Source organism: Macrobrachium rosenbergii, chromosome 5 (genome assembly GCF_040412425.1).
Source record: "Macrobrachium rosenbergii isolate ZJJX-2024 chromosome 5, ASM4041242v1, whole genome shotgun sequence".
Lineage (NCBI taxonomy): Eukaryota > Metazoa > Arthropoda > Malacostraca > Decapoda > Palaemonidae > Macrobrachium > Macrobrachium rosenbergii.
The window spans coordinates 61698896-61843074 of record NC_089745.1 but is presented as its reverse complement, the minus strand read 5'-3'; the positions used below and the strand labels follow the sequence as shown (position 1 = coordinate 61843074).

Genomic DNA, 144179 nt, shown 5'->3' with positions numbered 1-144179 from the left:
ATGCATACTGAGGAAACTGTTTCTTCAAGTTCAGGATACAGAGGGAGGGATTAACATAATATAACCATGGTATACATGCAAATACAGTTTTTCCAAGCTTTACAGCTTCTTACATCGTTAGATTGAAGGGAGGGAAGTTTCAAAGCAAGCCCAGTCATTCAAGACACAATGCCCTAGATTATGTTAAAGATGAATGCAATGTACAAGGTATTTCAAACGTTTTCATTTTCCACACCCCAAAACCCAAAAGCATAGGCTGTACGCTGTGAGTGGGGTCACCCATCGCAGTTAGACATGTACAGTGGGAGGGGAGTAGGGGGTTGAAATGGATTACCCTCCTTAACCAATGGAAATGAATGTCGATTTTGTCAAAATCACAAAAACACAACCATTCAAGAAAACTAGATTTTACATTCAGGTTGAAGTAGGCTATACAGGTATTCTTAATGTATCATTCATCCCTGTAGGGTTAAGAAGAACCCACAGAGATATGGCTCAGTAGTACCCTGCATCCCAAATTAGGTTTGAATGTATCCACATAGCCTAGGCTAGGGGGGAAATGGCGGTATTCCCGTTGTACACCTCCCTGTCTAAAGGTGAGGAATGTACTTTGCACTCTGCAAGGGGGTTTACAGGGGGTTGCTGCTCTTGGCAGTTAAGAACTGGTTTGCAAAATAGATTAACAAGAATTTCTGTATTTCACTTTGCCAATACATGTTGCTCTAGGAAAAGTTAGGACGGAGGCACACCAGTCATGTAGACCTCGTGCCCTTGGTCATGTTCGATAAGGTTTGGATGCACCTCTGTATTTTACTCTACAACCATACACACTACCACAGGTTAGGACCTGGTGGGTTAGGTCAGGATGCACCCCTGTATGTCTTTGTTAGATTCTCAAGCACCATAAATCTGGGGGGATTGCGTGGTAAAACTATTGAACAGCTCCGCACATACATTTACCTCGGAAATTGATTTTTCCTATACTCTTAGTTGCTAATGGAAGAGGTGGGGAGCACCTACAGTTTAGTTGGCCATGGCCGTCATCTGCCAGTTTTCTAGTCAGTACCCACCACCAGACAGCAGTAGGTTCCGACAGACCTACCCTTTCCTATAGTGCCAGGTCCTGACCTAACCAGATGTGACCAACCTAACCTACCATAGGGCGGCATGCCCTAACCTGGCCCGGGGGGGGCGACCCCCCCAGAAAGCCAGCTACCGTAAATCGGGCTGCAGAACTACTTACCTTGGCGGAGTGATTGTAGTCTGGGCAGGTGTTGCGCGGCCTGGCCAACTAAACTGTAAACTACCCAGAGGTGGTGTTGTTCATTGTTGGTCAATTATCATTAAACTCATATCTCTATCCAACATGGCTGAGGACCCTTTGGGAATGCAGGTTTTGGGTGGGGGAAATCGGGAGAACGACAGTACTCTTATGCTGTTGTTATGGAATGGCTCAGGGCATGAGCAAGTCAATCCCTATGTTCAAGAAGGGATTGGCTAAGGAAACCTATTATAAAAGGAACTATACTAACCTAATGTATCCTAACCTAACCTAGCAGGCCGTTTTACTTAGCAGGAGGGGGACCCACCAGGAAGGGTTACTCCACTTTTTACCTAAAGTTCCCCTATAACACTGCACATGAGCAATAGCATTCCAGGATGGCCAACATACAATAACATATTAGCTCTGCGGTTAATTACAAGTTAATTACAGTCGACCGCCAAAGAATAACGCTAAATTCTTGATAAGCAACCAAAATGCTATAGCAAGTCAATTTCCAAGGTAATACCCCATGCAGAGATATTCTATAGTTCTACTGAATGTATCTCTTGACATATGCGCTTGGCCTACGTAAATTTTTGGACTGATTAGGCCTACGGTGTGATTTATGCATTTCCTCATTTTTACTGACGTACTGCACACACCTTTGGATTTTCCACCCAAGCAAAATTACATTTCCCAAATGGAGTCCCCACTAACTGTTGGCTATAGGGTAAGAGTGATAGTAAAACATAAAAACTCGTGATCAGTACAAACGAAAAAGTTAACTTGCATAAGTTAAAACATCGGAGAGCCAAAGATGGGCATTCGATATGGGCAGGTTTTGGCAAAAATCAACTTACTCTCTCAAACCCTTGAAGTCTTAAAAAATATCAATGGAACCTTGAGAGACTAGTCAACAGTATATGCTAATAATATTAAAGTAGTTACCAACTCATAATTTCCCTAGAGTACTTACAAGATGTGCAAACGCGAAGGCTCAGCCTATGCCTAGTCTTTCTGTTCTTGGTTTGACTGCAATCTGCAGTTAGACAACAATAAGATTTTCTACATAGCCTAAACAGCCTGATCTAGTTTAAGACTATGACCGTTAAAGGTTGCACTGTTTCACATGATGAATAACGTAAAACTCGGTATATATTTAACTTATGTCAGAGCTTGATATCACCACGCACTGTACAACAAATTTGAAGACCAACATGCGAGACGCACAACAACACTGCTGTACTCAATGGTATGCCCCACTAAAATTGCCGAGTTTCGCCATATTCACAACAATAATCCTAACAGAAATTATTTAAAAATTGCTACGAGATTATATAACATCTTTAAATGTGCTTTAAATATTACGTGAATTATGACTCTTGCGTATGGGTAAATAATTTAATTCAAGGTAATGTTCTACTTTTAACACAACAACGTATTTTAAAATAATGCATTTATAAACTACAACAAAGGCAAAAGTTAGTTGTATTCAGTATGTTTTTTAACAGCACACTTGATGAAAATATTAATTTGAATCAAATACGCAACAGATAAAAGAAAGATATATCAAAGTTACAAAACGAAGGCATTATTTTTTACCGACTCCTACGCAAAGTCTAATACGAATTATTAGACTTTGCTCCTACGTTTCGTTCCCGCGATTATTCATTATCTAAATCATTCTTCAAAAAGGTGCGTACTGATCAACCACAATCTCCGTGCGAGGACATCAGGCGAAACTTTCATATATCAGATCACATCTTTATTTTTTGCAATTACCCGAAGAAAGGAAATTGTTGCACACATTATTGCCGTGACCAATTTATCGTTGGTTGCCATCTGTCTACATGTCCGTGCAACCACTAACAGTCCGCCTTTGATGTAAGAGTTAATTCGTGTTGATATAAGGCCAGCTTAATCTGCACTAATCAACTCCTTTCAGGTTAGAGGACTTTGTAGTTATAACCCAATGCAAAAACGTTATCAGTGCCTTCATTTAATTAATAGCAAGGAACGTAACAGTTCAGAGCAGAATAATGATTCTCCAGAATTGTACCAGTCTAATTCTGCAATTTGCTGGTTTCGCAGATATCTATTTCCATATCTTGAAACTAGATTTCCTTACTTTTTAGTGAAATAATCTTGGTTATTCATGTCAAATTACCAGAACACGTGATTCATATTTGCAGATGTATAAGACAGGGAAAAATTAGAGTAAATCCTGACAGGCTTCACCTTTCGCATCACACGAGGATTGATATTTGGTAGAAATTTACGTTGTATAATGCTAGAGTGATAGTACAAACGAATATACAGCATGCCAGAAAAAATACCCACACCAGATAAGTGGAAAGGGGGTAATATAAAACTAATTGATATCCGAGGTCAAAACTCCATTTACAAATCTTGGAGATCTGTATGTTCATTTGTATTGTCACTCTAGCACATATTTTGAAAATTTCTACCACTATGTATCAGTCTGTAAGAAGTTATCTTGGAAATACTAAATACGGTATATATATATATATATATATATATATATATATATATATATATATATATATATATATATATATATATATATATATATATATATATATATATATATATATATATATATATATATATATATATATATAAAATTATATATATATATATATATAATATTATATATATATTATAAACATATACATGTAAAATGATAAAGTGTATAACCATTGGTAAACCATTGGATATAAATCCTGACCGGATTTAGTATTTCCAAGATAAACTCTTACAGACCGATACATAATGGTAGAAATTTTCAAGATATATGGTAGAGTGATAGTAGAAAGGAACATATACATACATACATACATACATACACACACACACACACACACATATATATATATATATATATATATATATATATATATATATATATATATATATATATATATATATATATATATGTGTGTGTGTATTATATTATATATATATATCTACATTATATATATATATATATATATATATATATATATATATATATATATATTGTCATGTGATGTATATAGTTATGTGAAGCTGAAGTCTCACAGGGAAAGATTTTGATTATTGCCTAGAGATTGATCTGGTTCACCACTCTATAGGGTGGCATATCTACGACAAGAATTCTTACACTTTTACACACCTGGGCTCTTTGCAAGTATTCAAGGCTGCATCTCCTACTGATTCTTGTGTCGATAGAAATAAAGTAACTCAATGACCAGTTACAATATGCCTCCTATAGACTCCACAATATCACAAGAGCACAACAATGCAAATATATTAGTCTCTCTCTCTCTCTCTCTCTCTCTCTCTCTCTCTCTCTCTCTCTCTCTCTCTCTCTCTCTCTCTCTCTCTCTCTCGGCAAAACTTCTTGGATGTCTTCGAACTAGTTTTTATCACTGGGACTCCAAGTTACTCTCGATGCCTTACGCAGAGATAAGGAGTGTCAATATTCGCAGAGCCGCTCGGCGATCATAGATCAACCAAGGGCTTTTAATGACACCGGTGGGCTTCCGATTTTTAACAGTTTTATTCACACAAACAGTAACACTAAGAAACGGCATACTCATAACAACAAAAAAATGAAATGTGCAAGACAAAAAAAATATAGAAAACTAAGGATATAAAAAGCTAAGGAAAAAAGATTATTAACTGCCAATGGAAGGAAACTTACTACGGAGTTTTAATAAATCTCAATGGAAAAGTGCAATTCAATCTCAAGATTAAACCTCAGATTACTAACATGTAGACAGCAACTGGGATTAAAATTACTTTTGGTCCCACAGAATGAATGGCCTCAAATTACTTTAGTTTTCTGTGGGAAGGATCTGACTTCTGATAATAATGAGAGTTTTCTATGGGAAGGATCTGACCTCTGATAATAATGAGAGTTTTCTGTGGGAAGGATCTGACTTCTGATAATAATGAGAATGGGTCACCATTTATTTGCAGTTTTACGAAAACAAGGCAGTATCCCAGTTACGCTCTGCTTGAACAGTGCATTCCTGCACAGCTAGGGAATAAAATTAAATGTCTCACCAGCACCAAGGAGTTATTCTACCTAAGGAAACTTTACGTTAATTCGTCCAGAGATGGAACTTCAACTGAAGGCTTTATGGTGTAACTTTACACTCATTATGAGTCCACTTCAATGCAGCAACGAACTGCAAACATGTTTCAACACAGCAATGGCATTATTACTCGGAACTTTTCATTGTTGGTTATACTCGTCTTATGTGCAGATTTAAGCAAAAAAAGTTGTTAGTTCAGGCAAGCAATCAGTCATCTCAAACACATCGCTTAATCTACACACTACACAAAAATATATAATTTATTCTAATTCACAGACATAAAGATAATCCTCAACTTTGACCCTCAACAATATGATAATACAAATAAGAATGTTTTACCGACCGATAGGTACTATAACATTAATGTGGCGTAAGAGAGATACTTTACCAATAAAACAATTCAGTATTTAGACCATGGCCACGTAATTCTATTAGGTCATTTCCAATGGCTTTAAGAAAACAGAGACTGCAACTTGAGAGCAATGCAAGATACATGCATACTTCTTCACAAGTGATTATCACGATTACAGTATAAACAATCTTTTATATAATCATGCAAACAGCAAATAAAAATTAATATACTTAGTTATACAAGATGAAAGGTCGTTTAATGAACTCATTTTTAACAATAGTGGACTACTTCACCATTGATAATTTCAATAACGTTTCTCCAGAACGGATTTTACTTCTTTTACGTTCAAGTGTGAGCTGTGTAATCTTTTTCTCATCCCCCTTGCTGATAAAACTTTCTTTTTAACCTTCTCCTCGTTGCCTTGCCCTGTGTCAATTCAGGCACTTAGCGTTTTGGCTCATGCAAGTCTGTTGTTTCCTCGTGATACTGTGTCACCACGCAGGTTTCTCCGCTGGTCCGACCAGTGGTGAATCTGGTTCCGTGAAAGAGTATGGTTGGAGGGTCCCACAATGATTTCAAAAGTATGCTATGTCAGAGGAGTGCTATGCGATTCATCAGAGTGGGGTCACCTTCCAGCTTCAAATTTTCTCGTACTGGAATCATTGCCATTTAACCTTCACGTGGTTTCTACCCAGTTGCCTTGGAACTTCTACTTGTCGACCTTCTCGGCCAACTGACTTCTGCATCACATGTTTTCATCGTCTATGTCAATGCTAGGATACTTGGAGGAGGTCCCAAAAGAACAGGTCTTTAAGTTGTTGGATTTCAAATTTCAGGCAGGCAGGCCTACGGTAGATTCGGTAGATTCATGCGTGTCATTAGTCTGGTCGCTGTGCACAACACCCAAGATGGCCTATGGATAAGGCATAACTTTGCTTTGTTTTGACCTTAGGGCATAAGTAGCAGGAATATTGGAAACAGTGAAACTGACCATTGAAGATTTGCAGATGACAGCTGCTTCTAACCTGACGACTTTCTCCTGTTTTATGCTTGCCTTGTAGGCATGAAGAGGGTCAGCTTTGCTCTCCAATCTCATAAATCTGATTGAAAACAAACAGAAGTCAATTTGGTGGCTTGATCTGAAGGTATTTTATAGCGGGAAACAGAGAAGAGAATGTGTGGAAGGTCAGACATGACAAAAAACATGATCTGATCAGCAAGTGGCCATACTTGGTCATGGCTACACGGGCTGTATTTCTGTAGTAATCATGTTATAGATTTTAAAATAAAAGGTCAAGAAGGTTACAAGACACAAACACACACACACACACACACACACACACACATACACATATACATATATATATATATATATATATATATATATATATATATATATATATATATATATATATATATATATATATATATATATATATATATATATATATATATATATATATATATATATATATATATATATATATATATATATATATATATATATATATTATGTATATATACAGGGTGTCCCAAAAAAATGTATACACATTTTAGCAGCTGATAACTCAATTATTTATTCTTTCTTTATAGACTGAACCCATTGAACCGAGTGATGGCAGACAGACTTGACTTTGAAGAAAGGAAATTTATTCTAAAATGCTACTGGAAGTATGAAAACGCAGTAGAAGTGCAAAGACAATTTAGGAGGGAGTTTAACAAAGAACCACCTACACGAGTTACCATCACTCGAATTAGAGATAAGTTTGAAGCTGATGGAACTGTTCAGGACGTCCATAAGAAGCGTTCCGGAAGACCACGTACATCGACAAGCCCCACAAAAGAAGAAAGATTACTGGAAACGTTTCAACGAAGTCCAAGAAAGTCTTTGCGGCAAGCTAGTCGTGAGGTAGGCATTTCAAAATCATCTGTCCATCGCATCATGAAACGTTGTCAGTGGAGAAGTTACATTCCAAGATTAGTCCATGCTCTTAATGACGATGATCCAGACCAAAGAGTACAGTATTGCGAGTGGTACTTGGAACAATGTAACGAAGATGCACACTTTCCCACAAAGATTGTGTGGAGTGATGAGGCCACATTCAAATTAAATGGTTCGATTAACAGACACAATTGCACCTACTGGGGACCTGAGAATCCACATGTTATGGTCGACCACCATGTTAATTTACCAGGAATTACAGTGTGGTGTGGCTCATCTTCACGAGGATTAATTGGACCTTTCTTTTTTGATGCTACTGTGACTGGTCCTGTTTACTTGAACTTGCTGGAACATTCTGTCATGTCAAGCATTAGAGAGGACTTTGAACAGGAAGAGTTTTATTTCCAGCAAGATGGGGCACCTCCACACTACCATCGCGATGCTAGATCCTTTCTTGATGGGATCTTGCCAAACAGGTGGATTGGACGGAGAGGTTTTGTCGAATACCCTCCACGTTTACCAGACCTCACACCACTAGACTTCTTTTTATGGGGATACCTAAAGGACAAAGTCTACGCACAGAAACCTGCAACAGTCGTTCAATTGAGGGCAACCATTGAATATGAATGTACGAATATCCCAAGGGAATTGTTACATGATGTGTGCTATTCCGTCCCTTCGCGTTGTCAGCAGTGTCTGGAGCAGAACGGACATCAGTTTGAGAACATGCGATAACAAGACAATAGAATGATATTTGTAAATTCTTTTACATGTTGAAAATTATTTGAATTATAATAAACCCCAAATTTACAATTATTTAAGGTGTGTATACATTTTTTGGGACACCCTATATATATATATCTGTATCTATCTATCTATCTACATATATATATATATATATATATATATATATATATATATATATATATATATATATATATATATATATATATATATATATATATATATATATATATATATATATGCAATCCCCATATTCGTGGGGATACGTACACAAACCCCTGTAAATACTTAAAAATCCACAAATACTTAAAACCCCCTCCCCTACAGTTCAGACCCCAAATGTATACCTTAAACTATCATCCTACATCAAATATACCTTAAACTATTATCCAATTACTGTATTAATTTTTGAAATAATATTATTAATATAATTTCAAAGTCATCTTAAACATTTTATCCTTAAAAATATATGTACGTACTGCATGGTTTACGGCTATATGTAAAAATATCCAGTCCCCCTATGTATTAAGGCACACAGATTTTCTTTTATACAGTTACTATTCAAGCCATCCCATTTTCTTTTACAGGGGAAACATTGGTATGCACATAATTCACAATAGAGAAAGAGGGAGAGAACAAAAATACATATGCATATTAAAAAAATTTAACACTACGTACATATAAGATTACATAAATCATACAGGTACTCACCAGTGATGAATATTGATTAAAGATGATGGTGATGAATTAGCTGTGCAGTCCGATGAATGACAATGAAGATATGACTGCACAGCAAAGCAGAGGAGTTGCATCTCCTCTGAGGGTGCCTCTTCCCCTTCTTCAGGAGGGGCTTCGTTGCGGGTTTTGGGAGGCACTTCTTCAGGTGCTTGGGGAGGCACTACTCCAGGCGACTGGGGAGGCACTTCTTCAGGTGCTTGGACAGGCACTACTTCAGGTGATTAGGGAGGCACTTCTTCAGGGGTTTGAGGAGGCTTTTGAGGGTCCTTCTTCGTCCATTTAATAAACATAGTGATAGGCAGCTGTTGTCACTGCTGCTCCATGCTGATGAGGGCATGATTATAGGGCACCAATGCTGCATCAAGGGTACTTGAAAACTTCAAGGAGTGTTCCATATAAGGATCCCAAACGAAGCCACATCTTGCGCCTCCTTAACCATCCTCCTAAGTTGGGATACACGTTCCAAAGACAGGCCCTCCTCCTCCTCCTCATCTCCTGAACCTGGCGTGTCTTCTTCCTCACTGGCAGACTTCGTCAGCATTTCCAATCCTGGTCTGTCAGGGGGTCAGAGTGGGCATCAATGAGGGTGCCGACTTCATCCAGGGTGACGTCCTTGAAGCTTTCCCCACCAAGAATCCTCGCCAACTGGACTGCCTTATCAATGGCCGAATGTTGAATTTCTTCAGGAGAGAAGCCCTTATAATCGTGAACACACTCCGGCCACAACTTTCCAACAGGCATTAAGGGTCTCCTTCTTCATGTCATTCAACGATCAATCGATGACAGACAGACATGTGACGATTGTGAATTTACGCCAATACTCCTTCAGCGTAAACTCACAGTCAGTGTCCATTGCATTTATAAAGTGCTGGAGGGAGTTCCAGGTGTTGAGTGCCTTGAAGGCACGGATCACACCCTGGTCCATAGGCAGGAGGAGAGAGGTGGTGTTGGCAGGGAGGAACACAAGCTGAACTCCCTTGTAATAAAGATCGAGAGGGTGCCCACCAGCATTGTCCATAATCAGCAACACCTTCAACTCCATACCCAAGTCGTTAAAGTATTGCCTAACTTGAGGGATGAAACTGAATGAACCAGTTAGATGTAAGGACTTTGGTGATTCAGGCCTTGGGGTTGTGCATCCAAAATACAGGCAGCAACATCTTGTTCCTATTCTTGAGGGCCCTGGGGTTTACAGCCTTGTAAATGAGGCCTGGTTTCAGCATGAAGCCAGCTGCATTCCCACACATTATGATGGTAACCCTATCCTTCTGGCCCTTGAATCAGGAGGCTTTGGCTTCATCCTTCATGAGGTATGTCTGGGACGGCATCTTCTTTCAGGACGGGCCAGTCTCATCCATAATGAACACCTGTTCTGGATGGTAGCCCTTCTCCTTTATAATTTCCTTGAAGGTCTCCGGATATTTCGTGGCCGCTTTCATATCTGCAGATGCTGCTTCCCCATGAGGAGAAACATTCTTCAGTTGGAACCGTCTCTGAAACTGGTGGAACCACCCCTTGCTGGCCTGAAAACCTTGAGGAACTAATGATGGTCCTGCTTGTGGCTCTTCTTCCTCTTCTTCTTTTTCTTCTGGTGTGGGTTCGTTAAAGCCTAAGAATTCTAATTCCCCTGTGTCATCGCCTTCCTGTGGCTGTACGTCGCTGCCTTCCTGTGCCTGTACGTTGCCACCCTCTGTAGCAGTTGAATACTGCTGGTACAGTTGTTGCGTTTTTTCGCAAATGATGTTGTAGTCGAGGGGATGTTCTTCTTACGGCAGTCCTTTATCCAAAATGCAAGTACAGATTCCATTTTAACAAGTGTCTTATCATGCACCATTGAAACTGTTTTTGCACTTTTGAAGAAGCTCATGCTTACAGCCTTCTGTATCTCTACCTCTTTTTTCTTGATGTACCTCAAGGTACTTTCATTCAAGTTAAAATGGCGGACTACCAGTGCATAACTTTCGCCTTCCTTCAACACATCCAGAAGTTTTACCTTCTCATCGAGCTTCATGACTGCCTTCTTTTGTTTAGGCTCTTTGCCAGAAGCCTTAGAAGGAGCAGGGCATTTAGGAGGCATTTTATGGCACGATTGGCTGTGATATACAAAGGTATAAAACGACACTCACAGATTTGCTATTACACCTGATCAGAAGATGCCATGTACTACACAATGAACTGGGAGAGATGAGGCTCCCACAATTCCATCTTTGCGAGATGGGATTGAGGAGCCAGTCAATCAATGCCAAGTGTACAGCCAGTGAGTGCCAAGGAAAATGAATGGCGCTCCTGGATTGGCTGCTTTGCAGACGACAACCAATATCGTGTTGAGTATCATTGTGCCTGGGTATACAGCATCCCAGCACTCATTTTCTTTCTCTATCATTTGTTGGCTTGGGTAAAACACTTTTTAAGAAAAAAATACATGTTACTGAAATTTTCTGTGTTTACATTAATATATTACAGTACTGTAATATTTGGAAATTAGTAAATCTTTTTTCATCATAAAAAATATATTTACATACAGAAGTCATGAAAACATACCGTATAGTAAAATGAAAATACTCTGCACCGCACCAGACACCCTAGTTATATAGTCCCTTTGTTCTACAACAATGTACGTATTTTAGATATGCTCTACATACTATGTATTACCCTGAAACACTTTGATATTTCAAAATCATCTTACAACACAACAAAATACTATCTATAAAATGTATAGTATGCACAGAATATCAATGTTGTTATGTGCAATACCCTGTATGTTAGTATGTGCACTGTATATGATGCACAAATGACCCAGCATCTCAGTTCACTGCATATGCGTCTAGAAATCATGTGTCGTGTACAAACATAACGGTGCAGATTCGCGTATCTTTTTGAATCGTGCCCTAAGATGCCTCCTAAACGCCCTGCCTCTCCTAAGGCTTATGGCAGAGCCTAAGCGCCAGAGGAAGATCATGTCACTGGCGGAGAAGGTAGACGTGATTATGTTAAGAGAGGGCAAAAGTCACGAAGAAATAGCAGCCCGTTATGGCGTGACATTAAGTGCCGTCGCCTTCACTGAGAAGGAATATGAAACGGGTAGAATGCTTGGGAAGGCCCTTGCTGGAGAAGAACTCACCGCCCTCTCTATCCCACCAACGGACCAGGATTTTCAAGAATTTCTTGGTCTGTACAAAATTCTTAAGGAAGTCAGGCAGCTGCAGACAATGATAGAGGCATGGGATAATTTTGAGGAAAGAGCCACACATTTTTCTAATGGCCTTAATGAACTGATGCAGCCCTAACATAACACCTTTGTGGACACGTTCAATTACCTCGACAAGGTGGTGCCTCCTGAAACCCCTGATGAAGCGCCTCCCGAACAAGGGGATGAGGCGCCTTCAGAGGAGATGTATCTCCTCTACTTTACTGTGCAGTCATATCTTCATTGTCACTCATCGGACTGCACAGCTAATTCATCATCATCATCTATAATCAACATGCATCACCGGTGAGTACCCGTATGATTTAACAATATTATTATTATATATGTATTATTATTACAGGAACCCAGTGTAAATTATGTATTATTATTATCTAATCTTATTACTGTTATGTACAGTAGTATTATTATTACTGTACATTATTATTAAATATAGTATTATTATTATATATATATATTATTATTAAATATATATATATATATATATATATATATATATATATATATATATATATATATATATATATATATATATATATATATATATATATATATATATATATATATATATATATATATATATATATATATATATATATATATATATATATATATATATATATATATATATATATATATATATATATATATATATATATATATATATATATATATATATATATATATATATGTGTGTATATATATATATATATATATATATATATATATATATATATATATATATATATATATATATATATATATATATATATATATATGTATGTATGTATATGTATATATATTTATATATTATATATATAGTAAGCCTAATCTTGTAGCAGCCCTAATAATGGAGAACAGCACTGCTCTGGGGGGACCAAAGGAGATGTGCACGAACGTAGTTTACAAATTCATTTGTCCAGAGATGTGTAAATCTCACAGCCAAAACTACATCGGGCACACTACAATGACCCTTCGGAGACGTATGCTGGCTCATAGAAATCAAGGGGTCATTCATCAACATTATATAGATGCTCACAACAGGACACCATCTCTACAAGAGCTGACAGCAGGCACCCAGGTTGTACACAGAGAGGATAACTATGGTTGCCTCTTAATAGCTGAAGCCGTAAGCATCCCTATCCAGAAAGCAACCCTGAATATCCAACAAGTCTGATCATATACTCCCTTCCAGCAGGAGGAATGCACGAGCCAACAGGGACCAGACAGCACTCCCCCAACCATCAGGCACATCGCACCCCTTAGGGGACATGAGAGCGCCCAGTGAAGGCCAAGTAACATGTTTGCTCAAGTCGCTGAGACACCTCCCAACACAAACCTCCAGCCGTAGATCAACACAAAACATTTGAATGCACACATACACTCAAATTTAATATTTTATAAATTTACGTATTAACAGACATTTGTTTATTTGTACCATTTACATATGTTATAAAATGTTATTTATTTTTGTACCTTGTTTTCTGTATTTGCAAGCTAACATTTATGATTTTACTAAATTTTAAAGACAAATTGAAGGAAACACTAGCACATGGTTTTATATTTTCAACACTGTATTTACTTAACCACATGTTTAAACTTTTACTTTTGTTACCATGCATGTTCTTTGTACCTGAAACAATGCCCTAAAATGGTTAAACTGTTAATCCCTTGACCAACCAATGCCCAGACCTCAAGGTCATTCTCCCCACATGATATAAACAGGCTGAAAGGCTGGATTGTAAGTCAGTAGTTGCTTTATAATGCCAAAAAGGCAAAACTGCTGTCGCGACAGAATTCAATAAATGGAAGAAGGAAGTGTGCTTATTTTTCACCAGAAATTGACGAATGAGAATCGGAAGAAACCGCTATGGTATGAAGATACCTGCAAGAAGCTTACTGATGCCACTAAGGTAATTGCTTTTAAAGAAAAAAAAAAAAAATATATATATATATATATATATATATATATATATATATATATATATATATATATATATATATATATATATATATATATATATATATATATATATATAAATAAATAAATAAAGATAAAATCCACGAAGGAAACGGAAACACTGGAGTGCTGCGAGGCCTTTCGACGCTTACGTCCTTTACTTAGCAGACTGAAGAAATATAAAAGTAAGTTTACAAAGAAAGCTCGTATAAATGACAGATGGGGATTGTAAAGGAAACATATGTACCTGGAACCCAACGCAATTGAAGAATTAGTAGAACTGCCAAAACAGGGTTAAATATTTAAGAGGTTTTACAAAGGATAATGATCAACCGTACAGAAGCAAGGACAGGACAATTAAAAGATTATACAGGGTCGTGACTGACCACTCAAAAAATATTAGTACAACAAAATACAGTAAACTCCCCGTATTCGCGTTCTCATAATTCACGGACTTACACATTTGCGGGTTTCTCTGTGAAACATATCTAGCATCATTCGCGGAAAATTCGCCCATTCACGGTATTTTTCACTGAGAAATATTCACTAATTACTGTATTTTCATATAATTTTCATGAATAAATGCGCTTTTTGTGATAAAACTATTAAAATATTCAGGTATAAGCATTTTTACAGGGTTTTTCTTGTGTTTAAACTATCAAAATGGGCAGTTCTAAGTGTTTTTAGAGGGGTTTTAAGTATTTGTGGATTTTAGCTATTCACGGGGGGTTGTGGTATGCATCCCCGGCGAATACAGGGGGTTCACTGTAATTCTCTTTTTTGTAAACAATAATAATTTTTGCAAGATGAACATTTTTACAAATAAAAAATCATATTAAACATACGGATACATTTTATTGTTTACAAAAAAGAGAATTATTTTGTTGTACTAATATTTTTTGAGTGGTCAGTCACGACCCTGTATAATCTTTTAATTGTCCTGTCCCTGCTTCTGTATGGTTGATCCTAGTCCTTTATAAAACCTCTTAAATATTTAACCCTGTTTTGGCAGTTCTACTAATTCTTCAATGTGTTGGGTTCCAGGTGCATATGTTTCCTTTATAATCCCCATCTGTCTTTTATACGAGCTTTCTTTGTAAACTTACTTTTATATTTCTTCAGTCTGCTAAGTAAAGGACGTAAGAGTCGAAAGGCCTCGCAGCACTCCAGTGTTTACGTTTCCTTCATTGGATTTTATCTTTATTTATATATTCATCACGTTCCATATTTTTGTGATTCAGTTATATATATATATATATATATATATATATATATATATATATATATATATATATATATATATATATATATATATATATATATATATATATATATATATATATATATATATATATATATATATATATATATATATATATATGTATAACAATCATGAAAATATGGAACATGATGAATATATAAATAACGACAAAATCAACTAAGGAAAGAAAATACTGGAGTGCTGCGAGGCCTTTCAACTGTCATCCTTCATAGATTTTGTTTTTATATATATATATATATATATATATATATATATATATATATATATATATATATATATATATATATATATATATATATATATATATATATATATATATATATATATATATATATATATATATATATATATATATATATAAATTTATATATATATATATTATATATATATTTATAATTTAATATATATATATATATATATATATATATATATATATATATATATATATATATATATATATGTATGTATGTTTGTTTCTACACATGCATTTCTCACACAAAAACAGCAGCCACAAATAAACCCCTTACTACTGAATTCACGATACCTTGAGAATAACTAACATCCAAAGGGAGTTATATACTATATGCGATAAGTGCACCTGCCCAGCCAGGATTCAAACCTAAGTCTTTTGGGTTTGATACAGAGAAACAAGGGCTTGACCAATTCTCAAATGGGTAAGTCCCTGTGAAAAGGAGTCCTGAGAGTCTTCCTAATAAAGCTCAACTGCTACATCCACCTTTCCCTTAGGAAAGAGAAACGAACCCAGCAGTGAACTATTCCACAGTGAGAGGCTGCTCTTGTGAGACATCTGGCGAGTAAGTAAAGAGAGAGAACACAATCTTTCCTTCACATGACTAGGTTTACCCACTGATTGATTACTTGGTGTGCCAGGTAGGTAAGGGCCCTACCAACTGACATTATCAACCTCCTGACTGAACTCTGTCATTTTAGGACTGGAGAGATGCCACGACGATGTCAGTGAGGGCACCCATCCACAGGTCTAACTAGGACAATGCATGCACTGAACCCATCACTACAGATTCCAAGTTTCTGGACTACGCAGCATCTCAAGAGAGATGTTGTTTGTTAATCGGAAGACCTACGCATCCAATGAGAGAGACATATTCTCTGCTTCCTCTGATGTGCAGAACCTACTCTTCTGCCAGTGGCAAGGGAACTCCAAGACTCACAGATCAGGGCATTCACCTTCACCAAAACACAATGAGATAACAATGACTATGGCAACCTGACCAAGTCTCACCTCCTAAGTAGAAACTAAATTCTGCTCTAAAGCTGAGATTGTAGGCAAGGCAGAAGCCGAAGTTACCTCCCTGAAATTACTGCATTCTCAAATGAGTAAAATAACCTAAAAACACTGTTCCAACATGACCTCAAGGGGTTCTGGAGGAATGGGTCCTTCAGGACCTAAAAGTTCCTCGTTGGACTGGTCGGTACAGTTCTCGGCTAGCACCCTTCTGGGGCCGCGTTCGAATCTCCGGCCGGCCAATGAAGAATTAAAGGAATTTTTCTGGTGATAGAAATTCATTTCTCGCTATAATGTGGTTCAGATTCCACAATAAGCTGCAGGTCCCGTTGCTAGGTAACCAATTGGTTCTTAGCCACGTAAAATAAATCTAATTCTTCTGGCCAGCCCTAGGAGAGCTGTTAATCAGCTCAGTGGTCTGGTAAAACTAAGGTATACTTTTTTTCAGGACCTAAAGGATCCCCAGAGGCCTGAGCCATCCTCTCTCCCAGAGAAGAGGGGGTCATACCGGGCTTGGGCTCTATCTTTCGCTCCTGCTCCTGTCCAGCACCAGTTGAGCCTCTTGACTGAGAAGGTGGATGGGAGCCAATAGCACTTCAGTCCAAATGGAGTTTGAACCTCAACTCTGATGCCCCTCGATTCCGATAGAGTACTGTACTCGGTTAAAAATGAGTACAGCATTGGTAACAGGAGTGAGAGGTTGCACCACTCCTCTCTCTTTCTCCTCCAACCAGTACAGAGAACCATGCCCGCAAGAGGTGGCAAGAAATGAGAGACCTCTCTCGATAGTGACAGCATCCGCACAGGTGAACATGAGCACACCAAGCGAGATGGTGTAGGGTCCCACCTATATCCACCTAAAGATGAGTGATGGGGAGAATCTGACCTTCTGCTCACCTGTGCACAGGGGATAGTGCCGTCAGTGTACCTCGTGTGGTGCAATGTAGGCATTACTTAGGGGTCTTTGCAGCGTCCCTTCGGCCCCTAGCTGCAATTGCTTTCATTCATTTTACTGTACCTCCGTTCATATTCTCTTTCTTCCATCTTACTGTCCACCCTCTCCTAACAATTGATTCATAGTGCAACTGCAAGGTTTTCCTCCTGTTACACCTTTCAAACTTTAAATGTCAATTTCCATTTCAGCACTGAATGGCCTTAGTCGCCCCAGTATGCCTAAAATCTATAAATCAATCAATCAATCACCTGTGCATAGCATGGACCCCATGCATAGAGTGGAGAGAAGACAGGGTGTGCAGGCTTGCTCTGTAGTGGCTAAACACGGATGTGCAGAGCAAAACTACCCCAAGTCAACCCTGACTCCCAGTCCAGTGGAAGGAACAAAGGGTCTGTGTAATGCTGTCCCAGTGAGAGCCTGAGAGTTTATAGTGGGAAGACAAGGGAGCAATCCCATGTCCAGGTGAGTATGTGCTACAGCACTAACCCTCCCCAAGGTACAATGTTCATCCAGAGGTGAACTGAAACCTCTGCTCTGTCGCCCAGACGAAGGCCAATAGGAAGATGTCCACCTCAACCTCTTGCTACAGGCCTTGGACTTTCCCTTCTTCTTCCTACACTGAGGAAATGAGTTTCAGGAGGAGGAGGAGGAAGATAATGACAATGAAGTACATGGCAATGACAACAAGGAAGATGAAAGGAAGAACGATGGTACATTTCTTCCTCTTTACCATCTTGTCCAACAGGTTAGGACTTGCACACCGGAGAGTTGGCCGAGGCATGGGGAAGAGAAGTCACAACATCAGCTTTCCTAGCTACATGCATCACCACAGCAACTGAGGGATACTCTGTAGGGAAGGAAGAAGACACTGGGACAGCCAAAGCAGAAGCAGACACTTTTAATAGATGGCTGGTCAAGGTTTCTTCCTGCTAACAAATCTAGGAATGCAGGAAGTGCAGGACTACCTGGAATATTCAAAGATGGCCACATTTTATTAATGTAATCAAAGGGAGATAATTCCTTGGCTTTGCCATCCTCAGATGAGGGATGAACAGGTTTGTTAGTGGGTGATGTACCCCTCCAAGATGAGGAGGGGCCAGGGGTAGGGGGGAAAAGGGATGGTACCCAGAGGCAATTAGGTTCCAGTAATACCCTCCAACGAACCCATCAAAACCTAGGCCTCCTATTGCCATACCTCTCCCACTATGGTGATGGATATAAGGAACATTCATCACAAGGGAACAGCACATTCCCTTTCTCTACAAGTATAGCAAACCATATGTGGGTCTAATGAAATGGGGGTGCATGAAATGGCTGCAAGGCCACCTACAACTCTCACACCAGTGTTAGTCTTGTTGATTCCCCATAACTGAGAAAAACAAGAGCCAAAAGACACAACCATCAAGCAAAAGGTTATCATACAAAGCACACTCAAGGTACAAAGTAAAAGGAGCAAGAAACCCAGAGTACTATACTCATCCAAAATTCAACAATCACAGAGAGAGGAGAGCGGTTGTGTTCTTCTGCTGCAGTGGCCAACAAGAGAATGAAATGGAAAGTGTAAGGAGAAAATCAGGGTACTCCAAAATTCAATGATCACACAGAGAAGAATGGGTGTCCTATCACTGTGGCAGCCAACAAAAGAATGGAATGGCAAGCGTGAGGTGAGCATGGATAACTCCCTCTCTTCCCATCTCCATTATTTCAACTTCAACTACCTTGTTTACCAAGATTCGATGGTTATTTCAGCTCATGTAAGCAAAGGAGGTAAAGATACATACATGTATTTTATAATTCTTTTTGCAGATATCTAACTGAAACTGAATAACAAGCACATTAACATTTTAAGACGAATGATAATTACAAAATATTGCTTAGGATATGCCATTAAGTACAGTAGTGGATTTCGTTATTAACCAGAAGGGCGGCCCATGAGGCTATCCATTAAGTTGAGGTGCCATTTGTACTATCATTCATTCAATTAGCTTATTTTGATTTTTGATTTCTAAATATTTCCTACACTTGATAAATTTTTTCATACAAAACTATGCCTTACACTGCTTATTACAGTATACTAGATATTAAGTTCATATCATTAACAGTCTTGCCACCTCCTCTGAAATTCTATACCAAACAGATTTCTCATTTTCCCTGCTGTGACCAAACTACGTAATATTCCTAGTCATGTAGTCAAATCATTGGAATTTCCCAACCTGAAACTGGGTGCAAATGCTTGTATATTGAACAGATTTCCATGGGTCTCACTTCATAATTTTTAATCTTGGTTTTAGTCTGCTATTCCTCTTATTGAGTTTAATCTTGAATTCTACACTTCTTTGCTTTGGCTGGGCTTCTACCACTACCACTGCTCCTACATTTTTCTGGGTTCTTTCTTCACTTAATTCATCTATATTCAGAATGAAAATGAAACTAGCTGTTTTTTAATGAATCTTTAATCATTAGCGAGCAATACAATTGATGTAACCATCTGTATTGGGAAACATTGTGGACTAGTTTGCTGTGGTGCATCTGAGAAATAATAACAGCAAACCTTTTTTGTTGCTACGAGATGCTGGACAGGGATACAGGAAAATTAAACATTTTTTAAGGATAATGAAGAGAAAATCACCTTCAAAGGATATCCATCAATAAAAACAGCCACATTTTTCAGATTCATTACCGAGAGCTATGGAAATGAAAAACCCCTGATGCAATACACTGACAAAACTAATATAAACAAACTAACAAGTCAGTACGGCAAACAGTACTTCCATTAAAGAGCCATCCAAAAGTTTTCCAGTTTGAGAGGAGTTTAAAAAAGTTCTCAAAGCTTAATAAACAACTACCATAAAAAGAATGGAAACCTATAAAAATGTTTGTGACATCATCTGATTTCAGTTTTATGTTTTCCTAAAAAGCACCTGAAAACAAAACGGTAGCTCCACAAACAACCATGTTGCTAAGCATTGATACAGTGAGCAACAATACAGGAGAATTTTTTTAATGAACAAATACATACTACTGGCATGGGTGTAAAAAAACGATGAAGTGCTTTGGCACCCACAGAATAATTTTTTCAGCCATTCTTAAAATATGTGGTGTTATGTACTTCCAAAAAAATACTGATACATCTATAATCTCACACAATACTTATTCTGCTAAATTACCTAATCATTGTAAACTCTTCCAATATTATAACAGTGATTTAATCAATGTTAATACCTGAAAATGTATCATTGGTATCAAAGTTCTGTATTGCAAGGAAATAATCATGGCAGGCACATTCAGTATGTAATCCAAACTTTACTGTACATAAAAATCATTGTAAGCATCTAGCCCCTTGTTCAAAGCTACATGGAGTTAGCTGCTTTAGCAAGTCAGCAAAATATTTTCTTAGTTTTCCTGCGTACTGTACTTACAATTTTCTAATCAGCTGACCACTGACACTTTTTCCATACTTGATATAACTGTTCAAGTGATACTAAATATCACTCAAGACTACCTACTACATAGAGTAGAGTACAATCCATGTACATATTAAATAGTCAACTACAATATTCCCTGTCAATGAAGGTCTGGGTAAAGACTTAAACAATATAAAGGTACCTTAAATCTATTATGACATATAGTAGAGGCTGTATATTGTTCCACATTTCAGCACATCCACAAGTGTGTTACATTTATTTTCTATCGGTTCAAAAGTTGGGCTGATGGATATCAGAGAGTTTACAAAATATTTGCAATATCCTTCTGAGTAAACCTCCCTTGCATAAGATCATTCAGTGCCCAGATCCTATCTACATAAAGTTTCAAGGTACATTTATAATGAAAAGATCTGTAAAAAACTATTAGTATTTATATATGTATATTTTGAATACCTGTATTACATTTTAATTTACAATGGACCCTCAAACTCCCTTTTCATTCACTCAGTTGAAATCGCAATGGAAGGAGTAAAGGGCAACAAACCAGTAGTACAATGTAGGTACAAACTTAAAGCACTAAAATCAATAGTTTAACATGATAATCATATACCCTCTAAAGCACTTTGTATATCCTCATCACTTCTGAGTAAGAGTACTTTTCAGAACATAAGCTAATTCTTGCATTCCTAGTGATGTATAGCATCAGACTGAATAATGTATAAATTCTTCCACACCTCAAATGTACACCAAGCAACCATAGCCATAAGGACATAAAGAGCAGTCTATCTGATTCCAAGAAACTTGAGAAAAGCTCAAATAAAGAATTTTTACCTTAGTTACTGGTCTAGCAATTAAAAAGGTAGCACAATACATGGCGGGACTGATGCCGTGAAACAACTTTGTAAATAAAATTCAAATATTTACATTGTATCTAATGAGAAATATGAATAACTTTCCCAAAAAAAAAAATTTTAAAGGAGACAAGATAGATTTTTTCACAAATCAGCTAAGCACCATTATCAAAATGGTTATAATGAAAGCCTGACATTTTTATCCTGAATTCATCTCTAAATGACAAAGTGAGTGTGATTCTCTCTGTTTATGTATTCTTCTCTTTCACTGTACATTTTTATGCTAAACTCATAAAGCTTACTAAACAATCTTTAAAGACAGGTATCCTGGAATGATGTTAAATACAAAGGGAAGACAAGTGAATGAAAACAAAAATGTAACTAAACTAAATAATTAGCAATGCAAACGAGATATAAAAGTTTTGCTATTTGGAATACCTATGGTAAAAAATTACCATACCAAGAGCCCATTAAATTATGTTAGGAAATGCTTAGCATGGGAGATTACTAGGATGGACATAAAAATGAGGAGCACTGGGATTGACACAAAAATTAAGAGTGCATGATCAAAAACAGGAGACCCCAAAACAATATTTGACTAAATAACATGTGAAGAGGAAGCTGAAAAATAGAGGATAATAAGGTTGAGAACATAATATGGTTATGACTAAAAGCAGAGAGCAGCATAAGATAGAATACAAATTAGGAACAGATCTTTAAAACAAATTTTTGAGAATAGAGGAAATTTAACTTCAATCCCTCTTTGTTGACTAACTAATTGTAATCAATATTCTGAGTAAAAAATAAGAACAGTAAGTTAATGTTAGTAAATATTTTAAAAGTCCTTAGGGAATAAAACTGTTCTCCAACAAAGTAAAAGAAAAAGGTTGTCAAATACAACTTTGGTATGAAAAATTCCCTTAAAAACCAAAATGAACACAAGCAATCATATTTCTAGCATGACAAGTCTAAAAAGATGAAGATGTGGATCTAATGGTGATGTTGAGGTATTTACATAAATTTAATGAAATTTATCAATATCACCTTAAGCATTAAAAGATGATCATAGAATGCAAGATAAAACATTCTTCATGACCAGCATCAGTTACAATTATTTTACTGAGTAATTCGAAGCCTACATCTACATTACAGAAATATATTACAAATCCCTTCCAATTAATTTTTCTACTGTACCATATGCTTTCTTGTGGTTTAGCTCACTGGTCTGGTTCAACTACTTACTAATAATAAAAGAAAACACATGCTAATAAGTAATGATCATCATTTTTGTCTCTATCCACTGCTGGCATGAATTTTAACCTACTTCCACAAGTTGTCTCTCAAATAGCTTATCACTTAAGAAATGTACAATTTTCTAACTCACTATGCCATTAAAGGAACTAAGATGTATGAAGAAAACCACGGCATTTCAATTTGAAATAATGTAACAATCATAAATGTTCTTCATATCAACTTCTCTCTCTAAGGGGTTTTTAGTAAAATGAGTTCCCTCAACTCATTTTTCTGCCTGAACAGCCATCAAGTCTAGGTCTTTATCTATCCTGTTTCTCCATGATTTCCTGGGTCTGCCTAAAGGTCTTCAACCTGCTACATCTATATTTATTTTTCTTATCAACTGTTCCTCACTCCTTTTCATAACATATCCAAACCATCTCATCTTTGAGATCTCATGAATTTTCCAGCCTCTTGTTACCAAGTCTCCACCAGTTCCTTATTTTTAATCTAATCTTCCTGCTGTATTCCAGCCATGACTAGCTACCTCTCTTAATTTTACCCATGTTGCAGCTACTCTCTTCCCTACTGCTCTCTTGATCCCTGCTACACAGTCCTTTGTTCCCTAAACAAGAGAAATGCCTAATTTAGAAAATATTCCTCTTGAAGGAAAACATTTAGTAAAAAGTAGTGTACTGTATTTTTTGAACAAAAAATTCATGTAATGTAACCCCAGGCTGTGAAATCTTATTTACAAAACAGTGCAATTATTAGAATATAAGTTGATTGTTGGCTCATTACAGCTGCACTAGTTGTGTAACAGCAGGAATAGCTCTGCTTCATGAATATTCCTTATTAAAACATGAAAATCTAGTTTTGGAGTCCATGTAACATGGTTAAGAAGGTTATGCTAATAGTGATACTTCTGCCTCTTATTTTAACATTTCTCTAATGCATTTAAAATATCCTGTGCAATGTTAATCTCTCTGTACTTCTGCACACAAAAATTAGCAAATGAATTAAACAAAGTATAACTAACAGTACTAGGAGCTGTCATAAACTGAAAGATAAATCATTCCAAGATCTTCAGGATCTTCAAAATCTTCAAAACTATATTGACAAAACTTGCTAAATCTGTGAAGTATCAACTAGTCTAAGGTAAATGAATACAGATGAAAAAATAATTTCGATTACAACTGAAATCATCTCGAAGCAATTTCATGTGGTTAGTGTTTATCAGACTATTTTGCTCATTATTATTCCAAAAAAACCAAAGAAGCACTGTTACTATCAATGGCCAAATTTATTTTCTGCTGAAAAAAGGTTTTTATTATGTGCCACAAGTAAGCTAATAAACAGTGTATTGTGACAATCTTTGTTCATGCACTAATGAACAAAGCATGAAAATAAATAAAATAATCTTAACAGCCACTCAAAAATAATCAAGGATATAAAAGTAGACTGCTAACCTCTTTTAAAAACAAGACTGATGGTAAAATTCACCTTACCCTTGTATATTCAACTTCCTCCAAAAGCTATGGGAATGAATAGAAATTTCTAGTGAGCACAATTCAATTTGTTGTTTTTTTAAAATGATCACCTTCCAAATATGAACACTTACCTAACCTACATCACAGATGACTAAATGCCAAGATCCATTCTTCTTTTCTAACACTGCCCAAGGAAATTCCTGCACTGCGGAAGTGTTCTCCAAACAGATTTCATATGACCCAAAACTTTTCTAAAAACTTTTGGGTCTTGATTACCAGTTTCCAATCTGTTGTACCAAGGTTCTAATTAAATTAGCATTGTAAATACTGTAACCTATTTCCAACATTTGATTTTGTTTTTAAATAAAGACGCCTACTCTCGCTTCCACAATCTTACTTTTGATATCATAATGAAAACCTCAAACTTTTATATTTACTATGGTTCTATCTTGGGCATGATACTGCAATAAAAAATACATAGTTGAAAACCCCAAAATACATACTTTTTTTTAATATAGAGAATGCACCCACTCCAAGTTTGCATCTCACAGGCAAAAGACCTCTGCATGGCAGACGAAAGTTATAACGGTGATAAATTTACTCCCAAACAATGAACCTATACAAATAAACTTTGGTTTGAACATATGCAATATTATACCTTTTAATAGCAACTGAAGCTGAAATACACAAGATTTCTGACATGAATATTCACATGTCAATATATAAAAAGTTTTCCTTGGTCCACATTTGCCTAAATGGTACACTGTAAATGATAATCAAGAATAACTTCATTATGGGGACTTTTCATTTACTAAACATGCACACAGCATATGTTTGATAACCTGTAACTCTTACATAAAGTAATTTACAAAGCTTCTAAGGAAAAGAAATATCATAAGTTAGCTCTGCACCGTAAAGATAGTCCTCAAGACTGCTACTACTAAACCCTCTAACAACAATGCTACACCTACAACCTACCTCTAGATGTTTCTTGTAGTGCATTCTTTATGAAAAACTAAATTAAAACAACAATGCTTGAAGTAGGTGTACCTAAAATCTAACTGCTTAGATGAAATTCAAGGTAATGATTTAAAAATAAAAAAAGGTTTCAGAAGACCAGGCATGTGCTCCAGCTACATTCTTTTTATATTATTCTAAACCTCACAATAGATGGTAATGGGCTCTCTGAACCATCCCTTCAGCTCCCAGGCAAACCTTGGTCTCTGCCTTGTAATTTTCAATAGTACTCTGATTTCTGGTGGTCCAAGTTCTTTCACTTTACCTACCTATAATTTTTATTTATAATTTATGAACAACTCCAGACAAGCCCTAAGAGTCTATAACAATAAGTCAATGGTCTTGAACTACTTTTTAAGGCTTCCACAGCCTGCTGCAGCAGCACTAAAGGTTGGAGTGTTCCATTAGCACCAGCTACACTTATTAACTTTGCTTTAAATCACTTCCTTTTGGTCTGACATCTTGCTGTCCAACTTGTACTTTATCTGCTCTAGTTTCCACCTACCTTTTAAAGACAAATCTTGTGGACCTGCACTATAAATCCAAACTGGATCTCAGGACCTCAGTGGTTTGGTTAAACTACTAAGCCCACAATCAGCGTGACACTAAATTGTTCATATCAAGAAATGAATTTTAAAAGGAAATGCTGAACAGTGGTCACTTCCAAAATAATTAACAGAGAGACTCTATCTATCAAGTAACCTGACTTGTAGCATTCTCTTCACAATTTAGTAGTAGCAAAAATAACTGTACATAAACATTAACGGAACCTGGCAAGAAAAGATGAGCAGTAGTTGGGTAGGCATCCATCTCCCATTCTTTCTTACTCTTTGTACTTACTGAATTAAAGGTAATTCTGATGAGGAAAAATTCTAGAATATTTGTGAAAATTCCTAATCGTCCTTCATTTGAAAACTATTAGAAAATGAACTATTTCATGGGATAAACTGGCTGGGTATTTCTGCTTATACAACCAACATACTGCACAAATTTCAAAAACTTATGTAGTTTGAGAGAACTACCTGTAGATACAGCCGATCTGCAGCTATGAATTAATATCTATATATTCAAACAATCTCAAGCCTGTGAATGAATTATACTACAGTTTTCAAATCAGAAAAATAAAATAAAAAGAAAATTATGGCCATCATTACTTGGGGAAACATACTGTCAGCATAGTATTTAACAACTATATATTTTTGGTTAAAAAAATCATTCATTAGCCAAGATAAACCCTGATTTCAGAAGCAGAAGTTTTACTTCAGGTGGAAGCAAGAAATGGTTCATCACAAGCAAGCAAAAATTAGTTTTCTAAGCTTAAACACCTTCCTACATATAATAAAAAGTAAACAGATTCAAGCATAATCAGAGCATAGAAGACACGTTACCAACAGACCCACTAAACATTCATCTTTCGTTATCAAATACTCCCAGTTGTATAAAATAGCATCCTCTGGTGTGTTCTGCCATTCACAATCATTCACATACACAGAAACATAATTTGGTTAGAAAAATAAATTAGAATTGAACAATAATAAACATATCTATGCACAATACACGATATAAATCCCCACAAGATTATATCACCACAGTTCAATTTGCACATAGTTATCATGTTGTGTATATATTCAATGCAAGAATACTCCTAAAAAGCAATGAAAACAATGAATTCATTGCATTCAAGCTAAAATATGCCTTTAAATGGCCCATATTTCCAAAATCTCAGTATATTTCACATAATATTCACAGTTGCAGTGAGACATTAAAGGCCCAGTAATCATTTCCTAATGAGCAGAGGAGCCATAAAGTTCTGTTCTCACTGGGAGGAAAGAAATATATTGACTTTTTAGGTGGCTATTGCATGAAGAAAACTTGAAGGCTGCTTATTGCGTTCTCAAATTCACAGAATATGTAAGTAATATTTTCCAGTAGTAATACTCGATTCAATTTGGTTAACATCTTACCTCTGAACTCCATGTGAATCTCTTTTGATCACCACCATTAAATGAATTCAGGCAAATTGTTAATGATATATCTTTGCCACCTAAGAGCCACAGTTCATAAAAAATGAACCAGGCAATTAAAGCACTGGGATTTTCAATTTTCTACCATCAAACTGCATGGTTTGCAAAGGAGTTTCTTTTCAACCATCAGCAACACTACTTATGAATATCTGCCGAGCACATTATGCTACTCTTACAAAATTGCATCTTCATTCTTAATCAAAGGATGATAATATATCCCATCCAGTAATGTAAATTAAATATACATACATGAAACAAAGTATCATAAAGAAAGTGAATGATTCTATACAGTGAAAATGAAGTTAATGTACATGACTCAGAGTCTAACAGGTTTGGCATTTCAGGTTCATATTTTTATCCTATCATATATTAAACAAACCAATAACTCCTGGGGAGTAACAAATAACAAATGTGTTGTACCAAAAATTTACGGACAACGGAATCTCGCTGACAGCAACTTTATCCAACACATTACCGGAATAGAAGGAATGGTTTCGCATGCACATACAGGATTTCACTTGATTGGTCGATAAAATAAAACAAGGTCTTGAGAAGTGTTGCCCCAGATGAAGTGCTGAACAGTCCGGAGGTCCATGTTGGGGTCTAAGACCTGAAATTCAAACAAAACCTCATTAAACAAGTACAGCAATTCAGTACAAAGTAAAGTCTGTTTGGTAAAGACTTAATAGCATCAGTGGCCTTGTTAAACTGAATAATAATAATAACACCAGCTGCATCCATTCTGACATGTAAACACAGTACTGTGCTACATTTAATGCAAAATTACATACTGAGTAAATGTAGGCTTTAGGCGAGTTAAGGAACCAGGGGTTTTTAAGAAACCAAAGAGGGATAAACATCCCTCTCCTGATGCTGCAAAAAAATGTGCCAAAAAAAAAATGTTGGAATTTTGGTCTCTAAACTGACCTGCAACATTGCAAAACAGGTGAATTAAAGAAAAAATTAGAGTAAAATAATCACCAACCCAAAATACCAACCTACCAAGCTTCTTTCAATTTACAGACATAAAGAATTCTGTTCTGTAAATTGACCTGTGGTCAAAGCATCATGTTAAAAATATTAAGGGAAAATGATTGCCAGCCATTACAATCACAGAAAAACAAAATGTTCTTTTAATGATCCTGTGACCATGAAAGGTAAAAAAATTGGTCAATAAATAATTACAAACCAAAAATTTTTTACTTTATACCGAACTGTGACCTGGAAAATAATTGTTTAATTGACCCGTGACTGTAAAAAAAGTTAATTATTTTCCCAAAATGGGAAAATAATCCTCAATCCCAAAGGTAACTATCCACATTCATTAACATCAAGGTTAATAAAATATTGAACTTTTAATCAACCCTTGACCTAACTATTTCCCTTAAAATAAGAAAAATTTTAATTAATCTTTGAATTACAATTATTCTGATCATGTATACTTTTGCATTTTACGGAATGTTTTTGTTTAAAAAATGTTAGTGAACATACGCTTTTAACTGTCTCACTATTTTATTATTGATTATCTTAATTATCTCACATTTGTTTAACAGTATATTAATATAAATGATAGTAAACTATAATGAATAAATAACTGTAATGAAAAAGCATGAAAAAAGGGAAAAAATAATGTCTTTGCTGCAGTAGTGATGTTTGATTATGCTCCTGACCCCACAGTTCCAAAAACCAAAAAATTCCAAAAACCAAAATACATCTGGCCCCAAGGATTTTTGGATAAGGAATTGTGTACCTTATTGTGAGAGTAATATAGTAAATGACAGTAAACTCTGTATGAAATTTACCGTAAATACTACTGTTGTAAACATCTATGTGTTACCACAATAGGCTACCAGGGTGGCGCTAAGGTTTGTTAACATCCGCTCATGGCAAATGGCTGAAAGGTAAGCTGCAGCTGTATTGTAAAGCAATTTTTCTCAAGTTTATCATAACAGAAATAATTTGGTTTATTTTTTATATTTTATTAATTTACTGAAATAATTAGGGTTGTTTTTCAGTGTTTTTTTTATTAACAACAATTTTTATGCCCACCCAGTACAGTACCTAGCCTAGCCTATAGCACTCGGCACTCAGTCTCCCATTGGTAATGGAGCCACATTGGACGTAGGGCAGTATTTTTTATACAGTATACATTTTAAAATAAAAAAGGGCATCTAATAATGTATGTTATTTAATTTGGAACTTATTTAATTGTAATTTACGTGTAATGATTTGTATAAAAAGGCAAGGTTAGGGTAATAACTGGTGGTCAAGAATGGATTAATTAATTTTCAGTTATTTCTTATGGAAAAAATTTATTTTATTTGGATCTCGACTAAATCGCACCTTGACGCTTCTTCTGAATGGATTAGCACCGAGGTCCGGAGTTCTACTGTATACAGGTAGAATAGGAATTTTAGTTTATTTGTTCTTATTCAACTTGGTTGTTCCTAAACAGATCATCGGCTTTTAAACATGGGAAAGTATTCCCATACGTAAAGCACTAATTGTTCCTACTCAACCTTAGTACAGGCAGTACCCGGTTATCGGCGGGGTTCCGTTTCTGAGGGTGTGATGATAGCCAAAAATCGCCGCTAACCGAAAATCGGCGATTTTGGGGCCTTTTCGGCGATTTTATGGGGTTATCAGCGCCGAAAAGCACCGATTTTCGGTTATCGGCGCATCTGTTAGGTATGTATTGGCGCCAATACCCAATCATTGGCGCCGATAAGCAGAAATCGGCGATTTTCGGTGCCGAAAATTGCCGATTTTCGTCGCTAGACAAGCGCCATAAAACCGGATCGCTGTTAACCAAGCCCGCCGTTAACCAGGGACTGCCTGTATTATCATAGGGTGAAGATAGGATGAAGACATAGGCCACGGCCACGAGAAGATGAACCAGTGGCCCTACGGGAGACGACGTCGTGTCTGAGGACAGCTTCGGCCGACCTTGTCTGATCGAGACAGTTCCTGACATCGTGTCCAAGAGGCAGCTTTGGCCATCCCCTCCAGACTGAGTCCGTTCCCAAAGTACAAGGGATGACCCCGCTTCCCTCATAGCTTTTTTTCACGGCTGCATTATACAATGGTCCTTCAGTACCTGTACAATGTTGTCTCCTCTTTCCACAGATCATCCAAAGCCTTCATCTATCCTCGATTCTTTGGTCTTCAGATCAGCTCGAATGTATTCTCCTCCTCCATCTCTGGTTCCCTCGTCCTCTCTCGATGATTTAATTGTATCGTCGGCTGGAGTCATTCGAAGTCTTTGTATCAAGTGTTCAAGACTTGTGACTACCGATCCATTTATGGGGTATACAGGGAACCAAGAGTGTGCCAAGTAGAAATGCCAGAGCTAGGATCTGTTCTCTCTTTTTTTTAAGTCACCCTCAGAACGATACATTCCAGAATCGGTCTTAGCCAATGGCCATCACAACCAAGTTTTGCAACAGATTCCAAAGGTGCCAATGATTTCTTCGGCCCCTTTGGATCAAAAAAACATGGTAGGCGTACCTTTCAACTCCTTCCCTTTCCTGAAAGTGAAGTAAGGTTAAGAAGAAGGAATGAGATGCCAAGACTGCTTTCCTCTCCACATACAGACACCAGTAGGGAGTGCAGTTAGAGTTAAGGATTATTTTATGGTGACTGGACCCTGGGTAGTAGATGTCCTTCAGTAAGATATCAACTTCCCTTTGAGTTCCTACCACTTCCCATTAACCATCTGGTCCACAAGTTCGTTCTGGCTTGTTGAAGTTTCTTTCCCTGCGGGTAAGCTAAAGGCTATACTGTATGAATACAATGTAGCAATTGTAAAACCCAGTTCACGATTTCTACAACCATCCCTTTCTCATAAAGAAGGTGACAGGTATTTAAAAATCAGTCATACATCTTTTCTTTCCTCACCAGTTTCAACAGCTTTGGTTCAAGACAAAAACGACAGCTCCATGCTTACAACCATCAAGGAGCCAGACTTGATTCCTACGCTGGGTTGAGGGACAAGTATTTCCGAACACTTACCCATCAATCCTTCCGCAAAGTCCTCTGCTTCATTTTCGGGGAGACCCCGTACCTCTTCAGAGCAGAAGGCTCCATGCCTAACTCTGTTGTATGCTTCCAACCTCTCCACAAGTTTCTCATTAACACAATGATAATGAGAAGCATTGTACTGTCTTCCCCTCAGCTGGAACTCAGCTTACGAAAGGACTCAAATTATGAAAAAACTTCGCACCCCTCATGAATAGCCACATGAATTTCACAGTGAAGGGGAGAAAATTTGTTTTACTTCTATCTGAAAATACACTATTAAATAGCACAAGAATTTCACAGTAAAGGGGGTGAGGGATTTGTTTTACTTCTATCTGAAAATACACTATCAAATAGGTATCCTACTAATATAACATGGTGTAGGCATCTTAGCAGTAGTCTACCTATAAAAACAAAATTTAAGTCAAAATTTACCAATCAATTCTTTACCACAGACATAAATACAGGCAGTCCCCGGTTAACGGCGGGCTCGGTTAACAGCGATCCGGTTTTACGGCGCTTGTCTAGCGACAAAAATTGGCAATTTTCGGCTCCGAAAATTGCCGATTTCCGCTTATCAGCGCTGATACATACCTAACAGAGGCGCTGATAAACAAAAATCGGCGCTTTTCGGCGCCAATAACTCCCAAAAATTGCCGATTTTCGGTTAGCGGTGATTTTCGGTTATCATCACACTCTCAGAAACGGAACCCGGCCGATAACTGGGGACTGTCTGTAATATACAAGGCTAGCCTAAAATAGCCATAAGCATAAATTCATGCAACACCTAAAGTAGTCTGCCTTAAATATACATTTTTTTATAATCTGAAGCACTTTTCCATTTCAAACCCATTATTGCATACTGTATTGTCTTTCACATTTGCAACAGACCCTAGGCTGCATCAACAGAAAGAACACCAGCCTAACAATCTCAGATTAATGTTTTTCCCTTTCTTCCCTTACAGTTGTCTTTTCTAATATTAAACACGCTCAAAAATTTGGCTCCTGATTCTTGGGCTGTATTGTTTCATTTCAAATCTATGCCCCACTGCATTGATACATTCATGAAGTCTGAATGTCTTAGGTGTCAAGATGAAATTAGGTTGAGGCACAATGGCATCACTTACTCTTTCTTATTCTCTCAACTTTTATTAACACTTGATATTCAAATTCTTTCTGAAGTTTCTCCTTGGAGTAACTCATCATGGTGAGTAGCATAACTCAAACCCTCGGTGGAGTTCAAGTGGAACATTACGTGCACTTACAGGAACTCCACAAAAGTAAGACAAAGCCAATATTTCTGAGCTTTCTTCTGGTGGTTTAATTTTCTCCAACAATTTATTTCCATTATGAGGAGAGTTTTCAATTGTCCGCCAACACATTTAATTACATCTCTGCTGACTCCAAAGCTATCTACTTCACCACCACTCAAGTTTAGGCACAAGTATTTATTATATTAATTTTTTACTCGTATAATAGGATGTGATGATGATTTCATCTATGGGTCTCTCAAGCTTCATACCTCATCTGGAACTTAACTGTATTAGTAATCAGTAACTCTAATTTTATGCTACATAAATTACTTCAAATTTTAGAAAGCAATAAACTAATTTTTCAAAGACCTTTTAATCAGCCATTTACCTGGTGTGTGGCATCAGAAAGACATCTCTTATGCTGAATATTTAACAAGAAACTTGCCTTCTAAAACTAACAAAAATAAATTCTTTTAGTTTTAAAAACAAGGAATCTTTTCACAGAAGTAATAATACTGCTATACCTTATGTACAGCTACCCTAAGGAGTTCTACCTCGTTATGCACTTGACATTCAAGGTTGTAAGTACCATCAGTCTGTCAAGATTAAGTCAAACTCTGTGGGTCTCATCTGTCAACATTAGCTACTTAAATTCTTTGAGTGAGGAGGCATCTTTACCAACTCACTCTCAATATTCTAAGATTCATTCACAGATTTATCATAAGGTAAGAATGGATATACGAGTGTGTTAAAATTAGAGCCTAGCTAACTTAAATGGCATAGATACAAATTTGAGTAATGACTTCATACTTATAAAGCTGCTCTCTGCTACTTCTAACCCATAAGAGAAAGTTAAAAAATACCATTTGAGTATGGCAGGCATGAAATCTGGTAGAAGCTCAAGTGGAATTCCAGTCAAGTGGGTGCTCAATAGTGAAGGACACTTAGATATTGTCAAGATATAAAAAACAAAAATAAGCAAGCTCAAGTTGAATGGAAAGCACTTGTTTCAAGGGTAGTATTTCTTAATCTTTGGTGCACTTTGCTAAAATTTCTACATTACAGACATGGATGCTGATGCTTTAAATAGATTCTAAATTTTCAAAGTACAGAAACTTCACTTTTGGTCAGAGGAAAAAACAAATCTTCATGAAATGATTACCTTATCATTACACAGCAGCTGAACACGCTCTTCAGCAATGGAAGCTGTCTCTGCCTTATCATCGCTGCCTCGATCATTGTTGTTGGTTGTTGAACCAGAATCACTGCCACCTCCAAGAACTTTTTCATATACATGTTCCTGAACTTTACGAATCTGAATGAAATCATTAGCACTCAGTCGATCCCTGCAAAAGAAGGATAACAAATAAAAAACTGTAAGAAAAATCAAATTTATATGAAAAAATCTGTAAACATGAACACTAGGCTCTTAACTATTTGTATACTGTACTGTGAATACTTGTGCCACCCTACTCAAAGAGGCAGCCAATAGAAGCACACCACAAAAACATAAACTGATACAGGTATATTTATTTGTGTTTATTCAAATGTTAGTCTTTACTTGTTATCTTTGCCTATCATCTCATTTCTCTTCTTATGGTTGTTTTTATTGCTTTTCCCATAAGAAACTATACAAATAAATAGAAATAGGTAAGCAAATACTTAACTATTCTAGTATGACAATACAGATTACTGCATTGAAAGTGACAGTATGGTTTCATCTTCTGTATTACTACAAATCCTATCTCATATTCTAAAGACCAATACAGTTCCCTAGTATTTAACTAGAAAGATGAAAAAATTTCCCCAAAAAAAGGGAAAAGTGTTGTAGCTACTTGACCAACTAAATGATGAAGTACTAAACTGCAGTACAGCAATGGTTCTGGTAACAAAAGAACTTGAGTCAAAGTAGCTTTAAGACTTAAAAAGAACCTATCACAAAGAATTATACTGGCTTTTCATAGAGCCCAACTGGTAATGCAGTTTTCATATAATAAACTTTACTCTTTGCATAATTTTCCAGTTACAGCTCATATAAAATTTGAATCAAAGGCTTGTTTACCTCCACTACTTACTATTAAACTTAGCTGTGAAAAATTTTAAGCCTTTATGAACAACTTACAACTTCATATTAAATTTGTTAACGTTCTTTTGATGGCACACAAAATCACAGCTCCACAAAATGTGTGATATACAGTGGTACTTCAGCACTTGAGACTTAATCCATTCCAGAAGGCAGTCTGAATGCCAACCTGTCCGAGTTCTGAACAAGTTCTTCCCACAAAGAATGGATTAGTCAATTATAGACCCCAAAAATTACAAAAAATACAAGATTTTTACAAGAATTTAACAAGCCTAGCATGCAGAAATCATAAAAAACATAAGTTAAATATATACAAATACTTCCAGTTAAATTGTTTTGACATAAGGGAAAAATAAAAGTTGACACAGCCATTTATGCACATTTACATTGGTCAGCTACAAATGTTAAGCCACCATAAAAATATAGTAATCAATAAAAGTGATAAATCACATAAAAGCAAATGTTAAAATAAATAAAACACAGTACCTCACTGAGATAATGGATTACAGGCAGTCCCCAGTTAACGGCGGGCTTGGTTAACAGTGATCCAGTTTTATGGCACTTGTCTAGCGACGAAAATCAGCAATTTTCGGCACCGAAAATCGCCGATTTTCGCTTATCAGCGTCGATAATTGGGTATTGAGGCTGATACATACCTAACAGAGGCGCCAATAACTGGAAATTGGCTCCAATAATCGCCAAAAATCGCCAAAAAGCACCAAAATCGCCGATTTTCGGTTAGCAGCGATTTTCGGTTATCATCACACCCTCAGAAACGGAACCCTGCCGATAACCGGGGACTGCCTGTAAAGCGTCCAAGCCTACACCGCTATAAAAGAAACTACGATATATCATTGTATGTATATACACGAATGTGTTTCTACTATATAGTACATGTATATTTATACCATGTATCCCTTAAACTACTGTAAAATGCTTATACCTGCATATTTTAACAGTTCACTGCCTAATTTCATAGTTCAAACAAAAATATACTATAAATTATCATATTAAAACATTTTAATAAATTTTCGAACAAAAAATATACCCCAAACCATCATCCCAAAACACCCAAAGTCATCTTACATTACCCTCCTAAAACTGTTACTCTGGTATATACACCCCTAAAACACTTATAACAATGATTTACTAATTTTAAAATATTAATATTAATGTAAACAACAAAATATCTATACAATACAAATTAAATGAATCTCTTACAGAAGTGTTTTGCTTACTGTATTCTTAGAAATTCAAAATAAACGAAATCACAAAGCCGATTCTATATCATGTTTTTCCTACACGTCACCTAAAAGGGAAACATTGTTTTGTTTACGTCTCATTGCCAATCACAAACAACTCCAAACAATATGGTAATGTACGATAATTATCTTACATAATTATCGTTCGTATGACTGAATCACTCTAAACAGTTATTTACTTCCAAAACAATGAATTTTTAATGAAAAATTAATATTATGTTATCCTAAATGTTATTACTACCATAATTACACTACCATTAAAATTTATGAAGGGTTACCGAAAGATATGGGTTGCAGCGAGCGCAACCATAACTCAATGTTTACATTTTGTCAGCTGGCCTCACATAGATATAAGTTGATTTCATTGATATGGAATTATTCCTTGAATAGGCTATTTATTATGAAGATATGCCAATAATATATAAGGTAAAAATGGTTTTATTACCCTACGTTTCATCACTAATCACAAACAACTATATGGTTATCTACGCTAATGATCATACATAATTATCGTTCGTATGACTGAATTTCTCTAAACAGTTACTTACGACCAAAATAATGAATTTTTAATGAAAAATGAATATTACATTATCCTAAATATTATTAACTACCATAATTACACTACCACTAAAATTTCTGAAAGGTTACTGAAAGATAAAGGTTGCTGTGAGCGCAACCATAACTCGATGTTTACATTTCATCAGCTGGCCTCACATATTTAAAAGCTGATTTCACTGATATGGAATTATTCCTCAAATAGGCTATTTATTATGAAGATATGCCAATAATATATCAGCTTATTTCATAATGTGAATCTTTTCATGTATGTCAGTGGTTATCGCACCAAAGCCAAGGCTAGCCTATTGATAAACGTCACTCAGAATTCAAGGTTTGTTTTTTAGAATGGTAGTATGATGACAACCCCCAATTTTTAGGGGTGAATTTTAGGATTTACCAGTCTTATTCACAGATATATACAGTATATAAACAAGCAGTACCCGTAAAGTAAGATAAAAGCCTTATTATTAATATTAACTGCAGGACAGTTAAAGCTTTAGCATAATTTTTAGAGTTGAAAGCAATGCAAATTAATAAAGAAACAGTAACAAATTTTACCAAGTTGTTCAACAATCATTTGACTAAAATATATAAAAATCAACTAAATTAGCCTAGGCCTACGCTATTTTACAATGGCTGTACAGTCAAACCCTGCTATTTGTGGTCTTGCAATTCATGGATTTTTCTGTGGAACTTATTCCCAAATTATTTGCGAAAAATTCAGCAATTCACAGATTTTTTCGTTGAGAAATATTCACTAATTAGTGTATTTTGATGACTAAATAAATTTTTCATGATAAAAAATGGTCTATTAATTTTCAAATACTTTATTAATATTAAGATTAACGATTAAATAATAATAATAATAATAATAATAATAAAATAATGATAATAATAATAATAATAATAACAATAATAATAATATACCTGTAATAATACAGGTAGTAATTTTCAAATATTAATAATAATAATAATAATAATAATAATAATAATAATAATAATAATAATAATAATAATAATACTGTACCTAGTAATAACAGGTTCTTAGCTTTGGCTAGTAAAAAACTGGTTCTCTCCCCTCCATAGGTTCAGGAGGGACACCTTTATAGTACTGTACCTGAGGGGCCTCCTTATAACGAACCCTGTTGGTAGCTGAGTTCCTAAACTGGTTTTTTTCACCCGATATAGGTATGATGCACAGAAATGATAAGTATTGAAATTATATTAAAGTGAATGAAATTATATTAAAATTATATTAAATATTGAAATTATGTTAAAATGAATATGTAAGTGTTAGGATAATATTTTATAAGTGTTAGGATAATATTTTAAGGTATATTTGGTGTTTGAACTATTAAAATAGGCAGTTATAAGCATTTTTAAAGGGGGTCTTTGGTGTTTGAAAGATTAAAATACAGTAGACAGTTATAAACGTTTTTAGAGGGGTGTCAAGTATTCCGGATTTTAGCTATTCACAGGTGGTTGTGGTCCCTATTCCCCACAAATACCAAAGGTCAACTGTACTGTACTCACTTTGAAAGTGGCAGGCAAAGGATAAAATCCCATTTGGTACTGGCAGGCAAAGGGTAGAGATTTATTCAGAATCACTGAAGCATTTCAGGGAGGGCCTCACAACAATCTTCTTCCTCGGCACTATCAATAATGAGGTGAAGGATGTGGATGGCTGGGGGGTGAAGGAAGGGGTAGCAGCAAGATTTGTCACTGGCGTCTTGGATCTAAAAAAGGTGTCGATCTTCATCTACTTTCTTCCAAAGCCCTGCAGATGTAGATCAAGCAGAGTCTTTTAGCTGATGGAGGGGGTAGTAGAGACTAGAGATGTGTGGCTCAGTACAGTCCTCCACAAAGTCCACTGGTATGTCCAGGTAATGAGGCATCTCACCCAGCGGCACCTTCTTTCGCTGTGGCTCTTTCTCCTCCTCGTCGCCTTCTGCAGCACCATCTTCAAGCATTACCTGCTCAGCTACCTCTTCCTCTGAGTGTGTCTTGTAACCAGGATCAGCTGTCATTTCCTCCATCCATTCTTCAACATCCTCAAGCTGTAACTCCTCTTCACCTGCAGCTCGAAGTTGATCATGGATGACATCATCCTCACACCCCTGGAAATCGATGACAGAATCTTCGTTCTCCAGCAGTTTATTCCAGCCATTTTGCAGAGTAGATACTTTCACATTATCCCATTCCTTCGCCCAATTATGGAAAGCCGAGTGAAGATTGAAAGTCTTCATATTAGCGAGAGTCCATTGTTCTTGTTTCTTTGGCATCCTCCATCACACAGAGCATCTCCTTCAGGAAGGGGCTGGTACAGAACCTCTTTGCTGCCAAAATTATTCCTTGATCAACTGGTTGGATCAAAGACGTTGTATTCGGAGGAAAAAAGAGACAATGGTTCTGGCCATGTTCGCTGACCAATTCTTTTATGTCAGGATGAGTTGGTGCATTATTGAGGATCAATGGGGCACCAACACGGTCCCGGGAAATCTTACAGGTATTATTCACTTGGCACTTGATGACTTCAGGGATGAAATAACTGAAGAACCAATGCTTAAACCATGCTTCTTTGAAAAATCATACAGAATGGGCAGGTCGTTCAAGTTGATATTTCGTAAGCACCATGGCCAATTTGCCTTGCCAACACACAAAGGCTTGAGTCAGCATTTGCACAAAAAAGGATGTAAATTCTTTCTTTGCTTATCTTGTGGCCTTTTGCCCTCTTTTCTTCTCACAAAACATATCTACGATCAGGCATCTTCCTGAAATAAAGGCCAGTCTCATTGGCATTGTAAATTTGAGATAGCTGCAAGCCTTTGTCCTCAATCAACTGGTAAATCTTTTCTTGGAATTTCACAGCAGCATCTTCGTCAGCAGACAATGTTTCTCGTCACTTTCACTTTTCAGCCTATGCCATGCCTCTGTTTAAAGCAAAAAGCCCAACCAATTCGTTCAGTCCAGCATGAACACTAAATTTCTTGGCAGCCTCGATGAGCTGTTCAGCACCGATGCTGACTCCTGCTGTACGTTGCTGCATGTATCATTTCAGTACCATTTCTTCAAGTTTGTCGTTGCCCGATACTCTCATAGATTTTTGGGGAGCACCAGCTTTGTCCCTTCCATGTTCAATATCATAGCCTTTATTGTTAAATGCTGCCAGTTTACCTTTAGCTTTCATAATGTAAGACACTGTCTGTGCACTGATACCATGATGTTCAGCCACAATTTTCTGAGAGCAACCATTTTCTACTTTTGCAACAGCATCCAGCTTTTCCTACATGTTTAAATGCTTCCTTGAATGCTTTTCTTGGGGAGGAGCCATTGCACAAATCACTATAAACCATGAAAAAGCGAACAAACATCATGTGCTGCACACAAAGGGCCAAGATAAAGCAAGACTGAGTCAGATGCTTTAACACAAGGGATGCTGGTAAGCGAGTGGTCTACCCACTAAGAGCGTGGATGCACACAAAGGACTGAGATAAAGCAAGCATGAGTCAGACGTTTTAACATAAGGGATGCTGGTAGTGAGTGGTCTACCCACTAAGAGTGGGTGATGCACTTTCTCCCTCACTCAAACTCCCAGCACTCCTTTTGGTGCCGGATTTGCAAAAACAGTTCCGCGCTCGATCTGGAGACGTAAACCCTAAAATTGATATTTCCATTTTGCACCGATATATCCGGAAGTATGATATACCAAGGCCCGTTATCTTGGTGCACTACTGTAATATACAGTATTGTAATTTACAGTATAAAATTATTTAAAGGCTTAAAAATGTTTAAAACATCCTCTTATTTACATGTTTGGCTACATTTTGCACTATACAGCTGTGCATGTTTAGTTCCAGCATTCAGTCATCAGCCATAAAAAAATATAAATCAATACATACAGTATGTGCAAAAACACTCAAAAATGATATTTTAATGATAAAATAAAGTTTGTTCATACTTACCTGGCAGATATATATATAGCTGTATTCTCGAAGGTCCGACAGAATTTCAAATTTCATGCACACGCAGTGGCCGGTCAGGTGGTTAGTACCCATTCCCGCTGGGAGTACGGTATCAGGAACCATTCCCATTTTCTATTCAGATTTTCTAACGCCACTGTCTCCTGAGGGGAGGAGGGAGGGCAATATAAATATATATCTGCCAGGTAAGTATGAACAAACTTTATTTTATCATTAAAATATCATTTTGTTCATGAGACTTACCTGCCAGATATATATATAGCTGAATACCACCTTTGGAGGGGGTAGAGACAGCCAAGAATTAGGAAAAACCAATTATTGGTAAAATTATTTTGGTTCCTTATCTGATAGCGTAGCTGACTGAGTGGTTACTGTCACTCTAGTCTGCTTCTGCTTTACTAGAGACCCCAGCGAGGTAGTGACCTATATAGCTGGCGACTTCTAGATGATCTGTCAACGGGGCGTGACCACAATGTGACTAGATCATAGCCCATACAAAGAGGACAAAAGAGCATTACTAACCACCTAACCAACACCTAAAGCGTTAGTTTGCAAAGGATTGGGAAGACTGCTTCCAGTAGTCGACCCAACAACCACAAAAACACAATTAAAAAGGGGATAGGATCAGAGTTACCCCTTGTCCCCAAGGTTGCTGAAGCAGCAATGTATGGTCCCAGCGAAAAGCAATTTTCGTATGCTACCTAAACATCTTGCCAAGAGTGTGAGGCAAACACCGAATTGACTTCGCCAAAATGTGGCACTAAAAATGTCACTGAGTACCATATTTTTCTTGAACGCCATGGAGGTAGCAACTGCCCTCACCTCGTGAGCGTTAACTCTCAACAACTTGAAGTTGGAGTCGTCACAACTAGAGTGTGCGTCCTTAATGACGTCCCTAATGAAGAATGCCAGTGCATTCTTCGACATAGGTTTAACTGGTTGCCTCACAGAACACCATAAAACATCCAATGGACCACGAGTGTCCTGTGTTCTTTTAAGGTAGTACTTGAGAGCTCTAACTGGACATAGAACTCCCTCAGGTTCCTGTCCAATAAGGTCTGCTAAACCTTTAATTTCAAAGTGTCTAGGCCAAGGGTTAGAAGACCTATCATTCTTAGCCAAGAACTTAGGGCTTAAAGAATAGACAGCATTGTGTTCCTTGAAGCCCACATGATGGCCTCGAACTTCTCTCACTCTCTTCGCAATGAGGAATGCCGTTTTCGAGTAACATCCTTAAGAGATGCAGAGTGGAGAGGCTCAAAAGGACTAAACATCAAAAACTTGAGCATTACGTCCAAGTTCCAAGCAGGGGAAATCAGCTGAGGAACCTTGGATGTCTTGAAAAGAGCTCAAAGATCGTGGAGGTCCTTATTGTCAGACAAAGCTAATCCTCTGTGTCTGAATACAATCGAAAGCATGCTCGATAACACTTGATAGTCGGAACTGCTATAACGAGTTTTTTCTCTTAAGTAAAGGAGAAAATCCGCAACCTGGCTCACAGTGATAGAGGAAGAGGAAAAGCCCTTCTTTCTACACCAACCTTTGAAGGTTGCTCACTTCGCTAGATATATCCTTTAGATGAAGAACTTCTGGCTCTAGCGATGGCCCGTGCCACCTGGCCAGAAACCCCTTCGCTCTGACCAAGTTTCGATAGTCTGAAAGCAGTCAGGTTCAGGCGGGGAGATTCAAAGATATCTCGTGAAGTGGGTTTGTATGAGCAGGTCTGCTCTCAAAGGAAGGGTCCTCGAACGTCTACCAACCAGAAGAGAAACTCCGAGAACCAGTGGTTGAAGGCCAAAACGTGGGGATGAGAGTCATCCTCGTCCCTTGTGAGGCCGCTGAACTTGCGTATGACTTCTCCCAGAATTTAGAACGGGAAAAAGGCGTAAACATCTAATCCCGTCCAATCCCAGGAAGAGCAACTATCGCAACTGCCCCAGGGTCAGTACAGATGAGCTTTATAGAGGAGCCTCGCTGTTCTTGAGGTCGTGAAAATATCCACAAGATGGCGACCCCAAAATTTCCAAAAATCTTGGCAAACCTCCTGATGAAGGGTCCATTCCTTCGGCAGGAGTTGATGGCGCCAACAGAGCAGGTCTGCTCGAACATTTTCGACCTCTGCAACAAAACTTGTGAGAATCGAAATGTTGCGAGCACAGGCTCAAAGAATAATCTCTCTTGCAAGGCTGAACAGGAACAAGTAGTATTGTCCGAGTTTGCTAGAACTACGATTGCAAACTTGGACCTCGAAGAATTGGCGAGCTAAAAGATAGCCGCCAAATCTTTGAAGTCGATGTGCCAGGACACCTGTTCCTCTCTCAGGTTCCTAACACTTCCTCTCCCTCTAGTGTTGCCCCCAACCTGTTGACGACCCGTCGGAAAAACAACACTAGGTTGGGGTTCAGAAGCTGGAGGGAGATCCCTTTCTGCAATTCCGTTGGATCGAGCCACCACCACAGATCTTCTTTATATAAGGAAGAATTCTCAATTCCTCTTTCAAGTCTTCCTTGCTTTGTCAGTTCTCCAACAAAAGAACTGAAGAGGCCTGAGATGCAGACTCCCAGAAAACAAACTTCTCCAGCGAGGAAATGGTCCCCAGCAGACTCATTCCTTCCTTCACCTAGCATGTTTCCTTTTCCAAGAAGGCCAAACTTTTTCGTACATAGAAGTTGCCGTTCTTGCGACGGAGACGCTATAAAAGCCGCTGAATAGATCTGAATTCCCAGACACAATGGACAGTGAGGGGATCAGCTGCGACTTCTCCACAGACCAGAAGTCCCAGGGACTTCACGAGTTGCAGAGTCAACTGAAGGTCCTCCAGATACCTTCGCTTCCGACGGCGCCGAAGCAACCAGTCGTCCAAGTAGAGTGAGATCTGGCGTGCGACAGATGCAACTGCATCAACGCGTTTTTCATGAGGCGTGTAAACACCCTCGGAGCAAAATGTGACGCCAACAGCATCTGGTGTTCCCAGGCGGTCAACCATCCAAGTACTGACCAGACCCAACGTTGCTTAACTTCGCTGATCGGACGAAAGCGGTGTTTTCAACGCATGGTATGGCCGTTGTGCAGAGTCCAAAGCAGAGAGCCTGAACTGGCACGTCCTAGCCCCAAGACAACCTGAGATACTTCACGAACGTGGATGAATTGGGGCGTGAAGATAAGTATCTTGGAGATCCAAAGATACCATCCAATCCCGGGATGAAGGGCTCCTAGTATTGACTGCGAGGTCTCCATCTTGAACTTTTCCTTCCGGACCAAGTTGTTCGACCTGTTGACGTCCAAGACGGGTCTCCAGCCTACTGAAAGTTTCGGGACTAGAAACAATCTGTAGTAAAATCCCGGGGAACACCGAGTCCAAGATTTGTTCCACTGCTCTCCGCTCGAACATCTGTTCGAGCAGGTCAAACAATTTTCTGTTTGACAGGAAGGCAGTTGGGAAACAAAAAACAAAAGAGGAGACAGGAAGGGAATCAAGTAACCTCTCTCTAACAGTAGGAAGGACCAAACGTCTGCCCCTCACTCTTTCCAGGCTTGTGCAAAATGAAGCCTGGTTGCAAAGGGAGTCTGGAGATGAAGGGAGTCACTTGCTACCTCTCTTGGAAGTGACATTCCTTCGGGAAAAAAACTCTCTCTCGTGGTGCGGGTCTCGTGTTGCTTCCCATGGAAGCCCCTTGTTATGCAAACATTTAGCTTTCGTTTACTTTTTGTATCTGAGATCGGTGCAAGCGTTATGAAGGAGATGCAGTTTGAATGTCGATAACTTTAGTTTTGAGAAAAACGATATTTTTTTTTTTTTTTTTGCTTCTCTGTGTATTTATTTGCTTGCCGTTACACAGTTTGATGTTTTATGACATAATGAAAAGCCAAAAATAGACCTGCAAAGTAATATAACTTCGCTAAATGAAGCTAAATGAAGCGAGTGTCAAAACACGGCTGAGGTTGGCCAGCGACGTTTTACTTAGTCAAGCTCTGAGCTGCTACTGACTGACTGCCACTGACTGCCCTGCGGCAATCCTGTCTTTCGTTGATGCGTACTATGTCCACAGGGTTGCCATAGATCGCATTAGATATTATTTCATAGCTAAAAGGAAATTACCACCGATATACTGACAATATCATTACATTATATGAAAAATGTAATTTGACTATGATAGGTTACTGTTTTGTTTATAACTTCTAACTGTGGCGAACTTTTAAATAAAACTTTCTGAGAAGATAGTCAGGATATGTATGATGCCATATATAAAATATCCCAGAAAATTTTATTTCCGATTTAAAAGTCAAACGCTCCCCTTAAGACAAAGACAACTGCGAAGGTGGAGAGAGAGGAGCCGAAGGTTGAAAAGTCTCAGGAAACAGATCCTTAAGAAAAAGCCAGAGTCTGATAATCAGAGGAAGAAGAAGACGAAAGAAGTTTCTCTTCATACAAAGGCTGTGACGAAAGAGGATGTTCTTCCGCAGCTGGCGGGTCTTGAGTGAGTGGTGAAAGTAGTTCGATTCGCCCGATCGTGGCGGGAACTCCCGCGAACGAAGAAGACGTCAACTAAAGTAATTTATAGTAAACATAAAAAATGTGGAACGCTTCACGATTAGCGTGTCATCCTTGCGCAGGAGCCATGCTAATCTTCTCTGTATCGTTCAATTTTAGTATATGTACTGCCGAAGCAAGTACTGGCTAAATTAAGAAGGACATCAGATGTTGAAGAGGGTAGTTGTGCGACATGATGAACAACTGGAGCGGCGTCAACACAAGACTTGAAGCTATACGGGCGAAATTAGCGAGCGTCATGGCGTGACGCGAGAGGCTTATTGGCAAGTACTAGAAGAGAGTTACAGCGTGGCGCGCGCGGCGTCATGGCTAGGCGCGCGTGAAGCGTGAGAAGCGCCCGTGAAGCGCAAGACGCGCTCTGGCGCGAGACAAGAGAAAAGGCCAACACCTCAACTCGGGAAGACGAATATGAAGCCACTAAACACTCTCTCTAGACGACAGACGCTCTGTATCGTTCCCAAGCAGGAGACGAAGGTGAAAGTCTGTACCTCTTAACAGGCAGATTCGACTCTTGAAAGGTTCATGAGAGCATCCAGCTGTTGTTGCAAACCCAACAAAATCTTACGCGTTGGAGAAGCCACTCTCTCGGGAGAAGGGATGAACCTGAGAGAAGGAAAAGGGCGAGAGACGTATACTTCCTTCCACAGGGAAGAAGCTCTAGCCCTTGCCTTAGCGCGACAGGGGGTCGAGTAGAGTGATCATTCAAAAACACTTTATTCTCTTCTGCAGAGGAATATCCACGCAACTTTCGGGAAGAGTACAAACGTCTAGAGGAAGAGGACGTGAAGCGTCCTCTCCTCTAAGCTTCTCTTAAGAGGGCGAGAGTCAACCGAGCTCCAACCCGTGGCGGGGAGGGCGTGTCGGAGGACGAAGCAATCCTTCAGGATGCGTGCCTGAGCACGATCCCTGGCAGCCTGGGTAGCGTCATCAGGACCTGCCGAAGGACGCCAGATCGGTGGGAAGCCCCGTAACCCTCATGCGGCTTTCGACATGCCCCCCCTGGTCCTGGGAGTTCGACAGAGGTCCAGGCCTAGAGGCATTATAGGGCCGATCTGACGCCCCCTCCACAACACTAGGGGCACTAGCACTAACACTATGCGTTTGAATTGCATTCACTTTAGTTTCAAGAGCACGCATTGACTCCACCACACGAGCCAGGGAATTACCTTCTGCAGCAACAAACTACAGGGTTAGTAATAAATTACTACAGGGTTACTAGTAGGAGAAAACCCTGACTGTCCAACTAAGGATGCACTCTAGGAGGAAGATTTCCTCAGCCTATCACGCTCCAATTTAAGCATATAGGCTTCATATTTCTTCCACTCACTCTCAGACAATCCCACACATTCATTACCGATTATCATAGAGCATTGAACACCCTTACATAGCATACATAAAGAGTGAGGAACTATCAAAGTCTTCGATAGCCTCACCTTACATTCACCCAAGCTACATACTCGATAGCTAGAGGTAAGACATCTTAATTATAAGAAAAGTCAAAAGCAAAATCAAAAACGGTCCACAAAGAGCGTATGCCAAGTCACAGATCCAGTCGAATACCAAAAAACAACCAAAATACTTAAGTGACAACAAATTTCGAAATCCAAAAGGCGGAGGAACTGACAACAGGTGTTGACAGTCCGGCGACAGAGAAAATCTGAATAGAAAATGGGAATGGTTCCTGATACCCGCCTCCCAGCGGCGGGAATGGGTACTAACCACCTGACCGGCCACTGCGTGTGCTATTTAATTTGAAATTCTGTCGGACCTTCGGAGAATACAGCTATATATATCTGGCAGGTAAGTCTCATGAACAAAACAAATTTTAAATAATTTCCAGTAATAAAACACAGTACACATACAATAAAATAATTTAAACTTGAAAATTCTCTTGTTTACATGACATTTGGCTATAGCTTGCACTGTATGTATGTATGCATTTCCAGCATTCAGTCCTCTGCCATTAAAAATACTGTAACAGTACTTTGTAATGTACCTATACAGTAATATAAGCTTATTAATATAAAAAATATTGTTGCAATACATAACATTCAAATTCCAGTGTTCTGTCACATGGTGGCATTAGTTCTTGTCAGCAAATTCATACGTACTTGCCTGCATGTTATTTGCAGTGTCTTATCTGCATTAAATTAGTTTCAAGTGCTAGTGCTACTAAGCATAATTCAACTGGAAAATATGGTGGCTATAACAAAACCCCATGAAAAGGGTGAAAAGGTCATAGTTCGTTCTCTTAGTTTGAGTTGCACTAAAGCACTGGCAGTTATTCGCCATACGGCACAGATTTTAACCCGCTTCAAGGATAATGGTTCAAGGATGAAGAATATCATCATTAACAAAAAAAGAGGAAAGATCTATCAAGAAATGGAACAGCTTTTTTCTCTTTGGACTGAATGGCAAACTTGTCCACATATCCCCATAACCGAGCTGCTGATTCAGGAAATAGCACTGTCTTTGTCTGAAGATCTCAAGAAGTTTTCCAATGAGAAAGGCTCACATTTCAAGGGAAGTATAGGATGGTCTATGTGGTTCAAGCAACAACACAATCTTCGCAATGGCAGGATCCAAGGCAAAAGTGTGTCAGCCCACGAATCAGCAGACTCTAAATTTCCTGACACATTAGTGAAGCTTGTAGAGGAGACATTGTTTCTTAACTATTTCACGTGGATGAAACCGGTGTTTACTGAAAGAAAATGTCAGACCACTCATTCATAGCTGCTAAGAAGGAGGCTATGCCAAGCTTCAAGGGTGCATAAGACAGTTTGACCTTTTGTTGGGAGGCAGTTATGAAGGTGACTCTAAGCTAAAGACACTGCTGTTGTATTATGCAGAGAATCCTTGAGCATTGAAGAACATCCCCATAGCCTCTCTTCCAGTGATTATATGTCGAACCTCAAGGCTTGGGTGACAGCCATTATTTCTGAGAATGGGTTCTTTGACCACTGTGCACCAGCAGTGGAGAATTATTCTAAAGAAAAGGGCATATCTTTCAAGATCCTCATCTTGGACATAGCTCCTGGCCACCACCAAAACATCGTTGACTTTCAACAAAATGCAACTATTGCCTACCTGCCTCCCTACACCAACTCTATTTTGTAACCAAAGGACCAGTGGATCACTGCCATCTTCAAGCGATACTAATTCTGGGAAACACTTAGGCAGTCTGTAGATGCAATTATTATGAATGATGAATTAACATTCCATGACTTTTGGAAGGGTTACAATATCTACAATGCATGCCTGAATATAAATGCTGCTTGGAAGGAAGTTTTGTCCAAGGGTATGAATGTGAAAGCCAAAAAACAACCTTGGTCAAATACCCCTCTAAAAAATTACCTAGACACTCTACAACCCTATAAGCAACCCCATAACATCACTAATACTGTAAATGCACAAAAAGTTCTTCAAAAGTTGAACACTTTTTGTCTTTTTAAGACAGTAAATTTTGTAAATGCAAGTTTTTAAAAATGTAAAAAAATTATATATATTATAATATGTCTTATGATATGTATGTTTTCTGTAAATTAATGAGTTTTTGTAATTTTTGTAATTTTCTCTTGTATTTGTCATATGTTGTGTGTTGAGATATCAGGCCTCAGATCTCAATGGGTTGGTTGGCTGTGTGATAAGATAAGAAACATCTTCCTGTAGGCTTTTGTGTTCACAGCTGAATGTTTGTTCAAATGGGTGACCACAGGAAATCCTTTATGCAAGAGGCTAAAAGCACTTAAGTTATCAGTTAAAGGGAGAAGAGGTGACAGGTATAGATAATATTTGTTGACCAGGGCGAGGATATTGCTGGTTCGTCTGTGTTTGTACAAGTGTTCATACAGGACTATATTTTTTATGGTGTTGGAACAAGAATGTTACATACTATGACAATGTTTTTTTAATGGTTTTATAGTGCGTACATATTATATTATTAAAGATATATTATTTTGTATTTTTAAAATTTGTTTTTATGTGATTTAGCACATTCTATATTTTTATGGCTGATGACTGAATTCTGGAACAAAGTATTTACAAAAAAAAAAAAAAAAACCCATATTAATAAGAGAATACTTTACAAATATTTAAGCTTTTAAATTATTTATACCATAGATTTCATTACTGAATATTATTTTAATATTAATAAGAGAATATCTTTAAAATATTTAAGGTTTTAAATTATTTATACCATATATTTCATTACTGAATATTATTTTTAAAATTTTAACATTTGTTTTCATGCAATCTGACTCGAGTTGTTTTTTGTTTTTTATCATGTTCTAACATTTGTTGCTGACCGACGTAAAGATGCATAAACTGATGTAAGTTGATTTTTATTTTTACTTTTAATTTTTTACAAAAATCTCTGGTATCAAAAATGCCTTAAGTCATAACGACGTGTCTGGAGCTATTACTGTATATCATGTACTTATCATTTGTTTATCTTTATTCTTTTATTTTTTATATTTCACCATATTTCTTTCTTATACTATTATCTTTTTACACATCATGATTACTAAATGGAAACTTTGTCGTGATTCATTTAAATGTGTTCTGCTGAACTATAAGAAAAATCCAAAAAGAAACTGAGTTTAACAAGTTGTGGGACAATCCTTAAATAAGGTATGTAACATTAATTAATTTGAATATGAGGGAAAATCAATGAACAGGTATTCATCATTTCTCTCTATAAATCAAAAGACTTACATGAAAAAAGAAACATAAGATAAAGCAATATTGTAAAACACAAAATTGTGAACAGGTCAGAAATAGGGTTTTTAATTAATGTAATAAAACCCAATATATAATTCTACTAAAAACACCAAACAAACCACTCAAGTATTTCCTAGCAATACACATACATACACCTTTCTAATATTTCACTGTGCATGCATATAAAATTCAAGAACTTACTTCTTTTCTCTTTTAATCCCCGATGATGCATGAGGAAGCAGAAAAAAGTAAACTTTGTTTTTTGGCTTGGGAGTATTCTTCTTTACCACAATGTCAAGTACCCATGGTGGAACCGATTCGTTTAAAAGAACTCCTTCAGTATCCCCACCAGCATCACCACACAGCAATCTATATAATGTGCGGCCCTGAATTTCACTGAAAAAAAAATTAAATTAAATGGTATAATCAACAAAGATTCTGAGGAACAAAAGTAAAACAGAGACCACACATATTCAATAATGGCCTAACACAAGTTGTATAATTCAAATAAATACTGCTATATTTGTGACCGCAATCCCTGGTACCTGAAAGTGCTAGTGGTTGTGCTGAAAAAGGTCATCCTTGACCCCCTTGAATATTAAATTTAATCTAAAAACTATAGCTAAACATTGCAATATACATATTTAAAAGAAAACATCGAAATATTTTTTGGATTAAAAATCATCATTATTTCTACTGCACTTTACTAACGATGAACTGAATGTAGAAAAAACAAAGCATCCAGACCTTAGTGCTTATTTAATCATTTTTTCTTTAACTGTGTTTTGATACTGTATGAAATAAAGTAAAGCTTTCTATGATTCTGTATATCCTTCATGATTATTTATAAACGTATAAAAGTTCGTTTCCTAAAGTACCATTATGTTAAAAAAATATGCAAGACTATAAAGTATAATACTGAAAATGTATTACCTAAGGTAAAAACATAAACTTGTTTCCCTAGTGAGAATGGAATGGCAGCAAAGAAACTTTTCAGGTATGTCCTATTTATACAACTACACAGACCACCTCATGGTCAGTAGGCCACCTTCCCTGAAAATAATTTTTAAAGTAATTTGTATTTTTCATAGGTATAAAAACCAGTCTTTTGACATAGGAATGTCCCTCTGTGCAAGCTGGAACTAGTCACTGACACCTGGTATCAAGGTAGGTAAATGGTGATTAAGGGAAGTGTGTGGGGGAATACCCCTAACTCACCTGCCCCCACCAAGCACTTTTTCCTTCAGCATCAGGGCAGCGACTGGGGTGACTGAGGTGAGCAATATGAAATTGGTGTCTGGTATTATAATAATAAAAACTACCTTAAAAACTATGTTGTTCCTGCAGAAATACAGTACATACCTATTGCCTTTTATGTATGAGAACACTCATAAGGTTCATGGTTTTCTGTCAACTGGAAGTTGCAAACCCACCCAAAAATGTCATTACCCCAGTCATGATAGCAAGCAAGGGGAGTGATGACTCCTTAATCTCCTACAGTAATTGGTGTCACATATGGATGTCAGAGAATTAAGGCACCCAGCAAGAGTGAGGGCATCTAGAGCCCCACTCAAATGAGGAGAGGTTCCCAGTACCAAGCACTATCCCCATAATTGTCAAACAAGTCAGATGGCAGCTATATCTGGCTAATACAAAATTAAAGGTTCAGAGTACAGGTCTACCTCTGCATCCTCCCCTGTGTTAAAGGGACAGGCAGGTGGGCATACATATTAAAAAAGGGCTTTAAGACTTTATGCTCAATTGTGTATCATACCAGTAATGCAGCCCAATCTAGGAGGCACTCACCTTAGCTGCAGCTCTGCACAGGAGAAGGAAGGAAGAAAGGAGAGACCAGTCATTCTACAACCACAACCAGCCCAGACTTAAACTATGCCAAGTACTCAAGTGAAATACTTTTCAGTCTCAGCAGAGCTTGGCAGCTACACAAAACCTGTTGAGCAGCTACCACAGGTCCCAAGGAGCAAGTGGCTAGGGACCTGTGGGCAACATCCCCTAGGAAGAATGAGGTGAAGGTGGTCTGATGTTTCCAGACCTCCATCCTCATTACCTGAAAAACCAAAACATCCTCTGAAAGGCAAGGGACAGTCCCATGCCCCTGACTCTATGAGGTCTCACATACACTAAACGACTTGTCCTCTCTTGACAAGTCATAAGCTTGCCTGACTACTTTATGTAGCCAGAAAAAAGGGTGTTCCTAGACACTACCATCTCATGCTTTTCAGTACTATAAGAAACTTGCTGATAGTCTGGTCTACAATGGCAGTTCCTTTCGAAATAGTGCTTTATGGCTTGTACCAAGCACAGAAGCATCTCGTCCAAGTCACCACAAAGTCTCGGAGAGGATTGAGAAAATCTCATATTTTTCGTCAGGAACTGACAATTTATGAGTTTTCACCATTAACTTAGAAATGAATGACGAGAGAGATTCAACTCTCCAAGTGCTAGATGAGATAAACCATGTAACACCCCAATACAGTAATACCTCAAACTTGCGCGATTTGAGTTGCACGAATTCACAGACACACAAATTTTTTATTGGAACCTAACTAATGGTCATACACAAGTTTTTCACAGACACGCAAACATTTCTGTACACTGAGAAACCCAGCAAAAGTGTTTGTTTAATTTTTTATGTAATTTATAAGTTTTCAAGCCCCCTCTCTCTCTCTCTCTCTCTCTCTCTCTCTCTCTCTCTCTCTCTCTCTCTCTCTCTCTCTCTCTCTCAGTTATGGTGCATGTAAACAGGTATGTTTATTTGTATGATAAATAAACTTTTTAAGTAATACTAATTTTCAAATATTAATAAGATTAATAAAATTAAATAATAATAATAATAATAATAATAATAATAATAATAATAATAATAATAATAATAATAATAATAATAATAATAAAACTATAATACAAAATTTATATTATTTTGAACAAACAAATTCTTCCCTCATCTTTTGTACGAAGGTGGAAGGCAAAAGCTGTCACACATGTCATTTAACATGACAAGAATGAGAGTGTTGCTAATCAGTGGTCAAATTTTTCTTGTAATTCTCTCTCTCTCTCTCTCTCTCTCTCTCTCTCTCTCTCTCTCTCTCTCTCTCTGTGTCCGTAATAATTCATAAAAAAATTCACTCTCTTAAGTAAGGACAACTGTTATCTTTCTCTCTCTCGTTCGAAGTTAGCCAGCCTACATATTACAGCACTGTTTCTCTGTATGTCTTTAACTGTACAGTAGATAATTTTGAATTGATCTAATTTTACCTGTACCGTTTACAAACTGTAAATGCGTAGTTCTAAAACATAGAGACATAGAGCATTTCAGAACAGAGAGAACGTGACAGGATAAAAAAAGTTTGTAAAAACGGGGTTGAGAAGACTTCTAAAAATAGATTGGTGGAATGGGGGAGAGAGTCACACTCTATATTCTTAAGTCAACCAATTATTTCTTTTTTTAAGAGTAATGTATTAAGCTAACTCTCTCTCTCTCTCTGTAATACTGTAATTCATAAATAATATAACTTGACATTTCAAGTAAGGACAATCTCTCTCTCTCTCTCTCTCTCTCTCTCTCTCTCTCTCTCTCTCTCTCTCTCTCTCTCTCTCTCGTGTTATTCTCTCAGTCTCCGTAATAACAGATAAATAATTTCACTCTCTTAAGTAAGGACAACCCTTGAACCAGGCGATTCTTTACCGTTCATGTTGGTTCTCTCTCTCTCTCTCTCTCTCTCTCTCTCTCTCTCTCTCTCTCTCTCTCTCTCTCTCTCTCTCTCTCTCTCTCTCTCATAGTTAGCGCTCACACATTTTTACAACTTATTAATTCTCTGTATATCTTTACCTGTACAGTAGATAGTTTAAATTGATGTAATTTGACCTGTATCGTCTACGAAGTTTAAATGCACTAGTGTTGCAAATACGTTCTAAAACATTGAGGCATAATAACTAAGAGTTGTATTAGTCAAAATATAAAACACTGTTTGTTCATAAAAAAGCATTTCAGAACAAAGAGAAGGAGATGCAGAATAAAAAAGTTGCTAAAAAGAGGTTGAGATGATTCTAAAAATAGATCGGTTGGAAGGGGAGAGAGAGAGAGAAATTCTCTTACAACTCTCAATTTTTATGTAAACCATTTATTTCTCTTTTTTAAGGGCAATGTATTAAGCTAACTTTTAAATGAAATTACAGTAACTTTAATTCCATTTAAAAGTTAACTTAATAATTTGGGAGCACGATTAGCGTCATATTTAGTGTTTAAACTTTAGAAATAAGCATTTATTAGCATTTTCAGAGACCATGCCAAACTTACGCAAAAATTCACCCTGCGCGAGGGGTTCTGGAACCTAACCTTGTGTAAGTTCGAAGTATGACTGTACACTGTCGAAGTTAAGGGGCGCGTTGACCACCGAATTTTGATTAATTATCGAATTTTAGTTACTAAGAGTTTTCAACTGCTTTATGTTTAAATATACATATCCTGAAGCATTAATGCTAAAAAATATTTTTTTATATTGGTTTATTGACAATTTTGTTCATCGCTTGTATGGCACTATGAACCATGAATTGGAAAAAAAAACTGTAAAAGTGTCTGATTTGGTGGATGGAGTTACACACTGTTTTGGATGTTTTATGTATAAATAAACGAATCTTGAAGATAAATTGCTCAAAAAAAATGTTCAGATTGGTTCAAAGACAATTTTGTTCATCGATTGCACAATGAATGACAAACTGTAAAAACTTGTAAAAATGTCTGTATGACTCTAAGAGGTGGATGGAGCTATGCACTGTTTTGGACTGTTGTATGTGTAAATAAACATATCTTGAAGATAAATGCTCAAAGAAATATTTAGATTGGTTCCTGGACAATTTTGTTCATGACTCTAAGAGGTGGATGGAGCTATGCACTGTTTGGACTGTTGTAAATTTGAAGATAAATGCTCAAAGAAATATTTAGATTGGTTCCTGGACAATTTTGTTCATCGCTTGTACGGCACTGTGAACGACAAATTGTAAAAAAAGGCAAGTAAAAGTGTCAACAAAATTTATTAAAAAATAATTGTCAACCACTAAAATATCCCATTCTCTCTAATGATATAGGGATAACTTGCTCAAGATCTCTTGATCATCTCAGAATTCTCTTAAAAGTCCAAATTTTTTTTACTTTGCTGTCTTCCCAAAACTTACTTTTTTCAAAGCTAAATGCTTATTTCTCCAAGAAGACTGAACCAAATTCAATGAAACTTTTACAGAGTTAAGTATAACTATATATCTTTATTTTGTTGTCGGGAAAATCGCTTTTCATTGCAACTTTTAATTTCGCATATTAATTTTGAAAAGTGACGTTATGATTTTTTTCAACTGCAAAATAAATGAACTTGAGAGGTCGAATTTCTAAATTTACCCACAAGAGAATTTTCAATTTTAGTTGTAGAATAAGTGGTAAAAATTTGAAGCAAATCCCTTCAATCATATGGCTGAAACAGTCATTTACTTTATAATGGGGCCTTAAGCAAAAGACTTATGAGCGAGCTCCTTCAAATGGCACTTCTGGTCCTTGATCCACAGTGAAAGTAGTCCCCCAAAATTCCCTAAGATGGGATCATGTGTGCATGTGATCTGCTTCACAGACAATGAAGCAAATCTTTCCAGCTTTGATGATGGTGGCCTACTTGGCTGAATGCACAGTCATTTACTTTATAATTTTGGGCCTTATGGCCAAAATGGCCATTTTCAGTGCATCCCTCCTTTGCTTTTTGGTTTTAACAAACCAGAAAACACATTGGATGAGCGATACAAAGCCGGGGATTTTGAATTTCAATTATTTTTCAGATATGAATTTTTATTTTTTTAATGAAATTTTCCCACAAAAATCAGAAACTCAAAATATTAAAAATCCCCGGCTTTTAATTAATCCACCATGTTTCCTCATATTATATATGAAATTTCATTTACATTGGTCCAATTTGGGAGAGATACATTTTGGGTGAAAAACAGTTTGAGAAACAAAAAAAAGGACTCAAAGACATCCATTTTTAATTTTTATTTTAGCAAAATTATTATAAATAAGAATATTAATTCAATTTATGCACTTCTGGTCCTTGATCCACAGTGAAAGTAGTCCCCAAAATCCCCATAAGATGGGATCATGTGTGCATGTCAAGTCTTGATCTTTTTTTTCCTCCGACAAAAATGAGTGACGAACAAATCTTTCCAGTCTTTGATGATGGATGGCCTCTCTCTCTCTTGGTCAGAACTCTATACAGCTGAATGCAAGAATTCCAAGACATACATTTTTGTTTACTCCTTGTCCTTCTTAATAACTTGAAAATGCCCATCCTTACTTAGAAAAAAAAATGGATTTTCCTTTTTTTATGGGTTAAAACTTTTACACTAGAAATACTTTTAAAGGACACATTCTTGAAATTTGAGAGAATTTTTTTTTCAGCAAATCGAATTTTTAAAGATTATTGGGTTTTTTTTGCGGCCGATCCCACATTGAATACAAACGCTTCATGGCTAGCAAGGCATGACATGCTAATAAGAATGCATTTGACTGCTGACTGAGCAGAGCATGGACAGGAAATGCTCTTCCCTATGGAATGTGTGATCACATGATCGCACCAGCATTGTGCAGCAGAGTGATCACAGAATTGCATGATCAACCACAGGCAGACTGCATAACCAGTCACTGAAGATTTTGAATAGATTTTTGTTAGGGAAATGAAAGACTGCATCATCAAACATATGGCAGTTGATATCTGTACTATACAAAATACTAATACTAAATTACTGTCTCTTCAATTACACTGGTACCTTTAGCCGCCCTATGAGAGCTGATGGTCAGCTCAGTGGTCTGGTTAAACTATTTTAATAATAATAATAACTCAACTTAGCCAACAGTTTGGTTGCTGGCCTCTTGAAAGTTAACAAAATCCTTATAATTCACTTTTCAGGTTCAGCGATGTTGGTTAGCAAAAGGCTAATCACTAATCCGGCATCATTGGGACCTGGAGGGTGCCAGATTAGCCATTTTACCGGATTAGCCATTTCTTAGGCTAGAATACACGAAACCCAGTAGCTAAGCACTTCATTTTAGAATTAAAATATCCCATAAATCAGTACAAGTTGGTTAATAAAGAAAAGAAAATGATCAAATACAGGTAGTGCTCGAGTTACGATAATTCGACTTACGATATTTCGAGTTTACGATGGGGTTAGCAATTAATACCGATACGAAAATATTTAGGAAATATTTTTAGATTTCACGCAGGCGCAGGCAGCAAGAGACCAACTTACAATAGACCATCTTCTTTTCCTCCATCTCTTTATTCCATCTGCTAGTTAAAAAAGTAAAAGAGAATGATAAAAGTATTGTTAATAACGTTATACTCTTGCGTAAATGCGTACAGCGATAAACAAACAAACGGGGAACTGTTGTTTTGCTAATAATCGTATCGGACAACAACTGTTTTTCTTGTATTTCAACCATCGTACGGTAATAAACAATTACTGTAGTTATGTTACAAATGACGTTAAGTACTGTACAATAGGACTGATATATTTTTTACACTATACGCTTTGGAGAAAAGATCGGCAGGGAAATATAATGCTACAGTAACTTTAAGCTGCAAGTTGTAGCTGAAGCTGAGAAAACAATGTGCAAGCCGCTAATGACTATAAATTATCGTGCATCAGCAACATGGATGAAACTCGACCGTAAATAAAACTGGAGAGAACGAATTTTAATCAAAACTACTGGGCATGAAAGAATACAAATTACTACTGTTTTCACGTCGATAAAAGATAAATATGTAAAGCTCGTATTATGATGAAATCAAGAGAAAACAGCGAACGGAATCTTGATATTTTTTTTACACAAAACAAACATGCCCCCACAACGGCTAGCCGTGATTCCCGCGAACGTCATATACTGACGAAAAAAAATAGCCAAATTAATTTCACAACGAGATGTATTAAGTTATATTCTGACTTAAAAACACTTCGTATAACAAAAAATATCCTTGTCCCAAATAAATAAAGTATCCATATTCATTTGCGCTAACTAGAAGCAAGAAAAGCGCTTTGAACTTAGTTAAATGCGGTGAAATAAACACTGCGATATCGATTCCCAAAACAAAACATTGATCGCAATTTATAATACAAAAGCAATATGAGAATATACGCAATTGGAAACAATGTAGTAAAGCATAACCTTTTAAAAGATCCATGAAAAACATGCACATTTGTTTTGTTGATGTTTGTATAGTACTGTTAATATGTGAATAGAGTTCAGTTTAAGGTAGGCTAGGCTACCAGGTTGTTGATGCAGCACACTGCACCACCAAATCGAAGTGGCCGGCGAGCGAGTTAGCACAGCGACCCGGGAAATTTGAAAATTAGTGCGGAAACATTAGAAATTACTCTAGCCGAAATTTGTGCCGGATTTCTGATTGTTCCGGACTACTGATTGCCGGATTAGTGATGGTCAACCTGTATTCATATTGGAAAAAGGATAGTGTGTGGAATGCAGAAAATCTTTTATTTAAATATTCAATCAGAAATCCATGGAATCCTTCGTGGTCTGGATTTGGGTTCTTCTACTTCAAACCACGAAGGATTCCATGGATTTCTGATTGAATACTTCAACAAAAGATTTCCCGCATTCCACTCACTATCCTTTTTCCAATATGAATATTGGCCAGTTGCTGACAACATTGCTGAGCCTGAAAAGCAAATTGTTAGGAAAATAGAGAAGATCCTGTATAAGATAAGTTTGCATAATACAGCCATCCTTTTATTATTATTATTATTATTAATTATTATTATTATATTATTATTAATAATTATTATTATTACTATTATCATTATTATTATTATTATATTATTATTTATTATTATTATGCCTGCATATATTGCTAAAATTATTACAAGCTTGCTGGAAACTCCTATAAATTATCATTATTGGTACATACCTAAATTAAACAAGAATTATCATAAAAGTTAATGTTACTAATAAAAAAAAATAATTATCCTTTCTTCCAGTAACTACCAAATTCATATAAGAGGTTAACAGATACCCATAAGTGTCAAGTTTGGTTGAAATTGATCCAGTGGTTATGTTTTATTTACCTCTTAAGCATCACCAACAGCATATCTCGGTCGCCCAGATCTCATATCATACCGCCTTCAGCAGAGTAACAATTCTCCCTCTTTCAAAGCTAATGCCACACTGAACAAGCTCCGATATACATTTTACTCTTGTAGAAATTGTAGGAAGATCATTTGGCAACACTATGAGCTAAATTAGGGGTAAATGGCAACTTTTTTTTGTATCAGAAAGACAATCTGACAGACGAAATCTAGCTCTCGCCTCCCACTACCCTTCATGCGTTCAATGGTAAATAATCAATTTCTTTTTGTTTTGATCCCATTTATCCCCCACAATGATGACGACAACAAGACTCAGAGTAACAGCTCAGAAACCTCTAACATATAAACTGAATAAGATTCATCAGATTCTGAAGAAAACCCAGATTTAGATTCGAGCATCATATTGCCAAGTGACTGGACAGTAACTGATAAGAAGAAGAGTCCCTTTACTTATTGTTCACCCAAAGGTGTGAAATTTATTTCAGGATAAGAGAAATCAAGTGGAATTTTTTTTACAAGTTTTTCGATGCCAAAGTCATGGAGCACTCTGTAACAGTAACTAACAGATTTTCCACCCAGTTTCAACATGAATATACAGAAAATTTGCCTACAATATCAAGTGCACTAAATTGGTATGACACAAATGTAAATGAAATTAAACCATTCATTGCTCTACTAGCTCAATGTTTCAGGGAATGCATACAAAAGAATCATCTTTCCCTTGTATGTTTCTTGACTGTAATCTTCAAGATATAAAAATGCAAAATAAATTCTTTTATCCTTTCTTATTCTACAGTAGCTAATATCCTAATATATTTATAAAAAAAACAGTAATAATGTAAGAAAATAACACATAAAAATGCATAAAAATTAACAGACCATATGGCCATTGTGCAAACTAGAAAATGTGATATGGGAGTGGTGATATCTCCCATAAGTGACACTTAACAGGTTACAGTAAAAAATTTTTACAAAAAAATGCTACTCAATCTACTATTCTTATCCTTTTTATTGAGAGAGAGAGAGAGAGAGAGAGAGAGAGAGAGAGAGAGAGAGAGAGAGAGAGAGAGAGAGAGAGAGAGAGAGTGTGTGAGTGTGTGTGTGTGTGTGTGTGTGTGTGTGTGTGTGTGTGTGTGTGTGTGTGAGTGAAAATGTCTTAAATGGATGAAAACAACAAATTGGTCACTGTGATTGTGAGTTATGTATAAGGATATCCATCAAGACAGTTGTGGATTATAACCTACATTTTTTAATAGATGATAGTGTGCATTGTTTACTTTATCAACTGCCAATGTCAGATGCTGCTCCTGTGAAATTCTCTCCAAGTTCATAACTTTCAAAGCATGGAAAAAATACTAAATTTTCAATGTTGCTTGAATCTAAATTTCATTTTCTTCTTTTTTACCTTTCTAACATCCAAAATAATTCCTTATAATACTGCATGATTTAACTAAATACACCGTAAATGTATTAAAATGGGAAATATAGAAAATGGGAATTCATCAGGAAGAAAGAAATAAGTAGGAATATTTTAGGAGTACGAACAAATATTCTTATGATTGTAAGAAAAATACATGGTAGGCAATCATGAGAATACTCGGGATAATCAGGGAAGGGGTTATGTTCTTTGCAAAAATTCTTACTAGCAGAAGAGGCATCACAGAAAAATTTGAATGTAACATCAACAAAAACTATGCACTACATATTAAAGACCTACCTACGAACAAATCTAGATATGAACAGCCGTTCGGAATGTAACTAGTTCATAATTAGGTTAGTGTCTATACTGCAATTTCACATTTTCTCACCTACATTATTCTACACTTTCAACTTACTCTGTAGTACACAGAACTATTTTGGAATGCCAAGACTTTTTTTATATACACTGAACTACAGACATGGGTATTATATAAATTCGGGCCTGACTGTACAGGTGAGTACTTTATGCTTCAGTGTCACACTGTATACAGAAATACAGGGTGGAAAAAGCTAATCTCCAAGTTAACAAAAACTCGAGATTAAACCAATTACACCAAACTAACAAAGACCATACAGTACCTTATTATAACAGGTGTATGAGGAGGAATGCTAAAATATTCGTTGCCTGGTCGCGGAGTATGGCCATTGTGATTTGCAACACCCCCTTCTCCTTCATCACCACTCTCACTTTCTTCTGCGAGATAGGTTCTTGGCCAGTGTTCAAATAAGGCTTTCAGTAGCAGTTCTCCATAGTTTACTAAAATGAGAAAATAAGAGAAATGTAATTTTGACACTCGCATGAATGAAAAATCTGTGGCTCAAAGTAACAATTCCCACATATTTCCTTGATACAAATTACTTCCTAAAACTTTGCATAAATAAGTATTTTTAATTAATCCTAATGATAACATGAAGATTACAATCTCCTTATTCCAACTGTGGGTAGCTGAATTCCCTCCCAGCTAATTCTTGAATCGTATCTAAACTCAATTTCCACCAACATTCAAGAACATAACAAAATATGACTCAGTACAGTAGTATGTTTAAACTATTTCATAATGATGATGGTGTGTGATGAAGCTAGTCTTCTTGAAAGAAGACAGTCTCACTCACAGTTTCTGATGCAAATAATGATTTATAAGATTAAAACTTTATAAAATTGCAACCCTCTCAATTTCACACGTGTAATACAGTAGCAAGGAGGAAGGCTTTGGCATTCACCTTTTACATGGGCTACATCAATAACTGTATAGTTATACCAAATACTGAAGTCTGGTTCAACTATATTAGAGCAACAGAGCCATAAATTAGGAGCACTTTTCCTTACCTCTAAATGCAGACTGACCTTATGGGGCTAACCAATACTTGAAAAGAGGGATTCGGGAAAAATCCTGGAAATCTGGATTTTTTCTATAACTACATACGGCATACAGCAACATGAATACAAAGTATTTTACAAAAATCTGTAATTACTTTCTGGTTACGGGGTTTCTTACAAACTCCTACAAACTGAAGTGTATGATTGTTTTGGTTTAATACAATATACTTTTGTTAGAATTACAATAAATTTTGTTGAAAAGTACCATCAATATTCACTGACAGAACCTTTTCTCCACTGATACTAGATAGCCATGCAAGTCAGTAGAGCAACCTCAGTAGCCTTGAGACCTTGATCCAATTAATTAATATTGAGGGAGTAGGCAACAGATTTTTTTTCATGGTAGGGGCAAACAAATGAAGAGAGAGAATGGAATTTTTGGGCTAAAATTGAGTATATGATGTCATTTAATCCCAAATTAAATATAGCTATCACAGTAAACACATATTTAGCCCAAACCTAGCCATCTGCTTTAAAGGTATTCATCATCATCATGAAATAAGTTCTCATCCTATCTTCTATCTTGTACACTTTTTGCCTAAATTTTGACTTGGTTTAGGTCTTGATCTATGCCTTTTAAAATTTATTTTCTAGGACTTCCTATTTATCTTCATCCTAATATTTACATATCATCAATTTCTGACTTAATGCTCTTCCCTTCATTGCCTAAAATAACAGCACATAAAAGTTTGTTCAAGCCTTCATGTCCATGTGCCTAACACACCTTCATGAAATTTTATGTTAAGTCATAGTAAGTTATCCTAATAGAAGGACCAGTGATGCTCATGCATTTCTCAAATATACCTTTAAGTAACTAAATTACTGTAATAATCATTACTTTTCTGATCAACGCCATCTTGTGTAGGAAAATCTGCATCCTTAGCTGAAACCCATGCGGACAGACAATCCACTTCATCTCTTTTCTCTGCTAAATGAATGGTCAACATCTGAAAAATATATACATAATTTTTTCTTTACAAAAATCACATATTGTCTTGAGTGTCTCATAGTTAGGTACTATGCATATGTTACACAAATGGAAATAAAAAGAGTAAAGTAATCTTTCTTAACCTTAACCACATAAATAGGCCTACAGACCTATAAAACGGGGTTTGAACCCGAAGGGAAATGAAAACCCTATTTTTAGTCTGGGAGCCGCGAGAGCCTCATGCAGTTACGTCTGCCTTAGGCAGCGCCCCGGCTAAATCCCTCATCAGAGAACTTATAGCACAGGGTTGGCACGTATTCATTCCGGTTAACGGAAGCTTGTCACTATTGTGATAGGATATCAGGTCTCGGGGTCTGCACTTTGACCCCTATCCACCGCATTGATGAATCAATTCATGGCTAAACATCTCCACTGGTTACACCTTTCCATTTGCGCTTCCGTGGCTAGTTCGAATGAATCGGGTCAAAACGTGACTACGCATCTACTGCGCATGCGCATGTTGCCAACCCAATGTAGGAATAGCCGCGCCTCCCTAGAAGGTTATACTCCCTGCAAATGAAGGGGTGGGCATAACCCAATATACTTAATACTAACTGGGAGGGTCTGAGGCTCTCGCGGCTCCCAGGCATAACCCAATATACTTAATACTAACTGGGAGGGTCTGAGGCTCTCATGGCTCCCAGACTAAAAATAGGGTTTTCATTTCCCTTTGGGTTCAAACCCCGTTTTTTAGTCAAAGGGAGCCGCGAGAGCCTCATGCAGATGTACCAGAGAACATTTTAAAGAGGCTTTTGTATATTTATAAAGCCGTCAAACATCATTTGACAGGGAGGATGGACTTTTAGGCACTATCCCTAACCAAAAAAGCTTTTTCGCTTCCCTTGGGTTCAAACCGAAATCTAAAATCCTTTCCCTTTCCGGCTGTAACAGCCCACCCTTTAAGCTGTCTCCGAAGAGACTGTGTATTGGTGAAGAGCAAAAGAAATAGACTATAAGAGGAAAAAATAACCTACCGGTTTTTAAAACTCTCACTCACTTCAAAGGAAGAGTTCCTCTTGCCAGCCAATTCACCTTCCGGGCGTCCTTATCTCTTGCCTACGACTTTGCCGAGGGATATGCACGCAGTCTGGACACCTCGTATTTGTTTAACATAGTATTTGACAAACACTCCATGCCCAGACCATCCCGTGTACTTGGATACGTCCTCCATACTAAAGTTACCGAAAAAGGCAAGTGAGGCTGCGTACTTACGGAGGTCATGTGACTTTGGGTCTGATCCTGGGCATAGATCTACACGTGATATGGTTGGTGCAATCAAGGTACTTTTTCACTGTGGCCACTGGACACAGCTTCGGATTAAGAGGGCAAAGAAGGGATAACTATGGGTTTCCGTCTATGAAACGGATTCTCATTTTTAGCTAAAAATTCTCCGAATGAAAAGGTTACTTTATTCTTTCCGAAAGAACAAAACTGATCTCCTCTTTTTAGCGCATGGATCTCTGCTGATCTGGCTCCCATTGCCAGGCCCACTAAAAACAATGTTTTTTCTAACAAAAATTTCATATTATTGTCTGAATGTCTGTTCAGAGCAGCCAGGACTGTATCTAGATCCCATGATAATTCACATGGTTGTTCACTCGGCCTGCGGAGAGCCATTGATTTCATCATCATTTCAAACACTTCTGAATGCACCTCTACTCCGAATCCGTACCTTAAAGGAACAGCAAGGGCCGCCTTGTGATTTTTAATAGTGGAGGGAGCCAACTTTTTTATGTCAAATAAAAACACAAAGAACTCCTCCACGAAGTTATTATCAATGGTAGTTGGTTTACGGTCCCTAACAAATGAGACAAATTTGTTCCACACTGACTGATACTGTTTGGCGGATTTCCCTTAATATTAGTGATTAAGAATTCCCTGACTTCAGGTGACCATTCCATGAAGCACAGGGATCTGAGAAAGTCCACACATGAAGGCTTTTCGTCAGAAAGGAGGAGGCGTGACAGTTATCCCTTGAACCTGCTGGGAAAGAATAGGAAGATGTAGTGGCTTGTGATGAAAAGTCAGCTTCTGTAGGGTTGGAAACCAAGGGCTGTTTGGCCACATTGGAGCAATCACTACTCCTCCCTTGAACTCCTTGAGGAGTTGTACTACTTTCATTAATAAATTCGTTGGGGAAACAGATAAATGTTCCCCAGCAGGTTCCAGTCCAGCGAAAGCGCATCTCTGGCCACTGCTCGAAGGTCGTGATAGGGGGTGACAAAATTCGGTAATTTGTGATTGTCGCGTGTTGCGAACAGATCTACCTGAAGATATGGGTGATCTTGGAGGATCCCGCTGAATGACCCGCTGTCCAATTCCCACTCCCCTTCCTGGACTTTGAATCTGGAGAGGGAGTCCGCTAGGACATTCTGAGCTCCTGCAAGGTGGGATGCTGACAGAGTCCATTTCTTCACCTGAGCTAATCTCATGATCCCCAGCACTATATGATTCAATGGCTTTGACCTTGATCCCTCACGCTTCAAACATTGTACCACCGGCTTGTTGTCTATGAACAACTGAATGTGAGATCCCCTCTTGGGTTTCAGTCCCTTGAGTGACAGGAGCACTGCCATCATTTCTTTGATATTGATATGGCAAGATTTGAGGGCTCCCGACCACTTCCCGGACACTTTGTTTTCATCTGAATGTCACCCCCCATCCGTCCTTCGCCGAAGCATCCGTATGAATGGTCACTGAGACTGGTTTCGGGACTAGCCAGACTGAAGATTTCAGGGCCTGATTCCATGCCCACGGTTTGAGCATTGTCTTGCACCTCCTTTTCATCAGGACCTTGTGGTCTCTGAATGATTTGTTTGCCATTAAAATGAGAACCCGGTTCAAATCCTTCAAAGTCGTTTTCAAGACTGGACCTACTATTGATGCAAATAGGAGTTTGCCCTGCAGCACTTATAGGTTCCTTCTGGAAAAACTCTTGGCTTTTCTGAACCTCTTTACCTGATCTACTATTGACCTCCTGGAGGTCTCTAGTAGGGCTAGTTTTCCGCTTTCTAGACACCATTGCAGGCCTAGCCATCTGAACTTCTTTTCTGGCTTCAGTTGATTAGGAACCTGAAGTCCTGCAAGGTCTGAACCACTATTCGGGACGCTTCTAGACACTCTTCTATCGATTCCCCCCAGATCAGCCAATCCTCCAGATACGCCATGACATTCACCCCCTGTAGTCTTAGTTGTTCTAAGATCACTTTGGTCAATTTCGTGAACACTCTGGGGGCTACATTGAGGCTTGGCATCACTTTGAATCTGTACGACTGGCGACCTAGACGGAATCCTAGATACTGGCGAAAATGAGGTTGGATTGGAATGTGCCAATATGCGTCTTTCAAGTCGATAGAAGAGGTGTAGCTGTCCTTTGGCAAGGTATGTCTTATCTGATCTATCGTCAGCATTTTGAATTTGGGACAGTTTATTGCTTTGTTGAGGACAAAGAGGTCCAGAATGACTCTCCTTTCCTGAGAGTCCCTCTTTAAAAGCCTCCCCTGGAACCTCATAAAGTGGCATTTCTCTACTGTGTCCTTTATTAGCATTTTGTTCACAAATAGGATCGACTCTTTTGTGCTGTGCTGATGAAAGTATTTGTTGCGGACGGGGCCCTTCCAATCCCAGCGCAGACCTTTTGATACCACTTGATAGGCCCAGGGGGACACTTTCCAGGCTTCCTGGAACCTCTTCAGTCTGCCCCCAACCTGAAATGTATCATTGGTTGAATTGACCTCTACCACCACCTCGTCTTCCCCTGTTACCTTTCTTCCCTCGAAAGGATCTGCCTCTTCCAAGACCGCCTCGAGCCTCATGGAACTGCCTAAATTGGGATTGTTGAGATGGCAGTGCACTGCTGCCCTTCAAGGATGGCTGAGAGTGCGGCATAGGGAATTGTTTCTGGGAAGAGGGACCTTGTCCTGGGTCTTGCACAGGAAGAGCTGGTGCTTTAAAAGCCTTTTTATATTGTTGCTGCTTCCTGCGTTTTACCCCCCTTGGGTCTGCTTCCGGGTCATATCCTCGTAACTCCTCAAATTTGATACCTCGGTGGGTAGCAATATTATTCAGCTTGGTTACTAGGTCCCTAGGGAAGAGGTCACTACACATAAGGGAGGCAAAGAGGAGCTCCTTTACTGGCACAGACTTCTGGTCAGCGAATTTTAGGGCTTGACGTCTAAGTTGTAATTTGGACGCCGCCCAAGCCTCCAGAAGGTGAATGAAGATTGGGCCCATGTTCCGAATTTGTAACCTTGGGAGCACTGAATCTCTTTGCTGGTCACAGCGGTATGCCTGAGATTCCATTAATGTCAAGGTTGTAATGCAGGACATTGATAGTTTCCTCGCCTCAACTCCTGAACACACAGGGTGTCGGCAAGGTAAGGAGTGTCCGCAAAAAAGCATGAATGGGCATGGTTTGCTAGAAATTTGCCTTTCTTCATCACCTCTGTGAAGCCTGCTAATGGTTTTGTTAGATCGTCCATGGGATCTGGCAGAACTGTTCCAAAGTCCTGGAGTTCCTTTAAAGAGAACTTCGTCCCATGGGCAGCTGACTCTACCCAGTTCTTTTCCCAAGATTTAAAGTTTATTGGTGATAGATGGGAACTTCTCACCAACTGGTACTTTCCAGGCGGGAAGGTTCCTAGCAAGAACCTGGGTGCCCAGAGCACTACCTCCCAGGTCCTGGCAGATATTAGAAAGGAAGCCCTTCGCCTGATCCTGGGTAAAAATCATGGTTTCCTCCGGTACCAAAGCCAGAGTCTTAGGTGTTTGGCAAGTTGTAGTTCTATCAACTTGTCCAGCTTTGATTCCATTGCAGACATCCTAGCTCCTTGTGCCGCAAACTTTCTCTTAGTAGAGGCAGTTGTGTGGACTGAAACATTATCCTCATCGACATCCATAGGAGTCGATTTACTAGGGATGCTGCCAGGAATCAGTTGATCTATTGGGGGTCGAGGCTCAGCATCAGATAGATCCCCCTCATCATCCAGATTTTCAGATTCTCCCAAATCGATTTCATCCCCTGGTATGAAGGGGGGCACCACAGTGGATGCATTAGGATCCACCACGACATCATCAGGTGAGTTCTCATAACCCCTGATCGACTGAATTCTGGCCGTGGGGAAGAGAAAATCTCTTACACCTTTGTCTGGCAAATAGCCAAGAGGACCTTTTGGGCCGATTTTAGAGAATCCTCTTACCCATGATCTTAAATGTTGTATATTAATATTTGCCACCGAGCCAGAAACAGTGTGATTGCCCGTATGAGCCCATGACGCCCACTCAGTACATATGTCACACCCTTCCGGACTCCAGTATGGATGGTCTGTACCCTGTACGCTGCAGGGAGCAAACCCCCGACAAAACTTATGCTGAGTCTTCATGGAGTCTATCCGTTTCTTACAGGCGGCATTAGCGCACTTATTTGGCAAAGCCTATAAAAGAAAATAATACTATGAAACACCCCTAAAATGTTTAAGGAACTATGTTATATAAGCCATTACATCATGAAAATAAAACGAGCATATAGTTTTTATATTCTCGAATGAGGTGACATTCATTCTACCATCTAATTTTATATTCTCGAATGAGGTGACATTCATTCTACTATCTCGAATGGCTGGATTCATGCCCAGTCGACATCCGTGTTCGAGGCTCGTCTCCAATGGGCGCTAGGCACAGGGGGAAAAAAGGGGGGTTACTCACTGGGGGAGAGCTACAACTGAAGGGCGATCTATGATCACGAACAAGGAAGTCGAATAGTATTGGGATTATGTCAGTTCTATGACTGAGCAACAGGTAAATCCATGCCATTCGAGTCGAGGGTATCATACACCAAGAATGTGGGCTACCATGTAGGCATAGCCTAGACTGGGGGATCTATGTATATCCAATACAGGGCATCGATCGCCCCAGACGAATAACGTTGGCAAGAATCGATACTCACGACTTCATTGGTGCATGGCAACAACCTTACAGCTAATAGAAAGACATAGCTTTGAGTTCATAACTCATTTCTATATTACACTATTCGCCATAAAAGAGCTACTATTTCGAATCAATTCGACATAAAAAAGTTACTATTTCGAATCAATTCATCATGAGAAAAGCTACTATTTCGAAATAATTCGACTTGACGTATCTGGTAACTTGACTGGGAGCCAGTGTATCATATGCGATTTTCGTTATGAAACGATTCTGATTCGAATGGCTTCGACAGAGCTTCGATGGAACCTTCTAGAATGTTCCAGAAGCCCGCATCACTTTTCCACACTGACAATGGGACATAAATCGGAGGTTTTACACGAAAAACTCTATCAAAATGTCCAAAACATAGTCAAGTCACACAAACAACACTAAAAAGAATTACCTCAAGTACCGAAAGCGGCTACCATCCGCTTCGGCAAACCCAAAAGTAGCAAAGATCAGCCTAACTTTAGCGCTAGCACTAGCGTTCGGGCTATCGATAATTTCATAACAAGCAGGTTTATATAAACTTTCCAAGCATGTTTAACAGTTCACGCTAGGGTTTTTTGACATACTGAATCTAAAAATCCTACCCTAACCTATGCTCTTCGCTTTAATTAAGGCAGAATCCTAGCCTAAATACGGGTAGCGGTATGACGCTCCCGAGCCATCATTTAGGACACTAAAAAATATATGAAAATATTAGTTAAGCAGGACTAAATTTTGTGATTGCGGTAGAGCAGGTACTTATCTTATTCCCCGTTGACTGAGATGAAGACTCCATGCTAAATAAAGTTGATAATCCTTCAAATTACGCCAGAAAAGATTTTACCACACACACCAAAAAGCGCGGCTAGAAAAACATTGGGTTGGCAACATGCGCATGCACAGTAGATGTGTAGTCGCGTTTTGACCCGATTCATTCGAACTAGCCACGGAAGCGCAAATGGAAAGGTGTAACCAGTTGAGATGTTTAGCCATGAATTGATTCATCAATGCGGCAGATAGGGGGTCAAAGTGCAGACCCCCCGAGACCTGATATCCTATCAAAATAGTGACAAGCTTCCGTTAACCGGAATGAATACGTGCCAACCCTGTGCCTAAGGCAGACATAACTGCATGAGGCTCTCGCGGCTCCCTTTGACTAAAAATGCAGTTAAGAAAATGCACCTATGCTTAGCCTCTACAAGAGTACCAAAAAAGTCCCTAGCCTAACCTGACTATTTATTTAACCTCCCCTATAAAGACAAACATTCAGCCAAAATAGGGATAAATCTATAGTGTAAAAAAATTTTAATATAACATGAAATAGATGCATGTCAATATATTACTCGCAATTGCACAAAAATATTTCTCTAGGAATGAAATTGTCACTAGGAGACTGATTAATAAACAACTGAGTGCTTATATGATATTTAATATTCCTTTCCCAGTTTTCAGACCCTGTCTTATAAGGGATTAACCAAAGCCAGCCACTAAAGCATCCTCTTTTATTATTAGATATGTTGTCATCTTAGATGGACAAAGGCAGACTCCCTTCAGTTGATTTTCAAGCCCCACAACTGACATACTGTACAAGTAAACCAAGTCTTCTCAAAGTTTTGCTACTGACTTTGTCATGAACAGGCAGTTGCCCAGGATACACTGTAGTCATATGCCAATGTGACCAGGTTACCAATAGCATCAAAGTCCTGGCAAGGACTTGTAGGGCCATTGTCAGATTTAATCTTAATTTTCAGTACTAAAAAAATCTTGTCTTTCCACATTTACAACTGGATGAGTAGGGACCAAGAAGTAAGCATCCACTAGTCCAAAAATACAGTGATGTCCCCTTCCAGTTGGAATGCCTCACTGATTCTAACATTTCCATCCAGAAAGGGGTCTGCTGAAGAAACCTATTCAACAGGGTGCAGTCAACTAGATGCATCCTCCCATAGCTTTCAGTGCCAAAAACAGGGTGCTGCAGAACCTAAGCAACCTGTCCATCACCTCCTTAGTCCCCCGCTTCCTGACTAAACTCAACTCACTGTCCAAGGACCTGCACCTTTCTGTATTGACTATGTGCATCCCACAGGTTTCCAAGTGCAATGTGATAGAGGAACTTGTCTGCAGAAAGGGTAGGCAATATTCCACTTATAACAAATCTACTACATATTTCTCTGTCCTTGTCTTCTGACAATAACTTCTACGTTACTGAAAGCAAGCCCCCACTAGTGGGATAGGAGAGGGTATATGGATGATTACTTCACTTTTGCTTTCCTCCCTACAAAGCTAAAATAGAAGGTACTGTGATGAGCCTGACTGCCAGCTGAGGAGGGGGAAGTTGACAGATGATCCTCCTGACAAACAACAGAAGTTAGTCTGGAGAATGTGACCTCAAAGGCTATCAGGGAAATTTAATCATGGAAAATACCTCCACTAGCTCTCTAACTGAAGATTCTTGAAACAATTCTGGGAAGGGGAGATTGAAAACCCTAAAGTTCTTCAGAGAGGAGGAAAGGAGTCGAGAAAATTCCCAGGAAGACAAGTTCCTCTTTCTACTCACAAAGTTGGCCAGCAAGTACACAATCAAATGAATAAGCTAGGCTTTCTCCAGGGTGAATTTAGCTTCTGATCTAAGCTGCAAACGGTGTTACTGGGAGAGCAACCACAGATGATGTAGTAGGAGCCCCAGAGTGGCAGATAATTGAAATGGCAGCAAACATGTGTTGTGAGTCATACACAGAAGCAAAACTGTGTTCCTGCAACTGAACAGAGGCCAGGTCTAACATTGGAGGTTGTAGAACTAAAGCAGTAATATGCAGAAAAACATGTGGTTAAAGCCAACCACTAGCAAAACTGGGTAAGCCCTGAGTGACTGAGGCAGTAATAATAGTTAGAGCAGTCAAGCTGCTTGGTGAAGGAGGAAGCAGACTGGCAGTGGGCTGGGCTAGTCACAGACAGGTGGGAAGCAGTCCTGTGCACTAACAGGAAGGGCAGTTAGAAGTGTAGCATCACTAGTTGACTGCTAATCCTGGACCTTAACCAATAAATCAGTCAAACAGACAACTTGGAAGGATAAGAGGCCTGAGCATCAGCAGCAGAACGCTTATCCTTACAGGCACAGGGCATCTTCCATTGGTTATAGCACCACTACTGACCAGCAGACCAGTCAGAAGCAAAACATTAAAAATTTGGTCAGATGAGCATGACACACAAAGCAGGCAAGACCCTCAATCCAGCATAAATGTAAATACCTGACATGCTCTACCTTCTTCTTCTTTTGACCTTAATAATCCCACTGTACAGCAGGGTTGGCCGCTCAAGTCAACTTTCTCCATCTACTGTATTTCTATTCCTTGCATCTTCTTCCCCCAGTCCCACCTCACCACATCCATCCATCCGATCCGCTGATGCCCCACAATCCTCCCCATCGCTGTCATGTTCTTAACTCTCTTGATTGGTTCCACCTCCTCTCTTCCTATTACATAGCCATAGTATCTCAGATGAGCTTCCCTAGCCTTCTCCTTTACATTACATATACCACACATTCTTCTTATATCTTGACTCCCTCTTCTTTCCAGTAGTGATATTCCAGCAATCTACCTCACCATCCTCATTGCGGCTCTTTCCAGCAGTCCCTCCTCTTTCCTCTTAAGTGTCCAAGTGTCGGAACGTTCTGACGAGCCTGAGAAAGTTCAGCCCTTACTTAACCATGTCGAACAGTGGAAGAGCTTTGCGGTCCAGGCAGGAATGATCTTGCAGTAAGGTGTCTGTTGCCCAGACTAGACGATTCCTTTAAGGTGGCAGAAAGTTAAGATCGTCCTGCCCCATAGAGGCACATAACCCGACAGTTCAGGTAATTCAAGGTCCACTCGAGAGTAAGAGTGATTTTCTGACAGCTCAGTTCAACCGCCAGAAATTCCAGATGGACTAGAAAAAACTTTATTTATCGTCCGCAGAAAAACCCTCGTCGCTTGGTGGCGAGAGCTAATGTAAAAAAGTAAGGACTGTGATCTTGTCTAAAGGAATACCACAGTCTAGGAGTGAGCAAGGGTCGAGAAGAACTGAAGTCTTAAGCGAATGGCTCTCAGCACTCTACATGTAAAGGTTCGTTCTCCAGAAAGCACGTCCCAGAAATTTCCTGGTTCCCCGAGCGGGCTCCCTCTAATAGAACAAGGAGTGAGAAGCAGTCTAAGACTAGTCTCATGATGAGGACCTTCTTACAAGAGTCTAAATGCGGACAGATACCATTGTAAGTCTGATGAAAACCAGGTCTTTGGGAAAAAACAGCAGAGTCCAGTTATGATTCTTTGTCCCTATTAGTCTTGTGGGACACGCTGAAGTTCATGGTCAGAGAGAAAGACAAAAGTAAGCAGAGTGAAGATTCGAGAGAAGTCTTATGCCGTAGATGTCGAAGCCTAAATTCTTGCACTGGAGGACCCTGTCTCGTAGGACGGGTCTCAGATACCTTTCAGAGTTTGTATGTGGTCATGAAATGAAGTATCCTACATATCCAGGAACTCCACCCAATAGCCCTGGAGAATGGACAACAGAACTGTTTAGTTGGTCTCTGCAAGTGAACAAACTAGTAGAACCTCGTGCAGGCTCGCAGATATCCAAATGGATTACCGTAGTTGCCGACCCTGTTGATACTTGACAGCCACAGACACATGGCCATCAGGGAGGGATTGAATTCTTAGCGCAATAATGCCTTGCGTGTACTCAATAACACCTCACACAGACTGACAACATATGTGGAATTGTACTTGGTTAAAAACTAATATCTGACACTAATATCTGACATGCTTATAGGAACTCGAAAGTCTATAAGATACACAAAAGTCTGGCCATGGGTAACAACAGTCTTGAACAAAACCAGGAGTGACGACTTCTGCTGCAGTCCAACACAATACTCTAAAAAATAAATAAATAAATAAATAAAAATAATAAATGTGAAAAGGAAGTTGGCATTCAGCGGTGGGAGCCTAGTATGTCTAGAAAGAGCTGAGCTCTCTGGAACAGGTGATAAGCACTTGGGATTCAGCGCCAGGCACCATAAAGCTGGAGTCAGGAGCTCTGGAGGTGATCAGGCACTCGAAAACGAGCACCACTAGAGAGAGGGTTCATGATGCTTCCTTCTGCCTGAAGCCCAAAAAAAGTTTCCATAAAAGAACGGTCAGGAGGGAAGACATCGTAATACCTAAGGGAAAAACGGACCAAGGATATATAGTATGCCGTCTGAAAGTAGCTGCGAAGGGATGTCCCTTGGCAACACTTGAGAGACTAATATCTTTTTAGCCCTTGCTCCTAATGTCAGTCAGAAAGACCCTTACTTCAAAATCTTGACAAGAACTTCAACCAGGAGGACTAATTCTGTCTAAGCATCAGAGGGAGGGAAGGACAAAAAACACTCGTCTTGCTCCCTTAAAAAACCAAAGTCAGACTCCCAACTCTATGTAGAGGAGACAGCCTTCTTCAACAAGCTCATAAATTCGTACACAAAAGTCCCTGTCTGCAGCCATCTGGAACTCTATGCGAAGGTGGAACAGGCTGAAAAGAGACAAAACTGCCTGAGAGCAGTTGTATGGTACTCAAAGGAGGGAGTCCGATACTGAAGGAGGACACCTGATGATCAGACTAGAGTCAGCCACTTGAAGAGGCGTTCAATTGGAAATTGTGCTAAAAAAAGAACATGTTCTTAAAAGAGACAGACGCCGAGCTAGAGAGACTGGAATCAGCCACTAGTAGGGTGGCGCCAGACAACAGAGCTAGTGCTGGAAGCACTATATGAAGACAAGCTCTGGCACTATAGGATGCTCGGGCGCTATTGGAAGCTTGGGTGCTATTAGGTGCTCAGGCACTATCGGGTGCTTATGTTCCGCTTGGCACCAATACCGGCATTCCAGATGCCTCTGGTTGGGGCTCCACTTAACCTGTAGCAATGTGGCAGTATAGCCAGAAGCATCTGCTACTTAAGTGGCAGCTTTGCAGCGAAGAAGTCCGAGGGGCTAGCAAAGCATCATTGGAAGTTTTGCAGAAAAGAAGTTAACCGAAAGTTAGCAAAACTTCAAAAAGTACATCTCTGTGGACGCCTTTCCAATGGCTGTCCGTCGACACCTGCGGACAGCTGGCTCGACTCAGGGGCAACTACCTGGGGGCAAACCCCTCAGGACTCCCGTGGACTTCAGTATGCCTCCTCCCTGGTGCATGGGAGTCTGACAGGGACTGGGTTTAGGAGATCCGAGGGCCCGGATTGCTACCCCTTCACTACACATCCAGAAAGACGCCTTTCCAGTTGTTGTCTCTCGATACCTGGGACCGGTAATAGGTTCGACTGAGGGGGCGACTACCCGTGTGTAAACCCCCCCGCCATCCCTTGGACTTCCACTATGCCTCCTACTTCCAGTATGCCTCCTCCCTGGTGCATGGGAGCATCGAGGGATGAGTAGCCACCTCCTCCACTGCACAACACTTCACTATTATTACAAGGTTAACGTCTGTGTAACCCAAACATAAGACTGGCAATGGCACGGGAAGGAACCGAGGGAGCCAGGTGCGGGAGCAAGTAGATAAAAAAGGCAGGAGGGACCAGTAGGAGAGAGTTGGCACTAGAAACTCAGAAGCTGGCGCCGAGCGCCCGATAGCGCCCAGGCAAGCTGGTAGCTCGGGAGCTGGATAGCGCCCAGGCAAGCTGGTAGCTCGGGAGCTGGATAGCGGCCAGGCAAGCTGGTAGCTCGGGAGCTGGCGAGGGCTACTGGGCACTCTTAGTATAACTTAAAAAAAAAAAAAAAAAAAAAAAAAAAGGCACTCTTCACAATTCGTGTCATCTTGTTTAGTATATGCACTGTCAAAGCAAGTACCAAAGCATGGTTCTCGGCTGTTGAGAACATCTTTTGCTAAAGCTCATCATAACCAAAACATTAAGCACAATTCTCTCCTACTGCATTCTTGTCCTTGCACTTTTCAGTTCTCTGCAAAGGAGAGTGTAATAATAAGATATTCAATTAATTGTATACGAACAAATGTTATGAAAACACAGTACCACGAGACAAACATGTCTCAAATCCTAACCAACATAATTCAAGATTGCGAAATCACTAATGTGGCAAAATATGATAAACTTGAATCAGATCTTAATAACAAAACAATAAAATACTGATCCTGAAAGCTGTAGGCTTGAAGGCTACCCGAAATCAGCAATAATACTTTACAGAAGCCTGGTTTTCAACCAGCAAATTTAAGAACAAACCTGCCATTAACACTCGGTATTTACTCAAGTGCGGCAGAAACAGAATGAGATTGTCTGCTAAGTCATTCCTGGTATTCCTGTTAGTGAGCAGGACCAGTCGTCTGCACTGAACTTTGAAGAGTTATCCGTGAATTTTTGAATTTAAGCTGCTGTGCAAGGGGAAACTATAGCTATGTAATTACTTTGTAAGTTATTAATATAAATAAATTTATGCATGAATCACGAAAAGTCAAAACATAGTCATGATACAGAGTGACACTGACAATGAAGAATGTAGGGTCTAAACAACTGAAGCAAATTTGAGAACAATCTCTTGCTGAAGTACACAGCAGGACAAGTGACAAAAAATAAGGCTAACGGCCACACATGGGCATGCATATCCAGTTACTGTTACTCGACTACTACTTCCATCACTTAAACTTCATAAATGGTGTGTCTGGGCTAAATATGATTGATAGGTCTGATAGAAACAACTTTTTTTTATCTATTTTTATTGCTTTATCGTCTCAATGTGCAAATACTAAGTAAACTGCAAGGTTATGCAATGGTTTCATTGAAAGCCTAGCTTTGGCTAAGCACAAGGTTCCTCCTTTAACTGCCTTATCCCCTTCTCATCTTATTCAAACTTCATTATTTAAAGATGACAACTACCCTGATTTGTAAGAATGCTTAGCAATCTATTCTTCAACTGGAACTTATCAATCTGCATTATCACCATTATAAAAACAGCTAGCCTAACGTACACCACAATATTAACAAATCTACATTAAAAAAGCCATTAAAGCTACAAATTTGAGTGCAAATTTATTCATTCTCCAATTTTATTTCACAAAGCAATTAAAAAGGGAAGCACACTTACCCCAGTTTTCAGATCGACTGTAAACCAACTAGGAACATATATAGACTTATTTCTCTTTTCTTTTTCACTTTCAAAATCAATTTTTCCTAGTTCTTCTACTTTTACTGCCTGTAAAAGAGAATATTATTAGAAATTTAACTATAACCTCACTATACGCAAATCTAGGTTTTCATACAATGTAAAACAAAAAATACCAAGCCATTTCCCATCAGTTATCTATGAGAAATTAGCCCAAAGCTTAAATCTCCCAGGAGATAAGTCTAAGACTGCATTACAGTATGTGGTATCACTCCAAGACAATCAGATTTCTAGGCCATTCCACAGGATTATTAACTAAGGAACAGGAATTTTAATATTTGAGTAAACTATTTAGTAATAAATAATAAATAATGACTTACTGTACAGATGCTGCATTACTGTGATAATCAGGAATGTGGAAAAATAGGGAAAAAAAAAAGACAAGAACAAAGACCTGCAGAATAAGCAGAAAAGGCTATGAGGCATACCAGGGGAGGTAGTGCCCATTATTAAAAGAGAACTATGCACAATACCAAAATCCCTGAAGAAAAACTTCAGAAACAGCACTTTCAAAAAGAAGTGATTGACTCCCAAGGAAGAAAGACATGGAATGCGACACTGTAAGCTACTAATCTAGATAGTGCTACAAAACTCACACACTATAGCAACATATAACAGGGCACTAACAGAACTTTGTAACAAAAAATCAAAATGTACCCAAAACACATGCATACATCTATGAATGATTCCTCTACCAAACACACATATTTAAGTATCTGGTGGGTGGTGGGAAGAGTAATACACAGAATGTTACAGAGCTCATTACCAGCTAATACGCTAAATCTCTGCATGAAATGAAAAAATTCTTCACCAATAATATTTCACAAAACATTTTAATGTTTAATCATGAACAAGACAGCAATCATTTCTCTTGTTTATTTACACCAACATTTTGGGAATCCTTCCTGTCAACAGGGCTAAATAAAAAACATGACAATAAAACCAAGGAAATGTATACAGTAATCTAAAAACTTTCTTGTATAGCTAATATGTTAATTTTCAGTTACATGATTAAAGCATGTTTTTTTATTTGTACAATTTCCTTATTTCATTTTCATGTTTTTATGAATACTTGAAGATTGAAATGGATTCATGAAACACTGATGTAAATAAACAAAAGAAATGACTGCCATTATTGTTGGTGTCCTGTTCATTATAAAACTTGAGCTTGCCAGAAACAGAAATCTTACAAGGTACTTCTGATGTTTCCCTTGGCAATTCATTTCACAAACAAAAATAACTAGTTAAATAGTTTTATTTATGCTTTGTTCCGTTTCAGAAATATAAATGAGTTTATTTATGCTTTGTTCCATTTCAGAAATATAAATGAGAGGCTAAATAGTGTTCTCTGTTTACAGCAATAAATCCCCATGGCTATGTGTTTAGTTACTAAAGTCATCAATTCTTAATAAAAAAATATTTTTGTATAATTTTTGTGAATTTCTTGAAAAGTCCAAACTTGCCTTCAATATTGCACACAAAAACAGGCTTGCAATAAATTTATGAAAACCAGTGCCACACTAGAATCTTTTAGCATCATTTGTCTTTTTTCATACAAAATCATCTACCAAGTACAGTATGTCTTATATGCTGGGGAACTACTTTTTAACTAAAAGAAATATTTATTCAACACTGCATCAACTTAACCAGTCATAAGATATAAGATATAACTACTTCAATAAGATATAATTACTTCATTACTTCAGAAATAATACTATACCTATGAAAATAATCCTACTGCAAATACAGTGAGGAGTCAAGTGATTAATCAATAAGTATGTCATACTGTGAGCAAACATATTTTCATTTCAAATTTGGCATAAAGCTGAAAAAACATACAACACTTGATGTACTTAGTAAGAAAGAAAAATATATTTTACCTTAAGGATATCCCATAATACTACATTCTCTTCAGTGTCTCTAGTTAGAAGATGGCGCTTGTCATTGAGCACAGCATACTGCTTGATGGACGGACCGCCACGAATGCTCCAGTCAGGTTGTGTCATCACAGGACGAAGTTCTTGTTCATCTTCATTATCATAGTAATCTTCAACATGTGATAACCTATTGTTCAATGGCTGAGGATGTCAATAAAGATCAAATTATGAGAATATTCACAACTTTGTTCCAACATGAAAAAGTTTGTTCCAGACTTACCAACACAGTAAAATCTATGTAACAACACAAATGTTTTTATAAGCAGAGATCCCAATTAAAAATTAAAGATCATAGTGTTTTTTTTTACTATACACTGAATAAAAAGGGGTAGTGCAACTTCTATTTTAATTTAGATTTTCCCATTACAGATTAGACATCTGACAAGTTCCACCCATTCCCATTTATCTTGTGTACTTTTTGCTTAAATTCCCATCTTTTTTGTTCCTAATCTATGCCCTTCTCCCATTACCTGATGAGCATTCACACTGTTGGCACCCTGTCACCTCCATAACTACAACTTCATCACATGCCAAAGCCTCTGAACACCACCTTTCTACTACTGTACTTCCACCAGGTTGATCTACCACCTTTCCAGCATACTCCCACCACAAATCCCTGAATTCTTTAGTTGCAACTTTTCATAATCTTCATGTAAGTGCTTATGCCTTTGCTACATACAGAAGTCAGTCTTACATATTTTACATATTGCAAGTTTTTGCTGTTTACCAACAGGATAATCTAGTTTTTATTAGTCTTTTAATATCTTTTTCCCATCATTCAGGCTAGTGAAAATTATATAATTCTTAAAGCCCTCTCCACTCAAGTCTCACTACCATCTAAGTCTCATATAATTCTTATTGTCCTCCCCACTCAAGTCTCACTATCTTCTAAGTCAACCAGACAACCAGGAATACTCCAACTCCTGTAGGGTCTGGGCTTCCAACAAGATCCTCCTTCATCACCTTTCACATTTAGTTTTTATGCATAGCATGTTAAAATTAACAATCAGCATTTCCTGCGACACGTTACATTCAGTACCTAATACATGTACAGTAATGTATTACCTTCAACCCCTCATCCAAACAACATGAGCATCAATGATCTATTCACAGCTGCACCCTCCCCTTGCTTACTTTCCTATCACCGTAACTTGGCTTTGTTTGCCATAATTTTCAACTTTTCTCCATTCCACACAGCTATCAATTAAATATTTTTAAGACCTTTCCCTTGAATTCTGGAATCAACTTAAAACATTTGCTTACAATGGTACCAAGATAAATAATAAGGAGCTCATTGCTAATCTTTGATGAAAACCAACATTAACCTCCAATTCTTCTGGTACTACTGTCCATCTTCAATTTTGATTTAACGCCAAGATTTAGTACCTTTGCGTGTTCAAAAAATCTTTCTGGTACTGTGCCTTTGTAATATCTTTGGGCTCTGTTAAATTTGTTCACAAAGTCCACACTTACGATCACTTTTTTATCGTACACCTCCTGCAGTTGTCTAATTTCAACCTTGCCCATGTTGAACTCCATGGTACAAAGCCAAACTGAGAATTTTTAACTCAAATTTTTTCTTCAAACAAGATCTACCATACTTTCACTTCATGCTCCTGAAGTCCAGCTCCTCTACAGTTTCTATATTGTAGTATGTCATCTTTTCCTTTGGATGTTATTCAGGTAATACTTACCATATTTGATGGCATATGAGACCCTCTTTTTTTTCCCCCCAAAAATGGCATGAAATATACACCAAGGACATATATTTGAAGTTGAGGTATCTGATGGGTTGACTGCTCATCCAGACAATGTGTTTTACAGTACTTAGCCAAACTCCATAATACTGTAATGGTACTGGAATGTCATCATTATTATTACTATTATTATCATCATTACACTGATATCCCTTGTAACCACTTGCCAATTATCTGAGTTTGCCTACTGCATTTAAGCAACCCCTCAAAAATACTATGTATATCCTAAACTGTCTTTTTGTCATTCATTATTGATAAACAATACCTGTTCTGCACAGTTTATAAAGTTTGTTCTGCCATACTATAGCTATATATTGGGATATCTTGATGTTTACATCTAAACAAAACTTATTATCTTGATACTGTATCCCATTCTGAAAATAGTTGAGTCTTCTATGCCCAGGGGCATCATAAGCCATAAAATATTATATATTCTCCTGATCCTATCTCTTTATGATATTTCCATGTTTTATGAATAATTCTCAAACAGTAAGTACTAAAATTTCAGTTGTCCTTCAATTATCTGGAGTAATAGAGCCAAGGGCCAGTCAGATAATGGCAAAATCTGGATAAGGATGAGTAAAAAAAATCTAGGGGTGTTCAAGGGGAACTCCGTACCCTTCCTCACCTAGCCTTGTCAATAATACAATATAACTGTAAATACTCAACATGCTTATAAACAACAACCATCACACTTTACACTGAAAACTTTATGCATAAGCTAATTACAGTAAACGGCCCCCGTATTCATGGTCTCACGATTCACGGATTTCTCTATGGAACATATTTACAAATTATTTGCTGAAAATTTGCCCATTCACGGTATTTTTCATTGAGAAATATTCACTAATTACTGTATTTTTATCTCATTTTCATGACTAAATGCACTTTTTGTGATAAAATTATTAAAATACTCAGGTAGTGCTCGAGTTACGATAATTCCCCTTACGATAATTTGATTTTGCAATGGAGTAAGCAATTAATACCGTTACAACAATATTTATAAAATATTTTTAAATTTCTCACGGGCGCAGGCAGCAGCATACAATCAGGCGGCGAGAGAGACCAAATTACAATAAACCAACTTCTTTTCCTCCATCTCTTTATCCCATCTTCTCGTTAAAAAAGTATAAGAGAATGATAAAAGTAATGTTAGTAACGTTGTGCTTTTGCATAAATGCGTACAGACATAAACAACCGACCGAGAAACTGTTGTTTTGCTTATCACCGAATCGGATAACAACAGACATTTTGCTTGTATTTCAACCATTGTACGGTAAAACAGTGAACCCGCTGCATTCGCAGGATATGTGTACCCCCCCGCGCGAATAGCTAAAAACCGCGAATACTTAAAACCCCTCTAGAAAACACTTAGAACTGCCCTTTTTGATAGTTTGAACACAAGAAAAACCCTGTAAAAATGCTTATGCCAGAGTATTTTAATAGTTTTACCACAAAAAGTGCATTTATTCATGAAAATTATATGAAAATACAGTAATTAGTGAATATTTCTTAGTGAATAATACCGCGAATGGGCGAATTTTCCGCGAATAATGGGTAGATATGTCCCACAGAGAAACCTGCGAATGTGTGTGTCCGCGAATTGTGAGAACGCGAATACGGGGGGTTTACTGTACAAAATTACTGTAGTTATAGTACAAATGAAGTTAAGTAGAATAGGACTGATATATTTTTACACTATACTTTTATTCGGTATGGATAAAAGATCGGCAAGGAAATATATTGCTAAATTTAAGCTGCAAGTTATAGCTGAAACTGAGAAAACAATGTTCAAGCTGCTAATGACTATAAATTATCGTGCATTGGTAACATAGATGAAACTTGACCATAATTAAAATTGGAGAGAAAGTATTTTAATCAAAACTTCTGGGCATGAAAGAACACATTACTGCTATTTTTACGCCGATAAACGATAAACACGTAAAAGCTCGTATTATGATGAAATCAAGTGAAAATAGCAAACGGAATCTTGATTTTTTTACACAAAACAAATGGCCCCAAACGGCCAATGTCATCTATTAATGAAAAAAATACCTAAATTAATTTCAAAACTAGATGTATTTAAGTTATATTTTGACTTAAAAACATTTTGTATAATGAAAAATAACCTTGCCCCATATAAATAAAGTATCCAGAGATTCATTTACGCTAACTAGACGCAAGAAAAGCGCTCTGAACTGAGTTAAATAAAGCGAAACAAACTTACCATGTAATTGACTTTCAAACCAAAACATTAATCACTATGATCGCAAATTATAATACAAAAGCAATATAACAATATATACAATATTATTGGATACAGTGAATTAAGGCATAACATTTTAAAAGATCCATGGAAAACATGCATATTCGTTATGTTGATGTTGTATAATAGGATATGTGAATATAGAGTACAGTATAATGTAGGTGAGGTTACCATATATGTATACGATATACCACAGCGTAGGCTAAGCTAATTCTTGTTTGTTATTCAATTTCTCTTTGTACTGAATTATCATAAGTCTCCCAGCCCGAGAAGAACCCCAGAGGTCTGGTTAAACAATTCATTTATAACTAACTAACCACTCTGCATGAACCTCCAGAATTAGCTGATATTAATACTGTAATTACTATACCGTGTATGTATGGAGTATACTTTATAGTGTAGGGTAGGCTACCATATATGTATACATGGTACCAAATACCCTAGTGTCAGCTAGGCTATACTCAAGATACATTTTTTCCAAAAAAGGGTGGGTTTTTCCAACAAATGATGGGTTTTTTTGGAACCTAACCCCATCGTAAGTAGGATAATACCGTATAAGCATTTTCAGTTTTTTTTTGTGTGTTTTGAACTATCAAAATAGGCAGTTCTAGGTGTTTTTGGAAGGGTTCTGAGTATTTGTGGGTTTTAGCTATTCGCAGGGGCGTGTGGTACGCATCCCCCGCGAATACAGGGGGTTAACTGTTTCTACCTTTTTTCATTATATTTGTAATGAAGCATACTGTATAAATACATTCTGGAAAAAATGTAACCCCTTCTTTTTTTGCTCTCTTGTAAATGCCACAGTTCAGTAGGTAGGTAGCCTACCTGTGTTCACCCATAGCCTACCATTGTTTTATGACCATTATTGTATTTTTATATTGCAACTATCTTATCAATTGTTACCTTATACACGATACAAAATGTGTATGTGTGAACTAGTGACCTCAGCTAGGTGTTACTCATCCTATGCTGCATCCCCACCCCCTCCCAGCTAGGGAAACTGTTCCCCAGCTCCACCCACCTACCATAACAACCCTTTCTCTGAGTGAGTTTCTCTACACAGCCTCACTGCCTCTCCTCTCCCATGGCACCCAGCCATCTGACCCCCCAATTTTCTCAAGGCTTCCCAAGTCCCAACCCCCAAAAACTCTTTCTCAGTCTGTTTATGAGTGTAAGCAGTGTTACCAACAATTTCCTGAGGCTACGCAGCATTGCCAACCATCAGAGAACAATTTTTTCATATCTGCTGAAATTTCTATATTCATATATGTTTGGAGCACAGTCCCTGGTTCTGGTGTGTTGGATAATGGTGATCCAGATAACTTAAGGATTACAGTAATCCATCAATTACCTGAACTGACATTATCCAAAACACCTGGACCAGGGATCAAGGCCCCAAAGATAAGTATAAATTTTTAAAAACTTGAAAAAACTGCCCTCCGATAGTTGGAAATGCTGCACGGCCTCAAGAAAATGTTGGTAACACTGCCAATGCTTGGACTGACCGGGAAAGGGTTTTTGAGGGTGGGGGAAGCCTCGAGAAGTCTCCACAGTGAGGGCTGGGGGGGTTCAGATGGCTTGGCACAGTCAGAGAGGAGGAACAGTAAGGCAGGGTAGAAGAAGGCTCAGAGAGGTGTTGTTTTGGGAGGTGGGTGGAGCTGAGAAGTAGTTTCTAAGTCTGGGATGGGATCCAAAACGGCAGAATAATAAAAATTTGGAGGTTTTTTGATGAAAAACTCAATAAAAATGCAGTTTACATCATTTTCAGTACACCCAAAGCATTAAAAGTAAGGTTTTCTTAGGATTTTTGATGATTTTCGACAATTTTTCGGTTTATGACGCAGCATAAAAACGGATGCCCCGTCGTAAACCGGGGACTGCCTGTGCCGAGAGAGAACTGATGTATGTTTACATTATATCCTAATAGAGTAACACAAACACACTTACACTATTTTGTTTATATCCTAGGCTTAAGTGTATTCCCATTTATATTTTTACTGCATTTTCTCATTTTTATAGTTTTAGATACCAAATTATATATGCAATCAAGTCCATGTGGTACTTACATAAGCACACACTCATCCCATGCTGTCAGTGAACTTGGTACAGCCTATTTGGTTTTGTCTTGCATAGAAATAAGCATTTTAAATATTTTTACTGTGATTAGAGATTAGATATCAACAGTGATCAAATATTCTCTTGTGTACTGTACTGTTAAGTGTTAATCATACTTAGAAACTAACTTGTAATAAAAAAGGTACAGTAAATCAAGCAAAGAAAAAAAAGTAACACGTACATACAGTACATATGCACACACTCAATCGATGGTGTCATGAGCTTCTTGGAGTTTTAGTTTCATATTTTTATGTTTATGATATATTAATTCATATTTCATTAAAGGTTATGTACATTACTCAGAGAGAGAGAGAGAGAGAGAGAGAGAGAGAGAGAGAGAGAGAGAGAGAGAGAGAGAGAGAGAGAGAGAGAGAGAGAGAGAGAGAGAGAGAGAGAGAGATACATCAGTTGTTTTGTGATTTTGAGGAATATTACTTTAACATAAAGTATGTTAGTTTACCTTTGTATATCCATATTACATTTATGTACAACAATAAAAATAATAATTCCATTAATTCATTCGTTTCTTTTAGCAACTAAAAAATTATTTTCTTAGTTCTTTTGGTAGTAGGCTCAATCAGCTGATTCTGAGAACGTAAACATTACAAATGGTGGGACAATCGGTTTTTTAATACATATTACGATGATAATATATCAGTATAATAATAGAGTATGAATGAATTCTGTAAGTAAAATAACAGTTTCATTACCAGTTCCTTTGTCTTAAACACTGCTGTAATAGCCTATTTGACTTTGGCAAATGGATACTATAAGAGTAACACCTGGGCTAGCAAAGGTCTATAGTTTATACGTAGCCTACACATTTTTATCTTATGTATAGTAATACAATATGGTAACAACTGATACGAAAGTTGCCATATAAAAATAAATTAATAGTCACAAAAATATGGTAGGCTGTGGGTTAAGACAGGTAGGCTATATTACTACTGTACTGTTTCATAAACTAGGGAGAGAAAATATAGGGGTTACATTTTTTTCAAAGTGTATTTTATTACAAATAAAGGGGAAAAGGTAGATAATTGCCGTTTGCATAAAGTTTTCACTTTAATGTACCCTGTACGATGGTTGTTGTTTATAAGCACACTGAGTGTTTCCAGTTATGTGATATTGACAAGGTTAGGTGAGGAAGGGTACAGAGTTGCCCTTCAACAACCCCAGATTTTTTAAAACTCACCATTATTCAGATTTTGTCATTATCCGACAGACCCTTGGCTCTATCAATTTGGATAATTAGAGGATTACTTGTATTTTTAACAAGATATGTGTTACTTCTGGATGATCTCAAAGCCTCACACTTCAAATATTGTTAAAAGGCTTTCTTAATCTTCTAGGATGTTACATCACCTGGTGGTCCTTCTGCAAATTTCCCCTTCAGAGCATTACATGTGAAATGGGGGGGTCCCTTGCACTTTTTGACTGAATCATCCAGCCTCCATTTTAATTATACAAAATTTTGCCCTGATTTTCTGGCCCTTCCCTTCAGTCTTTGTTCTGCTTCTCTCATTTATATTTACCACTTTTCTGTTTAACTGTTCCTCATCCTTTCTGCTCATAAGCCCAAACCATTTCAACCTCTGATACTTTGATCTACACTCCTGGTTCTAAATGCCACATCTCTCCAGAGTTTCCTCCATTCATATTCACACTCTTCATTTAACAAAATCTCAAATTAACTCTTCCTCATCTACTTTAAATTTCACTATTTTACTTCTTTATGCGTACGATTACCTTTCCCTTTGAAATCTTTTCTAAACCTTCCCAAAACACAAGCTGCAGACTTAACATAATATGTCACAAATTCTACATACATGATCATGATCATAACTCATGAAGAGAAGAAAATGATTTGATGACGATTTTCTACCTATACTGACAAGAAATGACTGTACTTCTATAATTTAGAATGATTTTTGTAATAAAATGCTCAAGCTTTAATCAGAATAACCATGAATCTTGTAAATATCTACAATTTCTAAATGCTTTTGTTCATATGCATGTAAAAAGTAAACTACCTAAAATAGGACCTAAGGGTACAATTCCCTAAATTTTTCCTTTTGGAAAGAGATATTAAATTACAAAGCAGTGACAACACTTGAATTTAGCAATTAAGATTTTACTTATATACTCAAACAAAATAGCAACTTACCCAACATTTAATAGCCGAGTTGGTTGTAGCTACATACAATGATGAGTTATCTGGAGTTAAAAGCATTTTCAATATTGGTGCTGATTCCTGACAGAGCAAAAAATGTTTATCTGGTGAACGAGTTTCACACATGTATATTCGCTTATCTCGGCCACCCGAAAACACTGTGCTAAATGATTCATTTGCCTGTTGATAAAACATATTATTAATATTGTATTATCTAAAGACCCTTCTCATAATTAAAATAAATAGCACCAGACTGGTACTGTAATGTGAAAATCATCTTTAAAATTACCATACCAAACTCCTGGAGAATTCAGTTATAGCCCACATTACTACATTCTGCTGAAACGTACAAGGACAAACATAACAACAATCATAAATATTTGTTAATTACCTCTGAGCATTAAATTTCTTCTTATCTAAGGAACTCTTGTCAAATATTCAAATATTTTACATTTACAATATTACAGATGTCAATCAATAACTATAATGAATATTCAGTAGTAACTTAATGCAGAAACATGACAAAGGCATTATTAATTACTTCTGGTACTGTAAATTGATCCCCTTCCCTTTCCTACCTGTCCGGTTTATGGTAAGTATCATTATTAATAAAAAATTGGAGGGAGGTAAAAAAGGTTAGGAGAGTTACATAGGAAGATATCAAAGGGAACAGATGAAAAACTCTCAGTACTTTTCTTTAAATTTGTTTTCATACATATTGGCATCCTCATGTTGTGTGTTTAACTACACACTGGAAAGTAGTTTGTCCTGCTTTTATGATCAGTCTGATAACTTTACATCTTAAATTACAAAACATAATGCTCTGAATGTAAAAAGTGGTTGGATTACTACCACACTAAGAGCTAGTTGAGCCTGGGTTCAAACAGTCCTACATTTTCTGATCTACCCGTTTAAGGACAAGCACCTTCCTGCTACTAAATTTGACATAAAAGGCTGCATTAGTAGAGCCCTTGCTTCATGAGAGTGGCACTGATTCAAATATGAAAAATTTTTAATTAACTTATATTTTTCATAGCTAACAAACATGAGGTCTTAACATTAGGATAAATCTTCTGGCACAAGCTGGAAACCAGTTAAAAAACAATCAAATCGTATATGCAAGGAATCTGTGGCATCTGGCACCTAATAGGCAGATGAGGTGGTAGTGGGTCAGAGACCTAGCTGGAACCTCGTGACGTATCAGGCTTTCTTCAAACCCAGGATAAGATGTAAGAGGGATGGCTAGAGGTGGGCAGTCTATGTTAAGACATCAGGTTTGTTAGCTATGAAAAATATAAATTAATGAAAAATTTACCCAGTCTATGTTAAGACATCAGGTTTGTTAGCTATGAAAAATATAAATTAATGAAAAATTTACCATTTGTTCATACACGGAACAAACCTTCGGTCTTAACACTAGGATAGACTCACACTTGGAGGGAGGTATGAGAATCCTGAACCGACTGGAGGTTCAGCACACCTGATCAACCTTCCTAGAAATTAGGGTTCTAAGAAAGGAGACCTAAGCCTCTGAGTTGTTGGATAAGAGGATATCTAACACCCAGTTCACTGGGCTAAAATACAATGCAGAATGTTAGATTCACTGCATATATGGAAGTCAAAGAGAACTATATCTGCTCAAGCAACAAACCCTGACAGCCACATGTAACAGGTTTGTCACCACTTCTCACTCCCCTTGCTGGAGAGAGAAGTAAAGGCTACAGAGAGGCATATTTGTATGTTGTATGGAACACCTAAATGCTGTAACAGATGGCTGCAACACTCATCTGTATCAACACAGTTCTAGAGTATGATGTTATTCTTCAAAACTGCTCATAGGTAAAGAAGAAAAAAAGGGAAAAGAGAAAGAGACCAGTCATCTCATTCATTCTCTCTTACACACTATCATCTTAGGCAAGATACAAATGGCCCTGCCAGGGGCACTGGATGAGCTACACAACTTGTTGAGCAGCCACCACCAGACCCATGAAAAAAGTGTCCAAATACCTGTGGGCAACGCCCTTCAGGTAGAAGGAAGTGAAAGTGGTCTAATGGAGACAAGAACCAGCAATCAAAATCTTAAATGCCAGAGAGGAACCTGTTCCTCTGATGATGAGGCATAGGATTGTCTAATAACCTCACCTAGCCAAAACAAAAGGGTATTCTTGGACACTTCTTTCTTGTTTCGGCCTGTGCTAGCGAAAAGCCTACAGCACCTAGGTCTTAGGTGAAGAGTCCTTTTCAGGTAACAATGCAGTGCTTGAAAGGCGATGCAGTAACTCCTGAGGATCGTTGTCAACAAAATCCCTAAGGGAAGGAATAGAGAACAAGGCAAATCTGTCATCTTGAACTGAGGGATTTTGAGTCTTAGCCACGAATTCCGGGACAAATGCAGACCATGGAGCTCACCAACTCTCTTTGAAGAAGCTAAGGCCAGGAGGAAGACTGTTTTCAAAGTCAAACCCCTGTCTGACGATTGACTCAGAGGCTCGAACAGAGCTTGAGCGAGACTACCCAGTACCAGAGTTAGGTCCCACATAGGAGGCTTCAGTTCCCTAGGAGAACAAGGTTGCTCAAAGCTCCTGAACAACATAGAGATTTCCCAGGATGAAGAGATGTCCACGTCTTCCAGATGGAGAACTAATCCTAAAGCAGCCCTGTAGCCCTTAACAGCAGAAACAGAAAGGCCTTTCAAGATAGATTTGGAAGTCAGCTATATGTTGAACAGAAGTTCCAAATGGAAAGAAACCCGTCGATGACACTAATCACAGTAGACGGCCCACTTGCCCTGGTAAACAGCTGACGAAGATCTGAGGTAGCCAGACATCTGAGTTGCTGCTCTGCTAGAAAAACCTCTCGCTCGTTAGAGATCCTGGATAACCTCCAGCCATGAAGAGACAGGGACCCTTCTGATTGGTAGTACCTCCCTCAGTGAGGTTGGAACAGAAGATTGTGCCAAGGGGGAATCTCTCTCGGTGCCACTGAGAGCAGAGGCAGAAGGCCCAGGAACCACTCTGGTTGAGGCCACAAAGGAGATACTAGGGTCATCCTGAGATTCTTGGAACTCATCACTCTGTTCAGGACATGACAGATCAGGCAGAATGGAGGGAAGGCATAAACTTCCAGGTGACCCAAGGATGCTGAAGAGCATCCTCCACTACAGCGAACAGATCTGGGACCACCATACAATAAACCTCTAGCTTCTAGTTGAACCTTGTGGCGAAGAGGTCTAACATGGGTCTTCCCCATAGATGAAACAGCCTGTCCACTACATCCTGATGCAGAGAACACTCCCTACCTAGAACTTATCCCTGACATCTTAGTTTGCCGGCCACTACATTACTTTTGCCTGGAATCTACCTGGCCATGAGTTCCACTGAGTTGTCGATCGCCCACTGGTGTAATTTGACCGTCAGAGAGTGAAGTTGGTGCGACACCAGCAGCACCCCTGTTTGTTCACATACACTGCCACTGTAGTATTGTCCGACACCAGAATGATGGAGTGACCTACCATCCTCTCCTGAAACTCCTGAAGACCCAGGAAGTCAGCCTTCAACTCCAACACGCTGATGTGGAGTTGTTTGTCCTGAGGGCTCCACACCTCTGAAGTCAGTTCTTCCAGACGAGCACCCCAACCTTCAGAGGATGCGTCCGAGAACAGAGAAGATCTGGAGGGGGCGAATGAAGAGGAGTTCCCACAGTCAGGTTCTGGTCGTCCAACCATCAGAAGCTGCTTCTCACCTCTGCCGACAGAGGGACCTGGAGCTGAGGGGTATCTCCTGTTGGGGACCAAAATTCTTCAGTCTCCACTGCAGGGACTGAATATGGAGACGCCCAGAACTATTTGCCACTGGTGAGCTGGTTGCTTCTCCCTCAAAATGAAGGAGCAGGTACTGCTCTGAACCTCTCTATCCTCTGGTCCAACTGGAAAACCCTCAACGAGGCTGTCTATTACAATACCCAGGTACACAATCCTCTGGCTGGGAAGATTGGACTTCTCCAGATTTATCACGACACCCGGGATATGACAAAACTGGAGAACACGGTCCCTGTCCCGAATCAGCCTTTCCCGGGAACTTGCTTAAGACCAACCAATCATCGAGATATCTCAACAGGAGAATACCCTCGGCATAAGCCCACATCAACACTAGGGTAAAGACTCTTGTGAACACTTGCGGCACTACTGTCAATCCGAAGCAAAGAACCTTGAACTGGAACACTTGCTCCCCAAGACTGAAGCGGAGGAACTTCCTGGACAAAGGGTGGATAGGAATCTGAAAGTAGGTGTCCTTCAAGTCGATAGTTAACATGAAGTTGTTGTCTCTTACAGCTGCTAAGACTGTCTCTGGGGTGTCTCCATTCTGAACCTCATCTTCCTGACGAAAAGGTTCAGAGTTGAGAGATCCTATCACCAGTCTCCAATCGCCAGTGGGCTTTGGTACCAGGAAAATCTGAATGAAGAACCCTGGAGAAGGATGGACTACATTTTTCACTGCTTCTTTGTCCAACTTCTTCCTTCACTTCCTCCTGAAGAGTTAAGTGCTTCAGAGAGTCCTGGGCATAAGTAAGGTGTAGGATAGGACAATTGGAGAGAAGAGGAGGGGAGTCGAATGGAAGTACAGTAGATATCCTACCCAAAGGACATCCACTACCCACCATTCCACTCCTTGCAATTGCCACATAGCCCAGTGGCTTACCAGACAAACCTCCACCATGGCAACAGGAGGGAAGTGGCGCCCAATTGACCGACATCCTCCCGTCCCTGCCCTTACTCCCCTTCCCTGGTTTTGAAGGGCGAGATCGAAAGGGACACTGCTGAGGCCACCGGTGGCAACAGGCAGGGAGTGGTGCCCAATCTACCAATGTCCTCCCCTGTCACTGCCATTACTCCCCCTCCCTGGTTTTGAAGGGCCAGACAAAAGGGAAGCTGCTGAGGCTGCTTCCTTGGTGACGGAGTCAGTCGGGTAACCTTAGCTGAAGTCGAAGGTCTTGAAGCTTTCCTTGGAGGGAACTGTCTAATCTGTCTTGGAGCTGAAGGACGAGACTGAGACGAAGACTTGACCACTGCCAGTTGGACAAGTCGATCATTAGTGTCGGCTCAACGTCTGATGATAGCAGTTTGCAGTTGTTCCTCAGGCAGGAATAGCTGGGATCCTAGGAGATCTCCATTCCGTAAAGATAGTAGAGAGTGTGCACTGACTGATCTAGATACTTTAGAAAGGGGTGTGTCCCTTCTCATCAGCAAGAAGTTAGCCCACAAATTAGCGTTCAAATGGCCTAAGTATGATATGGCCTTAGCACCAGATTGAAGTAACCTGATTAAAGACAGATTTTCGAACGAATCTCTAGCAGAACGGAAAGAAAAAATCCTAGCAAACACTGTAGACCATAAGTCCACCTAGGAGACAGTCTGAAAGGCAGAAGAGGCAGTCAGCTCCAGGGTAGATGCTTCTTGAAAAGTTAAAGGACCGTCAGTCCTAACCTGATCTAGTGTTAGCCCAGGCTTCAAACGAATGACATCAGAGTTGAGCTGTCTACCCAACAGAGATATGAGACTTGTTGAGTAATACTTCCTATGACAAATCAGAGGAAGAAGCTTGAAGGAACTGTTGGAACGTAGAGAATCATCCTGTACCGAAACCAAAGAATTCACACATCTTAAAATTGAAGTAGCATGTCTGGAACAAGGTAACTCAAAAGAAGTCCTTGCATCCTTCTCTGGACCAAGTAAGGCTTCTATGCCCATAGGAATCACAGAAGCAGGAGTCCCAGACTTCTCAGAGAGATTGTTGAACTCACAAATGAGATCAACAACCTCCCTGCAGGAAGCTAGAAACTCCTGACTTTCACACTCCTCTACTTCATGCAAAGGCAGCTGACATCCTGAGGTAGACGGAAGAGAGGGATCCTGAGCACTAGATGGCTGTAGGCCATCCCTTGCCATTGACGAGTCACGTCCACGAACGTGGGAAGATGGACGTGCATCGGCTCTCAGCTCCAACAAGTCACGTAAGTGGATGCACGACATCGGACGATGTAAGTCATCCCTTCCAGGAGAACAAGAAATCGAAGCACGAATGTTAGGACTTGACGATCATGTCCATAGACTCAGGAAGACGAACGACATACGAGGTTCCTTCTAGGCGAGCGAGACACTGAATGCCTAGGCCTCTTGGGAGCCCGGGAACCACGGTCATAACCAGATCCAGGGACGGTGCCAGCTAAACATTTGTTCCCATCAACACAGACATGGTTAAGAACACGTCCGCGGATGACATGTCTCGTAGGCCTTGGAATAACTGGGCGTCTAATAGGGGAATCCACCACCTTCCACTTCTTAATCAAAGCCTTATTATCTTGCTGCCAAACTTGTACAGAATGAAGAGGGGAAAAACAAAAGACTGAAGCTGACTTATGAGGGGTTGCAGGAACACTGTCGTGACTACGTACTCGAGCGCGAATTGGAGACAACCGTCCATGGGAAGAAGCTGACGAAACGGTCCTTGGCTTCTCAGACGACAAAGTGACAAAGTCTTCAAACCTCCAACGTCTCACATGAGCATGAGTAGGGGGAGAAAAAGATGACGATGATAAAGAAGATGGAAGCCTAAAACTTTTCTTGACAGAAGGACCACCGTACTTCTCCCGAAAAACAGTGTCCAGTCTGTCCACCACAGTCTGTATAAAAGCATCCGAGGGATTGACAACTGCAGAAGTTGACGTCACAGCAGTAGCTGGTTGTGACATCACGGGAGCAGTCAGAGGAAATGATGTCACAGATACAGTAAAGCCCCAGTATTCGTGGTCTCACGATTCACGGACTCACCTATTCGTGGATTTCTCTATGGAACATATGTACGCATTATTCGCTGAAAATTTTCACTGAGAAATATTCACTAATTACTATATTTTCACATCATTTTCATGACTAAATGCACTTTTTGTCATAAAACTATTAAAATACTCATGTACCCAGGTAGTGCTCGAGTTACAATAATTCGATTGGGTAAGCAATTAATACCGATACGACAATATTTATAGAACATTTTTAAATTTCCCACGGGCACAAGAAGCAGTGTACAATCAGGCAGTGAGAGAGACCAAATTACAATAGACCAACTTCTTTTCCTCCATCACTTTATCCCATCTTCTAGTTAAAAAGGTAAATGAGAATGATAAAAGTATTGTTAATAACATTATACTCTTGCGTAAACGCATACAGCCATAAATAACCGAAAGAGAAACTGCTGTTTTGCTTACAACTGAATCGGATAACAACAGCCATTTTGCTTGTATTTCAACCATCGTACAGTAATAAACAATTACTGTAATTATAGTACAAATGAAGTTAAGTTGAATAGGACTGATATATTTTTACATTATATCCTTATTCGGTATGGATAAAAGTTTGGCAAACTGCTAAATTTAAGCTGCAAGTTGTAGCTGAAGCTGAAAAAACAATGTTCAAGCTGCTAATGACGATAAACTATCATGCATTGGCAACATGGACGAAACTCGATTACTGCTATTTTTACGTCAATAAATGATAAATACGTAAAGCTTGTATTATGATGAAGTCAATTGAAAATAGAGAACAGAATCTTGATTTTTTTTTTAAACAAAACAAACATGCCCCCAAACAGCCAACGTCATCTACTAACGAAAAAATAGCTAAATTAATTTCACAAGATATATTCAAGTTATATTTCTACTTAAAAACACTTCGTATAATGAAAAATAACCTTGGCCCATATAAATAAAGTATCCAGAGATTCATTTACACTAACTAGAAGCAAGAAAAGTGCTCTGAAACGAGCTAAACACTGCAAAATAAACTTACCGCATAATTGATTTCCAAACCAAAACACTGATCGCTGTGATCGCAATTTATAATATATACAGTACAATATTATTGGATATAGTGAATTAAAGCATAACATTTTAAAAGGTCCATGGAAAACATGCATATTCATTATGTTGATGTTTGTATAATACGATATGATGTGAATATAGATTACAGTATAATGTAGGCTAGGGCTGGGCTACCGTATATGTATATGATATACCATAGTGTAGGCTAAGCAAATTCTTGTTTGTTATTCAATTTCCCTTTGTATTGAATTATCACGTCACCCTGCATGAACCTCCAGAATTAGTTGATATTAATAATTAATATACTGTGTATGTATAATGTATACTTTATAGTGTAGGCTAGGCTACCATATTTGTATACATGGTACTGAATACCCTAGTGTAGGCTAGGCTATATTCGAGATACGTTTTTTCCAACAAACGATGGATTTTTTGGAACCTAACCCCATCTTAAGTAGGATAATACCTGCATAAGCATTTTTAGTTATTTTTGTGTTTGAACTATCAAAAAAGGCAGTTCTAAGTGTTTTTAGAAGGGTTCTAAGTATCGCAGATTTTAGCTATTCGTCGGGGATGTGGCGTGCACCCTCCACGAATACTGGGGGTTTACTGTATTGTCACCATGGGGAGAGATGATGTAGGTAATGTCGTCATGGGAGCACAAGCCTGACCCAGAGTCGATGGAATTGCTGCTGGTATAGCCGACCCAGGAGATGCACAGTTAGTACCGAAGGCATCTCACTAGGTGGCATCACACACGAACCAGAGAAGTGGAGGCTGGGAGGAGGGAGTACTTCTGGGGGGCGGACACTGGTAAGCGTGAAGAGACGAAATGCAACAACACATTCAGAGAAGGAATCCCAGGTAGGCAGGTAGGCCTAGGGAGGCCCAAATAGACAACATCTTCTGCGCATCTGAATCTGAAACAAAAGAACATGATGGTGCTGCCTCCTCCCTCCATGAAGGGGAAACATCCCCCCACGAGAGAGACAGGGCAGCATGATACATAAAATCACCTTGACCAACTCCTGATGCTTCCAAAGATGAATCAATGGAAGAAAAGGAAGGAGAAAAGGCATCAATGGATGACAAAGCAGATGGAATAGGTCTGACAGAAGGGGAAGAAGAGGCTTCCATTCAAGGAGAAAATCTTTCCCAAGATGGAAGCACCGACTTCCTTCTGTGTTCCTTCTTCTTGCAGAATTTCTTTCACTGCACAACAGGCCAGAAATGACATTCTGGACACGAATGGTAACATTACAAAAATGAGAACAACACCTACTGCAAGTAGAATGGGGGTCTATCTCAGAAGAAGCCAGAAAGCGGTAGCAAGGAAATCCTGGAATGCCCGGACACAAGTGTTGTCGCGCAAGGGGCTTCTTAGGTTGATTTGTGGACAGCATGATAACACCACAAAACACACATAGACACCCAAACACACAACATAACCAGAAGGTATCACAGGCTTAGGACAAGAAACAGCTTGGGGAAAGGAGAGTAAAAGTGAAGGTCCATTCTCCAAGGCAGTTGAAGAAAGACTGATGCGTCACGAGGTTTCAGCTAGGTCTCTGATCCGCTACCACTTCATCTGTGTATTAGATGCCAGATGCCATAGAGTCCTTGAATACACGATTTTGATTGTTTTGTAACTGGTTTCCAGCTGGCGCCAGAAGATTTATCCTAATGTTAAGACTGAAGGTTTTTTCGCATATGAACAAATAAAAGTTTTTAATTCCTTTCTCCAGTCCTTTGCATTGCAAAGCCTGCCAGGGTTTCCATTACTGGGTCCCTGAATAAAGGTCTTTTAATCCTGCTTCTCAATTCAGTAGTTCTACCGCAACTACAACTCAGTGATCCAAAAGGGCAGTCTTCTTGACCACCTTGGCAGCCTTGGCATCCAGGCTCTCTCAGATGTAGAGAAGATTTCATAACCCACACACTTAGCTGCCACTATCTTCAATTGGTCTGTCATTTCTGTCCAGAAATGAGCTCTTTGAAGAAGAAACCCCTATTCTTCTCAAGGAACTTAATAACAGATTAGACATCACGCCTAGTCTGAATACTCCAAGTTTACCTAGATGTCACAGCAAACATTCCAGATAGTCCTTTTTTCTCACCCCCTGTCACAAACAAATCATTCTCTATACATGAGCTGAGAATTCTTATTGTCCCTAATTAGAAAGGCAGAACCCCACTCCCTCCCTGGGTTGCATGACATCCAGAGTGGGTGCATCGCTGGCTTTCTTTAGAGGCATTTCTTATAAAGAAGTCTCTGAATTTATGAAGTGGTCATCAGAGACAAGAGACAGTGTTCCTCAAACACTGCTGCCATGGTAATCTTAAGATATGGCAAGTGACGGGGGCACAATAATCCTGTGTCCCATAAGAGCATTCTTTGTCAAAACCTGTTTTTTTAAGAGATTTGGCACTTTACTGATTTTGTTATTTTTATGGCTGATGAATGAACACTGAAACTATGTATGTACAAATGTATAGTGTATACAGCCAAGCATCATGCAAATACTTTTAACATTTTTAAGCTTTAAAATTTCCTACTATATATAGCTTTACTATGTATAATTTTATAAATTTTAACATTTGCATCTATGTGATCCAGAACTTCTCACTGATTTGTTTCTTATGCCATTTTAACAGTTGTTGCTGACCAATGTAAAGATGCCTAAACAGGTGCAAGTTGATTTTTATTTTTCCCTTTGACTTCCAACAAAAATCACTGTACAGTAAATCTAAAACACCCTATGTTGAAATGACTTAACTAGAAGCATTGCTGTACTGGGGTTTGATGATTGTATCATTAAAACTTATAATTCATATAACATACTGGTTTTGATAACCCCTACCTGTAATGCCCAGATGCCTTCTTCATGGATCCGGATTGTGGTGATACAACGCTGCTGACCCAAAGACCATAACTTTATCGTACCATCTGAGCTACCCGATAAAACTTGTGTGCCATCCCTATTTACTAGGAGTGCTTTAACATTGTCTGTGTGCCCTAGAAGAAGAGAGGTAAAATCTAAAGAAGAAAAGAAGTAAAATCTAAGTTTGTTTGAGGAATACCTTGTATATCACTCATGATTTCTTAATTATTTTATACATGCTCATGGGTTACTTATCCTGGAAACAAAGAAGTCACCGTAAATGATTTTACATGCAAGTACTGGCTGAAATCATTTCAGCATCCACAGATGTCTACAGTGCTTACTGGAATATTCTACCATTTATAAAATACTAGCTGACCAACCCAGCACTGCCCAGGATAACTGAATGACAACTGATAACACTCACTCACTCTCTTTCCCTCACTTCTTCCCTCTTTCTCCTCCCTAACACCCCCTCTACTCTCTTACTTTCTCTCCCTCTCTCACTTTTTGCTTCTTTCTCCTCCCTAATACCAACCCTTCTCTCTCTCTCTCTCTCCAACCCTTGCTGTCTCTTTCCCTCTTTCTTCTTCCTCACTCCCCCTCCACTCTCTCTCTTTCTTCTCTCAAAAACCCCCTCTACTTTCTCTCATACTTCCTTTCCCTCTCGCTCTCTCTCACTGTCTCACTTCCTATCAATCTCTCTCCTTCTTTCTCACCTTTCTCTCCAACCCTCCCTGTCTCTTTCCCTCTTTCTTCTCCCTAACACCCCCTCTATTCTCTCTCTCACTTTCTTAGCCACGTAAAATAAGTCTAATCCTTCAGGCCAGCCCTAGGAGAGCTGTTAATCAGCTGTGGTCTGGTAAAACTAAGGTATACTTAACTTTTTTCCTCCCCCTCTCACTCTCTCTCTCTGTCATGCCCTTCCCAACCCCCACCCCACTTTGGTGCCATTGATGTCTTACCCCCACAGTATTCTTTTCCATATAGTAAGTCATATGTATACCGAAATTAGGTATGATAAATTCGTAAAATTACTAAGTCTACGGGGAATAACCAGCTGTTTCACAAGCAGAACCAGCCCCATTTCAGGGAAGCCCTACCCCCCTTGGGGCCCTTTGGTGCTAGTGATGTCTTACGCCCACAGTATTCTTTTCGAGATAGTAAGTCATATGTATAGCAAGTTTAGTTGAAATTAGTCAGTGCACTTCAGAGTTATGCTGTAACATACTGTACATACATACATGCATCCATTTTTATATATATAGATTTTTATTTTTTAGGACTTGGACATATCTAATAAGTAATAAAATCAAGTTAATCTCATGTCAAGGATTCAAGATTATAATAAAAAATATACTGTATACTTAACAAAGGCTATTCAGACCAGAGACTGTAAATTATCTTTGAATCTGAAGCTGCAGTATCCAGCATTAGTATATGACTTCAATGACAAACAGTAAGACACACACCATTGGGAGCATAGTGAAATGACAAATTAAGGTTGCTCTAAAAAAAAACGGGGGGCTAATTACTGTAGTTATCACATTCTCCACAATGTCCAATTAAACCAGACTTTCAATTTTCAATTTGCTTTACACAATTCCATTGGTTGGAACCAATATCTAAAGGCATGTTGGAACAAAGTAAGGCCACCTGTCTGCCCCTGATAATTAACCCTTTTACACAAGTTGGTTAGAATTTTGCTGTTTTCCTCTGGCTAAAGAAATTTGGTCTCTCAAATAGACTTGCTTTTTTATGGTACCTCTGTCAAGCATCTTACATTTACTAATAAAGACATCTTATGAGACACTTTCCATCCCATTTAATTACTGATAATTATATATATGCTGCTGAACCCTGTAACGAAAGGGTTATTTCCTGATACAACCGCAACTTTCATTAAAATGGTTTCATTTTCAAATTTTCATACACATCCTTTTGCATAATTCTGTATTAGCCAGGTATGTGTGCCCATGTATGTATGAGTCAAGAGAGCAGCATCACAAAAGCTCTCACTCCTGTATCCCCTATCCCCCCACACATATGGGAGCCACCAAGTACTATTTCCACATGATGTTGGAAGACACCTGAGACAAGCCTCTGTTTTAAGTGAATATGCTCAAACTCCCCCATCAGGCATGGGTGATCCTTGCCCTGATCTGACAATGACATGGGCTGTCATCTACTGACCTCAAGCTGCAGACAACAAATTTGCCAAGTTAATGATTTCAGAGTTTAATGATGACAAACACATGAATTTAGTCTGCTCTCACTGTCACATTTTCTACTTTTAATCATTTTCATGCACTTTTAAAAACAGTTGTGTTGACAGTCACTCATACTGAGCCTTTAGTGTCACTCTACCTAACCTTGGCTCCCTGCCTCCCCTTGCATTCAGAGGTGTATTCAGTAGCTGTAATAAACTTTAAGTCTGTTTCCCCCATCCTGAAACTTGAACAAAATTGTAAAAATATTAATTCCCAGTAAGATAAATTCACATATAACTAAAATAAAATACGTTTGCGAGGCCACCTGTTATTGTGTCTGAGCAGCATGGAAGGAGGATGAGAATAGCTGGTGCAGCCAAGCACCAAACACCTGAAAAAGGCTCAGAATTTTTGGGAACCACAGTGCGAGGGCTAGCTGCCAAATTTCCTCTTATGGAGTTTCCTGCTAAATGAGTAATATCTGTTTTCTGCCTACAACATTTTCTGCTTGAATTCTCATCTAGTTTAGATTTTTATCTATGCTCACTTTCCACACATATCTGGGTCTGCACTCAGGTTTTCAGGCTGCTGCTTGGCTAGGCAAAGTGAGCAATATGAAATAATGCCAGTAACAATAACAAAACCAATGAACTTATCTCAAAAAACCAAACCTGTGTAAGTGTATCTCATCATTTTAAAATCTTACGTACACCTTAAATCTGGATACTTTTAACATATAAGGCTAATGATTATACATGCTAAACACCTTTATAACTGTAATTCACTTCCCAAAAAATGTCTGAATGATTCAATTTCCAAAAAATATTTGAATGACTGGAAACTGCTTCACTGACATACCTTTAAGCTTCATCAATTTATTTCCCGTTCGGGGATCCCAAACTCGAAGCTGTTTTTCAGTACTGCCACTAACAATAACTGTACCTGGAGCATTCATCGCCAGGCTGTAGATGGAATCTTTATTACCATTGAGTGAAGATGCTGAAACAGAAAATTTCACTTGTATTCACCTGACCACTCATAATACATAAAATGCACAGTAACCAAATTTTGGGAGAGAGGGTGATAAAATGTGTTAGTCTAACCAAATAATTTACAGTACTAATTCAGTTGAAGTTATAATTTCCTATATACTGTAATTTGCAACTGTTTTTACAAATGTTTATGCCTGAAAGTACAGTATTCATAATACACTACTGGAATTGTGAACTGTCACTTTCCCTTTTTAATAAGTTAATTTATTGCTATTTCTTCAATGAATTTTCTTTTATTTTGAAGATTATCAATTTAATCAAGATTTTTAATTTTTACAGGTCATAAAATTCTTTACCCTTCAATTTTCAGGTAATGAGACAAAAAAAAGTCCTCTGAAATATACACCATGAAACTTTCAAAAAACTATTATATGTATTTTTATGCCTAAAAATTTACTTTCAATTTTTTAATTTTTACTTTCTGATTACCAAAAGCAATATAAATGATTTTCAGTACATGATAATATAAAACATAAATATGATTCCCCAATTAGATAAAATAAAAAACCTTTTCTCTTTAATTCTGTTATCAGCTTTGTATCCACATTTTGACTTAAATATATTAATGCTTGAGACTGATGATATATATTAATGCTTAAGACAGATGATAATTCATTAAGTGCAGGGAACATATATAAAATGGCATAAAATACATTTCTTAGGGAAAATCACAACAAAATTCTATTATCAAGAGTACAAGCTGTAGCTTGCTTACTGTTTTAAAATAAACTTACTCTTGATCCCAGAATTTTACTGTGATTTTTGCTAAGAAATGTATTTTTAGGCCATTATTTTACTGTGATTTTTCCTATGAAAAGTACATTTGGGCCATTGTATATATGTTCCCTTCATTTAATAAATCATCATCTGTCTTAAGCATTACATATTTAATCAAAAGGTGGATGCAAAGCTGACAAATTTTACTGTAAGGAATAAAAGTAAACTGCACCTAAGCAATCTTTAGACACAATTTTCTTGGAAAAGAAACAAAGACAGTATTACCAATGTGTTGAATGACACAAAAATAATTGGTGTGAGCTTCATTCAAGTTTGCGCGTCTGTGCAAATTCTCAAAAACTCCAACCTTGGAAGATGATTACGATGAAGATTTCCTCCTACTACAGCATTTCCTCAGCTCTTGGAATGTGCTTGTATTGCTTTTCATCCTATCTTCATTTCATTTCACTCATATTGGAGTTTGTTTATAAGACTCAGAAATTTTTAAATCTCTGTGGGTTTCTGCTTAATTTTTGTAATGACTTACATGGTCCTAAGAAACTTTTCATGTACTTTTGTATCATTTCTGCACCAGTTCTAGTGCTTATCTGATTCTTTTTTGTTATGTTCCTTGTCACAGTTATGACAGTGAGTTGAAAGTAAATATTTCTGATGGTGGTGAGTGGAGGACTCGGCTAACTGAAGCGTTATGGCTCTGTCATGTGGTTTCTCATTTACTTGTAAGTGTAAAATTCCCCAGCAAATAGATGTGTAAATGAAAATATTTCAAGCACTGATATGTATGCTACAAAATTATTGTTTTACCCGTAATTGTAAAATTCCTAGCAAATTGATACATACCGGACAAAAAATTTCCACCATTGATGCATATATTACAGTTATTTTAGTTTTACCTGTAATTGTAAATTCCAAGCAAACTGATAAATAAATGATAAAAAATTTCTAGCACTGATATATAAATTTAAAAATTATTTTAGTTTCACCTGTAACTGTAAAATCCCAGCAAACTGATACTTAAATGGCCAAAAAAATTTTCAGCATTGATACGTAAATTACGAAATTATTTTGATAAAAATAAATTCTCATTTACTTGTACGTGTAAATTCCATAGCAAATAGCTAATAGCTGCTATCTAGGTAAACTTGCCTTTTAAACTTGAGATGAAAAATATTTCCATAAAAAATAATTCAGTTTACATAAGCATGAGTTTACCCTAATCAATATATAAATCTAGGATACCATCAATTTCCACTGCAAATCCAGAATTGAATTTTCTACCTGGCTTCATTGTGATCTACTGTAAACCTGATGCATTATGAATAAAGTGGCTGATGTTCTATATGACTTACACAGCATCCATTAATATACACTGCACTAGTTTTTAATTTTGGTTCATGTACTAGAAGCCAACAAATTTATTTTAACAGTTAAGACTGCTAACAGTGCCATAAAACCAACCTTTTAAACATTTTACTTACTTGTGACTGTATTATTACTCGCTGTAAGTGCTGTTAATGTCTGAACATCCCATAAGAATATGGCTTTATCTAACCCTGCTGAAGCAACTTGCTCTCTATCACGAGCATATGCCAGTGCTTTCACATAATCTTTGTGAGTTCTCAACGTTGACATGCAAAAACCCTGTCAATGAAAAACAAAATAATTATGCATAATTTCTTATGGGTCTTAGAAGTATAGGATGATGTTATAGGAGTAACAGACATAAAAATGACCTTGACTTTTAGTACAATATTACTTTCCTGGTCTACAGAATCAAAATAAAAGTGGAGTAAATTGTTCTAAACAGGAATACTAGAGAGAGCTTTCTTCTTCGTTTTAACGTGCTTTTTCCCATTTTTATATGGGGTAAGCTTTGGTAAGAGGTTAATGGTTTGTTCAGTGATCAACACTTCTACCTTCTACAATAATTTTTATCCTATTAAGCCTAAAAATTCATATATTATAAATCATATATGCAATTCATGCCTTCAAATAATACAAATATGGATTTCAGGAGTCATATAAAAACAATTTTCAAAACACAAAAGTCAAGGAAGGAATGGCAAAGTCTGATGTGGCATGGTCACTGATATCAATTGTTTGGATCTTCAGGCAAAGTTATGAACAAACTACAAGCCTTCAATAACTATCCATGGATACTATCCTGTTACCCATTTGATGCCTGTAATTTATGATGATCACCTAATAGAGAAGGAACCATTCAAAGGAACAATACCAAGGGACTGACAGCTGCCTCTTCCTTGAGGAGGAAAATGCATATGCTCAACTCCATTCCTACAAGCAAGGTAACTACTGTATTGCAATCTCCTTGCCATTTGTTCCAATTTCTTTTGTCTTTTCAATTCTCACAGTGCATATAGTTTTATATATATCTCTTATAATACATCTCCTCTTTGCTCCTATTATGAAAGAAAAAATTGTACCAAGAAATACACTAAAAAGCCGACATAGCATGACTCACAAGTACAGTGGCACTACGTGACGCACCCAAAGGAAATGTTGCTATATACTTACATATTTTTTTTTATTCATGAATAGACAACCTGTACAGATATCTGGTTGGGTTAGGTTTGGTTGGGTACTTAACCTAACTTAGCCTAGCCTAACTAGTTCTAGCCTAACCTTACCAAAGCTGCACTTCAATATTCTGGAACTTCTTGTTTCATGACATCAACTAGAAGGTAGTTACCTCCCATTCAAGGGGCAAGGTTGGGTTAGGTTAGATTGGGTACTTAATCCAACCTAGTCTAGACTAAACTAAACCTAGCCTAGCCTGACCTAATCTGCACCTCAATAACCTGGAGCTTAGCTCTCCAAGCCTTAGGATCCAAAGATAGGCATTCTGTAGTGTTGTTACGGAACGGTACCTCGGTAGTTTCTTAGTCAACAAGAGGGGGCCCTAGTGTCCTATGATCCCCTTGATTGACGGTGCGGGTGCAAGGGTTTGCAGTAGCACACTCAGCACAGCAGTCAACCAGACATACTCCAGGATGATGGATGTATGACACACAAGTTCGGTCACTAGGGTCAGTGTTAGCGACAATTGGTCTTGACACCTTGACATTTCGAAGAATTACTCGATCTAAGAAGAGTCAGTCCTTCAAACTCGACACTCCGAAGCTGTTACTATTTCAGCTCTGTCTCTAAGAACCATGGGCATAACAGCCATCAACCATGCCACATTGAAAATATCGCGTCTCATCCAATCAGCACAGTTAGCAATGATTGGGTCAGGTCAGACTTGGATAGGTGACCTTCTGGAGCACTGGGTTCTGTTGACATCAGAGACGTTTTTTGCACCCATGATTAGAAACGTTGGAACTAGTTAGTACTTGGATAAGTGACCTCCTAGAAACTTCAGATGCTGTTGACACCTAGGAGACTTCTTTCACATCCATGATTGAAGTCTTCAGCTTTCTTTGGCTTACAACTTCCCGTCGTTCTGCCTGATTCATCGAGAGATCAACAGCACCTTCAAACTAAGTTCTGACAACTTGTTTTTGGTTCCTACTCAGTCAAGAAGTGGTGTCTAGGAGCTCCATTTCTTTTGACTTGATGAAGTTACACTCGCCCTGTGGGGAGTGGAAGATGTAAGCAGTGACTGTTGCTGCTGCAATTACCAGTTGATCCACAACCTGAGACAGAGAGAATGTTATGTGAATCTTTAGACAGTTTCAGGAGTCTCAGGGTCTAAATAAGCACTCCTTTAATAGCAACGACAACAAGGTAGTGTTATGGTTACACTATCTTCCTCCAGAGATTTTTTATTCTTTATAGACTTTCAAGTGTCTCAAGTTCCAAAGATAGACACTCCTTGGTGTAATAGCAACACCACAGTAGTGCCATGGTCAACAAAACAACCTAGTGTCCTTTCATCTACTCTACTGCAGTACATGTACATAAGTAGACAGAAGAACATTCAGTACAGTGGCCAACAGACACATTCAAAGCAAGATGAAAGTAATTACAACAATTCACTCACTGAAGTCAGGAGATAGGGACAGCTGATCTCAGCACCTTGACTTCTGGTAATTCATTCAACCTCTGAAGAATATTGATCATAGTCCTTCCTGTCTCGACTTACTGAAGTTGGCGCTGTTCTGTTCTGTCTTCTCAGACCCTTGAATAGAGCAAGACATCTTTGGCATCCATTTACATCTGGAAGCTTATGCCTTTTGCCATTCTACATGTTTCAAAGGTAATTACTGGAGATGGATCATTCCACTTCTATGGTCCTGTCACTCCAGTGACGGTATGATGTCTATGTTGCCTCTGTACAGTAAAGATTACTTTTAGCCCAATGCAAACGACTCGTTCGTTACCTTCGAGTTGGCCAAGAAACAGTGTCCAAACTGTCCTTTCTCTGACTAGTGAGATGATCAAACACATGTACCCTGCAACTTCCTGGTGGACATCAGTACATTTTGGGCCAGATCTTTTGAGGCCAGGGGCATCAGTCTGTCCATCACATTCAGGAAGAACCTGTCGGCCGAGTACTAGGATCGAATGTAATCATGCAGATCACATTCACCACCTTTTACCTTGGGACATTGCCCATAGGTCCTTGGACTCCTTTTTCTTGGATCCTATGTTGGATGCTCAACAAGTCATGTAGTTCACCCAGCTCTTGAGGGACATGGTGCATCTCGCCTAAGGTGTGCAGCTGCAAGGTGAAGGTGTGTGTGGGATTGGCCTCCTCCCTTTCTCTGACACTGTGGGTTCATCCAAATCTTTTCAAACCAAGGATATTATATTCCTTTAATTCAAAATGCCCAGAAATCTGATGACTGAACATCTCTCTTGTTCAATAGATCAGAGGTATGGTCTCCCTTTGACACCAGCCATGAAAAAACTGACCACTTACTCTGGTAACCGTTGGACGAAGGTTATCGTCTACAGTTGGCAATAGCCTTCGCAGCTGCCTTTGAAAATCCTTCGCTCTGACAAGCTTCCTGACAGTCTGAAGCCTGTCAGAGTGAGAGTGGACAAACCTTGATGATAGCAGATGAAATGACGTTGTTTGAGGAGATTTCGACGCTGTGGAAGAAGTCTTGGGAAGTCCACTAAGAGGCTTAAAAGGTCCGGGAATCATTCCTTCTGCATGTATATATATATATATATATATATATATATATATATATATATATATATATATATATATATATATATATATATATATATATATATATATATATATATATATATATATATATATATATATATATATATATATATATATATATATATATATATATATATACATATATATATATATATATATATATATATATATATATATATATATATATATATATATATATATATATATATATATATACATATATATATATATATACATATATACATATATATATATATATACATATATACATATATATATATATATATATACATATATATATATATACATATATATATATACATATATATATATATATATATATATATATATATATATATATATATATATATATATATATATATATATATATATATATATATATTTGATAAGCGTGAGTCGCTGTTTAGTCCTCAAACAGAGTTACCTTCCATGGTCTACCAGAGCTCCATGGTGACCAAACTAATATCAAAGAATTCTCTTCTAATTTAGTTGGTCTTTTGGCCAGGTATTGTGTCGTAATGATTAACATTATAACACATGATGGAGTATATAATGGACTCAAAGATAAGAGGGCACTTTCCCTTATCTTCAGCGAAGCTGAACCCAGTTTTTCCAACGTCAATTAACCTGCAAGAAAGAGAAGTGACTATATGCCATGACCTCTGTTTGGTCCAAAGCGAACGGTTTGCGTCGTTACCAGCGCTCCGAAAAAATTCGACTTCTTTCTCCGTTTTAGTATCGCGGATTATGGAAACATCAAAAATAGCAAGATAAGTGCTCAATATTAACAAACAGTTGAAAGTTTTAGTTTTAAACTTTTAGAATTTATATAATTTGTGTATTAAAGCCAGAACCCGGCTCGTTGATCGCTAGCCTACCTAGCCTCGTAAAGCATTGATTGTTACCTAGTTTCGTAAAACGAAAATTGTTTTAAGTTCTAACTAAATGTTTTAACTAAAAGAAATGTTCCATAACTTATCATTAATATGGAAAATCCTTTCAGATTATACGATGTCTACAATAATCTAGGCAGTAAGTGAGAATAATTCAAACTAGATTAATAGTGGATGTTGTCTGTAGCCTATGTATATCCTTGGATTACGTATCCTTAGTGGCCAAGCTTAGACCGAGGACCCTAGGATCAGATAATAACAATATCTGGGCATAGTAAATCGATAGCCTAACAATGAGGCTACATATTAGTATAAATTTTTTTTCTTTATATAAGCCAGTGCACTTTAGCATGAGCTAAATCGATTTACTAGCTTAGGCATTACCTTATATCAAGTTAAGTGGTAACTTTCCATGAAACATCCCATTTCTGGACTAAATTCTTAGCCTAGACCATGTAATTAGGATTAGATGAAATCATAATCTGTGCTAGATGAGATGTAACCTAGCCTAAGGTTACATACTAAGGTAGGCTAATTGTGTTTTGTTTATGTAACCCATACACTTAAGTGTGAATAAAATAATCCAGATTATGCAGTAGCCTAGATTAGAGTAAGTTATAACCATTAGGCAGGATCCTCAGTTCAATATGCTCCTGGCAGCAAGTTTTAAGGACGAAACAGCTCCTTTTAAGCTGTCTCAGTGGGGCCTAGGGTTCAGTAGGGGTGAGGAAGGGGGAGATTATCTTCCCGGCAGAACTCCGGCAGCAGGTATTTAACCCTTCCTCTGAACATCATCAGTGTGTGGGCCAAAACCCATCAACATCAGTCGCCAATACCTCCCAGGTTAACCCTGTGGAGAAAATAGAGGAATCTTTACATGGAGTTCACATTCTTATTTTAAAAAATATGGAGTGAACATTGCCATTGAAATGGCCCTGCTGAACCCAGAAGGCTCAGGGACATAAGTTTAAGCTAGCCATGGAAGAAACCTCACAGAAGGAATTCTGTTCCCCATGCAGCTATCATTACTGAATAGGATCTTTTCCCCAAAAGGGATACTGGGATCCACCTAACTCGGACTGAAATGTCTACTTTTTTGGAAAGGTATAGTAACTTGCCCAGAACCTCTGCCCCTTCATTAACAGGAAGTTACAGTTTAGTTGCTGAAGCTCAGTTAGATTGCATGAGCTCCCCCAAAAGGGAAACAGTTTATGGCAAGCTCCCCAAAAGGGATACACAGTTTACGGCAAGCTCCCCTAAAAGGGGTAGTATTTTGCAGCAAGCTCCCCCCCAAAAAAGGGATACATACAGTAGTTTGCGCCATTTGATCAGTTCTGGTAAGCTCCCCAAAAGGGATACACAGTTTATGGCAAGCTCCCCTAAAAGGGGTAGCATTTTGCAGCAAGCTCCCCCCAAAAAAGGGATACATAGTTTGCGCCATTTGATCAGTTCTGTAAGAAAATTTTTTTTTTATTGACCTGTACCCACAAAAGGGATACAGTTTGCAGCAAGCTCCCCCAAAAGGGATACACAGTTTGCAACATTTGATCAGTTCTGTAAGGAAATTAAATTTTTATCGACCTGTACCCCTAAAGGGATACACAGTTTGCGGCAAGCTCCCTCAAAAGGGATACACTGTTTGCAACGATTTCCCCCAAAAGGGATATACAGTTTGCACCATTTGGTCAATTCCGTAAGGAAATTGAGTACCATCAAAGATGCCCTTGCCACAGAATGGCAATATATAAGGGACATGAAGCATGATTCTGAAAAGCAAAGTCAGTCAGTCAGTCATGTACTCACCAGAGTGTAAAAGTACTACATCCTGTAACCGAAAAGTGAGTGTAGATACAAATGCCGCCCAAACAAGGTCTGATTTTAGAATTCCGACTAGAAACAACAATGGGTCAGTTTGGAATATAGAACTTCAGATTAAAACATAATGGGGGCTCCAGTACTCACCCCTGATGATACTGATAATCCTTGGTGAGACACCTCAGTGTGCACCTTGGTGAGATACCTCAGTATGCACTTTCTCTCCCAATGGCAAGTAGGTAATTAATGAGAGAAAAACTATGATCGAAGTTATAAATGTAGAATTTACAAACGGCAGCATTCCTTAATACAGAATGGCACCTGGTACCATCCTCACCAGACTTGGAGAAACCACTAACAGAAATGGTTTTCTTACCTGTGCTTATAGTTTTTAAAAACTAATGAAATCACCCTTACCAGGTCAATTAAAAATGGATCTCTACTGCCTTTTTGAATTAGACCCAAGTTGCTCACCAAGTAGCCTCGTCAGAATTTTATGCTAGGCTCCTTATAACCTCTACCACCTTGCTGGAAGTTGCCATCTTAAAGCTTCCAGAACATCCCAGGATAATTTTTGCTGTTGAGGCCAAAAGTCTTATGAGAACCCGATGGAAAGCACTCTTTGACTTCCTAGAATGGTACATAAAACTGCGAATGGAAGCATTGGAGAGCTCCATCAAATCACTCTCCAGTATCACTGCATTGTTACATTGTAACCCCTTCTGTAAGGACCTGTTAGAGGAATCTGTTGTGGCTCAACTCGATAAGCATGCCTACCAACAGAATTGTACAGTGTACGCTCTTCGGGGAAAAGAGGAATTCAAGAAACAAAGAACCCAAAATTTCCCTTTACCCAACCCCAAAAAAGGCTCACTTTGATCAAAAATCATATAAGCCTTCAGTCACCCCAAATTTTTCCTCAAAAACAGTTAGGTGGTCAGAAGGGACAATTCCCTGCAAAGGCACAACAGCAACTTCAAGGCCATCCTTTTTCACAAGGTCCAAAAACCATCCCATAGGGGAAAAAAGGGAAAAACAACACCTGGAATGTCTATCAAAGGTGAAGGCAGAGGAGGAGGCAGATACCAAAAGGAATCATATTGGTTGGGGGTCAGCTTCGATGACATCACAGACAATGGAAGTTTTCCCTGTGGGGGGACAGAAACTTGCGTATATGCACCACCAAGTATGTCTCTTCAGTGTCCTCAAAAGGGACTCGTCCAAAGGAAGAGTGATCCTCAACCAATCGACATTGAACAAGCACATTGTTGGCCGAAAGTTTTTGATGATTACCATTGCCTAAGTACATTGAATCATTTCAAAAAGGGGCTCGGGCAGTTTCTGTGGATCTGAAAGATGCACACTGGCACATCCCTATAGCCGTTCCTTTCCGGCCCTTCCTAAGGTCCGAATAAGGAAAGATATGTACAGATTCAAAGTCATGTCCTTTCGGCTAAACATTGCCTAAAGAACATTTGTCAAACTAGCAACGGTATTCTTTCGAGAACTCAAACAAAAAGATTTAGGGGCCCACAAGAAAAGAGTGCTTGAAAAACCTAAGAGCAATGGTCAACAGACTAAAGTACAGTCAAAAGGTTTTATTATAAATTTGAAAACATCCTGCCTCATGCCCGGCAGACACTTTCAGTGGCTGGGACTGTGTTGAGATACTCTTCACGGCCTGTTGTCTTTCCCCATCGTGCTCAAAACAGAATAAGGCAAGTCCTCAAAAGGTTCCTTGCACAGCCCAGAGTTTCCAGATGGCAATCAGAACGCATGATGGGCCTGCTGCAGTTCTCGTCAGTAATAGATCCAATACATAGATTGCAGCTAAAAGTGTGAACAAATTCTGGCTATCGCATACAAGAAAAAAGATGCGAGACAGACCTCATCAGAGGATAAAAAGAGTTGGGGAGATACTACGGCCTTAAATTTGGAAGGAATCTCTGGTGAACCAGGTCACCCTGGCTCCTCCATCTGTATTAGTGACAAACTCACAGATGCCTCATTGACAGGTTTGGAGGACATTGGGAGGATTGTCATGTGGCAGGGAGGTGATCAGCTACTCAGGAATTGTTATATCAAGTTCTTGGAGCTGATGGCTGTCTTTTTCTCTCAAAAAACTCAAACCTCCAGAAGAGAGAGAACATAACCACAATATCATACATCAGGAGGTCTGGATCACATTCACCTCCTCTCAATATGGTAATGTTAGCCATCCTTCGGATGGCTCAAGCAAGGAAGTGGCACATGTCCGCAGTTCACCTCACAGGGGGTCCCATTGTAATAGCAGACTCTCTATCAAGGAAAACGACAGCCTCAACAGAGTGGATGTTGGACAACCACTCTTTTCAAATAATAGCCAACATGCTTCCACAACCGGAAGTGGACCTGTTCGCCACGTACTAGAATCACAAACTCCTGATGTATGTGTCTCCAAACCTGGACAGTCAAGCAACAGCAAGAGATGCCTTCCTAAAGACTGGAACAAGGGGAGGACAAAAATTTTTTCTCTATTGTCCCAGATTTCAAAGGTTTTGAGCAAACACCCTAGCACAAAAGGGCAGATGCGCTTCTAACCTTCATAGGAATAGTGAACTTAACAGCCCCAAATTGGACAAACAGGCATTGGTTCCTATTACCTCAACAACGGACAAAAAGATCAATTCCACTGTCGTCCGCTGTTCTATCCCGGATAGTAGGAGGGAAAGTCTCTCCTTTCTAAGCCGAGACCTTCACGTATAGATTTTTTAAAAAATATCTATCGTAATAATTACTCACTCAACATTGCTAGGTACCTATTGCAAAAATTACGGACTTCTATCCAGCATTACCAGTCCGTATGGAAGATATGGTTAGATTACTGTATATCCATACTGAGAGCCCAGTTGAGATTTCTGTATAAAAACTATATTTTCTTATATACCCTTTTGAAGACAAATGCTTTGTGGTTACAACAGTCATGACATACAAGGCTGCATTAATGGAACCCTTGCTTAGGGATTCTGGATTGACTCCAGTATAGAAGTTGTCACTTCCCTTCCGCAGTCTTTTGCTCTACAAAGGCCCACTCCCAAAAGGCTTCCAATTTCTTGGTCCCTGGACAAGGTGCTTAGACTTCTATCAGCCCCTCAGTTCAGTGGACCCAATACAACCACAATGCACAGGCTATAAAAGGTGATCTTGATTGCATTAGCATCAGGAGCTCATACAATATTAGTGAACTGGGCTCTCTTAGATGGGGATGATGCATCATGCAAATAGCTAACCATCAATTATTATTGCCCCCTGGCCCATCATTCCTGGCCAAGAATATGGATCCTATAAAAAGGAAATCCATTCTTATAAGAAAATTCAATTTAGCAGACAGGACTTTACGCCCAGTTCAAGCACTTAAGGTTTACCTAGAAGCCACGGCAAACACCCCAGAAGGTCCTATTTTCCTACACCCTAGCACAAACCAACCACTCTCCCTACAAAGACAGAATGTTTGTAAGGTTTTTCTCATTAAAAAGGAAATCCACACACTTTCCATAGGTCACATGATGTTAGGAAAGTAAGTACATCTTTGGCCTTCTTCAGAAATGTCTTTCAAAGAAGTCTCCAGATGTATAGGGTGGTCATCAGTTAATCATTGCCACATGTTCGAACAAATTCGACTACACTGTGTATCAGTAGGTGGCATAGTTAGTCTTAACCCCTAGGTGCTGCGGCAGAAAACCAGGGGTCATATTGACGGTGAGTATGCTAACTTATCGCTGGGAGATGGGTGACAGTACTACAACAAAACCCAGCATGCTTGGGTAAGCCACCGTAGAACTACATTCTAAAACGTAAGTTCGTGCATAGTTTCTTGTTCCTTGGTATCAAAACCTGAAAAGTATTTGGAATAAAGAATGGACTTGAACTCTGTGGCTTGACCTTGGACTGGAAATGTTATTTCCTCGGTGTTGGGATTAAAAAGCAAGAGCTTAAGCCTTTTTTCGTCACCTGTCAATTTCTTTTGTAAAGCTCCTTTGAGGACGAAACAGTGACTACGCTATCAAAAAAAAGGTTTTGACGTAGGAAAGACCTATTTTTGGTAGTTGCTGTTGAGTCCTCAAAACCCTCCCACTTCCCTGACGAAAAGGCACGGGATTTGGGCAAAGGGATCAACCTGCACTGACCAACAGAGAGTAATGGCTCCTTGGTCTTTTAACGGCCCGGTTGTAAATAAGAGGGCGGATGCGCGTGTGCAATAGTCACTTCTCTTTCTTGCAGGTTAATTGACGTTGGAAAAACTGCGTTCAGCTTCGCTAAAGATAAGGGAAAGTGCCCTCTTATCTTTGAGTCCATTATATACTCCATCATGTGTTATAATGTTAATCATTACGGCACAATACCTGGCCAAAAGACCAACTAAATTAGAAGAGAATTCTTTGATATTAGTTTGGTCACCATGAAGCTCTGGTAGACCATGGAAGGTAACTCCTTTGAGGACTTAACAGCGACTACCAAAAATAGGTTTTTCCTACGTCAAAACCTGTTATATATATATATATATATATATATATATATATATATATATATATATATATATATATATTATATACAGTATATATACATACAGGCAGTCCCCGGTTAATGGCGATCCAGTTTTACAGTGCTTGTCTAGCGACGAAAATCGCCAATTTCCGCTTATCGGTGCCGATAATTGGGTATTGGCGCCGATATATACCTAACAGAGGCGCCGATAACCAAAAATCGGCGCTTTTCGGAGCCGATAAGCCGCGAAAATCAGCAATTTTCAGTTATCATCACACCCCCAGAAAGGAACCCCCGCCGATAACCGAGGACTGCCCGTATATATATATATATACACACACACACACACACACATATATATATATATATATATATATATATATACATACATACACGCACATATATATACAGATAGTGCTCGAGTTACGATAATTCGAGTTACGATAATTCGAGTTACGATAATTCGACTTACGATAATTCGCTTTTACAATGGGGTTAGCAATTAATATCGATACGACAATATTTTGAAAATACGTATTTTTAAATTTTGCGGGCGACTGGCGCAGGCAACAACGTACAATCAGGCAGCGTACGATACGTTGGCCCGAGAGGCTGGAATAGGTACATTAATTCAACGAGCTGACCTCACTTGCTCTCACTGTGTCGGAAGTTAAAATAGGTCAGTGTTCGTTTGCAATTTATATGCGTTTGTAAATACAGGTAGTGCACGAGTTACAATAATTCGTCTTACGATAATTCGAGTTTACGATGGAGTTAGCAATTAATACTGGTACGAAAATATTTAGAAAATATTTTTAAATTTCGAGCGGGCACAGGCAACAGCGGACACTACAGTTGCCGTAGAATCAGGCAGCAAGAGAGACCAACTTACAATAGACCAACTTCTTTTTCTCCATCTCTTTATTCCATCTTCTAGTTAAAAAAGTAAGAGAATGATAAAAGTATTGTTAGTAACCTTATACTCTTGCGAAAATGTGTATTTAAACAACCGAACAAGACTCTGTTGTTTTGCTAATAACCGAATCGGATAACAACTGTTTTGCTTATATTTCAACCATTGTACCTTAGTTATGTTAAAAATGACGTTAAGTACTGATATGTTTTTACACTACCCTTATCTGCTTTGGAGAAAAGATCGGCAAGGAAATATACTGCTACAGTAAATTTAAGCTGCAAGTTGTAGTTGAAGCTGAGAAAAGAATGTTCAAGCTGCTAATGACTATAAATTATCATGCATTGGCAACATGGATGAAACTCGACCGGAAATAAAATTGGAAAGTATTTTAATCAAAACTACTGGGCATGAAAAAACACATATCACTGCTGTTTTCATGCCGATAAAAGATAAATACGAAAAGCTCGTAGTATGATGATGAAATCAAGAGAAAATAGCGAACGGAATCTTTTGTTTTTTTTTTTTTACACAAAACAAACGGCCAGCCGCCAACGTCATCTATTAACGAAAAAAATAGCTAAATTAATTTCACAACAAGACATATTTAAGTTTTATTTCGACTTACAAATACTTCGTATAACGAAAAATACACGTCCCTTATAAATAAAGTATCTAGAGATTCATATACACTAACTAGAAACAAGAAATGCCCTCTGAACCGAGTTAAATGCGGCGAAATAAAGACTGCGTGATTGATTCGCAAACCAAAACATTTGATCGCTATGATCGGAATTTATAATGCAAAAGCAATAGAAGAATATTTACAATTGGATAGTGTAGTAAAGCGTAACTTTTTAAAAGATCCAAGGAAAAGATGCACATTCGTTATTTTGATGTTTGTATAATACGGTGTTATGTGAAAATAGAATACAGTATAATGTAGGCTAGGCTAACCGTATATGATATACGAAAGTGCAGGCTAGGCCTTGTTTGTTATTCAATTTCTCTTTATACTGACTTATGTCAATCTGCATTGAACCTGCAGAATTAGCTGACACTAATAATTACTATACCATATATGTATAAAGTATACTGTGTAGTGTAGGCTAGGCTACCATATATGTATAGATGGTACTGATACCTAGTGTAGGCTGGGCCATATTCGAGTTACAATTTTTTCAACTAACGATGGGTTTTTTGGAACCTAACCCCATCGTAAGTAGGGGAATACCTGTACATATATATATATATATATATATATATATATATATATATATATATATATATATATATATATATATATATATATATATATATATATACATATATATATATATATATATATATATATATATATATATATATATTTCTATATATATATATATATATATAATTTATATATATATATATATATATATATATATATATATATAATTTATATATATATAATATATATATATATATATATATATATATATATATATATATATATTTTAAAGGCCACAGGAAAAAATAAAAGGAGTACCAAGCACTTTTTAGTTCTTTCAACACATTTTCGAGGTACACTGCTAAAAACACGAAGAATATATAACAAAGTAAACATAAAAGTGGAAAAAATGTAAACACAAATATCCAAGAGCTGGTTAAAACTAGTACAGCAGGTATAGAACAGCTCAACAGGTGATTAAAAAGAAACAATCTTACAAATCTCTTTAACAATATATATATATATATATATATATATATATATATATATATATATATATATATATATATATATATATATATATATATATATATATATATATATATATATATATTTTTAAGTTAAGTATACCTTAGTTTAACCAGACCACTGAGCTGATTAACAGCTCTCCTAGGGCTGGCCCAAAAGGATTAGACTTGTTTTACATGGCTAAGAACCAATTGGTTACCTAGCAACGGGACCTACAGCTTATTGCGGAATCCGAACCACGTTATAGCGAGAAATCAATTTCTATCACCAGAAATAAATTCCTCTAATTCTTCGCTGGCCGGTCGGAGATTCGAACGCGAGGCCAGCAGAGTGCTAGCTGAGAAAAGTACCCACCTGCCCAATGAGGAAGTGAAAATGGTTGTAAATGTTTCGCAGGTCTAAGAAAAGTGTTGGTTACATTGCTCACACTCATAAACAGGCTGAGAAAGGGTTCAGGGAGTGAAGCCTGTGAAAGTTTGTAGGGTGGAGGGGGAGTCAGAAGGCTGGGCATGATGTGAGGAGGGCAGTTGGCAACACTGCACTGAGAGAGAGAGAGAAGCATGCAGAGAGAGGGTTATTTCGGGGTGAGGAGGTGGCTGGCTGTGGAAGGAGTTTCCAAGGGAGGAGGGCCATGCAGGATGGGTGGAGAAGGGTAGGCAGGCATTGACTTCTTTAGAGCTTTAATTTGTTTCAAATTTTTATGCTTATGTTTTTTCACATTTTATTACACGCTATTACTGTACTGTAAATTGTAATAATATAATCATGCACAACACAAGAGAAAGAGGAAAGAGAGAGAGGACATCCGATACCACGCTAAGAAACCCCCCTACAAACATACAGCCTATAACGCATTTATATTTTTTCACAATTTATTAGAGGATACTGTATCATTGTTCTGTAACTGGTAATAAAATGATCATGCACCATGCAGAGAGAGAGAGAGAGAGAGAGAGAGAGAGAGAGAGAGAGAGAGAGAGAGAGAGAGAGAGAGAGAGAGAGAGAGAGGGTTGTGCTAAGAAACATCCCTACACACAAGCAGTGTGTAATGCACGCACGCGCACACACACACCCTCCTACCTTCCCTTTCTCCCCCTATCTTTTCTCAATTTTTATTTCTTGGTGTTTTGTTATGTCGTAATTTTCACAACATACGACAAAAAACCAAAAAATTATGGAAAAACCAATAAAAATGAGAGAGAGAGAGAGAGAGAGAGAGAGAGAGAGAGAGAGAGAGAGAGAGAGAGAGAGAGAGAGAGAGAGAGAGAGAGAGAGAGAGAGAGCAAGCTTTCACAACCGTTATTAATTAAACACACAATGTCACTGTTTTGGATTGTTAGCTAATGCTCACTGTATGCAATGCTTTCTTCTGAACATGTGGCTTTTGTAGCATTGCTGCAAAATTGCAGACACTGTTATTCCTGTGTTTCGTACTATGTATGCTGTATATGGCTCCATCACATCCTAAGAGGGCGAGGAAGGTGCTGACCCTTCAGAAGAAGCTTGAAGTCATCAGAATTGAGGCAGGATGATTTAGGGAATGTATCACGAATGAGAATGACACTGCATGGTCAATCTTACATGATATCAAGACTTCCTAGGACATGCTGAAGTAGTACATGACAGACTCTAAGAAGATGATGTTCTGGAGTCAGGTCCACAAGGTCATACCAAAAGGCCACCATGAGAGCACTGAACAGTCGACCTTGATCTGGTTTTATCAGCAAAGCCCTGTTGGTGTGACTGTGTGCAGTGCTGAGTTGAAGGCTGCAGCTACAAAGTTATGGCATCAGAGGGTGGGCTGTTTCAATTCAATATTCAACATGGAATTTATAACAAGAAGACTCATGGTGAAGCCTTGGATGCTTCCAAGGAGGGAACAGAGGATGCCAGATGTAGAAAGACTTGATGAGAAAGGCCTTGTTTTAGGGCAAATCTACCATGCTGATAAAACTGGTCTATTCTGTTGTTTCTTACCCACTAACACCTTGGCTGACGAAAAGGAAAAGAATTTACCCGGCTGAAAGCTTTCCAAGAAACATGTGTCAGCTTTGTTAAGTGCAAATGCTACTGGCAGCCATCATTGCAAACCAGTGGCAGTTGGACATAAAAAGCAACCACATGCCCTGCATGGGTTGATCGATAAGCTCCCAGTTATTCAGCAAAGGCTTGGTTCACCCCCAAGATTATAACTGAATGGTTCCATAATCACTCTTGTAAGGAGGTTGTTCATCATCAGACACAGGGCCTTGGCATTGCTAGATATTGGATGAAGGTTTTACTTCTCATGGGCAATGCACCTACACATCCTACTGCAACCCAGTTGATTGGTGACAAAGGTCATTTATTTGCCTCCTATTACGACTACACTCACTTAACCAATGAACCAAGGGGTTATAACGACAACAAAACAGTTATACTAGAGGAAGTTCCTGGAGGAGGTAATGGTAGTGTTCGATGAGGCAGAGAAGGAGGAAAGCTGGCATACATGGGGGAACGGACACTGAAGAATCTTCGAAGGTATTCACTGAAGTCTACCATCTACATCTTCACAGATGCTTGGAAGGATGTCACCATAGACCCTAAACCACAACTAAAACCATATCCCGAAGTGGGAGGGAAGAGAGTATGAGGAACTTCCCAGTGTTTGAAGTTGATGACCTCCATGCCTAACTCACAAATGGAGGTGACAACATTCCCAAGGATGACGCACCGGAGTGGCTGGATAACATAGGTGGCGACCCTGACTTTCAAGTTTTGTCTAATAGTGAGATAAGTGCTGCAGTTGATGTCAGTGCTGAAGAAGCCCCTGTAGAAGAAGATGATGATGACAAGTGCCTTCATACAAGCACATGTGCATGGCCTTCGATATAGTATCGAGATCATGGAGAATCCTAATAGCAACCCCAGCAACTGCCTCAGGGCCTTGGACATGGATACACAAATGCAAGAGTTTAGGCAAAATGTCATTACAAAGCAAACTCCCGTGCACACAGCCCATCACTGTCCAGTATCCACTCTTTGGTAACTTGACTGTTCAGCTTGAAAACACAGGTAACCAGATCTACTCCCTGGGATGCTTTGCAATGCTTCTTCAGCTAAGATTCTAATGTCACTGCCCCACTTTGATGACCCTGACTATCTCAGCACCTCTATGCCTCTTCCAGCCAGTTCACCACTCAGTATCCCAAGAATCACAGGAGGCACAAGAAACAGAACTTTGTAAACAAAGTGATGGAAAAACCAGTCTTTGAATACAGCAAGATTCACCCAGGCTTTGTTACTCGACATCCAGATTATGGGTAGAGAGCTCTTTGTGATGTTTTTGAGTGCCCATGGATTTGCAGCGCAGTACACTAACAGTGATTTTAGCTTAAAGTCTCCCGATGCATTGCCACCCAGCAGTAAGGTTAGCCTATCCTTTGCCGCCTTATATCCTGGCATCGTCTCCTCTGCACAGCTGTATATGCATACAAAGATTACCTTCTATTTGACAGATGAACAGACTGGAGATTTTTGGAACATTCAGGACATGAATACATACATATATGATCAATGGGGTTGTGGTGAAACAAACAAATAAAACAAGCATCCCTTTTTTTTAAAGACAAAAGAATAATGCTAGTAAGAGATGGTTCATATTTCACGATATGAATACTGTACAAACATACATGACTGATGGGGTTGTGGAGAAACAAAGAAATAAAATAAGTTTTTAAAGACAAATGAATATGCTAAGAAGTAAGAGGAGCTGGTGACAATTCTTGGTTTGAAGGGATGATATTATCAAGGTGTTAAGACCATGGGGTATGCCTAAGGAATGAAGATTAGGTTCCAAGCTGGCAGAGGATTAGGGTAGAGGTTTTGAAGAAAGACATGATAAGATTGCATAACAGACAACATTAAAGTTAAAAAAAATTACAGAGTAGTGCTGGTACTAGTGTACCCAACCACATAAAGAGGAATGGTATCTTACAAAGAATTAAGAGACAAAAAAATATTACCTTATGAGCATTCCAGACTTTAACTGTTGTATCTGAACTAGCTGATATTACTGAAAAGAAAATAAAATAAAAAATTATATAAAGCATCTAACAGGTAACTATCCCACTTTTTACTGACAACTGGTCCCCATAAAGATGTTAAATATAACTGATTCATTCATCGTCCCATCAGGCCCGAGAAAACACATCACCCATCATCCAAAGTCATATACAATATATTGATCTAATTCTTTACATAATCTTCATTCCTTTATCATAAAATGTAACACTAAAAATGCAATCTGTAATCAACTTCTCAATAGCTAAAACTACTTTAGGGTTTAGTGTGTAGAACACCATTGTCAGTATATTTATATTCGCCATATTTTTTGCAGAGTGAATATGAAAACCTATTTTCTTTAAATAATGTTAAACACTTATTTTTCTTGTAATTTCATGCATAATTTTCTACAAAAATTTTAATGATAGAAAACTGCTGAGCAATATAGAATAAGAAGAATATCAGAATAAACCCTAAGTCATTAAGCCTCTAATTCATTTGGCTTCCCCTGTTGCCATCTGCAGCAGGAATACTTGATGAATGTTTGTAAAATGTTTTCCCAACCATTTACTGATGCCAGAATGCTATGTTAAATCGATGTTCATTATTAAATAACGAAAGATAAAACTGTTACAACTCAAAATTTTTTTAAATGCATGATTAGTTCTTCATATAAACCCATCACATATAGCACACATTCATGGTCTTCACATTTTCCCAGTCCCAGCCCAAGAAGAACCCTAAAAGGGTTCAGAGGTCTGGTTAAACAAATCAAATATAACTAACAACCATTTTCCCAGACACTGCAAACTTTTGTCCAAATGACAGAATAAGTAATATCAACTATGGTGGAGCTTTCAGCCATTATCAATCATCTGCATCACTTTTTTGTGGAATCTGAACAAGAAATATGAGACCTAAGGGATGGGATGAGGGGCCTCCATATATGACTGATGTGTTTGAAAAACAAAAACTCTGTATTTAAAAATGTTTGTGTCTAACAAATCTATCACAAATATAGCCTGAATCTGAATTTAAGTGGGAGGATCAATCCATACATTACCCTGTAGTGATGACTGAGGAATAGAAGATCTAGGAAAGCCTTTGGTAACAGAATAGGTCTGGAACCAAGACATAAAAAGCAGTTGTTCATTATAAGGTAGAACCTTTGGGATAAGAATTATGGCTCTGTTTATGTTCAGGTGACCACTTGATAAGCAGACTCAAAAATACTCAACATAAACAAAAGACAGCAGCTAATAACCCCAGAAATTTACATCTCAATGATGTCTTGAATGAGCAAATGATCAAGAAATTGATGACTCCCCTTTACCCTCCTCAGTAGGTCAAACTTGGTCCATCCCTATTACTGGTTCTAAAGAATATGTATTCATCCATTTATGTATTAAATTCAGAAGATAAAACACTGAACATGAATACTGGTATCTTCAAGTGTCAGCATTTAAAATAGAATACAGGCAGTCCCCGGTTAACGGAGGGCTCGGTGAATGGTGGACTCGGTTAACGGCGATCCGGTTTTACGGCACTTGTCTAGTGACGAAAACTGGCAATTTTTGGTGCCAAAAATCAGCGATTTATACTTATTGGCACTGATAATTGGGTATTGGCGCCAATACATACCTAACAGAGGCACCAATAACCCCGAAAATTGCTGAAAAAGCGCCGGAAATTGCTGAAAAAGTGCTGAAAATCGCCGATTTTTGGTTATCATCACACCCTCAGAACAGAACCCCCCCGATAACTGGGGACTGCCTGTACCACATTACATCTGAAAGCAACAGATGGAAAGATATCTGACTTCTTAACTAAAATCCTTCCATGCGCAACCTCACCTTCCAATATACCCTCATAGGCCCTGAGGATGATCTGCCTGAGACTGTGAGAGACAAGGGATTTGAGAGATTTCTTTAAACAGTCTGGGTGAACTGTCTCAAAAATCTGTGATGAAGATGAAGCACGTAATGGTGCAGTCTTGACTGTAGCACCTAAATCAGTTGGGAAAGAAAGACCTATCATAGTGAATAGTCCAGCCTCTGGAAGGTGTGACTAGCAATCAAAGATTGCCATCCAGCAATGATGCCTCAAAATCTCATATGAAGATTTAATGACACCTTACAGCAAGAGACAGATCCTAGATGTACACAGATTCCAGTTGGTATATCTAAGAAGACAAGAACCTCCTTCTCAAAAGGATAAATAAGCCTTCTCAGGTCCATGAAAAAACACATTTCTAGGCCACAAAATTCAAGAAACTGTATTATGGACACACTAGAGCTCTTGAAGACTGAAATAGATAACTTTTTGTCTAGAGAAGCAATGCTGATTAAATTAATGCCCCACTGACTACACTAATAACGAAATTGCCTGGTATTCACTGAAGTCAAAGGTATACAAGATGGTCTGTGATTAAGCCTTGCAAATCCCAAGCTCAAAGGGCCAGTCCAATGGGAGAACTTGCTTGCTTTGCTTGACTACGACTGTCAACTATGATGCATTGCCTTCCTGAGCATTATCCAGCTTGAGGAATTTGATACACTGGCTACTGTTCTCCTAAACTGAAATTTCTGTTGCTTGAAGGCCTAGTACGTATATTTCCACCTGTTGTTCAGTACTCGTGCAAACAAAAGCACTTCTGGTGAAAGAAGGAAAGTAAGACTCCTGCCACCAACAGAGATCCAGAGGTACAACAAAAAAAGGCTATGATTAAGTGGCTGTTTGGAAGAAAGAAAAGTGAGTGTGATGGTCGATGAATGATACTCCCCACTCAACTTACACTGTTACCAAGTTTTCAATAACCAATTCCAGCTTGCATTAAAGGACAAATCTGTCTATAATTTGTCTGAAAGAAGATTACAACTACAGGAAGATCACAGGGGTTGTTTTATGATGAAAAGGTGAATAAGTGACTCAACACTAATTTTCTTCTCCTAAAGGCTGAGTGAAAACACAAATAACCTGGAAAACTACTGTATTCTCAATCCAGTGGCTCATACTTAGGGGTTATGAGAATGTGTTATATGTGGATGCTCTTCAAGAAAGAGCTGAAGTTCATAAAATAAGAGTTCTTCTTAACTCCGTATTATTCAAATGGTTCATAAACATTAGTTCACTTTCACCAGAAAGCACTTGCCAGTGTTAATCTACTTTTGTTAGCATTTAAATCAGGGACACCTCTTACAAATAATGTGGCTTTAAGGCATATGGTCCCTACCAGAGTTGAGGTTATGGACCACAATGACTCTTCCTCTACTACTTCCAACCTTTATCTCATTTAACTGGTGATATCAGTTTCTACCCCTTATTTTATGGCCAAGTGCCACTCTTCATCATCCTAGCTAACTGCACAACAACATTCCCTTTATTTTCACCATCATGAGGAGCTACTGGTAAAACTGCTATCTCAACCCAAAGAGCTCTATATGATAAGAAGTCAGTGAGTCTCAATAAACAAATCTGGATTTCACCTGCTCAACTCTTCCTGCCCATGAGAAGACTTGGGCAATGTTATGAGTAAGAGTTTGTGCTGGGACTATAATGTTTTTAAACTACAAAATTGATTTTTTAAGTACAAACCCATTATTACTAATCAAAACTCCTTCCTCCTATGAAGACTCAAGGATCTACTGGTGCATGCACATACTGTACCTTTCAGCAGCCAATTTTCTTTTGTTTACCAACATGAAAGCTTTCAATTACTATTTGTCTTTCTCTTTCAAACAAGTTAGGATGTGTCTGGGACTTCACAGACCATGGAAACTGGACTATAAAAATGGGTTTATACTGTAGATAATAATTATTAATTTGGAGTTTTTTATTTATACATTTATTTCCTAATTTATCCTTAATCATTTTAAATATTTTCTCTGTATTTCACTGCACTATTCCCTTGACTTTTCTCCATTTTTCAAGTATGTGCACTATACCTTTTAGAATAATTCCTCAATTCTATCAGCATCACCAAATATCACATAACAACTCAAGTATAAATCATGGTAACATTAACACTGAGGAAGAATTAGTTCCACGGAGAAATCTAAAAAATATTTTCCCTGAGCACAATTTTGAGGAATTTTGAGGGACTCACAGTTTTTTCCTCCACAGCAAAGAACAATGTCATTGACCCAGTCCGTATGATGTTCCATGGACTGGATGTAAGGCTCCTTCTGGTTTTTGCAGTTCCATATTCGTATGAAGGAATCTCTACCGGCAGAGTACAGCCGTTGGAGATGTGCATCATACTGAAGGGAATTAACTGAAGAGCGGTGAAATTTCTCTACCTCATCTCGAATTACAAAAGAAATCTGGAATATGGGAATATGGAGTTATTAATTATATACAAATGTCAGTACATGATTATTGCTGATATATCATCTAATTTTTCTGCAAGAAAACCATGTAACTAACCTTACAAACATAATTACAGGGCGTAGCCAACAGTTAACACATTTTCTTTATATCTCTAAACTTAATAAATAATTGTGTTACTCAAGTTTTACTTGCTTGCTGTACAAAAAAAAACACAAAATATCACAAACATTTTAATAATAATTATTTTACCTAAGTATACAAACCAGTCAGGAGTATTTCTCAACATAGGCTAGAATTTGTCTTTGGAAAGAGGATATTGATTAATCCCATCGCCATGTAAATGTTGTTAATCGGCTAATTCAGGTGTTCAGATGTATTGCATTAAGGAAGTTTTCATAATAAAACTAATATTGTAATACTGTACTTACCTGAACACCTGAATGACTTCCACCCACCTCCCCTCTTCAATGATAGTGATTAATTAGTGATTGAAAAGGAGGGGGAGTTCCTGTTGCCATCGGTGGGCAGGTAACTCGATAAACAATGTTTACCTGCAGCGCTGGTAACACTGGCAGTTAAAATTTTTTAACAATGTAGTTAAATGAGTGGGGTTATGTTCGGTCTGGTCAGGTGACCAGGGCTAATTCAGGTGTTCAAGTAAGTACAGTATTACAATTTTAGTTTTATTATGAAAACTTCATTTCTATTATGTTTAGTACACTTTGACAGTCTTACACTGCTTGTGGTAAAAAGTATGTTTTATTTCATGGGAAGTCCTTCAGTTCTGTGTAAAAGTGTTATTCGAGGCCTTACATCCTAACATTTTCGTTGAACATGAGGGCACACTTTAAAAAAATGTCCAGAACCCCTTGGCCTCCCATGCAAAAATTTCACCTGTCTAAACAGATCCTAACTAGATTTGTATTGGAATATAAAATTTAGGCCAAAGGCCAAGGACTGGGATCTGTGAGGTCGTTCAGCACTGAAAGGGAAATTGAGAGTAAAAAGGTTTTAAGAGTTCTAACAGGGGGAAAATCTGTTGCATTATGAAACAATTGTAAAGAGAGGATGGAAAATAAGATGATATGAACGTAGGTATAGTAAAAGGAATGAAAGGGGTTGCAACTAGGGACTGAAGGGATGCTGCAAAGAACCAATGCCTACAGTGCACTGATGGCACTATTCCCCTATGCCAGCTAGATATGTGTTTCATGTAAAGGAAAGCATTGCAGTAGATCTCCAATTAGATGTTTGCTATCCTTGACTAGCATCTCAGAGGTGGATATTTTAGAGCATTCCTTAAAAAAAGAAGGGGAAAACAAGGTTGGCATAATCTGATCATCCTCATACTTCTTAGGCTGCTTCCTTTTTCTCATATTATCCCATCCTCCTTGCTTGCCTGAACTCACATCAATGGTTGCCTCAAATATCAGTTTGAAGCTGTAAAGAATGTAGTTTCTTCTTGTCTTCATTCTTCCTTATCTTAGTCATGCCCTACTTCGAGTGTTCCTCCTGTCCCCCCCAAAAATTTTCTTCCTCTACCTTGTCCTTCCTGCTCATCCATCATCCACTGATGTCTTTCTACTGCCTCCTGCTCAAGATCTCATACAGGTTTCAGCATTTGTTATGTCACCATAGCCATGATTGTAATGTTTTTAATTGTTTTTTTTTTAACTTGATTACTCCCATTGACCTTTTACATTCTGATTTACAACTTAGGCTAGCATTTAGAAATCTAGCACAGTAGCCATCTTGACAAAAGTAGATTTCCACAGGCCTTTTTTTCCCCCCTGTGTTCTTACTTGCTTTTCACTCATTTTTTATGCCATATTCTAGCCCTTCCCAGTATTATTAAACCTTTCCTGAATTAAGCTGGAAAAGATTCTTACAATTATGGGAACTGCTCACAGCAGAAACAATAAGAATTTTTCTCTCCAACTGCCACTTGCCCCATTGAGGCCTTTCTGCGAGTAGAGGCTGTTGGTTTTAATGGTATTTTAGGGCTTGTTACAGATTCCTCTTTGGGAAGGATCTTCCTCCAGTCTTAATACTGTATCAAATAACTTGTTTAATATTCATGATGAGCAGAGAAGTATCATGTTTTAAATCACAAAGTGAGGTTCTTGTGCATCCTCAGGCTTCTATAGTCTGACTTCTCTGATGGTAGGCCATCATAGGGATCTTATAGCTATCTCCATATCCTATAGCTGCCTCCCAGTACTACAGAATTCTGGCTAGGGGTAGTTACTGGGCATCTCTCAAGAAACTGTAAAAGGTGCTTTCTCAACTGAAGGCTTCAACACATAGTACAAGAGTGAAATCTGTGAACAGTTCCTCTAACTATTTGTAAATATTGACTGATCTTTGAATTTAGCAGAAAAAAGGACAGCATGTATCTGGCTTGGGAATAAAGGTACACCTTGTAGGTAGAAATCCATGATAATAATTGTTCTCACACTGTAGGCTCAGCAGTCCAGGTTCATGCCATGATGTACCTATGGGATGGCCTGGAAGGTGACATAGCCCCATTTGGTATTTTGAAATCTGTATCAGGCAAGGTAGGGATGTGCAGAATTATAAGGTTGACTCTCATTGCCCCAAAGCATCAATAACATGATTAGTATGTAAACCATGTTCATCTGAATGAATTCCTCGGAGAACTGGCATTGTGGCTCAGTCTCTTTTTCGAGTTTTAAATACTTGAGTTTTTTTCTTTTTTTACAAGTCTGTGGACATTTATCCTCCCCTAACAAGCTTTCCATTCTGAAGTTTTACCATGCCAAGTGAGATTTTTTAAGCACTCTCATAATGAGTTATGAAGTTTGGAATTACTCAACAGTCTGCTGTAGTTGGAGAATAACTTACAAATGTTACAAATCTGGACCAGCTGGATAATGATTGTTCCGCTGAACATTTCATTCTCAACAACAGCAAATCTAGAATTGTTCTGACTTAACAACAGTCAATGGTTCTTAATGGAAACTGTCAGGATAGCTCAGAATTGGGCTACATCCACTGGCAATAACAGTCAGGTACTCAGCAGGTTGGCAACTCATATGTATAAGTCACGCAGTTTTACAGGATTATACTCTAGAGATCTCTTATAAATTTGTTCCAGTGTTCCTTTTTCTGATACAGCGCATGGCCATTCACAAGTCTCTTGTAGCATAATACTGTGAGGCAAATGCATTGATCCCATGCATGTTAGCTTGTGGATGCCCTAATCAGAGTTGTCAAATTTTGAATGGAGAAAGGAATTCATTGGATTTGGATTTCACACACTTTGGTAAAAACACCTTGATAGGGTTTTGCAGTATATACAAAAAATTTTGTGATCGACCTAGTCTGTTTTGCAGATGTAATTTACTCAGTATCATCAGCAGGTGATGTACATTGAGACATAAAAGGATATGTTTTGGTAATTTTAATTCAGAATTAGTCAAGACTGTATATATCATGTAGTAGCTTTAGTTTAATTATTTATTAAATAATTAACATAGATTCCAAGTAGATATTTTGACGTTGGGTTGCAAATATCACAAAAACTGGTTAATAAATAGGTACTGATAACCTGATATGCCACTGTATTTTGATGATAAATGGGGGAGAGTATGAGATGGTTAAAGAAACCTTTAATCTATCTGGACTTTTATATAATCAGTTTTTTATAGTTATCCTAAATCTTAAAATAAATGTTCATTGTTTACAAAAAAAAAAATGCAAAACTTATGGTGGATTACCAGTGCCTTATAATTATATATTTTAGTTTGTTTTATACTATGTGTACCACTTACGCAAATAACATAAAACAAACTAAAATGTGTCATTGTAAGTTACTGTTGAATTGAATTGAATACAGAATTTAGGCCAAAGGCCAAGCACTGGACCTATGAGGTCATTCAGCACTGAAACAGAAATTGACAGTAAAAGGTTTGAAAGGTGTAACAGGAAGAAAACCTCGCAGTTGCACTATGAATCAGTTGTTAGGAGAGGTGGAAAGCAAGATGGGAGAAAGAGAATATGAAAGGAGGTACAGTAAAAGGAACAAAAGCCTAGGGCCGAAGGCACACTGCAAACAACTTTAAGTAATGCCTACAGGTGCACTGATGGCACAACCCCCCCTCCCTTCGTGGCCCATTGATCCACCATAAGTTTTGAATGGTACAGTGATGTCTATTTGCCTGTTGATCCACCATAAGTTTTGAGTGGTACAAAGATGTCTATTTGCCCGTTGATCCGTTCATGTTTTGAGTGGTACAAAGATGTCTATTTGCCTGTTGATCCACCATAAGTTTTGAGTGGTACAGTGATACCATTTGCTCGTTGATCCACCATAAGTTTTGAGTGGTACAGTGATGTCTATTTGCCTGTTGATCCACCATAAGTTTTGAGTGGTACAGTGATGTCTATTTGCCTGTTGATCCACCATAAGTTTTGAGTGGTACAGTGATGTCTATTTGCCTGTTGATCCACCATAAGTTTTGAGTGGTACACTGATGTCTATTTGCCTATTGATCCACCACAAGTTTTGAATAGTACACTGCTGTCTATTATTATAAATATTGTGAGTATTAATTGAGAAGATAGGGTTAGTTTGGTAACAGATAAATGCTGTGGTAATACTTTCTACCATGGTTACTGGACTTGAGGCATGCTGCTTTAAGGTAAAGGATTATTCTTAACCCTGTGAGATTTTAAGGAGGTCCAAAACTTGTCTTTGTTGAAATACTGTTCTCGTTTGCATATGAGCATAGAGAAAATCCTTTATTTTTTATGATGTACTGTAATGCTGAATTTTGGTGTTATTTTTCTTTACTTTGATATCCTTAAAATTATTTGCATCTATAGTAGGTAGGATAAATTTTCTCTCCAAAGATATACTACTGACATATATTTCAGTTACAGTATTACATTAAAAAAAAGGTAAAGAAAAATAAGGAGAAATCTTGAATTTGTATGATTTTTATGTCTCGACTGGTTTAATGATAATTCCCGTAAATCTTTCACTGCTTGCATGGGAAATTGAGTTAAAACCATCCCTCCAACACTTCAGAAGTCATCCTAATGGTACCCAGAGTCAAATTATGTATACAGTACTTTGTCATATAATAAATTTTAAAATTTATTATATGACATATGGAGTATTTATTTGTTTTAATCATTATACTTGCCCTTACAAACGCAGACTGAGATAACATTTGTTGCTAGCTGTTTTTTCATGGTGTTAATTTCTTAAATAGTGTAGAATAGGGTTTTCTGTGCAGTTTTTTTTGGTAGAATAGGACTCTCAGTGCTGTTTTTTATGTAGGCTATTCATTATAAATCCGCAGTCAGGCTAGCTACTTTAATGTTGTATATTAAAAACTTACAGCTACAGAAACTAACATTCCCATAATAAAATTATTAGTTTTTAAATAAATATTTATATATTAAATTTATAATGAATACCACTGTATTCATCACTGAGTGTATAATTATTTTTTCTTCAGGTTATTTATTTTCCTGTTATATTTTTATAATACACTATAGTTTACATTGAAAATGAACCACGACTAAAATCACTCAGACACTTGGTTTCAGGCAATGGGGGTTGGTTGACCCTGTTGTAAGGTCTGTGACTGACCATAGAATGATGGTATAGCCTCTAACTTTAAAATGTGACACTCTTTAATTAAAACATTTCAGGTGATTGAAGTAGTTGAGGTGAAAGATGCAGAAGATAATTTGGTTGAAGAGGAATTTAAGAAGCTACAGGATAAACTTGAATCTTCAGGTTCAGTTAAAAGTGATTAACCATGTGCAGTAGCATACCAACCTTCTGTACATTTTATGAAATAGTATATTGTAGGTGTTAATATTTGATAATATATGTCATAAAATATAATGTGTGTTGTTATTGACAAACCTTTTTCTTCATTGAGGGTGATTATTTTTATTTAGATGGATAAGTAATGCTATTGAAATTTTTATGGGTTCCACTGTTGATAATACAAAAACTCACTGCACTGCACTAGAAATATTTTGTATTTGGAAAGCTATGATAAAGAAGAATGTTTCATTAGTTCTAAAGTCAATATCTACTTTAATGATAGCCTCAGTGGCTATGAGGTTTCACCACCACTGAAAATGTTCAGGAAGAAAATTAGTACAAACTATTATTCTCATTAGTCTCTAGAAATTCAGCAGACTCTGTGAGGTAAGTTGAAACAGAAAATGGACAATGTTACAGGCAGTCCCTGGTTTACGAAGGGTCCGACTACGACTTTCCGAGATAATGACGCTTTTCAAATATATTCATCAGAAATTATTTCCTGGTTTACAACGATGTTCCGGTTGGGCGATGCAATGTACTCTGATCCGACAGAAGAAATATGGCCCAAAACAGCAGACAACTGCACCCTGAGTTTTTTTAATGAAAACTCAATAAAAATGCAGTTTACATCGTTTTCAATACACCCAAAGCATTAAAAGTAAGGTTTTCTTAGGATTTTTGACAATTTTCGACAATTTTTCGTTTACAACACGTCGTAAAAACGGAACCCCTGTCGTAAACCGGGGACTGCCTGTATTGAAGTTCCTAGTTTTAGTTGCTGTTCAGCTGTACCATGTAAATCAGAAAGTTTAATTTGAAACTGTGATTATTTCTAGGGAAATAAATGGATCCAGACACTTACAGTATTAGTCATTTCAGGAGTGTCAAAGTTGTTGAGGATTCCACAGCTGAGACACCAGGAATACAGAAAGGTTCAAGATCATTTCTAATAGTTTTTTGAAGATGTGACGTATTATGTTAAGAGGTGCATTCACTTCTTCTGGGTGACAAAAAACACCACAAAATTTGACAGTTATAAGGAGATCACATGACCATATTGGTTTAAGGACAACACTGTAAATCCAGCAACTTATAGCACACCACATAGTAACTTTACTTCTACATTTGGAGATATGCTATGTGTTTATGAGGTTGAGTCCAAAGTCTCTTAGTTTCATTTATGAAAATGTCCATCAAGGTGCATAATGCGCTCTTATCACTGGAAAGATTGAAGTCCAGCAAATCAGGATGGCTCCCCAGTCACTAACTAATGCTATAAAAATTCGAGTCACTTAGCCTTAGTGTACACAGTATGAGCTAGTAAATTCTGCATTTCATACGGGAACATGTGATGAACTTGATGCAATATAATCATAATAGCGCTACTTGTGAGATTTGCCTCCTATGAGTAAAAGCTCATTGATTTCCATGATGATTCCACTGCACAGTCTGTCTCAATTTCTGCCATAGCAAATTGGGGGTGGGCCACTGACCCTTAATATCACCTAGAATACATACCATTATCCTGATGTTGTTCAGAAGATGCTGAAATGCAAGTCTAATAGGAGCTTTCTTGGTGGGGAATGTTAATTGTCACGAAATAGGCCTTGGCCATCTTGACCCTCTCTTGTGCTGACTATCAATTTCCTAGATCCATTAATGCTGGTAACTAAGAACATGAAGTTCCAAATATGGTTCGGTGAAATGAAGGGAAAAATAGCAATTTTTAAGGAATGACAAAATTCTGGAATTGTTTTTATTTTGGATATCTGAGACTCCTGAAATATCACTTTTATCATCAGTCAACTATGTAGTCATATATTTCTGATTATATTTTGATTATATTTTACAAAGTAAATATTTATGAAAGCTATACAGATATTAAAATTACATGCTTTGACATAACTTCATCTGCACTAGGAGAATGGTTTCAAGATAAGTGAACCCCAGACTGTGGGGAATGCGTCCCACCCCCCCGAATGGGTCAAATCAGCGAATGCTTAAAACACTTGGGGAACTGCCTATTTTGGATAGCTTAAACACAGAAAACCCTGTAAAATGCTTATACCTGAATATTTTAATAGTTTTATCACAAAAGTGCATTTATTCATGAAAAATTATAATGTTGTAATTAGTGAATATTTCTCAGTGAAAACACAATCGGGCGAATTTTCCGCGAATGATGGCTAGATATGTTCCACAAAGAAACCCACGAATGCTTGAGTCCGCGAACGTTGACAACGCGAATACGGGGGGTTTACTGTATTTATTTAGTAAAACTTGCAATTGTTTTACAAACACTTACATATAATTTTAGGAATGAGACACACCACAAACTTTCTGGCTTGCAGTATTATAGAATTTACATTCTATTTCAAATGTGTGCCTTTAATTTATATGATGGTATATGGTAATAAAGGATCATGTAGCATTTCAGACTGAGAGCATTTTATGTATAAGGAAAAGCTCTTATGCAGTAACACCATTAGAATTAATAATGGTAGTAAAGAGTCAAGTTTTCCACCAATTTACAGTAAATGCCCTTTATACTACAGTGTTGTATATAAAATAATGAGTAAAGAAGAAATAAGAATTACTACATTACAGAACATTTTAATAATTATCATTCAAGTAAAAAGACATGCATGATCCAAGGACTTGTGCGCGTACAAAGTCTGTTTCTTGGCTGAATTATGACCAAGATAAGAGTCCAGCACAGTCCTCATGTCGACTGATTTATAGATTTTAGGCATACATGCAAACCACTAGGGCAACTAAGGCTATTCAGCACTTACAATTTAATATTTAAGTTTTGCTAAAATTTAAGCAAACTATAAATTAAGATTAAAAAATATATGTATTATATATATAAAATATCTTTATTAAAAAAAAAGACAAAAGGTAAAATCTGGTGAAAAAGTTAAATTCTAAAATAAAAGTTAATTTTCTTTAAAAACAACATTAATTTATTGTCATCACAATTATTATTAAGGGAAGGAACTAGGACCAACCTCACCAAACTTGGTGTCAACCTTAGCTAAATGTAGGCAGAATGCTTCTGCTAAATCTCAAGAAAGGAAGTCTGGCAGGACCTCCTGAGCTTTTTCTTCATACAGGAGGAAAACTCTTCCATATAAATACAATATTACACCCTGCAGCTGCAGAAGATGTGGTCCAGGCAAGCAGCAGTGTCAGAGGAGTATGGCCTATGATGAATGCTGCTGAGATACCTTTTGAGGAAAGACTACCACCACAAGTAGTCCTCCATCACTTCTTTGTCTATGGGCAGGGGGTGAGGAAGGGCTATGCATCGCTGGACTGTAAAGCTGAGCTGATTGACAGAAGCTGTGCTGCACTCACTGGAGCTGCTGATAAAAGAATCTAAAGGAAAAACTGTCACGCTGATCTCAGTATGCCCAGACAGCCTGCCAGCTGCTTGGGCATAATATTGCAAATTTTAAAGTAATCTGTATTTTTCCTAACATACAAACCTGGTCTTTACATAGGATTTTGCTTGTAAACACAAGCTGGAACAGCCGTTAACTTTCAAATAAGATCGTTGGCTAACCAACAGTCAGTCTGCACTCCACTTTGCCTTTCAGCCCAGGTACCAGAAAGAGGGGTCTGAGGTGGGCCATAAATGTACAGACCTTCAGGTTTGTATGTTAGGAAAAATACAAATTACTTTAAAATTTCCAATTTGTTCCTTCACAAATACAACCCTTTGGTCTTTACACAAGAGACTTACCCTTTGGAGGGTGGATTCTGGGTAAATCTCTGAACTGACTGGAAGTTCTACCCACCCAGGAATCTCTTCCTGGATGGAAGAGCTGAGGAAGGAGTCCCGTGCATCTGGTCTGTTGAACACATGGGATGTTCCACTGCCAGACTTCTGGGCTTGAAATAATGAGCTTGCGTTATTATTCCAAAAAAGGTTTGGATGAACCCACATTGTTGGGGACAATAAATGGCTAATAAAACCAACAGGTTTGTTTTATTGTCAACCTCTCCCTCCCCTTGCTAGGGAGAGGGGGGACGACTTGCATTTAATAATCTACTCTAGATTATATACAGGGTACTCGGTTATCTAGACTCACCAGTCCAGCATGTGACGGCTCGCCACCCGCCTCTATGCCCTACGAGAATGGAAAGAATGGAAAGGAAAAAGAAAAAGGGAGGAAGCCAGTCACTCACACATTCTCTCTTGCTACCACACACCTTAGGTACGATGTTACCTGTCCCTATAGGGTAGCTGGGTGAGCTACACAACTTATTAAGCCACCACAGGAGCCAAGGAAAATGTGTCCGAGGACCTGTGGGCAACATCCCGGCTGTAGTATGATCGAATGTGGTTTGCCAGGACCACACTCCTGCCCTCACTACCTGTAGAACCACTGTTCTTCTCCGAATGCGATGGAAGGTCCAATGCCCCTAACCTCGTTAGCCCTCACTCAGAAAGCACTCCCGTCTACCTTGTCAGACGTTGAGTACAATCGCATGATTGTCTCATGAAACCATAAAGAAATTGTGTTCTTGGACACTTCTTTCTTGGTTGAGCTGGTACAATACTAACAGAGTCGCTGACACTCAGGCCTGAGATGTCGAGTCCTAAGATAAAGTGCAACGCAGCACCCTAACTCTACACAGTAGCATCCGGGCCTTGATCACCACAAACACAGTCCTCTAGGGAGGGGATTGAAAAGGATTTGAATCTGGCATCACAGACCGACAGATTCCGAGTCTTTGCTACGAATTCCAGGACAAACTCGAGCATGACAGATCCCCATCCCCTTGAATGCTTAACATCGAAGGAAAGGCCTTGAAGCTCACCAAATCTCTTTGCCAATGCCAGGGCAAGCAAGAAAATCTTGAAGGTTAGATCCTTGTCTGATGACTCTTGTAAAGACTCGTAGGGCACGAGTCAGGCTCCGTAAGACGAGAGCCGCATCCCAATTTGGGGGCCTGAGTTCCCTAGGAGGGCAAGACTGTACAGCCTCTCAACAACATGGAGATCTCCCATGAGGGAGAGGAATCGACACCCTTCAAGCGAAGGACTTGCCCAAGGGCAGCTTTGTAGCCCTTAATAGCTGATAAGGAGAGAAGCTTCTCTCAGTGAAGAAAGACGAGAAAGTCCGCTACTTGCTTGACAGTAGCCTGGACCAGAGAGATATCCCATCAACAATATCAACCACAGAAGACCGCTCATTTCCCCCGGTACACAGCCGCAGAGGATTTACAAAGGTATCCAGACATCTCTGTAACTGTGCAGTGGGAAAAACCTCTTGCTCGCAAGACTCTGGATAGTCTCCAGGCGTGAAGTGCCAGTCCTTCCACTGCCTGGTGATACCTCTCTATGTGCAGCTGGTACAGCAGGTTGTGCCAAGGGGAATCTCTCTCGGTGCCTCAGAAAGTACAGCTAGCAGATCCGGATACCATTTGGCACGTGGCCACTTGGGAGGTCATCCTAAGATCTGGGGTGACCCTGTTGATCATCCGACGAATCAGACAAAGTGGAGGAAAGGTGTAGGCCTCTTTAATGTCCTATGGGTGCTGGAAGGCATTTCCTATTGCTGCCCATGGGTCCTGCAGGACTGAACACAGAACAATGGCAATTTTCTCTTGTGCCAGGTCGCAAAGAGCTCTATCAATGGGAGGCCCAAAGATCAAACAATCTTTCTGCTATGTCCCATTACTTGACCCTGCGACAGAGCTTGTCTGCCACTATGTTCCGGGTGCCTGGAATGTACTGTATCTGGCTGACAGCTCTACCGAGTGTACTACTGCCCACTTGTGCACCTGCACTGCCAACCTGTGGAGCTGAAGGGAAACCAGTTCCCCCTGCTTGTTGACGTATGCAGCTCCCATGGTACTGTCGGTCAACGCCACGGAGTGCCCCTTCACTCGCTCCTTAAACTCCTGCAGTGCCAAAAATGCTGCCTTGAGTTCCAGAATACAGTCGATCCCCATATTCGCAAGGGATGCATACCACAACCCCCTGCAAATAGTTAAAATCCAAATACTTAAAACCTCTAACTCTATCTTGAAAGTTCAAACACCAAATGAATACCTTAAACTATCATCCTACATCTAATATACCTTAAACTATTATCCTATTACTGTATTAATCTTTGAAATGATATTATCATCATGTCAAAGTCATCTTAAGGGGCACGCTGATCGCCATATTTCGAGGAATTATCGATTTTTAGTTTCTTACAGTTTTGGACTGGTATATATCTAAATAAACATGTCCTGAAATATTACAATATTGCTAAAAAAAAGTCTTTTTAAGTGGGTTTTTTTACATTTTTGTTCACCGTATTTACCGGCATTTGAGCGGCATTGAGCGAAAAATTGTGGCAAACTTTCTGTATGACTTTTTTAGGTGGAAGTGAGAAATATAATTTACTTTCCTACTAAAATACACATTATCTACGATAAAAACTGGCTCTCTCTCTCTAAAAATATAGCAGAGTAAATATGTATCTTGATATTGCCCTGCATGATTAATCGAGCTAAAAAGTGCTGTGTACAATGCCTGTATGGCTAATTGGATAGGGTAGAAAGAGAAATTTACTTCAGTATCCTACCAAAACTACCCATTTTCTATGATAAGAGCTTGTTAGTTCTCTAAAAAAAATAATCAAAGTAAATATATATCTATGTATCTCGATACTGTATTTTGAACTCACCATAGTCATATCACAGATACACTATGCCAACTAGTATACATATATTTTATATTTCTTGACATTTTTACTGTGTATTTTCAGAAATATGAAATTATATACGTACGTAACAGTTCCAAACATAGCGCTAGGTTTTACCAATAAACAATCTTTATTTGTGTGTGGTTCTGGTTCAGACACATTTCCTTTTCGAATTTTCTTACCTTGTACTGTAGTGCATTCATGCAATTCCATTGCCGTAAGCAAGAGAAGTACCACCCTTATGAGGGAGAAATTTGAACGATTGCGTCTCATAAGTTTGTTAAAAGAGAGGGACGAAGCAAACGGGAACTGTCTCGCCTGGGATAGGAACAACACCAGAACCCCTATACTGTATCTAAGGAAGGGATTTGTTTTCCTGTATTAGTGATACTGTACTCAAATTAGTGATATTCTAATTAGTGAATACTATTTTTCAAAATATTATAATATTATATAAGACCACAAAGCTTGATTTTACTGCAGTGAGCTGTCTTCTGACTCGTGACTTGTGTAAGCTTGGTTGTTCAGTGTTTGTTTACTTTATCCTCGTAGTCGTTTGTTTATTTGCCTCTCCAATATCTGAACAGAAAACATGTACAGTGGTAGTGTATGTAGGTTATAAGGAAAATTTATATTGATACCATATATTTTTATAGTTTATGAAGAAAACTTTAGGGTGAATGTAAAACGATGACAACAAACCTTTCCTAGAATACTATGTCCTGGCCTAACCTCATTTGGGCATTTATTTTTATAATTTATGAAAAATTTTTTGCACTGATAGCATATAGCCTACTAGTTTTTATAGGTAGCATATACTATATTTTATAGGTTATGGAGAAAAATTACATTTTTATAATAAAATGAAGTTTTATATATACTTACCAAGTAATTACATTGCTACAGTTTCCACTTTAACAACAGCTTAGATCCAAAATTTCGAGGGTAGCGCTTCAATATGGTTTGTGTAGGTGATCAGCCCATCCCACTAACGGAATATTGGAACGACCTAGCAAACAATTCTCATTCGTTTTATGCCTTATGTCCATCAGGGGGGAGGAGGGTGGGCTCCGATTCTGTAATTATTTAGTAAGTATATATAAAACTATTTTATTATGAAAATGTAATTTTTACATAAGTAACTTACCAAGTAATTACATAGCTGAATCCCACATTGACAGGAGATGGGATACATGGGCATAGTATTCTACTCCAAAAACATTAAGTCATGTAATGAATTTGAAATAGAAAAGTTGCTAGCACTGAATACAAAGTTTGTTGTTCCTTATTAGTTAAGAGGGCCTCCAGTATAAAACTGCAACTGGTTGACAGTCAACTTAACCTGTAATGGCATGGCGGTAGAGCCAAGGGTCACCTCTACTTAAGTGGGAGCTTTGTAGCGAAGAAGTACTCCAATGGCTACCAAAGCATCAGTGGAAGTTCTGCAGCTAAAGAGTTATCCAACAGCTAGCAAAACTTTAATAGGTGCCCTTGCCCTGGGCACAGTACCAACATAAAAAACAACCAGATACACTGTCACCTACATTGAAATAACACCACAACCCATCCACTGAGAGTGGTGGGTGCTCCAAGTGCTTTGTACCTCCTGGCCTAAAAATCTATACCTCACCAGAAGGTGAAGACAGGGAGAAATCTTATGCCTTTCCCTCCTGCCATACCATACAGTCACTATCCTGTGTACCGCAGAATTTACATGCTACTTAGCTGGCGCCAGTCTGGAGTTGGTGCCAGGCAAGCTGAGGAAGCTTGCCGATTGGTATATATCGCTGGTGCCAGACTGTAGCTGGTGCCAGTCGAGCTGCTGGGAGATCATGAAAGCCTTAAGCTTGAAAATTGGTGCCAGACTGTAGTTGGTGCCAGGCAAGCTGAGCACCAAGGGAGCTCAGCTCTGGGCATTGGGGGTTCTATACCTGGGGCCAGGTGAGCTGGATGCCAGGCAAGCTAGCAGCTCGAGGCTCTGGAGGCTCTAAAGCTGGTGAAAGACTGTAGCTGATGCCCAAAGAGCTGGGTGCCAGCAGAGCTAGAAGTTCAGGTTTCACTTAAGATAGTGAGATGTGAAGGACGATTATACTTCCTGTAGGTCGATGCAGAATGGAAGTACTGTAATAGCCTTATGTGCCTGTGAGACGTGAAGGACGATATACTTCCAGTAGGCTGATGCCAAATGGAAGTAAGGGACATATGTGCCTGAAAGCTGAAAGCTAAAGAAGTAGAGGCTGCTCAGATGACCTTAGCTTTCACTAAAAGAAGGTAAAGTTGTTCTTCTGAATCTGAGTGTTTCAGAAATTCTCTTAAGGATGAAGGACAATAAAACACTATTTGAATGTTACAACCATATATTTTGAGCACTTCCTTCTTTGCCCCTGTTCACTGGTAGAATATGGGGGAGATGATGTATTACAAGAGTATATATACTGCCACACCTACATATGCGTGGCAGTATATATACTCTTGTAACATATCATGTGTCTATATTTTACCAGTGAACATGGGCACAGAAGGAAGTGCTCAAAATATATGGTCGTAACATTCAAATAGTGTTTTATAGATCTTTTATCTTCATATATATATATATATATATATATATATATATATATATATATATATATATATATATATATACATATATATATATACATATATATATATATATATATATATATATATATATATATATATATATATATATATTATATATATACATATATATATATATATATATTAAAGTATATATATATAAATGCAAATTTTAGGTAACATATAAATCTATTCATCTGATTATATTGTAAATTTCAGGGCATATTTCTTGGAAATTGCAGCAACCAACTCTTGCGGAAACAGATGAGCCTTGTTTAAAGGAGAAAACAAGAGAGCCGACTTCTGGCTTGAAGAAACACCTTTTGCTAGGAAGGAGCACCAAAGTTGCCTCTTTTGAGAACCCTGTCGTAAATAAAGAGGCCAGTTCTACTGCACTCGCAGATGCCCCTATCCATGCAATCCACTACTCCTACCACATCATCCAAGAGCTCGGAAGGAAGATTAAAATCCTTAATCTTCCTGGCTAAGGCCGCAATCGCCCAGTCCAGGAAGCTCACAATTTCAAGAGTCAAATCGCCTCTTGAAAACTTGATCCAGTTCGGAGGACGTAAAGAAGACCTTCGCAGAATTAAGTGCGGTCCTCCTACTGGCATCCATGAGACTGGAGAAGTCCCCTGTGCGGAGGCAGCCACACCCAGGGAAAACATTTCCCCAGTCTCATACCAACTCCAGATTCGGAAGGAACACGAGGAGGAAGACAGAAGACGTTCTTTCCAATTTCCCTCTTCTCGGCCAGCCAAGCATCCATCTTCTTAAGGCCTTTCTTCGCACGAGACGGACAGGACAAGTTTGGTAAAGTCCGAAGAAGAAACAGAAGCCTGTCCCTCTTGTACTGGGACCCAGGAGACGGAGGAGCCGCAGGCGAGAACAATCAGGGAAGTTCTCAATAAAGAACTTCAAGAGCTTCTTGTAGGAAGAGAGTTGCGGGAGACTTCTCCTCCTTACACTGCTCCTCTAAGCCCGAGAGGAGTTCGTCAGAAAACTGGGGATAAGTCCAGCTGGACAACATCTTCATCCAAGTCTCCTTGAACTGAGACTTGAGTTACAGCGGGGCTGGAAGGCTAGTGACATATTCTTGCTGTGTCACCGAAAGAGATTGAGCCTGTTGAGGAGCCATCGGGGCGCCAAAGGAGCGCAGTTGATACAGCAACCGAAGGTGGCGCCAAAGGCGGGCCGTCGTTACCACAACGACAGGAGGCGCCAATGAAGGCGCAAGCGGCGGCGCTACGGGAGCGGCAGACATAGTCGTCGAGCGGGCGCCACTGGTATCACAGGAGCGCCAAAGGAGCGCAATCGGCACAGCAGCAAAGGTGGCGCCAACGGGCGCAAGCGGCGGCGCTAAGGCGATAGAACGAGCGATGTGGTGGCGCCGCTGGCATCGTAGGAGGAGCCAAAGAAGAGACTTGATTTTTAGACAAAAGTTGTAAAATCGAGTCCAAATGGGCGTTAATTCCGTCAATCACAAGCTGTTGAGGTCCATCGAATGCTGGAGCAGGCGCCACAGGAACAGGAGTCACAGGAGTCGCTGGCGCCAAAGGAGCAGGCCTCTCAGATGTAATCGTCTGACAGGGAGGATCCGCCGATAACGAATGAGACGAGTCCGGCGAAGAAAGCCTCTCGGTTCTGCCCAAAAGCTACAGGAGGGGGAAGGATCCTCCAGAAGAGCCTTCTTCTTAGGAATCTTCAATGGAGAAAGCAGGCGAGACCTCTTCAAAGGTCTAGAAGAGTCGCAAAACGCCAACCTCTAGGCGGGTGGAACTCCAACTGGATCCACTCGACACTCTCCGCTCCTCACCTTTTTTGGTGGTGAGGGCCAGCAGCCTGGGAAGCGGCAACAGGACTGCTTGAGGGGCAACTGCTCGGGAGCAGGTCCCACTCACCTCCTTTTGGCTTTCGGCATGCCTTCTCCCTGGAACCTGGGAGCCTGACAGGGGCCTAGACCTGGGAGCGTGAATGGGCCGAGAAGCTACCTCCTCCACAACACTTACACATGGCACAACACTCGCATTATCACTGCGGTCTACTAACTGCAAATTGTCCCCATTTTCTGCATGGAAGACATAAACGCGTTAAGGACTGACACGGTATCAGGATTGGGAGAAAGCGGTGTCGGGGAAGGTAAAACTACAGGAACTACAGGGGAGCAGGAATAATAGGATTTACAAAAACCTCTTGACTACCTCCTGCCTCGAAGACCTAGAAGAGGCCTTCCTAATCCTATCTCTTTCTAGCTTCTTCATGTACTTCCCAAAGCACTCCAGTCAGACAAAGTTAGAAGTTCACACTCGTTACAAGTCAAATCAGCAGAACATTTTTGCCCCTGCATGAAAAGCACGAAGTGTGCGGATCTAAACTAAGCTTAACAAGCCTGGTTTTGCAGCCTTTGCTGCAAAACCGGATACCACTAGAACCAGAATCAGACATAATAGTCCAACTAATAATAACTCTCAAGCAATAACTAGCGCCAGCAAAAACAACAAACCGAGTACTTCACCAAAAAGGAATTAGAAGTTCGAATTGTTGAGAAATACTACCAGCAGCAGAACCGTATTACCGGTTTGCACGGCAAAAAACTAATGAGCGTTTCTTGGGGCGGTTCCCGATACCCCGATAGAGGGGCGGGGTAGAGGATCACCTTTGTAACGATAGCGCTAGCGAGAAATTTGAATACTGCCGTGGCGTCAAAGAGCGACAGCTATATGTAACTACCGGGTAAGTTGTATAAGTGAAAATATATTTTCTTGTCATCCCTTCCCCTTCACAGGGATAGAATATGAAAGATTTCACAATCAGCATTACAATCCTAAGGACTTAAGTAATCATGATGGGGCTGCAATTTCAGACTTCACAGTTTGGTATAATTTCCCCACCAATTTAAAAATATTTGAATGAAGGCAGCATTATAAGCAACAGGGCCAAACATTCTGATTACTCCATAGTGCAAAACTGCTGTACAGTACTATAATTTCCCCCACCAATTTGTAACAATTGAATAAAGGCACCTTTGTAAGAAGCTTACTAAACATTCTGACCCTATTAATACAAATTTGGCTAGACTGACTACTCACAGTGTAAAATTTAGAAACAAAATGGAACAAACCCCTTCTTAAATGTCCACATATGAAAGCAAAGACAGCTAAGACATCTGGTCACTGTTGATTTAGTCTACCAAAGGGGCTCCATCGTGAGACCAATTACTAAAGGGTT

The 144179-nt window shown here is 38.4% G+C and overlaps 1 protein-coding gene, 1 long non-coding RNA gene, 1 other non-coding gene and 1 pseudogene across 4 annotated transcripts in view; all 4 read right to left on the bottom strand.

Annotated features, from left to right (window-relative positions):
• Nucleotides 1-2516, bottom strand: part of LOC136838853 (uncharacterized) — a 334467-nt gene extending 331951 nt beyond the window's left edge. For both annotated transcript variants that reach the window (XR_010853142.1, XR_010853143.1), the window contains exon 1: nt 2241-2516. This is a non-coding gene — a long non-coding RNA (uncharacterized lncRNA). The remainder of the gene's footprint in view (nt 1-2240) is intronic.
• A 24903-nt stretch (nt 2517-27419) lies between these two features.
• Nucleotides 27420-125903, bottom strand: LOC136838851 (WD repeat-containing protein 48). Its single transcript, XM_067104499.1, has 13 exons — nt 125608-125903; nt 121463-121512; nt 103890-104052; nt 101480-101620; nt 98391-98545; nt 87652-87837; nt 79290-79487; nt 77332-77439; nt 63128-63236; nt 61491-61668; nt 50475-50669; nt 34282-34465; nt 27420-28459 (listed from the first exon to the last, which is right to left on the bottom strand). Exons 1-13 carry the CDS (start codon nt 125663-125665, stop codon nt 28364-28366), a joined length of 1821 nt encoding a protein of 606 aa, XP_066960600.1. The 5' UTR covers nt 125666-125903; the 3' UTR covers nt 27420-28363.
• LOC136839077 (5S ribosomal RNA) lies at nt 43952-44071 on the bottom strand (annotated as a pseudogene).
• On the bottom strand, nt 45573-45677 carry LOC136839083 (U6 spliceosomal RNA). Its single transcript, XR_010853201.1, has one exon. It is a non-coding gene; the product is annotated as a U6 spliceosomal RNA (small nuclear RNA).
• Nucleotides 125904-144179: the final 18276 nt, after the last annotated feature.

Excerpts from the sequence above, each read along its gene's own strand:
- LOC136838851 (XM_067104499.1), bottom strand. The coding sequence starts at position 125,665 with ATGGAACATCATACGGACTGGGTCAATGACATTGTTCTTTGCTGTGGA. Across the intron at positions 104,053-121,462 it reads AAGTCTGGAATGCTCATAAG|GGTTTTTGCATGTCAACGTT; the intron begins GTAATATTTTTT and ends TTTCATTGACAG. Across the intron at positions 79,488-87,651 it reads ACTCGGCTATTAAATGTTGG|CCATTGAACAATAGGTTATC; the intron begins GTAAGTTGCTAT and ends TGACATCCTCAG.